This window comes from Cyprinus carpio, chromosome A5, assembly GCF_018340385.1.
Source record: "Cyprinus carpio isolate SPL01 chromosome A5, ASM1834038v1, whole genome shotgun sequence".
NCBI lineage: Eukaryota > Metazoa > Chordata > Actinopteri > Cypriniformes > Cyprinidae > Cyprinus > Cyprinus carpio.
In genome coordinates, this window is record NC_056576.1 from 8,456,579 (window position 1) to 8,600,757 (window position 144,179).

The 144,179-nt window shown below is 35.5% G+C and overlaps 9 protein-coding genes and 2 long non-coding RNA genes across 16 annotated transcripts in view; 4 read left to right on the forward strand and 7 right to left on the reverse strand.

Moving 5' to 3' along the window:
- Positions 1-3,040: 3,040 nt before the first annotated feature.
- On the forward strand, positions 3,041-10,321 carry LOC109090122 (F-box only protein 21-like). 4 transcript variants are annotated; one of them, XM_042752814.1, is made up of 11 exons: positions 3,041-3,367; positions 4,002-4,137; positions 4,310-4,404; positions 4,484-4,605; positions 5,219-5,365; positions 5,607-5,743; positions 6,327-6,463; positions 7,394-7,573; positions 7,835-7,967; positions 9,131-9,321; positions 10,134-10,321. In XM_042752814.1, exons 1-11 carry the CDS (start codon positions 3,081-3,083, stop codon positions 10,303-10,305), a joined length of 1,737 nt encoding a protein of 578 aa, XP_042608748.1. In that variant the 5' UTR covers positions 3,041-3,080; the 3' UTR covers positions 10,306-10,321. The 4 variants fall into 4 exon arrangements, with proteins under 4 accessions (XP_042608748.1, XP_042608745.1, XP_042608752.1 ...); XM_042752811.1 differs by having other exon boundaries at positions 4,295-4,404; positions 10,134-10,320; XM_042752818.1 differs by having other exon boundaries at positions 3,043-3,304; positions 4,295-4,404; positions 10,134-10,320.
- A 5,423-nt stretch (positions 10,322-15,744) lies between these two features.
- Positions 15,745-18,112, forward strand: LOC109079928 (calcineurin B homologous protein 3-like). 2 transcript variants are annotated; one of them, XM_042752829.1, is made up of 6 exons: positions 15,745-15,808; positions 16,210-16,349; positions 17,096-17,157; positions 17,237-17,344; positions 17,437-17,484; positions 17,570-18,112. In XM_042752829.1, exons 1-6 carry the CDS (start codon positions 15,804-15,806, stop codon positions 17,651-17,653), a joined length of 447 nt encoding a protein of 148 aa, XP_042608763.1. In that variant the 5' UTR covers positions 15,745-15,803; the 3' UTR covers positions 17,654-18,112. The 2 variants fall into 2 exon arrangements, with proteins under 2 accessions (XP_042608763.1, XP_018950590.1); XM_019095045.2 differs by lacking the exon at positions 15,745-15,808 and adding an exon at positions 15,855-16,005.
- A 12,614-nt stretch (positions 18,113-30,726) lies between these two features.
- Positions 30,727-33,682, reverse strand: LOC109090618 (F-box/WD repeat-containing protein 8). The gene is made up of 7 exons (XM_042752846.1): positions 33,131-33,682; positions 32,944-33,048; positions 32,644-32,808; positions 32,341-32,429; positions 32,097-32,248; positions 31,222-31,418; positions 30,727-31,026 (listed from the first exon to the last, which is right to left on the reverse strand). The coding sequence occupies exons 1-7, from the start codon at positions 33,509-33,511 to the stop codon at positions 30,742-30,744; spliced, it is 1,374 nt and encodes a 457-aa protein (XP_042608780.1). The 5' UTR covers positions 33,512-33,682; the 3' UTR covers positions 30,727-30,741.
- Positions 33,683-35,280: 1,598 nt separating this feature from the next.
- On the forward strand, positions 35,281-38,394 carry LOC122142394. The gene is made up of 2 exons (XR_006158567.1): positions 35,281-36,497; positions 37,368-38,394. It is a non-coding gene; the product is annotated as an uncharacterized LOC122142394 (long non-coding RNA).
- A 1,253-nt stretch (positions 38,395-39,647) lies between these two features.
- Positions 39,648-52,157, reverse strand: LOC109090620 (RING finger and transmembrane domain-containing protein 2-like; the record flags this gene model as incomplete). The annotated part of the gene is made up of 11 exons (XM_042757258.1): positions 39,648-39,945; positions 40,199-40,300; positions 41,116-41,181; positions 41,413-41,562; positions 48,311-48,408; positions 48,701-48,705; positions 48,900-49,000; positions 49,192-49,268; positions 49,501-49,623; positions 50,477-50,844; positions 52,117-52,157. Coding segments are annotated over 11 exons (1,266 nt in total), but the record flags the coding sequence as incomplete, so codon positions are not given.
- Positions 52,158-52,892: 735 nt separating this feature from the next.
- LOC109082380 (SREBP regulating gene protein) lies at positions 52,893-58,722 on the forward strand. 2 transcript variants are annotated; one of them, XM_042752869.1, is made up of 5 exons: positions 52,893-53,523; positions 54,524-54,683; positions 55,548-55,699; positions 57,878-57,991; positions 58,189-58,722. In XM_042752869.1, exons 1-5 carry the CDS (start codon positions 53,431-53,433, stop codon positions 58,270-58,272), a joined length of 603 nt encoding a protein of 200 aa, XP_042608803.1. In that variant the 5' UTR covers positions 52,893-53,430; the 3' UTR covers positions 58,273-58,722. The 2 variants fall into 2 exon arrangements, with proteins under 2 accessions (XP_042608803.1, XP_042608810.1); XM_042752876.1 differs by having other exon boundaries at positions 52,894-53,523; positions 54,527-54,683.
- A 10,643-nt stretch (positions 58,723-69,365) lies between these two features.
- On the reverse strand, positions 69,366-74,402 carry LOC122142398. Its single transcript, XR_006158573.1, has 2 exons — positions 71,465-74,402; positions 69,366-71,360 (listed from the first exon to the last, which is right to left on the reverse strand). It is a non-coding gene; the product is annotated as an uncharacterized LOC122142398 (long non-coding RNA).
- A 1,801-nt stretch (positions 74,403-76,203) lies between these two features.
- LOC109075006 (cytosolic arginine sensor for mTORC1 subunit 1-like) lies at positions 76,204-93,010 on the reverse strand. The gene is made up of 9 exons (XM_042752901.1): positions 92,691-93,010; positions 87,575-87,645; positions 85,713-85,906; positions 84,727-84,862; positions 83,515-83,638; positions 83,036-83,146; positions 82,856-82,938; positions 81,524-81,618; positions 76,204-77,011 (listed from the first exon to the last, which is right to left on the reverse strand). Exons 1-9 carry the CDS (start codon positions 92,801-92,803, stop codon positions 76,943-76,945), a joined length of 996 nt encoding a protein of 331 aa, XP_042608835.1. The 5' UTR covers positions 92,804-93,010; the 3' UTR covers positions 76,204-76,942.
- Positions 93,011-94,495: 1,485 nt separating this feature from the next.
- nipsnap1 (nipsnap homolog 1 (C. elegans)) lies at positions 94,496-100,515 on the reverse strand. The gene is made up of 10 exons (XM_042752911.1): positions 100,134-100,515; positions 98,656-98,783; positions 98,147-98,192; positions 97,686-97,780; positions 97,096-97,166; positions 96,871-97,011; positions 96,164-96,195; positions 95,972-96,066; positions 95,785-95,868; positions 94,496-95,014 (listed from the first exon to the last, which is right to left on the reverse strand). The coding sequence occupies exons 1-10, from the start codon at positions 100,211-100,213 to the stop codon at positions 94,950-94,952; spliced, it is 837 nt and encodes a 278-aa protein (XP_042608845.1). The 5' UTR covers positions 100,214-100,515; the 3' UTR covers positions 94,496-94,949.
- Positions 100,516-102,556: 2,041 nt separating this feature from the next.
- LOC122142403 (leucine-rich repeat-containing protein 74B-like) lies at positions 102,557-116,832 on the reverse strand. The gene is given in 12 exon segments (XM_042752923.1): positions 102,557-103,066; positions 103,148-103,243; positions 103,369-103,465; positions 103,804-103,919; positions 104,235-104,344; positions 106,891-107,031; positions 107,034-107,070; positions 108,605-108,618; positions 109,290-109,422; positions 113,730-113,872; positions 114,801-114,990; positions 116,314-116,832. Coding segments are annotated over 12 exon segments (1,350 nt in total). The 5' UTR covers positions 116,473-116,832; the 3' UTR covers positions 102,557-102,952.
- A 3,201-nt stretch (positions 116,833-120,033) lies between these two features.
- LOC109079125 (nitric oxide synthase, brain-like) overlaps positions 120,034-144,179 on the reverse strand; it is a 45,679-nt gene continuing 21,533 nt past the window's right edge. The window contains exons 10-29 of the mRNA XM_042752931.1: positions 144,000-144,174; positions 143,104-143,205; positions 140,998-141,192; positions 140,448-140,533; positions 138,993-139,137; positions 136,717-136,821; positions 136,389-136,447; positions 136,049-136,165; positions 135,112-135,286; positions 134,145-134,283; positions 133,569-133,647; positions 132,671-132,864; positions 129,897-130,066; positions 128,186-128,396; positions 124,145-124,232; positions 123,928-124,049; positions 123,106-123,254; positions 122,620-122,815; positions 121,080-121,197; positions 120,034-120,134 (exon numbers count right to left, since the gene is read on the reverse strand). Of these exons, the coding sequence (XP_042608865.1) occupies positions 120,119-120,134; positions 121,080-121,197; positions 122,620-122,815; positions 123,106-123,254; positions 123,928-124,049; positions 124,145-124,232; positions 128,186-128,396; positions 129,897-130,066; positions 132,671-132,864; positions 133,569-133,647; positions 134,145-134,283; positions 135,112-135,286; positions 136,049-136,165; positions 136,389-136,447; positions 136,717-136,821; positions 138,993-139,137; positions 140,448-140,533; positions 140,998-141,192; positions 143,104-143,205; positions 144,000-144,174 (2,641 nt within the window). The 3' untranslated portion in view covers positions 120,034-120,118. The remainder of the gene's footprint in view (positions 120,135-121,079; positions 121,198-122,619; positions 122,816-123,105; positions 123,255-123,927; positions 124,050-124,144; positions 124,233-128,185; positions 128,397-129,896; positions 130,067-132,670; positions 132,865-133,568; positions 133,648-134,144; positions 134,284-135,111; positions 135,287-136,048; positions 136,166-136,388; positions 136,448-136,716; positions 136,822-138,992; positions 139,138-140,447; positions 140,534-140,997; positions 141,193-143,103; positions 143,206-143,999; positions 144,175-144,179) is intronic.

A 144,179-nucleotide genomic window follows, 5' to 3' on the forward strand; every position in this document is an offset into this window, starting at 1 on the left:
GCTAAAACTTCGCGTGCGCGTGCACGAGGAGGCGGGAGGACATGCGCAATAGCACGCGTCATTCAGGTAGAGTTTAAAAGCCTGTTTTTTTTTTTTTTTGTTTGTTTTTTTTCAGGAATAATACAAATAAAATAAATTCATAAATAAATACACACACACAGAGACACATACATACCTTCCAATCAACTATTTGGAAAGAAACAGCATTTGTACATTTGTGTTTATGTTTTTAATACCATAAATAGATTATTACTTTTAAAAAAGTTTGCATATTATGCATTTACTACTTTTAATTGTTGTTTAAATAATTGTTATTAATTACAAATTATGGGGTTAACCCTCTGATGCATAGTGGTCACTACAGTGGACAGATATTTGGAATCATTTTGAACCATTTAAGACCTATCATCATGTCCCAACCACCAACTGGCGAACCCCCATAGTGTTGTCTGCGATTCCATTTAATTGTTGTCTTTGTATCTTTTTATTATTATTATTATTATTATTATTATTATTATTATTATTATTATTATTATTATATAATGTATTCAAATTGCGGCAGGAAAAGGGGATGCATCATGTGCCTCAGAAAACCATACAGCTACAAAAAAAAAAAATTCAGATAAATAGGATGTCAGAAATAGTTTCAATCCAGATTTTAACAATATTTTTCTTGTACATTTTTTTCTGTGAAAGAAAATATATCAGTCCACTACAATGGACGTCATGCACCAATAGGCTATAATTCTGCCTATAGGCCTATATATAGATTCTGCATTATTTTGTATGTTTCATTAAAATTATGATGTAATTTACACTTTAATGGTTTTATTGAACATAAATATTAAATAGTCTTCAGATTTTAATCATTTATTTCAATGCTTACAGCCTATATTTATTTATTAGGTCATATAAAACTGTAGGCATGTAATACATGTATGCTTTATGAGTGCAGATATATGTGTGTATGATTTCGTTTGAGTGTGTGGTGGGAGGGTGTGTGTGCTTGTGTGTGTTTGAATTAGTGCTCACATGTGTATGAATAGCCCACACCACCCCACCCCTGCCCCCCATACACTTCACTCCTTTTCTGTGCCGCCATGACATAGCTTGTTGTTATTTAACTTGTTCTTATGTGTATTCATACCATTTGCTGTTAGTAAGTGACTTCCATTGATTCACTATGTATACCGTTGATGCATGGTGTCCACTACACTGGACAGATGTTACTTCCTCAAAATAATATGAAAAAAAAGTTATTGGCATGATTTTTCTCTTGTTTTAATGTAAAACCAAACATATTTTTTTTTTTTTACTTTGTGATATAATAATTCATGCATCAGAGGGTTACATGTAATTTATTTAGACTGAATATATATATATATATATATATATATATATATATATATATATATACAAACAATCTCAAAAATACGTCTTGCAGACGTCTCCATGATGTACGTGTGCTATCAGGGAACCATTGAATTTATTAAACTCAAATTGTGAAACTCGTGTATTAAATATATTCAATGCACACCGACTGAAGTAGTTTAAGTCTTTGGTTCTTTTAATTGTGATGATTTTGGCTCGCATTTAACAAAAAAAAACACAAATTCACTATCTTAACAAATTAGAATACTTCATAAGACCAATAAAAAAAAATTAAAAAAAAATTGTGAATTGTTGACCTTCTGGAAAGTATGTTCAGTTACTGTACATGTACTCAATACTTGGTAGGGGCTCCTTTTGCTTTAATTACTGCCTCAAGCACACCAACACGTGGTCATTTAACCAACTTTTGGTGCTTTTGGCAGTATGGGCAGGTGTCAAATCCTGCTGGAAAATGAAATCAGCATCTTCAAAAAGCTGGTCAGCAGAAGAAAGCATGAAGTGCTCCAAAATTTATTGGTAAACGGGTGCAGTGACTTTGGTTTTCAAAAAACACAACATGGACCAACACCAGCAGATGACATTGCAACCCCAAATCATCACAGACTGTGGAAACTTAACACTGGACTTCAAGCAACTTGGGCTATGAGCTTCTCCACCCTTCCTCCAGACTCTAGGACCTTGGTTTCCAAATAAAATACAAAACTTGCTCTCATTTGAAAAGAGGACTTTTGACCACTGGGCAACAGTCCAGTTCTTCTTCTCCTTAGCCCAGGTAAGACGCCTCTGACGTTGTCTGTGGTTCAGGAGTGGCTTAACAAGAGGAATACGGCAACTGTAGCCAAATTCCTTGACACGTCTGTGTGTGGTGTCTCTTGATGCCTTGTCCCCAGCCTCAGTCCATTCCTTGTGAAGTTCACTTAAATTCTTGAAGCTATTTTGCCTAACAATCCTCATAAGGCTGCGGTTCTCTCTGTTTGTTGTGCTTTTTCTTCCACACTTTTTCTTTCCACTCAACTTTCTGTTAACATGCTTGGATACAGCACTCTGTGAACAGCCAGCTTCTTTGGTAATGAATGTTTGTGGCTTACCCTCCTTGTGAAGGGCATCAATGATTGTCTTCTGGACAACTGTCAGATTAGCAGTCTTCCCCATGATTGTGAAGCCTAGTGAACCACACTGAGAGACCATTTTGAAGGCTCAGGAAACCTTTGCAGGTGTTTTGAGTTGATTAGCTGATCGGCATGTCACCATATTCTAATTTGTTGAGATAGTGAATTGGTGGGTTTTTGTTAAAATGTGAGCCAAAAATCATCACAATTAAAAGAACCAAAGAACTAAACTACTTCAGTATGTGTGCACCTAAATTTATTTAATACACGAGTTTTCACAATTTAAGTTGAATTACTGAAATAATTGAACTTTTCCACGACATTCTAATTTATTTTATAAATATACATATACATATAAATATTTAATTTTTAAAATGTCAAATTTTATTTACAATTTTATTTTATCTATATTGAATATATATTCTTTATAGTAAATGTTCAATATATTTAAAATAAATTTATATGTGTATATTCGGATCATTTTTAAGCTCAAAGTTCAGCCCTTTGCACCAGAAAGGGGCGTATTTTCGCTGACAACTGGGCGGGGCTTATATGATGTCATCTGAGTAAACAGAAAAGATGGCGACGCCATACACCGGAGATCGGGTTTTAGGGACAAACGCTGTTATTTCAGAGAGTTTCGCCAAACAGTTAACCGATTTACCAGCGGAATTATTAGAGCATATATTGTGCTTCCACGTTCTAAACCATATCGACATTTGCAACGTTTCCTGCACGTGCAAGAGGCTGCATGACGTGTGCCATGGCAGGGGAAAGGTCTGGGCGCATCAGTACAAACTCAGGTGGCATACATTAAAAACATTTCTAAAGCTTGATACCTCCATCAACCTCCAGTTTATCAAACCGTAAGAAATGTGTTTGATCCCCGATGGGTGGTTTAAGACGTGCATACAGTGTGTGAATTGAGAGCGGTCAGGTCGTGTTCTCATTCTGCTGATGCAACACATTTGTCCTGCGTGCACATGCAGAGATGCAGAATATGTGATACTTCATTTGTATAGGATCACCTCCTATATCTTGGGGGAAAAAACGAAAAGCACTTATAATTGTTGAAAATGTCAAGGGACTTTAAACACAGAAATGCACGCTATTCTGATGTGCTCATAATAAATCATATAAATGAAAAACATAATAAGATAACATGAGCTTCTTTAAATAAAAGTATGGTTTTAAGATTATTACATTTAGAGTTATTATAGTAACAATAACTACTTACTACTGTGTTTTAGCAAATACTTGTAAATTACAGCCTTTTAGATAGATTTTGCATAAAACTAAATTGACAAAATGTACCCTCTTCTAAAAGTATTTATTTATTTTTAACTTCAGGAGATATATTAGCACAAGTATTATTTTAAATAAGACACATATCATTACACTAGCCCCATTTAAGGAATAGGTTTGCCTATTTATTGCCTAACATATTTGCCGACCACCTTTTCAAGGTCAAACATTATTGTTGTGTGATTAATATTTTAGGTGGCCCAGGCTGCAGAGATTTTATCAGCAAAATGAGTCATACGATTGGCTGAAAGAATTCAAAACCCGGCACATGGTTGGTCAACAGATAAGAAGAACAGTAGAGTCTATTTCCAAGAGGTTCTTCACAGAAGTTGTGAGTGGCTTTAAAAGAGACTAAATTACAAAGCATTTTCTCAAAAATTGTAATCTATTTGGTATGGTCATTACGCTACGGTTGGACAGGTATATATGTACGGTAAGTTGGATTGAATAATTTGCTTTAGTCACTAACCCAGAGACCTGTAACTCAGCCTTGCGTTGGTCAGGTTCTTGGAGACAGCTTTGCGGAAATCGAGTCTCTTGGTGCTCCAGAACACTTCTGTGAGGATGAGCTGCTTGGCATTTTGAACTCGGACAAAAGGTTAGAAATGAGCTCACAATTATGTTATTTTATTTTCTTCGTAACACTTAATGGTTTAACGCATTTCCTTCTTTCCCAGGAAATGTTTGACACTTAAGTACTATGCAAAGAAAATCCTGTACTTCCTCCGGCAGCAGAACATACTGAGGAATTTGAGGGTTTTCCTTGAGAGACCACCAGAACAACAATCAGCCCTCGAAGGTAAGCTGATGTCTCACAAAAGAAGTAATGGTTAATTTCTTATTAAAGGAATAATTCACCCAAAAATTCAAATTTGCTGAAAATTTCGCATTCCATCATTTGCTCACCAATGGATCCTCTGCAGTGAATGGGTGCCGTCAGAATGAGAGTCCAAACAGTGGAAAAAACATCACAATAATCCACACGAGTCCAGTCCATCAATTAACATCTTGTGAAGTGGAAAGCTGCATGTTTGTAAGAAACAACTTTTGGGTGAACTATTCCTTTAATGGAAAAAAATAAAATAATGACTTTAATGCGTTATCTTACCAGTGACAGGGCCAAGTGATGATACCTGTTGTGCCGTAACTGTTATCATATATAATAAGCATAGCTCCAAAAATACATGCATGATGAATTTTAAATATGTATGCTGCATACTGAGCTTTGTAATATTATCAAAAATGTTCTAGCAAAGATATACACATCACAATATTCGCAATGAAATTAGGCAGTGTGCACAGGAAAGGTCGACTCCTCACTATATTATTATGGATGAATGAGGTTCAGCAATGTTTAGATCAGTGATTTATATCAAATAACACACGTCCGTTTGTTTGATCCTGGATTCCAGGTGCTGTTTTGGTCGATCGGTATTGCAACCCTCTGGCTGATATCACTCTTGAGAGCATATCTGCGCAGATAGAAGAACTCACTGACAAGGTGAAGAAGTATCTGCGAGTAAAAAATGCCACACACCCAAGTCTACGAGCCAGTCAAGGTCAGTCCGGAAAATTCCATTTACTATTCTCATGAGGTCTATTAGTCAGACCTGTGTAACCAGGCTTATGTTCTCTCTGGTGTCCGATAAAAGCTTTCAGCTTGATGTCGATAAAATAAATTTCTTTAATTTTCAGCATTTTTTTTTTATCTGCTTTGGACTGTATTGGGCAACCACAATGGCATTGTTGTTCTTAAAGCTGTAGCATCCAATATGTGTCTTGACTGGAATGTTTTTCCAGGTGACTGCTTTGTTCTGGAAAACCTGGAGTTTCAAAGTCAAGTCATATGTGCTCTGAATGCCGTGCTGTATGACCAGCTGCAGTACAAGGGCAATGAGCGGGACTACTACAATCCACTCAACTCATACATACATCAGGTATCATATCATAGGTAACATAAGTTAGACATGTCTGGATAACCAGTGTCAGGGGCAAACATGTAACATGCATTACATAAACAAATTTTTTTTTTTTTATGTAACATGTATTTTTTTTATTTTTGTAAAATAAGTAACATTACTAATATATGTATATATATATATATATATATATATATATATATATAGATTATATATATATATATATATATATATATATACATAGCTGCAAGCATTTTATGATTTGTTATAGGATGAGTAATTTAATTTAAACTTGATATAGTTTATTGTTTATTATTTGATGAATGGTAAGTTAATGGTTTGTAACTAAGTGTTTACTGTCACTTTTGATCAATTTAATGTGTCCTTGCAGAGTAAAAGTATATATAAGAAATAACACTTTTGATACAAAAACAGTTCCACAAAACACTAAAGTAATTTAACATATTACTATTTAATTGTGTCCATATAATTGTGCTAAATGTAAAAAAAAAAAACTTTGTACTGAATGTGTACATTGTAAAGTTTTAAAATTTAGACAGAAATGTACTTTATTTCTCACAATGTGCCCCCTTGTGGTCAGGTGCTGCTCCGTAGGACAGGCATTCCCATCAGCCTCTCTGTGCTTTACATGACTCTGGCCAGGAAGTTAGGAGTTCCTCTGGAGCCTGTCAACTTCCCCAACCATTTCCTGCTCCGCTGGTGCCAAAATCAAAGGAGGTGGGCGTTTAGCACATTCTATTGCAGTCTGTCAGAATGAAAGTACATAGCAAACCCCAGTCAGTTTCAAGTCAAATTTATTGTTATAGCTCTGTTTACAATACACATTGTTACAAAAATCATGATGTTAATGTTTATGATATCTTCATATCTCATTGCCACATTTAGAGCTGTGAGATAACGTAGTTTATATTTTGCAGTGGTACAAGCAATCAAGCAGTTGAGATTTGCTTTATAGTAGCCTATACATTGCCCTGTGTGAGTGTACTGTGGATATATAAAGTGGATATTTCCAACTTTATATAAAGTGCTGGACGACAATATATATTTTTTTTGCATTCAAGATTTAATACATAGTATATGTGAACATACTGTTAAAGGGATACTCCACCCCAAAATGAAAATTTTATCATTAATCACTTACCCCCATGTCATTCCAAACCTGTAAAAGCTCTGTTCGTCTTCAGAAAATAATTTAAGATATTTTGGATGAAAACCGGGAGGCCTGTGACTGTCCCATAGACTGCCAAATAAATAACAGTGTCAAGGTCCATAAAAGGTATGGAAGTCATGGTCAGAATACTCCATCTGCCATCAGACGTGCAATCTGGGTTATATGAAGCGACAGGAACACTTTTTGTAAGCAAAGAAAACAAAAATAACTTTATTCAACAATTCCTTTGTCAGCAGTCTCCTCTGTGTCTCTCCATATCACCGTATGCTGTGTGTGCTCTTCTGTGTCATCCGCACCACAAGGATGCGCTGTTTTATTTCAAATCAAAACTAAATACACGTAGAAACTGTGCATCCTTGTAATATAGTTTACGTTTTCTGACAATATAACAATATAGCAGCAATCTCAAACAATAGTGCTGTGCTTTCATTAAAAATAAAACAACAATGTAAGTTGACTAATGAGTTGTTTTGCAGGAGTGAGGACATCTACGACTATGTATACATTGACACGTTTGGGAAAGGAAAGCAGCTGGCTGCTAAAGAGTGTGAGAATCTGATCCGACACCAGGTGGGAGCAGATTACTACAGCGCTATAAGCACCAGCGAGCTGCTGCTGCGGATGGTGGGAAACCTGCTTAACATCGGCAAAAGAGGGTGAGGGTGTTGGGAAATGTTGTTTATATTCATATTGTTGTACTGTTGTCTAATGATCGTTTCCTTAAATCTCTGCACTTAAATTTTACTGATAATGAAGGAGGTGTTTAAGAGACATGTTTGCTCATTAGTAAGCCAGTCAGGGAATTCTGCAGTTGTAGACAGTGTTTTATGTAAATGAAATCCATTTTCTTGGCTGTCAGCTGAAGTGGTCAGACCCAGGTTTGTTGCGAGATGTGCTTGCATTTGTGTTTTGTCTAGGGAAGGGAATGAGAAATCATATCAGCTCCTGCGGGACTCTCTGGATCTCTACCTCACTATTAACCCTGATAATGTGCAGTATCTTCTGCTGCAGGCCCGTCTCTACTTCCACCTGGGCATCTGGCCTGAGAAAGTGAGTTCAGTCTCACAGATGAGACTTGAGTGTCAGTAACAGTCCATAATTATTATTATTTTTTTATTAAAGAATAGTCAAAAAGATAAAATCTCCCTCTGGCACAGTGGTTAGCACATATCCACTCTCATAAGGATGCTAGATTGAATTCACTAATTTGTTATTTTGTTATTTTTGTATTGTTGTTATTGGTTTTATAGGTTTTATTTTGAATGATTTTTTATTTTTAAATTTTCCATTCCATTTTAATTGTAGTTGAATTATTAGTAATTTTGTGTTTTTTGTCATTTTTAGTATTTTTTTTTTAATATGTGTGTATACATTTAGTTTTTATTTGTTTTTTATTTCAGCTTTAGTGATTTTAACAATCAAGTTAAACTATCTGCAACTAGCTGAAGTCAATGTTTTTTTTTATGAATAATTTAAGTAATTAGTGGTTATAATTCTATTTTAGTTTTAGTTAACTATAATAACCCTGAATTCATATTTCATCATTTCCTAATCCCATTCCTGCTTTCTGTTCCAATACTTTCCTATATCTCTCCATTCTGCTATTCCACGAAAAAGGCCTTTAAATATAAAGGTGGTGACTTCTTACACTAGTAACACAAGTATAAAAGAAGATAATTGCTATTTTGAAGGTAGATACTGTTTGCTTCATGTACAACTGGTACTAAATAGCACCCTGGTTACACTGCAAATAGTAATAGGTACTATTCACAAAGAGTGCAAACAAAAGTAAAATGCTATTTTTACTATATTACACCGCCCTGCATCATATTTGCTGAATGACATCAGTTACTTGTTTTTTTTTACTAACTTTGGGATGCTGATTCCAAAAATAGTGCCTGTTTAGCTCTAGCATGTCACACTTTTTCACGAAATGACTATGCATTGACTATGTAAACAAAATAAAAAGGGAAGGCGGATATTGAACATGGAGTCTCTCAATGGGTTTTAAACTTTTTGTTTGACACCTAACAGCAACAGACTCATAAGGGAGTGTATATGTTGCATTTACATTGAAAATCTGGTGAATATTGTGGTTAAACCACCAAATATGATCTGTGTAATCAAGGCTATCATCATGTCTATGGAAATATTCTCATGGGAGAAAAGTATAACCACTGTGTTTGTTTGATTTCTCTCTCTCTCTGTCTCAGGTGTTGGATATTCTACAGCATATCCAGGCTCTGGACCCGTCTCAGCACGGAGCGGTCGGGTATCTGGTGCAGCATACGCTCGAACACATCCAGCATAAGAGGCATCCAGTAGAGCTGGAGGTAAAGAAACGCAGCGAGCCTGACCACAGGGACGTACTGTACTCTGTAGGGCTCATCATGAAACATAAGAGGTGGGTTCCTGTTTGTGTAAGGGGTAAACTTATGAACTACATGGAATATAAAACTCAGTTAAATCTAAATTTTGAGAACAGCAAGGGAAACATCTATAAAAAGAAGTGATGCTAATTTGTAACTTATAATAATAAACACCTGTCGTTACTACATTTCTCCAGGTGGACCTCTTATTGATGATTCAAACATACTACAGTTCTGGGCCAAATAAGTCAAATAAGACAGACTTATTGGCACAGGATGGCAATGCAATCTTGATTTCAAACCAAAAAGGCTTAATGCTTTGCATAACTTTAGGTAGATTGTAGATGAACCATGCGTTTATATTTAATATTTGTAACCCTGGACCACCAAACCAGTCATAAGGGTCAACTTTATGAAAATGAGATTTATACATAGTATGGATAAATAAGCTTTTCATAGATGTATGGTTTGTTAGGATTGGACAATATTTGGCTGAGATGCAACTATTTGAAAATCTGGAATCTGAGGGTGCAAAAAACAAACAAAAAAAATCACAATATTGAGAAAATCGCCTTTAAAGTTGATCAAATTAAGTTCTTAGCAATGTCTATTAGTAATCAAAAATAAAGTTTTGATATATTTACGGTAGGAAATTTACAAAATATATTCATGGAACATGATCTTTACTTAATATCCTGATGATTTTTGGCAAAAAAAAAAAAAAAAAAAATATCAGTAGTTTTGACTCATAAAATTTATTGTTGGCTATTGCTACAAATATACCTGTGCTACTTATGACTTAGGTCCAGGGTCACATTTAATATTTACAAACTGATTTCTCTCGTAGGTCAGGCTACAACTGCGTTATATACGGGTGGGACCCTAAATGCACCATGAGTCAGGAGTGGATTAACACTATGAGGGTCCATCAGCTGTCTAAGGGGGCTGATCAGCCATTCTACAATGTCCTTGTGCAGGACGGGACGTGTAGATATGCTGCGCAAGGTGAGTTTTTCTAGTGAGCCAAGATTTAAGCAATGGAAATGACTTGATTTTTCATTCCTTTTTAATCTAACATAGTTATAGGTTGTGCGTGTACTTTTGCAGACTCGTTTATTATCACTTTCTGGTATCTAGGTAAACTAGGTCTTTGTCCTAATTGCTCTCAATTTCATCAGCTTCAGTGAATCATTTCTTTTGGGGCAAATGGGTGAGGTCGTAATTGATTCGAGACAATCGCAGTCTTAAAATAAAAAAAGAAACCCTTACTTTCTCTTTTCATTTGAATTTTTTTTTGGAGAGTATCTGTGGCCTGATTGTGATCGGTTGGAGTTAGCTTAGCCTCTACTTCACCGAGTTCTCTGACACACACTACATCGCTAATGAAGAGCTCCAGGCGCGTTACCCAGAGGATATGTGCAAGACCCACAGGACTGTAGAGGAGCTCTACCATGGTCTCAACCCCAACTCAGGACAGTCACCGGAGCCCACCGCCAATTTCCAGGACCACGATTTGTTAGATCCGTAGAGAAGAATGCCACCCCACTATAGATGCATAATGCCATTCACTTTCTCCTGAACTGTTACAACTGTTAAGGGACTGAATTTGAAGTTCAAAGAAATAGTTAAAGGAATAGTTCACCCAAAAATGAAAATTTGCTGAACATTTACTCAACCTCAGGCCTTCCAAGATGTAGATGAGTTTGTTTCTTCATCTGAACAGATTTTGGAGAAATGTAGCAATACATCACTTGCTCACCAATGGATCCTCTGCAGGTGAATGGGTGCCGTCAGAATGAGAGTCCAGACAGCTGATAAAAAAACTCACAATAATCCACACATCTCCATTCCATCAATTAATGTCTTGTGAAATGAAAAGCTGCATGTTTTCTGACAGACTGGAGATGTTCTTGCGGAGGTTTTACTGTTGTGGATTATTGTAATGTTTTGATCACCTGTTTGGACTCTCATTCTGACGGCACCCATTCACTGCACAGGATCCATTAGTGAACAAGTGATGTAATGCTACATTTCTCCAAATCTGTTCCAATGAAGAAACAAACTCATCTACATCTTGGATGGCCTGATGATGAGTACATTTTCATTTTTGGGTGAACAATTCTTTTAAGACAACATCTTGGTCTCAGATTAGTTTTAAGCGCAATTTTGACCCAGAGCTGCAAATGAAGTCTAAGTTGGAAGAAACGTGTTGTATTTAAATGGTTGAGTATAAATGATTCAATTGTATAACATCCTGGTCCTAGATTAGTTTTAAGTGCAACTTTGACCCAGAGCTGCAAATGTAGTCTAAACTGAAGGAGTCTGAATGTGTTTTTTTGTGTTGATGATCAGCTTCAGGCCCATTCCTTATGCCATCAGTCACAACACATCTCACTGAACTAATGCACTAATGTCACATATGTTAATATGTTAACTAACATCCACTTGACATGAGGTAAAATGTCTAAAGCTGTCACCTTAAAATATTTTGTAATGTTTATTTCAAAGTTAGATATATATAAAAAAAGAAAAAACCTAGAGAACAAGGGCTCAAGGAATTCTTGGCTCATAGTGTTATTAATTACAAAAGTATTGAGAATATAAGAGAATGTATCACAATAAAAGAATAAGCTCTACTTTGTTGGTCTGGTTATTTATTTATAATACAATTGTCATGTTTTGTTCATGTCGACGATTGTCATGTTTTGTTCATGTCGACGAGATACAAGATTGCTATGCTGATTTAAATATTATGCTGGCATATTATGATGAATTAGGAAAAGAAGGAATCAGAATCGGTTTTTCCCTGTTCTGTTCTTTAACATGCACTGAAATCCTAAAGTGAAAGTTGGATAATGAATGGCAAACAAGTCAGGGTGGTGTCCCTCTTGTATCCTAAAAGCAGAGTGTATTTGCATTAAATGTAAATACTCATCCAAAGTCAAACAAACCTTAAATATTTATAATGCAAATAGAAGCATCTACCACACTAGAACCTTAATCCTTTCTCTGGCTGAAGAAAAGAAAGACTGGGTGAATATCACGAAAATATTATTTGAACTGTGATATTTTCATGAATAATAAGAACAAAGTAATATCTTAAAGATACTGTAATCATACAAATTATTTTAAAATATTGTAATAATCATATAAAATAATTTGTATTTATTTAATATATTTATGTTATTTTAAATATTATTTTAATTCATTAATATACATTATATCTATATACATATAGTATTATTCCATTTATTATTTACGAGTTATCTTTTTGACAACGACCTCAAATATCTGCTGACAAGAAGCCGAAGATGTCTATTTTATACCTAACCCAAGTGTCCATCTCTGGGTCTCAAAATAATTTTCAGATCCCCCCAAAAAAAACGGACGAGAGACTCAGGTGTGTCACTGACGCGTATTTTCATATTTAATAAGCGGGCGGAGCTTTGCTATCAAAGTCTGAGGACACGTTGTGAAAGTTCTGACCATTCTTCACACAACTTTCTTTCTGAACTCTTCCGGACTTTAACATGGGAGCTTCTCAGTCTGGACCAGTGCATATGTTCCAAGATCTAGCTTATAAAACTGGCTGTGAGTACCTATGAAACTTTTAAATGTGTAGACAGCTGGACCAGTGCATATGTTCCAAGATCTAGCTTATAAAACGTAAATGAACATGGTACTGTGATGATATCAGAAGGTTGTATCATGGTAGTACTTCAAATAGAGGCCATATAGTACCAAAAAAACATGGGCCATAATCCCAAGGTGCGGTTTTTTTTTTGTTTTTTTTTTTTTGACAATTCACTCAGCTTGTCCAAAGGTTGCTGTAATATATAGTATAATATTATATATATAATTTTACAGAAATGAATGTGTTTTGTGTGAATTTATGTGGGAAAGACGTTTTTAAAATCTCATAAAATATTATTAATTATACAACAAATTATATTAGTTGTTTGAACTAGGTCATTTAATTTTTTTTGATTCAAGCTCAAAACGTATATTTTATTTTATTTTTTTATGGTCCATTAACTACTCTAGTGACCTGTTAAGCTTTATATGTTCTATGACATAAAAATCTATTATTTAGTCCCAATTGTAATGAATAAATATAATAGTTAAAATGCATAATGTCTTAATTTTACAGTTCTCTATACTGTACATAGTCTCTTAAGTGTGCGTGTTAACACACACAACAGCCTACATTCTAATGAACCCAAAGTGTCACCTGCACTATCTGATTAGGAATGTTGCAAGTAGGAGGAACTTTGGAGTCAAGCTACAAATAATCGCCATTCATAATCTATCATTGGTGAGGCAGAAGGCATTATTTGTACTCATGAAGCGTTATCTTACTGCTACAGCTGTGAATGTGTTAAGTATCCATGCACAATATTACACTGGGGGGGCATTTGAACAGAGCAAAATCTTGACTGCAAATACGTAACTGTACTACCTCTGCAAAATCAAAATGAATAGAACAGTAACACTTTCACAACAAGGTCCAATTTCATTAACATGATGTATTGTATCTGTGCACCTTCCTCTCCCTCATGTTTGTGTATTCTAGAGTTTGCTGATGGTACCCTAATGTAAACATGCATTCCTGGCACAAAGTTGTATTAGCTCATCTTGTGGGCTTCACGACTCATCACTAGCAACCACCACAACACACATTTGTCTCCATCACTCCTCACACCTCCTTTCAGAAAGATAGCTGTGACTATAACAAGTTCTTTGAAATGTTCCTGAATTTGCTGTCTTTTTCTCACTTTAGTTTCCATAGAGCAGATAAAAAAAACCTGCCGTTAACAGATTTATGTACGCTGGACTCAAGTATGAAGGACACTTTAAAAGGTACTGTACAAATGACCTTTGATGATGATTCTAAAATACTGTCCATATACCAGTGCTATCATACCAGCACACTCATATTCTATCTGTATTTATAACTTCTGATTTTAAATCAAGTTCTGTGTCACAGAATAGGACAGCACAGTGTTTTGAAAGGATTGTCAAGATGAGATTGTCAATTTTCGTAATAAGATGAAATTGTAGTGTAAAGCACAGGCATAAACATTTATTCTCATTTCAGGACGCGGAACACCTTGAGAATATTAGCCAATTTGGCCTCTCAACCCACTCACTAGTATAGAGCATATCATTGAGGGCTTTGCGTTTTGATAAACAGGTGCGTTCAGAAAAGAAATATACTCAATATGGATCCATATCATCAGTTTTCAGAGGGAATTCCAATGCTTTTTTATTTGTTTTTTTTTTTTTTTTTTTGTGGTTTCATGAGTTGTGTGTTTGTATAGTTCTTTTTTTCAGCGGACTAGTTTGGCCTGAAAAGCAACAAAGTTTTATAAATTAACTTCTTTAATATAAAACCTGTTGAGGAAGGATGGCGATATTTAGTTTATTTTTTATAAAAACATAATTTTTCATTAAATTTTTGTATTATTTCAATGCATTTCAATTGTTATCAAATTTATTTAAAATCATTTTTAAATTTAATTTTGATTTTATATTTCACCATGAAGATATTCTTCTCAAAACATTGTGTGTTTTATGTTCTGTTTTACCATTAAGCTTATAGCGGTTTAGACCTAAAATACATTTTTAAAGCAGACATGAGGTCCACAGCAGATTGTCCTTGTGCTATTATTATAAAAGGACTGTGTAAAAGAGAAGGGCTGCGGCGGATTTTTAGTTGACTTTAAATTATATACATATTTTTTATCTGCATTTTAGTCAGACACACGGGATTCTTCACCAACACAGAGTGAAGCAGAAAAGACGACACGAGTGAAATTAAAAAACAAGAAGGTTCATATTCCAATTGCTTGTAAAACCCAATAGATGGTGTGACAACATGCATTTTTAATTAATGAATGATCCCTGTGGCTATTAGTAATGGAGAATATTCAGTAGCATGATTTGTTCAAACGTGTATGAATTTCCAAAAGTTATATATCTCTAACAGTTGTCTCTGCACAAATAGCTGAGATACTAGTATTTCACACACAAGTGTCTACACCAAAACTGACTTTCAGAAATAAATCTACCTTAGTAAGTAGTTTACCGCAGTATTTCCGAGCTCAGTCTCTTGTGTTTGACACACGAATCAAACACCTGAATCAAATCATCAGCTCCATAGGTGTATCACATTAGGGAGACATTCAAAAAGTGTATGGGAACCTCTAGAATACCCGTCAAGTCAAGTCAAGTCAAGTCAAGTCAAAAGTCCTCAAAAGTCAAGTCAAGTCAAATTTAGTTGTATAGTGCCTTTTACAATACACCAGTACTTCCCAAACCTGTCCTGCAAACCCCCTGCCCTGCACCTTTTGTATGTCTCCCTTATCTAACAAACCTGATTCCACTCATCAGTTAGTTAGTAGAGATTGCAAGAACTAAACTGGGTGTGTCTGATTAGGGAGACATACAAAATGTGCAGGACAGGTTTGGGAACCACTGTAATACACATTGTTTCAAAGCAGCTTGACAGAAAATTATGATGTTAGTATGTATAATATCTTAATATATTCATGCCCTTTAGTCACTTTGAGCAGAGCTGGGTGATAATATAGTTTACATTTTGCAAAACTGCTGAGATACACTCACTCTACACGAGTATACTGTATGTGGATAAAGTTAGACGTATTGGCATTGATGGTTCCATGAAACACCCACAGAACATTTCCATTCCACAAAAGGTTGTTTATAGTGGAAAGCTGATCCTTAGAGTGTTGAAATGTTCTTCACACTAAGAAACAAAAAATGGTTCTTTTAAAAAATGTTGATTGAAAGGTTCTTCGGGGAACCTTTCAATAAACACCCCTTTATTTTGAGGGGTGTTTCTTTCCAACTTTAAAATCATTCTGTAATGCTTCTGAAAATGTCTGTGTGCTTTCATGCAGGAATATGGGTGAAAAAGAGAAGGGCTGTCTGCAGGAGATCGGTTTTGAGGAATTCGTAACTGTCCTGTCCTTCTTCAGACCACCAAAACCACACACTGCAGACGAGGAGATGAAAAACATCAAGAAGGAGAAACTACGCTGTGAGAAAACAGATGTTCTTTCTATTGCAGTTTTCAATCCAAGCAAGCTTAAGTCTACAAGTTTTACAGATATCAGTGTTATTTTAGTATCATTGATATACTAATATAGTTTTTGTTAATAATTAGAATTTGTCATCATTTTATTTTGGAAATTTTATGTTTATTTTATCATTAGTTTTTTTTTATATCTATATGTGTGTGTATATATATATATATATATTATATATATACTATATATATATATATCTATATTTATATTTAGTTTGTTATTTTAGTATTTAATAGTGTTGTCAAATTGATTAATCAAATCCAAAATAAAAGTTTAATATGTAATGTGTGTATATAAATACATACATGTATATGTTTAAGAAATATTTACGTGTATACACACACACACACACACACACACACACACACATATATATATATATGTACACACATTATACAGTACACAGACACATATTATGTAAACACAAACTTTTATTTTGGATGTGATGAATCACGATAAATTGATTTGACAACACTTTAAATTTCTGATTATTTTTAGTTATAATTTTTAATTTGTTGATTTGTGAATTTTTTTTTTTTTTTTTTCAGTTAATATTCATTTCTAAACAAAGGTTAAGCCTCACCACGACCCTTTTAAAAGACTATTTTGGCAACTTCTTTCAGCATTAATATAGTTTTGGTGTTTACATTTTTATTTTGATAAATGTCTTGGTAAAAGCATATCTTCTTCTCTGTAGTTCTATTCAACATGCATGACACTGACAATGACGGCATCATCACGCTGGACGAATACAGACGTGTAAGATTCATTTCTTATTTTATATAAAACTACACACGCAGTCATGGCTTGTTTGACCGCTGTGGGACTGTGATTCTAGGTGGTGGAGGAGCTGCTGTCCAGCTATGAAATCATGGGAGCAGAAACTGCCAAAGCTATTACAGATGCTGCAATGCTGGAGGTGGCGAGTGTCACTGTGGGTCAGATGGTACGCTGGCAAACCATGATGGGATTGGACATTTTAAAGCTCTAATGTGATTTTGTTACATTTTGATAATCTGGTATTTTTGTTTGTTTTAGGGTCCTGATGAATTTTACGAGGGAATCACCTTTGAACAGTTCATGCAGGTTTGCACTCTATAATATTGTAATTAAATATAATGGTAACACATGCAGCATGCTCATACCTCACACTTAACTGTCTCTCCCACAGATATTGAAAGATGTAGAGATCGAGACCAAGATGAATATTCACTTTTGGAACTTGGACACCAGGACAGTGCAATGTGGGAAATGAGAGTCATTTCTGCTTCACAGCAGTACTTTATATTCAGACTCGTAGTATTGAGTTAACCTTCTCTGAAATATCTCCAATGATCAAGATATGGACGTGTCTACAAGTGAACATGATTACATTTCAGAGTCCAAACCAAACGTGCCAAGTATATTTGGAAGACATTTATGAACCCTGTGAGGCCTAGTTATTTCATGACTTTGTGTTGACATACGTATAACATAAAGCATTTTGATTCATACACACTTTCAGATACCATGTATACTAGAGTCGTGTGATGGTAAATTTCCCTTCCGAGCTAAGTGCTGATTTTATTTGGAGGAAGTCTATATTAAAATTTATTACAGGGTATGTAAAGTTTTTCAGCATTTATTAAAGTATGATTTTTTTTTATTATTATTGTCAGTTGAAACTCTTTCCACTCTGACTGTCTTACTGCCTTTTTTTTATATTGAAACTAATAAAATTAAACAGTTTTAAAAGTAAAATTTTACTTGTTTTTTCCTTTGATGCATTTTGTTGATGCATTCTGTCAGAAATCTTGAATCTATGCAAGATTACAAAATGCATTCCATACCATATTTAGGTTGTGTGTTCAGTCAAACTCTGTGGTATTTGGAGCAAATTCATCTTTTACTTAGTCAAGTCCAAATTAGGTATGTGCCAAGTTCTCACGCTCGAAAAACAAAACGGCACAGAGGAAAGGAACAAGACCAGATTAAATACAGATTCCCTTGCAAAAGATTACAATGTACACTACTGGTCAAAAAGTTTTTTTTGTTTTTGTTTTGTTTTTTTCCCAAGAAATTAATACTTTTATTCAGGAAGGAAGTATTAAATTGATTTAAAAAGTAACAGTAATAACATTTATAATGTTCTAAAATTGTATATTTCCAATAAATGCTGTTCTTTTGAACTTTCTATTCATTAAAGCATTATGAAAAAAAATATATATTACTGCTTCAACAAAAAATATTAAACTGCACAACTGTTTTCACCAGGATAATAAGTAATGTTTTTTGAGCAGCAAATCAGCATATTAGAATGATTTCTGAAGGATCATGTGACACTGAAGACTGGAGTAATGATGCCGAAAATTTGTGGCAGAACATGACAGCTAACGCAGATAACAAACAAAGATCTACAATCAATAGTAAGGGAGCAACACGATTTATACAATTCTAGTCCATATAATCCATACATCTGACAGGTCATCTGAAAACTAGAAAGGCACAATTTTGAAATGACACTTTATGACTGAGATTATTATTAGATTTTAAGGAATAGACCGCAGATGCATCTGTGCAAATAGCAAATTCAATGGCATACTTTCCAGAGCAATTACTGGTCCTATAAGAAGAACATAGTTATGCAATGCCAACCTAAGGGCCATTTCAGGATGTCATATAGCGGCAGCCACCCAAGCCAATGTTTAGTTGTATGCCATTAGTAGTCTCTGTTAGTTGGACCTGGCAGATGTTTAGACGCCGGTCCATCGAGAAGTCATATTAGACAGACCAGCCCAGTCTGAATTCTAAAGAAATATACAATATAATTACCCGAATGTAACAGATGGAAACCGTAGTAGTCAAAGACTAGCAGAGCAACATGAACTATGTGTTTTTAATTCTGCGGTGAGAGTCATCGTCTCGTGCTACCACGGCCTCGTGAGGGATCTTCTCTATCATGGAGCGCTGGCTGTCAGCCGAGGGTGATTGGTGTTGAACCTAAGTGTTCTGTTCTCACATCTACACCCACAATCGATTAATGTGTCGTACATGATGGGCTTAACCCATGTGTAAGCCTGAAGTGGCCGGTCTATTTTGATGACATAAAAAAAGCAAATTGTCCCTCCATTCCAACCCCCTTGTTAAAAACGTTTACGAAAAGGTACAATTACTCACCTGTTGTGCGTTTCCTAGAGTTTGGCTCCTATCCTCATCTCCCACACACTGACCAAATTCCCCCGGCCACCAGTCCGCTACACAATCTTCCAATCATCCGGCCATGGACGGTGTCCTACTTGGAGCCCCATTGTGATGGGCTTATAAAGAGTCAAACACTCTCATGTCAAACTGATCTGAATATAGAAAAGAGCAACTCAATGTTCTTAATCACTAGCACCTATAATCCAGCTGCAAGTGCCAGTAGTTTTCAATGCAGAGCACGGACGCGTCGATTTGGGTTGCATGATTGAGATTAAATGAAAGCAAAATACCTAAAATGTGCTATAATGCAATAATCAAATTGTAATGGAGGTTTAAAAAAATAAGATGCGGCAAGCCACGGAGAAGCACCAAATATACAATCTGTCAAAGATTATAAGATTTGTGATAAATATTAGAATTGTTACTTTTAGCAGTTGTAATTTAAAATAAAATTTATTTATATAAAAAGTTTGTTTTTTTTAAAAGCAGTTTTTTAGTGAAATATTAAATTTTTTAGAAATAGTTCCTTTTTATATATTCTTTAAATAATAGTTTTATTTTTACCTGCTTAACTAATACTGACTTATGATTCACAATTCACATTACTGTATAGCTCCTATTGATATATCATCACAAAATTGGTCAGCTACAATACAGAAACACAAATTTGGGTGAATTTTTGTTTAAATCAACGATTGTAAAATAGATTGAATTACAAAGTATGGTAATTATGGTTATGTATAGTTAAGTTTAACTAAAACTAACGAATTAAGTTCTCATTCCTTGGTAAATAAGAAATCTGTTAGCGGAATATCTATTAAAATTTAAAATGTTAAACTGCTTTGTTATTTCAGGCAAGGCTGCCAGAAACCCTTTCTCATTTTCATTTTGTTTAATTTGAGTAGCTAACAATAACGTACATAAAATCCTTAACAACAACAAACATAAAAATTGGACACAAGACATCACAAAATATGAAATGATCAAATATAAAATATACAAACGAAATTCGCAATATACATAAAAACTAAGTATTTGTAAACGAGTAACAGTGTCTTAATAATTCTACAATAACACTGGGCTGTAACCTACCTTTAACCTAAGGCATAAAACAAAATGAACTGTGGTTGGTCAGTCTCTAAATGGTCAAATCCTGGCCAGAATAAAGTGTAAAGTAGACCATACTTCAGTCAAAAGTCTGACTACACAAGACTGATGTGTTATAGGTTTCCTCTCTGTGGGATGGGCATTAAATCAAAGTGGTATAACGATCATAACTTTTCTCAGGACGTCAAAGTGAGCGCAATTCCATCTGTCCTTCTTTTAATGGTAACCCCGAAGAGCAGCCAGCGGAAGGTAAACTTCCATGCTGGCTTGCTTTCCAAAGATCATGCTACCAACATTACATTTAGGCTTTGGACCATTAAATAGAAAAAAAACAACACACTTGGAGGGACAAAAGATATTTAGTCAAAATGAATGGTTCATGCCTAGCCAAAGGAGGTTTATGCTGCTAGTAATTATGTTGGATGTGTCTCTATCTATTATTTTTTGTCCATGTTTTAATTTCATCAAGAGGCACTTATTCTTGTAAGCGGCCTGTAATATATTTTACGTGCAGGTTGGGCAGTGGTCATCAATCTAATTCTAAACAAGAAATCCTAGTTTCGAGCTGAGGCTGTCAGCTAGTACAGGCGTCCTTTCGAATAATCAAGAAGATTGTTCACAGGCGACTTCCAGTGCGCACACGCACATTGACGCCAAAGCACCACAGGATACACACGGCCATTCAAAAAGCAGCATTGTCAGCATCATCATAACGAACTTGCAACATCCCTCTCGCCATTCTCATATTTTCATCGGCGTGGGAGGGCTGAACATAAGCAATCATTTATGGCTCCTCCTTCTCAGTTTCCTGGCAGATCCAATCATTGCCAAAACACAGATTCACGCTCTCCACAGCAAAGAGGCTGAAACAAATTAGAGAGCAGTGCAGATGATGCTTAGGTCTGGCTGGCCTTTTGGCCACGCAATAAAGGGCAGAACCTGGCCCTCATTTCCTCTGGCTGCTTGGTTGTTTTGGGCCTGCAGACGGAAAATAAAATCAAATGGGGTCAAATTATTACAGCCAAAAATGGCACTCCAACAAGTGTTTTCTCTTCGTTTCGTTCATTCGTGTCGGCTACAAAGACGAATAAAAGGTGAGTGCGCATTCGCTTTGTCTGAACCGTAGAAAGATGGACAAGAAAGAGAGGATGTTTTTAAAGAGAGCGGTCAGCTGGCCTTAGAGAAACTCATGTCCTCCCTCTTTGGCACTCTATATAGTGATCTGAGCGAAGATGCAGTTGGAATTTATATTTACAAAAGACCTGCCAAGCATCTCTCCACCTGCCAAAATAGCGCTCACGCGTATGGCTGTCACAAGTGTCAATGAAATGGCTCTTTATTCAGCGATTGAGATGCTAATCAGATAGGATTCGAGGCAGCTATCAGGGGGGCGGAGAAGGACGCGCGCTCGGATTCTGTATCGAGTCCGCTGGCCAGATGTACCAGATCTCTCCTCGTCTCCAACATCTCTTTTGTCCCCTTTTTTTGTTTTTAAATCATAGAGCCCGTCAGTGATCGCACCGCTGACATAACACCAGCCTTTTCAAACCGAGAGCTTTCATTATTTCCATTCCACTTCTATACGGGCCTGATTTTCAAATGTTTCTTCCGTAAAAATGATTTTCAAGTTAAGCGCAAAAGTAGGTCAAGAGCAAGCCCTCGCGCTTTAAAAGGACCACAGCTGGTGAAAGAAAAAAACATATTCTGTCTTTGGACATAATTTAGGGTGTTCTTTTGATTTTAAAGTGGTCTTTAACTGCTGGATATCTATATATCGTAATCTATTAAATCCTCTGTCCATATAGTGCTGTATGTAGGTCCAGTAGACAACGAACCACAGATTCCTCAAAAACTTGTGTTCGTCAGAGCTGTGTTTCACAGCCCAGGTCATCACAATTCCTAACAAAATTCAAAGAGAAAATTAAATAAAAATCTATTTGCATGAACAAAATGAGGACCATACTGTTTTTTTTTTTTTGCAGTGAGACATATATGCATGACAATTCAGCTCACATAAACCCGTCAGATGTCCACACTGAATGGTTAGTTTCCACAACGAGTTTTCAGAAAAAAATTATTTATATTTTGAACGTTATTGGAATGAAATGCTGCCTCGATGTAACAATTACACACGCAATCCTGAACAACTGGTTTTCCGACTTGAAAAGTGAGAGTGGAAAGGCAATAAATACTACAGGTACATAAAAAAACATAATAAAAAAATATGCACAACAATGGCAAATTAATGAAGGTTGATTTCACCAAAACGCAATTTCTAAGGGCGATAAAAAAAAATGCACGACAAGGGGGGAGGAAAAACTCATTTTATTTTAAAAGAACTGATATAATAAAAAGCAAAAACTCACAATTACCCATTTCATATCATGGAAAAAGAAAAGATTAATGCAATAAATCTGATTTTTTTAGAACGACTGTAGTCTTAATAGATGATGTGTTACTAACAATTTTTTTTGTTAATTAATTTACACAAACATGCTTTGGGAGTGTTCACTATCACAGAAAGATAAGTGTAGTTAAATGGAGTTCTCTCGTGTGCTATCTCCAGGCTTCATAGATATACGCGCCCATCATAAATGAGCAAAGAAATCCTAAAAAATAAAACTAGCTGCTCTAGGAAATGTAATACACCTCACCTAAAATAAGATGTAATTCACACAGCTGCAGGTGTAATGAGAGCACTACTATTCCAACGGAAACTATTCCATGTTTAAGAAACCTCAATTCACAGAAGGCTGTTAATTGGCCAGACAGAAACAGAAGTGTAGCGAGGCGTGTATGTGTTGTTTTTGTTTGTGAGTGTTTGTGTGTGAGTATTTATGTGTGTGTGTGTGAGAATGTAACAGTGATAGATGAGGTACACATGTTTGCGAGCGTGTCGTACCGCCTGTCTTTGTTCCCTCGCCCGCCGAGTTCCCCACCGTCAGCTTCGCACTGGCTGCTCTCCAGGTCTGTACAGGACACCTGAATCTGAGGAGAGAGGACGATTGCTCCTGGTGAGATGGAAGATAGATTGTGAAAACTGGCAGGATTGTGCCGTAACACCTGCTGTTGTTTTGGAAGTTTGATTGTGATTGATGGATGGGTTTTGCATTAAAAGCTGTTTATGTTGTAATGTAATGCTCAAAGATTGGATTGGTTAACTGATTGCATCAGCTGCCATTTAAACAGTGAGCAAAGGAAAGACAACGGCACGGGCCAAATTGGACGCAAATTATTGAGACAACAGATAGAGATGTTAAACAAAAGAGAGAGAAGAGAGAAGAACTGCATGATGTCAGATTTGAGCTCATGCCAGCTGTTTAGTGCCTTCAGTATGGGCCAGACACTCTTAATTGCGAGCCACCGTGCTGCCAGCCAAAATCCTTGAGAGGACCCAAAAAATTACAGCCAACTGGAGTTTGTCATCAAGACACGAGAAAAGCTTCCAATATGTAAAACTACAATATGTAAAGACTTGAGGAGGAAAGCTGATTAGAATGAAGCGGAGATGAGTGCATATGTCACTGGCGAGAAGACAGACTACTGGGATTATGTTTGGGATTTGTTCATCATTATAGGATTCAGGAGGTTATGGAGACGTTTACACAAGTAAACAATGATTTAGCACATTTCACAAATAGCATTTTCAGATAAACATTACCACCTTTAAATCAAGAGAAAAATGTTTGGGGTCAGATTATATTTTGGAAAGAAATTAATAGATATCAGCAAAGACTCAAAGTCTTAAACTGATCAAAAGTGACAGTAAAGATATGTACAATGTTACCAAATAAAAATAGTTTAAAAAGAAATGCTGTTCTTTTGAACTTTCTATTAAGTCCTCCTATCAATTGTTTTCAAATTTGATAATAGTATGAAATGTTTCTTGAACACCAAATTAGAATTAGAAATAAATTACATTTTAAATGATATTAAAACACAAAACAGTTATTTTAATATTGTAATAGTAATATTTGTAATAATATTTAACAATGATTTTACTGTATTGTTTATCAACTAAATGCAGCTTTGGTGAGGTCAAGAGACTTCTATTAAAAAAAAAAAAAATGTTATCGTCCCCAAACTTTTGAACGGTAGTGTATTAAAAGAACATATTTAGTATTTAAAATTTTCTATAATTAGTATGTTTTGTATTGTCGTTTTATTAAAGTTTCTTTTTAAATATAAAAAAGGCTTAATTGTATAATGAAATCTACACAAATTTGCATTTTATAACAACCAAAAGTGGAATATGCTTTTGTTTTTATATACTATAAATTTTTTTTTTTTTTTTTATTTTTATTTATATATATATATATATATATATATATAATTTGATCTTTTTGTGACCAATAGCTTTGTCTCTGTCATTAGGTTAAAATTGATTAAAAAAAAAATTACTACACATAAAACAAAACAAAAAAAAAGGTTTAATGAAAATAATAATGATAATAACTATACATTTAAAAATAAAACAAATAAAAAATAATGTCAAAATCTAAAATAAAATGCTGGTACTTATTGTGATGCATTTGCCATATGAGCAAAATGACAATTCCAGAAAATTATAATTAAAAAATGATAACCGATGCACTTTGTTTACTGGATGAAAGTGATAAATTAAAATAGTTGGCTATTCAAAAATAGCTGAATGTTTTCTGAAATTTTGGTAGTCGATAGAATGTTTACTCCATAGAAACCAAAACTCTCAAATACAACTAAAATCATCAATTACTCCTGTAATGTGTCCCTTTATATTCTGTATAGATTTTCGAGCCCTTATATCTTGTTAAACAGATTCATCCTGATCTCACGAGACACTGCTCTACATCTCTGAATTTCAGCACCTGGAGGTGCAACAGTGTGCCACATTTCCACCAGCCTATCTGGCTGTTAAACATGAAAGTGGCGCCTCAGGGTTTGCCAGCATGATCCGCGCGGTGTGTGGGTCAGTGCTTCAAACACACACTGTGATGCACATACACACAACAGATGCCCAGAGCTTCCAGTCCTCCAACTTAAAAACAAAGATGATGACAACAGAAAGCTGAAAAAATACAACTGACTCCCACATACACGAAATAAAGCAGTGAGAGAAAAACAAACCAGATTTAAATACATAAATGCGTCTAGACATTAGACACTAGCCATCTTAGTAAAAATCTGCTGAGATCCGAATCTCATCTTAATTATTATATGTAATCACAAAATGTGCATTGGTAATAACAGTAATTCAAAGTCAGAATGGTGTTCAAGAATAAAAATAAACACCAAAACATGCTATGACTGACTCCGTTACCTCACAGACAGTGAACTCCATTTCCCGCCTCTGTTTTTGACAAGTTTTAATGAGGCATATGTCTTCTTTTTTAATAACACACAAACACCTTGGATTCACTAGCGTCGGTCCTGGCACGTCTGACTTCCCTCTCGCAGTTTGAAAATCCTGACAGACATGACATCACACGGATGGGAAAGGTGCTAATCATGAATTGGTAGAATGGAAACTTGTAGAGTTGCTCACAGAGGAGTGACACAACATGAAACAGAGAATGATTCCTGCGAGATAAAGTGCTGAGATCATCGAAAGACTGAAGACAGGAGCATCAAACTAAAGTGAGGTTAACCGTTTCACTTCCTACAGTAAAATGATGATAAATATCTGTGGAAAACAACACATCAGCAGTTGTTTTCTTGATAGACAAGAGGTTTGAGAACATACACACCCTTACAAAAGCTAGCAAGATATTAACATACACTGCTGTTCAAATTCTGTGTAATATTTTCATGTCCTGATTTGCTGCTTAAGAAACATTTATTACTGATGAAAAAAACAGCTGCATTTTTTTTGTGATTTTATGATTCTTTGATTAACAGAAAGTTCAAAGCAAGAGCATTTATTTGCATTAAAAGTATTTATAAATGTCTTTAATATCTGATTAGTTATTCATAAATTTTTTATTTCTTCAAAAAATCATCAACTAGATTATTAAATTATAAGTAGTAAAACTCTGTTACAATTGTAATAAAATGATATCTGATATCTTAGTATCTGAATTCTAAAATTCTACAAAGTAAATACAAAGTTAAATTAAATTCAAATTCTAAACGTAAACCAGCCTAAGTTGGTTTGCTGGTTCTAGTTGGTCACCTGGTCAAGCTGGTCTGTTGGCTGGGTTTAGAGAGGTTTTGGAGGACACTTTTCAGCTGGCTAGACAAACTTCAATCCAGACCAGCAAACCAGTTTAGGCTGGTACAAACAGTTTTTCAACCAGGAGTAACATCCATATGATAAAACATGTATGGTACGGTTTTCCTTTTTATTCTATTATTTCATTTTTATTCTTAACATTTTCTTATATTCTTATAACAAGTTTCTATTATGTTAATGTATATTCAAATGCACAGTTCACAGACACTGATCTGCAGAAAAAGCTATTCACTGCCTATGTACAGAAGGTTTTTGACAAAAAAAGCAACACTTTTTTTTGTTAGGCCACGCAAAAAATGTGTTTTTCAAAAATCAGTGCAACAAGAGATACGCTTGTAACACTTTCTATTAAATAAAACAGTGAAACAAGACAGTCCAGCTGAGGCTGACTTTGACAAACTGTCCAGTGGTTCAAACTCTCTGCTGCATCTAAACAGCCGCGCCGGGCCGGTTTGGTTAATGAGAGTGTTTAAATGAGGGTGATGTCAGTGGAGAAGGAGAGCCAAAGCATTGTGTGATACAACAGGACACCATCTGCATCCATCTATCAAGCACTCATCTGATTACTGTCAACATCTACGCCTGTCGCTTCAGTGAAAAACTACCAGCCTCCCCTGAGTAAACCCCTCCCTCCCCCTCGAGCGCTGATCTCCCCCCAGACTCGAACACAGACTATTTAAACGCTTGCATAAATACACTGGGGACTTGCTGTGAAGGCTATTGTGATTTGGAGTGGTTTATTTTAAGGTCTATTTCACATGATAGTTGAGCTTTTAATCAGGAGAGTATGAGTACAAGACTGCACCGGCTCAAACTCAAAGCCTCTGGAGAAACTTTGCACCAGGGTTGCTATTGTTAACCAAAACTAAAAACATAACAAAAACATTTGGATTGCTTGAAGTAAAATTATTAGCATTTTTTTATTATGGATTTTTAATAATTTTATTAACTACTATTTATGAATAATTATACTTTATAATCATAATTCTAATCATTAATCATTTATTGTTATTTATTAGTGTATTTTTTATTTCAGCCAGTGTTATTTTAGTAACATTAAGATATACTATTATAGTTTTTGTTAATATTTTGAATTAGATTTTATTTTTATATTTCATGCTTTCTTGTTAATTTTAGTTACAGTTTTAATTATTTTCTTGTGTGTTTTGTCATTTTTATTAGTTTTTGTTGTTTTTAAAATATGTCTATAGAATTTTTATTTCAGTTCTAGTTTGTTATTTTAAGTTAATATTTTAAGTTAAACTATATTAGAAATGATATATGTTGCCTTAGAAACTAGCTGAAATAAAAATAAGTTTATTTTTATACTTTATTCGTTTTTGTTGTTTTAAATATGTATATAATTTTTATTCTTTTTTTATTTAGTTCTAGTTTAGTTATTTTACATTAAGTTGAACTAAATGAGAAATGAGATATGTTCCCTTGGAAACTAGCTGAACTAAAAATATGTTTATTTTTATACTTTATTTCGGTTAACATTTATTTTATGTCAAGTAATTACATTTTTTTATGCTTTTAAATAATAACCCTAATTTCAACTAGCTGCCAAGGAAACATTTCACTTTTGCGTTAAGTTTTTGTGCTAAATTAACTTTAAGTACTAAATTTACAGATATATTTTAATTTTTTAATTACAATATGGAAATTTTAATTACATATTTTTTAATAAAAAACAAAAAACAAAATATAAAATAAAAAAAATAAAAATTTATAAATAAAAATATAAAATAACAAATATTACATTTTAATTACATTTTATTTAATAAAAAAACACAGAAAATATAAAATAAGATTTAATTCAAAATATTAACAAAAAAACTATAATAGTACACACTAAAATAACACTGATTTGTCTATGGTCTCTAAATGAATCTCTGAGCTACACATGCCAGACTTAGAAACATACTAGGGATTCTTAGGAGCATTGGGACCCAAGGTTGGGTTAATTAAGTAACAGGTCTATTCCTAAGATAACAACAACTTTTTATTTATCATGACTTTGGGAATAAGATCAGACTGAACTTCACTGGTGATGGGCCACATGAGATCACCAGACCACACTTGTTGACATCATGTGGTGGTGTGGCTTCAGTGGTTAAAGATCTCAGCTGGTAAGCCAAAAAACTGTAGCGACAACACTCATGTGGGATGATCCATAAAACATCACCTATGTGCCCTTGAGCTACGCTCTAAATCTCAGCTTACTCCAAACTGATCCTGCAATAATGTACTGTCATTCACTTTAGATAAAATCATCTGCTAATAAATCATGCAATATATTTTTGCACAATTAAAAGATGAAATGCGTGTTGGCCCTGATGGCCTTGTGGGCAGCGGTCGAGATGTAGCACTGTTGCGCTTCGGGCATCCCGAGTTCAAGTCCCAGCTCACAGACCTTTCCCAATCCCATCCCCCCTCTTTCTCTCCCAATAAAAGCATAAAACACCAAAAATAAATCTTAAAAAAAGATGATGTATTATTTCTGTACCACTTCAGACCTTTTCTATTTCCATTTAAAAGCTTTATATATCAAAAATAAATCGAATATAACTCAGTGGATTGAGTATAGAAAGGACCTTGTTGTCTGACCAACAGAAAATGTTTAAAAACCAGTGGCAACAGAAAAATGTTTAAAACTTGACTTTGAAATTAGTCATGATTTCTACTATTGTCAGCTTTGAAGGTCGAGTATGATCAAAAACTAGTCAACAATGTTTATATTTTTTATAAATATCTTGCTTGTTTAAATGTTAAAAATGTATTTTTAAATAAATTTAACAACATAAATAATCTAATAAAATGTTGTTTCAGTAAAAGATTACTCTAGTAAGAATGCTTAAAATCAAATCTGGAGAACGTGTACTCTGATGCATAAATTGATTGGATATGCAAATGATGCAACACAAAAGGCAGCTGAAAACGGGAAATGGAATAAGAAATGTAATTTGCCTCCTTCCGTATAAATAGCCAATCATTTATAAGTAGTAGTCTCTCTAATATATGTATATGGCAATGCAAGATTTCCTATATTGACAATAAGATATTCAACAGGAAAAATGTATGGCGGGGCTTGATTTAATTTATTAGATATTCACTGAATTATGAAAAGTGGGCATTGCATACCCAAATGGTATTGAAAGATAAGAATGCTTGGTGACATCAGACAACATAATAAAGTCATTTTGATATGATAAAACAGCTTGTGCTTGGAATAACAAGCACAGTTGTGCACAATAAGTCCAGAAACATGTATTAAGAAAGTAAATCTGGTCAATTTTGATTTGAGAGATCTTTTATGCAGATTTGAAGGGAAATCTACTACTACTTCTACTATTACTACTGCTAATAATAATAATAATTGGGGTCTGTAATATTATTGGAATGTTTTTAACGTAAGTCTCTTCTGCTCACCAAGGCTGCAGTTATTTAATTGAAAAAACAAACAAACAGTAAAACAATAATGTTGTGAAATATAATTACCATGTAAAATAACTGTTTTCTATTGTAATATATTTAAAAAAAAATAATTTATTGCTGTGATGCAAAGCTGAATTTTCCACATCATTACTCAGTGTCACACAATCCTTCAGAAATCATTATAATATGCCGATTTGCTGCTCAAGAAAACTTTTATATTTTTAACAATATTGAAAACAGTTGTACTGAATAATAATAATATTTTTTCCAGAATTCTTTGATGAATAGAAAGTTCAAAAGAACAGCAATTATTTGAAATAGAAATCTTTTATAACATTATAAATGTCTTTACTGCCACTTTTGATCACTTTAATGAATACATACTGAATAAAAGTGTATTATCATCATTATTTATTTACTATTTTTTTTACATTGCACAAAAGTGCACCACGTGTCTGTACAGATACCTTGTTTCCCCCGTCGTTCATGCCCCATCCGCAGCTCTTGATCCCCAGTGCAGCTCTGCCAGGTGACACGTCTACACAGGTCACTGGATGGCCGTATACAGAGTGAAGAACTCTTGGTTCCTGTTCTTCATTCCATCTGGAATCCAGCAGGTAAACACTCTCATCTGCCCACGCTGTGACCAAAGGGACGTCCCGCCTCCCTGGCACCACCAATACCCCATCTACCTGCAAAACACAGTTTCTCTGATCAATACATGATTGGTTTGTGGTTATGCATTATTCTGCTTGAGTTGTGGATGCAACAAACTGCCTAAATCAATGGAATGCCTTTCTGGTGCCAAAATTGCCCACATGCATGACTCATTTTGTCAGCTGTTAGTATAGTTGTCCTCTGCTCTGCTCGTCTCAGATTAAACTTACAGGCTTTGGTAACTGAACGAGACATTGTGATCTCCAGTAGCTTTGCTCATCTGGAAAGTCCACCCGCACATCTGGTCCTGATGCAGAGGCCAAAGCCGGACTGTCGGGACTTAGATCCAGAGCATGAACCCTCTGGAGGTGCTGGTACCGATGAATGGGCTCAAGACCTGTTTCAGTGCTCCACACATCTACACAGCCTAATCATACATGACAAAATGTATTAGAAGTATTAAAAAAATTGAGTTAAGAGTCTCTCAAAATTAGTTTTTCTTGCACAGAGCCAGAAATCTTAATTTAGCAGCACTTATATACACTTACATTACAGTTTTGTTCCTATGTATGTTTTTACAGAGGGGTTTGTTCATATATCATTACAATGATTTTATACAACTCTTTTTTTTTTCTTTCTCAAAATCAGGGTGAAAATGTTTTGTTTTGTTTTTCTTGCTACTGATTTACGTGAGTGATAAAAAGAGATCCAATTTTCTTGCTACTGATTTATGTGAGTGTGTTTTGTTTTTATTTTTGTTTATTTATTTGAGTAATGTTCAGATTTATGTTCTGGAAATTCATGCAATTGAGCACATATTTAAATATATAACGCCTCGCTTGCATATTTAAACATAACATTTTAGAAAATTTGAAACAGAAAACATTTTTGTAATTCTTTATGCAATCAACCAACTGGTGTAGAAAGCTGACATCTATTTATTTATTAATAATTAATAAATGCTTTTGAAGTAGTTTATATTGTTCTTGTTAACTGCTGTGGCTAACTCATGGCAACAAATTGAAGTGTTATCAATTTATTTTTTAAAAAGGAAATGTGTTATGCTTTTTTTAAATAAAAAAAAAAACACCTACAAATCTCTTACCATTCTCATAAGCAGCTGTGGCTATGGTCTTATTGACACGTACATGACTAACATAAGGTGCAGGGGTTTCATCTCTTATGGAATGTGTGGGGTGCAGGTAAGATTTGTCCCAGTGAAGCGTGTCCCACAGACGGACATCACCAGAGGTGTAGCTGTATAGATCAGACACACAAAATGATTATGTGATCTGTAGTGTTCGGATAACATATAACTTATTAATCATATGTGCCTCAGTAATGCATACCCAGCAATCACAAGACCAGCACAGGAACTGACGTCACACAACACCTTTCCCAGCTCATACTGCAGATGACGAATGGACCCGACGCGATTCTGTTAATTGAAGAGGTGTAAAAATATTATTTTAAGACAAATTGAATTACTTTTGCATCTCAGATTTTTCTAATATTTTATTTTTTATTCTATATTATTTTATAATTCATAAATTAATTGAGCATAAAAATAAATATTAGTCCTATTGTAATAAATATTCTAGTTTTAGAATGATCAACCCTTTCTGGGATTGTAAAGGCAAGGTGCTGCTTACCTTCCAGTTTGACTTTACCACAATCTCAGTGTTGCGGCAGTCTCGAAGTGTGCTCTTCCAGCAGGGGGAGTCAGAAATACTTGCCCCATTGTGATAACCTTCCTCCAGGCACAATCTATGCCACAGGACCTCATCCTCAGCCAGCACCTTCCAGGATTTAGATACCTGGAGCAAAAGAAATGAAGAGAACATTAACCAATGTACTTCAAGCACTATAAATCAGAATAGAATAGAATAGAATAGAATAGAATAGAATAGAATAGAATAGAATAGAATAAGCATGCACTCATTCATATTTACCTGAGCACATCGTCCTAGATCTGTTCTGCCCAGGAAGTGGAAGATCTTGAGCGCGAGTTCATAAGGCAACTCCACATCAAAGAATGGGATGTCATTCATCTCATTCTAAACACATCAAATCCGGATTAATTTTTTTTTTACACAAACACAGTCAATATCATGAACAGCTATATAACAGAAGCGTTACCAGGTCCTGAAGGAACTGCTCGAGCAGTTTCTGGCACTTGTTGCCTTTTTTGGGGGGCGCGTCCGTGTTGAGCGCCTCGCTATCGGGAGCGCGCCTCTTGCGCGTTCGCTCCTGCTCGATTCTGTCCAGCAGCGGACTGCTTCTGCCGTCCAACAACCCCTCGGCGATCGACACGTACTGCGGCTGGTCTTTTGGTGTGGGCTGACTTTGCTGTGCCGCATTGCTCTGTTTCTCCCAAAAGCTCGCGCTCTGGTGAAGAGATGAGCTGTCTTTGCTGGGATGCCCAAAATACCCTTCTTTGTCTTTACACGATGTCTTGCTGTTTTTCTTCAACTCCTGTTTCCATCGCTCTCGGAAGGTCGAAAGCTCGTTCTCTTCCATCCCCAATTAATCACGTTGCGTTTTCATTCATTTTTATAAACGTTATTTTCACACGCAAGTCTTGTGGAACCCTGCTGTTCGCATCAAAACAAACAGCGATCCGACCGCGAAATGGCCTCGGCTGGGACATCGTGTTCACGCGGAATTGTTCCGCATGGCGCATATTCCTCACCCACCCGAGCGAACAGTTATTTACAACACAAGACAAAGGCTGTGTCTCAGAAACTAGTGAGCTGTCTACATAGACAGCATTTCGAGCATCACCAAAAACCTGCGATAACCACTGCACGCGCCTATAATACATAAAACTGCGCGTGTGTACAGTAGGACATTTTTTTTAAATGTAGCTATAGAAATGTTTGATACAAAATACTGTCATAGGCTTATAAATGGATACGTTGTCTTTTCTATTCCGTTCTATTCCATTCTGCATTCGTGTATGATGCACAAATATATTGCATCACCGATTAATAAGACTCAAAACTAAAACCAATAACGGTTTATGTTTATGAGGGAATTATTTTGGGTGCATGTATTCAAAATTATCTGCTGCTTCCAATTTTTATTTTTATTTATTTTTACAAAATTTGTGTTTATTACTTTATATTGGTCAGCACATGGTGTACATTTTTATTATAAATACTGACAAAAATGTATTATTATAACTATTCACAAATGTTATTATTAACTTATAGGACATTTATGTCACTGAAAGAATGAAATGTGACAACTGGTTTGATTACTAGCTCCTTATATTGAACTGTCACCACCGTTAATTAAGCAGAAAGTCTTAAGCATGTAGATGAAATCTATCTTATATTTTGTCTCATGTGGCTATTTAAAGCAGTATCTATTTGTTGTTGCTTCTTCTGACATGATTTAGGTGAAATTGGGTAAAGGAAACAATTCCAAATCATATCGTTACAGTTTGTGTGAACAAAGTTGACATGGTCGTGACATAGAAAATGTAAGCACAATTACAAAAAAAAAAAAAAAAAAAAAAAAAAATTAAATTTAAAAAATGCAATATTGTTGAAGCAGTAGCCAGTGAAATATAAAAATATATTTAAATATCTACAGTGGTGTGAAAAAGTTTCCTGTTTTTTTTTTTTTTTTTTTGCATATTTGTCACACTTAAAAGTTTCAGATCATCATCAAAAAAATAATAATAATAATAATATTACACAAAGAAAATCAGAGTAAATACAAAATGAAGTTTTGAAATAATGATTTAATTTATTAAGGGCAAAAAGCGGTCCAAACTTACCTGGCACTACGTGAAAAAGTATTTGCCCCCTAAATCTAATAACTTGTTCAACCCTTCACAGCAACAACTGGAATCAAGTGTTTGTGATAACTGGCAATGAGTCTTGACCCACATCGCTGTGGAGGAATTTTGGCCCACTCTTCTTTGTAGAATTGTTTTAATTCAGCCACACTGGAGGGTTTTCGAGCATGAATGGACAGTTTAAGGTCATGCCACAGCATCTCAATCGGATTTAAGTCTGGACTTTGACTCGGCCACTCCAAAACCTTACTTTTGTTTTTCTTGAGCCATTCAGAGGTGTGAGAGGTGTGCTTTTGTGTTTGTTATTTTTGTTCTTCTTGAGGTGGAAAGTGTGCTTGAGCTTGAGGTCACAAACGGACGGCCGGACATTCTCCTTCAGGATTTTCTGATAGAGTGCAGAATTCATGCTTCCATCAATTATGGCAAGTCATCCAGGTCCTGAAGCTGCAACGCAGCCCCAGACCATCACACTATCTCCACCATGTATGACTGTTGGTATGATGTTCTTTTTATGAAATGCTGTGTTGGTTTTACACCAGATGTAATGGGACACACACCTTCCAAAAAGTTCAACTTTTGTTGCATAAGTCCACAGAATATTTGCCCGAAAGTCTTGGCCTATCAGGAAATTTTAAAACTTGTGATTTCAGTCTTTTAAAAACAGTTTTTATATTTTCAAAAAAATGTTTATTAAAAAATGCTAGGCTATATATATGTGTCTATAAAAACCCTTTAGAATAGAATAGAATAGACTAGAATAGAATAGAATGTGAATTTATGCACTTTTCTGTTATGTTCTATTATGCATATGCTTATGATGTCCAAAAAAGACACATGTATAAAACAAAAATTATTAAATGTAAAAATTAGTGCATGAGATAACAACCATCCATAAATTGTATAAAAATATATAAATATAAAACAATGTATAACATATTTTACTGCACGTTTACTATTTTTCATACTTCACTGTATTCTTTAATGCATCATAAATGCTGTCTAAGTGGGCAGCTCATATGGTTTGAGACGCAGCCAATGTTTTTACAAATGTTTCCAAATCTCATCAGTAGAGTATCTGCTCACATCTGAATGAGCACAACCGACGCAACACATTCCAGATACAATTCATTTCAGGAATGTCTGTAAACTGCGCGACCACCCTCTTGTCGTAGGAAAGACAAAGCGCGTGATGCGAGAGGACAGGACAGTGAAGAGTTAACCATTACCGCTGTCTTTGGGGAGATGGTGATGTAAACCCTAAACCATGTGACACTTTAATAAATCATAGCGCCGACAGAAACAAACACACACTGTTCCATCGACAGCCGAACAAAACACCATTCTCCACGTCTAAACAAAGATTGCAGAGGGCAAAGAGACTAGCTAGAGAGCGCACGAGAGGAGACGATGTGCTGTCTGCCGGTGGAGCAGACTTTAGGTGAGCTCGGAGATTCCGTGTGCGCGCACGGATGCGCTCCGCTGCCGTTTGCGCACCGACTGCGCTGGATCGGAGACCAGCTGGAGAAGAGATGGGCTGCAAACGACAAAAGCTCCGACGGTGGACGACGAGGCGTCGGGGAAAACATCATCAAAAGCTTCCACATAGTGTGCACAGTCATTCAAGTAACGCTTCTGGTGTTTTTAGTCAAAAAGCGACACCTGTAGGTGAGACGAGGCTCTGCTGATCTACAGCAACAGGTAAGAATGATCTCAAGAACATACGATTATGGGACTTTTATAGTGACATATGTACAGAAATGCTTTGTTTCTACGTAACACATATTATATTGGAGTAAATTTTTATTGCATTTATTAATATTAATAGCAATAATAATGTGTACTTTGTAAGCTATCACATTACCTGTAAATAGAAGGTAGTATAATGCTTAAAATTTTTACTTTTTTATTTAAGAGTATAAGATTATATTTTAGATTTCAGAAATGTACATATTGTATCAGTGATGCATGACACATCACGTTAATGTGACCTTAAATGCATTTGACAGAAATGACACATGCAAATGTAAATAAAGCTGTTATTTTGGAAAGTTTGATAATTGAAGGTACATACAAAATATTGTGGAAAGTAAAAATTGCTCAATCCTTCATAAATCATCAATTATTTATAAAAAAAAAAAAAACACTAAATGGAAGGTACTTGAAGTTACAACTTTGCCTGAGCTTTAATTAAAATGCAAGTTTGCAATAATTAAAAGGTGTATTTTTGTATTATGACTTTTAAACCCACGACTTCTAAATAAAAATGTTAATAGGGCACCAACTTATTAAATGCACTTTTTTTGTTGATAATTATCATATTATTTTCTTTAACAAAATACTTATTTAACATTAAATAAGCTATATTTTATTATAATAAAATATGTATTGTTAAAATAAAATTAAATATAAATATTAACAATATATAGTATTGAAGATTTATATTTAATAAATTAATGAATTTAATTAACTTTTTGCCCATTTTGGATTAAAACAGCCCATAAAGACTTAACGCCCGTGCACTGATAAATAATGCACTCTCAGCTTAATTCCCCCTTTTTCCTCCATTAGATCTTCAGATACACCTGGGATGATCCGCTCCAGATTTACTGGAGAGGAGAAGGTGCCGGTCATGTCTGCACTCTGTAGAAACTTGCCATGCAAACAGTGGGTCAATGTTTTCTCATCCATGTATATCACAACATCTGCAGTAGTGTTGTAATGGAAACACGCAAACACCAGACGCATCTGTGCTGTACATTGCAAGCGTGCTGATCACTTTTCATAACGACCGATGCTTCATCCTGAAGTCTTCTTGATTATCGAAGCACCACAAGCCAATGTCATAATGGTACGTGTTTGTTTGGTTAGAAGTCTTAAGGTCAGTGCAGTCAAACCCACGGTGTCTCCTGGGAAATCTTTCAAAATAAAAGGCTGATGTCATTGTCCCTTGGCGTTTGCAAGGAAATTTTTCTACCACTATGGCAATAGGAGCCTTGCCTCAACTTGGATGAGCTTACAGTTGTTGGTAAAAGTTGAGAGGGTGCTTCGGATATGCAAAAGCTGTAAATGATTAAAACACGAACAATCAAGGTCTATCTTCAGAGGGGAGCTACCAAAAACACTGCTACCAAAACCTCTCCTCTGCATAATGCACTGTAACATTTAGTTATAAGCTACTGTAAGTGACTATGCCATTCAATATCTGAGCTGTGATTTTGTTTCTTTGTTGTTTTTATGAGATATTTATTATGTTCTTTGTCCTTAACGCTGTACTCTTCTCAATGGAAAGCATATTTACACTGTAGAATGATTTTAAGTGTATTTGAACTTGATGTTTACAAATGAAGACAACTTTTTTTTTTTAGACTTTTTATGAAGGGCTTCTGGCTTGATTGTTTGTGTCAGTGTTAATATAGAAATGTGACATGAATGAGATTTCATGCGAAATGTGAATCAAAGGGCATGCTACTGATGTTTACATAAGCTACAATCTTTTATAGTTTATGTTTCGACCACGTGTTTTAAACATGTTTTACCTCTGCTATTTTGATATTGTGAATTTGGTCATTTATGAAAATAAAAGACTTTAAATATATACACAGAGAAGTCTTTTAAATGTCATTATGAAACAAATAGCCCTAGAAATGGGATTGAAAAATAGCTTATTTTGTATTATTAATGTAATTATTTATTCAACATCAGTGTTTTTAACATATTACTTTTGTCACATTTTATATAAGCAATAAACCAATGAGATGATTATAGTGATTTTACCACAGTTAACTGGGGTTACACCTTACCGAATTAAATTTGCTATAAAGCTTGTGACATCAGGTTGCTTCTTTTTGCTTTAATAAACAATTTAGACCTTTACAAAAATGTATAAGACTTACTCCAGATTAAAGGAATAGTTCACCCAAAATTTGTAGTTGAGTGTAGAGTTTTTTTCCTCATCAGAACAGATTTGGAGAAATTTAGAATCACATCACTTGCTCACCAATGGATCCTCTGCAGTGAATGGGTGCCGTCAGAATGAAAGTCCAAACAGCTGATAAAAACATCACAATAATCAACACATAATCCACACCACTCCAGTCCATCAATTAACATTTTGTTTGTTGAGTGGATGGCTGTGTGTTTGTAAGAAACAAATCCATCATTAAGGGGTCTTTAACTTTAGACTGTTGCTTCTGGCCAAAATAAGAGTCCATAAAATAATACTTCCTCCAGTTAAAAAAAAAAAAAAAACTCCACAAACATATTTGTTTAGAACTGTGTTTGCTTGTAAACGGTGCTTGATCTCTGTATATTTCTCTCCTGATGCAGATCAGATGACTTTTTCACTGCAGAAAGCAATATTATAGCAACAGTTTAATGCTAAAATATCTTAGTGATGTCCGTTGTTTCTTACAAACATGCAACTTTTCACTTCACCAAATGTTGAGTGGACTGGAGTGGTGTGCGTTACTTGTGGATAATTGTGATGTTTTTATCAGCTGTTTGGACTCTCATTCTGACGGCACCCATTCACTGCAGAGGATCCATTGTAGAGCAAGTGATGCAATGCTAAATATCTCCACATCTGTTCTGATGAAGAAACAAACTCATTTACATCCTATTTGGCCTGAAGTTTTTTAGCTGAGTATTTTATGCAAATTGTAATTTTTGGGTGAACTATTTTTTTTTAAGTGTAATAGCTTGAATAAACAAAAAAAAAAGTGTTACAAAACAGTTGGTTATCATGCTTACGTAATAATACTAAAAACCCATATCGCATAAAAAAGTTTTATGTGTTGAAAGTTTTATGTTTTTGAGAAGTATGTGTAATTATATATGTTGTAGTTTTTTATGTTATAGTGTATAATGTAATAGTGCAATTGTACATTACATTCAATGACGTAACATATTGTCACCCTTCCCATTATACAACATTACAAACAGGAACCTTTTATGCATGTTTTATCTGATTCTAGTGGAGCTGAAAACCTTCATCAATCAGCTGGGTCCCCATTCAGTAGATCTGAAAGTGTGCCGACGTTGTGCCGTCCTTCCAGTTGCGCGGAGTTTCGACCACCGCTGAGCGACACAACGGACACGTTCTCTCACGGTCAAACCACAGGCATAAACACTCCTCACAGAACACATGCTGCAGAAAGACAACATATTTAAGACATTTACACACAGGAACTGTTTAAACAGCATCCCAGGATGCTACTCATTAAGTTGCAAGTTTGCAGACCTGCGGTGGAATTATTCATATAATTCTATTTATACTGATAGTGGAATCAAATAAAAGTGTCAGCTAAATAATTAGTCATCATAAACTCTGGGTCATTGTGGTCTGAGGCTGCTGTCCTGAATCACGTACTGGTTTATTTGAAAGTTTAAAGGTCTCTTACCTGACAGAGCAGTGCGATTGGCTCTCTGAACTCAGTCTGGCAGATGGCACACACATCCCCGGCCTCACTGCACTGCTGAGCACTGGCTCTCGTACCGTAACTCTGTCAAACACATGCATGTATCATAAAGGATGCATTTATATGATCAAAAATACAGTAAAAACAGTAATATTGTGAAATATTATTACCATTTAAAAGAACTGTTTTCTATTTGAATACATTTTAAAATGTAATTTATTCCTGTGATGAAAAAATGAATTTTCAGAATCATTTCTCCAGTCTTCAGTGTCACATAATCCTTCAGAAATCATTCTAATATGCTGATTTGCTGATCAAAAACATTTATTACTATTATTAATGCCGATAACAGCTTTTGATGAATGTAATATATATACTGTATATATATATGTGTGTGTGTATATATGTGCGTATGTGACCCTGGACCACAAAACCAGTCTTGAGTCGCTGGGGTTTATTTGTAGCAATAGCCAAAAATACACTGAATGGGTCAAAATTATTGATTTTTCTTTTATACCAAAAATCATTAGGATATTTAGTAATCATGTTCCGTGAAGATATTTTGTAAATTTCCTACTGTAAATATATCAAAACTTTATTTTTGATTAGTAATATGCATTGCCAAGAACTTCATTTGCAGGGTCACACACACACACACACACACACACACACACACACACACACACACACATATATATTTATATATATATATATATATATATATATATATATATATACAGTCATGTGAAAAAGTTAGGACACCCTATTGAATTCCATGGTTTTCTTTATCAAGACATAATAAAAAAAATGATCTGGTCCCTGGCAGGTCTTAAAATTTGGTGTATGTGTTTGTGTGTTATTATTTACTTTAATAATACCTGGGAGAATACAGCACTCACCTGTGAGCTACAGAGAATGATGAATGCTTTCCGAATACCAGATATTCTTCCACACAAATCAAATGACTGGAACAGAAAAAAACAGCGAACGCCACACACACACACACACACACATATATACACACAACAGAAAAGATTACCTGATTAATGAGCTCTGAAAATGACATTTTGAAAGGCACATGAAATTTATCTCATGCTCATAAAGGCTCTTTTTGAAAATGTATGGGAAAAAATGCTATAAAAAAATGATTAAAAAAAAAGCATCATTAATGGAAGAAGTTAAATCAGATAGACTACCTTACAAAGACTGTAGATGATAATCAGCATTGCTCCGAGGAAGTAGCTGCTGGATGGATCTTCACCCATGATGTACTTGTACCACAGCTGGATGGGAACCAAAGCTCTGAAGAGTTGACTCAGCTCCTCTATGAGCAGATAAAACTTCCCCTGCAAAGTCACACACACATACAGATCTACATCCAAACCTCTCAACTTAACCGTCGATCATGGCTCCAGCCGGATATGAAAAAATTCTTCTGCAGTGATAGAGCAGCTCAGACGTTCCACAAAGGCTTAAAAAGATCAAATCAAACAAAAGAGCCATTTTAAAGATTAACGTTTCTATATTTCCCATCTCTAATCATTGTGTCGTAAAATGCTATACTGTATGTTTTAGCAAATCGGAAACATTGTTTTGAACAATCAGCATCCTGGACCAGAACCATCTGTTCAATAATTAAAATTAAAATTATTATTATGATTATGATTATTATTATTTTCCCAAAAACATTTAAGAAAGTGAAAGTGACGTGACATACAGCCAAGTATGGTGACCCATACTCAGAATTGGTGCTCTGCATTTAACCCATCCAAAGTGCACACACACAGCAGTGAACACACATTATGATTAAGCAGTGTTTGTGCTGTTTGTGCTGGGGTGGCAGTTGAGGGTTTGGTGGTTTGGTGAATTGCTCATGGGTAGTTGTGTTGTTGTATTGATGGTCAGAGACTCAAACCCACAACCTTAGGGTTAGGAGTCAAACTCTCTAACCACTAGGCCACGACTTCCCCCTGTATTATTACATCATACGGACAGCTCATCACCATAATTAAAAATCAGTAATCTGAAACATACTTATTATAAAAACCCATCATTCATGAAACCCGTGGTCTAAATATATGTTTTATATTATAATTCAAATCATTAATATTATCATTATTATTAGTAGTAGTAGTAGTAGTATTTAACAGAAAAATGTTCATTAACTCATACACACTGATCATGAAAATCAATCAATATACTTGTTATATAATCTATCTTATTCATGAAGCTTGTGGGATAAATGTGTGTTTTGACCACTGGATAAAACAGCTAGCATAATCATATAATAAAAATAATATTAATTATAATTATAATATTTGTTGTTGTTATTATTATTAACCACTTTAATTTACTTTATAAATTCAAATCAGATAATTTCACTATGACGCTTGTAAGACTTCCAGCTAATCCAACTTCCAACTGTTTAACAATATCTTTACAAACTGATCGATACTTTAAGATCTTGCGTGAGACAGCAGCACTGAAACCATCCACGCATCCTTCCTGTAGCTGAATTTGAACAAGATCCCAGTCTCATCTCATCTGTTCGTTCATTATCTGTGAACATCTTACCCTCAAGCTTTAAAGATGCTGTGACATTGAGGGGGGTGTTCTTCTATGAAATATGGCCACAGTCCAGCGCTCTGCGCTCTTCTGGCAATTTCACCGCATGGCAAACAAAACTGGCAGAAAAGCAGTACACCTGCTACCCACATAAAATATAACAAGCCCACCCTTCCCAAACCCTAATCAGAACATTATAAAAGTAGCAGGATGACTGTAAAACTCATCTAATTTAAAGGTCAAAGGGCAACACTCAGCTTTCACGCTGAGCGACGTCATGCAGCGTTTACACCAATAGTGAACACGACAAAACTAGAAGTCTTCAAATATAACCAACAAAGCTCCTTGCTTGTAGCACGGACAAAATATCAAGACAATGCACCTGATGTTTAAAATACATTGCAAAGCATGCTCCCATTGTGAATTCTCTTTTTTAATGGTTATCTAAAATTACATTTCATAATATTCTATTCTAGGCTTTTTTAGTTGGGTTTAGCTCCTCTGCAAATGCTGAAGTGACCTGTAGCTGTCAGATTATGCTTTCACTGTCTCATGTCTACTGTGGATGAATGTGTGGCTCATATGAAGTGGGTTTTGATCAAACTGCCTAAAAACAGTTCTGAAATCACTGAACACGAAGAACTTCAAAATATGAAATTGTGATTACACCAAAACCTATTGTGATTGTAGACAGTAAAGAGATGTATAATCCAACACAGGGAGAAGACAATTATTTAAATAAATATAAATATAAACAATAATGGATGCTAATTATAAAATTACAGCAAAATCTATAATTGTTTACACTTATTTTGATTTAAAAAATAGAATCTTTTACTTGGTAAAGATGAAATAAGTGAAACAAATAAATAAAAAAAAATCCCCTGAACTGTTGCAAGGATAAGAGTTTGCTACATCTCACATCAACTGCAGCCTAGTAACCACTCAGAACACCCTAGCAACCTCAGTGACCAATGAAAAAAACAGGTAAGCACCAATCATATTTTCATTAGAAAAATGCTAAATAATGCACTGTATAAATTTTATATAATAAATTGTTTATTTTTTTTGTACAAATTTTTTCTATTTCAAATAAATGCTGTTCTTTTTAACTTGAAAAATGCATTAAAAAATGCATCAGTGTCAACAAAAATATTAAGCAGGACAATTGTTCTCAACACTAATAATAATAACAAATCAGCATATAAGAACAATTTCTGAAGGATCATGTGAAACTGAAAATTCAGCTTTGCATCACAGGAATAAATTACATTTTAAAATATAAAACAGTTATTTTAAATTGTAAAAACATTTTGCAAAATTTCTGTTTTTACTGTATTTTTGATTAAATCGTTCCAGCCTCTGTGATTCAGTGGTTTTTCCAAAAACACTGAACAAATTTCCCAACCCCAACCTTTTGAACAGTAGTAAATGAATAATAAATAAAACGTATGATTATTATTATTCACAAAGGTCTGTGTATCTCAATTCTGGTTAATAACTAATCCTGGTTCCACAATTATCTTGTGAATCTCCAGACGAACGTCAAGTCGTAATCACCCACATCTAGTGCTGACGGGCTGACACTAGTCACAGCACAGGATGCATAATGACTTGTTGTACTCCACCTGACAGCGATTAATCACCCTGTTGGAGAGCTTGCTAGCTGACTGACGGAGATCTGTAACCTCTGAACGCAAGCAATTCATCTTAGCCAGAGTCCCTGCAGCCCTGTACTCGCTCACACTTAGCCATTAGACAAACTGGAGCTGGAATCCATCCAACTACTGAAAAGTTGGGCCAACTGCATCATGGGGGAGCAGCAGATTTCCTCTTAGTCTTAACATCCACGTCCATGATTTCAAAACAACAATGAAGAAAACAATTATCGAACACGCGAGGAAGTCCTCAGGGTGGGAAATGGTTTAATTTATCAAAGGGCAACATGAGATTTTTGACGAGAACTTTTTTTGCATCTGTTTCGTAGGGGTGTCCGTTTCGGTACGGGTCTTTCGGTTCGGTACGTATGACAGTCTGTGATGTGGCATGACAGATCGCTGTATAAACGCCTTGGAGAGCCGCTTCTGGGACGGTTCAGAAATGTGCTGGTATAATCCCAACACAAGCACTGACTAGAGGGGCCGCGATCAGCTCCGGTTCCCGTGTCGGAGCCGTGACGCCCCGCTGATTTGTGCAGCGCGAGTGAACGCGATCGTATGCTGCGTTCACACCAAACGCGAATATAGTAACTATTTTCCAGCTAATATACAGCTACTTTTCGCTAACAAGATAATGTGTTTATTCAGAGGACGTGTGCAGGAAAAAGTGGAAAAGCCTCGAATGCTCGATCAGCATCAGCCATCATTCAGACAACCGCCTAGCACAAGAAGCGGATGATTTCGCCTCGGACGCGCGTCAATTTCGCTTCAAACTCTTGCTTTCTACGCGCGTCTATTTCGCTCTAGAAGCGCGAATGCATTCAAAATGTTCAAGCGGCAAACTAGACGCGAATTGGACGCTCTATTAGCGTTTGGTGTGAACGCAGCATTAAAGGGGTACTCCACCCCAAATTAAAAATTTTGTCATTAATCACTTTGTCCTCATGTCGTTCCAAACCCGTAAAGCTCCATTCATCTTCGGAACACAATTTAAGATATTTTGGATGAAAACCTGGAGGCTTGAGACTGTCCCATAGACTGCCAAATAAATGACAGTGTCAAGGTCTATAAAAGTATGAAAGTCGTTGTCAGAATACTCCATCTGCCATCAGACGTGCAATCTGGGTTATATGAAGCAACGGGAACACTTTTTGTAAGCAAAGAAAACAAAAATAACGATTTATTCAATAATTCCTTTGTCAACAGTCTCTCCATATCACCGTATGCTGCGTATGCTCCTCTGTTTCATCCGCACCACAAGGATGCGCTGTTTCTACGTGTATTTAGCTTTGATTTGAAATAAAACAGTGCATCCTTGTGGCTTTACAGTATGTTTGGGTTAAGTTGTTAGGCCTAATTGTAATCTTATAATGTAAAAGTGCTCCCTATAGTTTTAAGCATAAGATGAGGTAGATTTGCATCACTAAGAAAATTGAAACTATAACTGAATGTATTTCAAGAAAGAGCAACTTGTTCAGTAAACCATTAAAAAAAATGATTTTATACCGAAATTATACCGAACCGTGATGTTAAAACCGAGGTACGTACCGAACCGTCATATTTGTGTACCGTTACACCGTAGCTTGAGTTTGAATCTGATGCTCATTCCCCAGCTCTACTCTCCATCAGTTTCAATTCACAAAATGCTGGATTCAAGTCAAGTGATAGTATTTATTTACTTTTCTTGCAGTTCAGAATTTAGAGCATGTCAATTAAAGAATAATGGCAGAAGCAAATTGATATTGGTCATAATCAAGTCTTATGAAGAAACAATATCAAGCTTTGCAGAAAATAATACTTAATTAGCTGTTTAATGAAGCAACAAGCAAAAAAATATATAAAAATTAATGTGTATATGTATGTGTATGTATATACACATTTCCTATCACTCTCTGAATAATCTACAGAAGGCACCACTTGTTGTTCAATAAACAAAATAAAAATGAATAAATGCGAAATTAAACTAAATAAAAAAAATACAATTATTAAAAAATTTGCTTTGACAATAAGTGAAAAAGAGCTGAATTTTCAGCATCGTTACTCCAGTCTTCAGTGTCACATGATCCTTCAGAAATCATTCTAATATATTGATTTGTTGCTCAAGAAACATTTCTTATTACCATAATGTTATTCTTATTATTACTACTGATGAAAACAGTTGTGCTGCTCAATATTTTTATGGAAATCATGATGCTTTTTTTAAGGATTTTATTTTTTTTAGATAATATTTATTTATATTTTTTTATTTTATTTCTTTGTTGTTGTTCCTTTGTAAAATGATAAATGTCTTTACTTTGATCAGTTTAACGCATTCTTACTAAATAAAAGCACTAATTTATTTCAAATACAAATTCTTTCTTAGTAGTATATAGTAGTATATCAACAAATATTCTTGCATATCAGATATAAGTATATCAGTAAACAGTATTACAAGTGGACTATTCTGGCAACGGTAAGTTAAAATAAAATAAAAGATCATTTTCTATGTGCCTATATTGGTAGGCAACAAGGCAAGTCTTCATATCTGTGTGCACTGAAGTGTTATGGACAGTGTGAGTTCATAGTGACATGAACAGGCTTGCTGCTGCGATTATGAAAGAGGTTATACCGACATGTATGGATACATGTGTATGTGCTGTGTCTTTGTAGCTGTGGTGATGCTGGGCAAGGAAAGTCAGCGGAAAGCCTGACACATTGACCATGACATCATTGCCTGAAAGTGTGCCACCTGGGCATGATACAAGAGGTGGAAAATGTGTGTTTGGTTTCAGAGGGTGGCTTCAGAGATAACTGGGGGTAAGTTCCTGGAACACAGCTTCAGAGTAACAGAAACCATGCACAAGTCATATTATCCATTAGATATGGATGCAAAGTGTGTGTTTGACTCAAACAAATGGTTTGGAGTGGGTTGCATTTGTTTGATTCTTCAATATTAGAGAGTGTGATGTATTTACAGATCGCCTACTGCTGTAATAGACTCAAACTGTCACTCCAATGAATGTGTGATTGTGTAAGAGCGTGTGTGTGTGTGTGTGTGTGTGTGTGTGTGTGTGTGTGTGTGTTTCTCAGAGAGGTGACCTCATCCTAGCCCCAGTGGGCCAATGAGCTCACATACTGCCTTCCAAGCAGCCAACCACGCAAGGCATGGTGACACGGCACACTATTTTGTTTTGTTTTTTCCCATTGCCAGTTGCACCCAGTTTGAACTGACTGAAGCTACCTGGGATTTCCTTCTTTCCTCCTGGGATCACAATCTCTCATTACAGTAAAACTTTAAAACATGGAGACTGCAGGGATCCAATACAGTTAGATTGAACCTGCATGTTTGAACCAAGCAGTTTTATTTTACTCACCACTGATTTTAAGCCCATTAGACCATAAAAAAAGATTGCATTACAAACATACAGAAGAAACAAATATTCATCAAAGAGAACTAAAATGAATATGTTCTGTTTCTGTTAATACTCAACAAACCATTCCTGCATTTTACCACAATACTATTGCGGAAAGGTTAAAATATATATAAGGCATTCTCTAAATATCATTACGAGCATCAGATAGTACATTGTAGAAAATTCTTTTTTAAAGTTGTAAATAAAACAAAAATTAAATTTAAGCATGTTTAAGACGAAAGTATTATTTCAGTCTCAATTTCCTGTTTAATTTGTTATTTTCTTCAGTAATTATTTGTGAAATTTACTAGCAATTTCCAAGTGAAAATTATTTCACAAGTTATCTTGTTTTTTATATTCAGTGTAAAAAATATATTTAGATTAACCAATATGCAAGAGATATTTACTGTAGGACTGTACTTTCTGACAAGGTACACTAAATTAGTAGTACTGTAAAACATGGAAAGTTGTCGTCTTACCCTGGACTTGAAAGCGAGGATCATTTTAGGCAGGAACAGAATGAGACATTTAAGCTCGATGGTGAAATATTTCAGAAAGAACCATGTGACACTCAAGACTTAAAATTTTACATAGTTCACATAGAACACAGTTCCTTTAAATTAAATTGTAGTAATATTTCACAATGTTACTGTTTTACTGTATTTTGATCAAATAAATGCAGCCTTAGTGAGCATAAAAAAATTATTTCAAAAACATCTAAAAAAGCGTCCAAAGTCAAACTTTTGAACGGCAGTGTATATGAAATAATAAAAAAAAAAAAAGAAAAAAAAAGAAAACCAGTGAATGCTTTAATTTAAGAGATGATTCAAATGTGAATAATGAAAAATGATGGGAAATTAAATACTCACAAATGCTGATAACACAAACATACACTAAGAGATCACTCTGCAAAATGACAACATGGAGTAAATGAAATTTTTCAAATGAATAAGGCAAAAAATAATATCCTTACAACATCAAATAACAAGATAACATAAAAACAGATGAATGTTTGATACATGTAATCAGTTATGATGGTGACTCTGAAACGAATGAACAGTACAGTACCTGTTGTGAAGTTCCTCTGCACTGAACGTGTAATACACATACACAATGTTGCCAGCGAGAAAGATCATAATCCAAAGGGTGGTAAACACAGACCTCTCCTCCTGAAAATACATCCATGCACAATGAGACACATACAGCATGTTACCGACTCTAAATGTTTAAACGGTACTAGTAAATATGTCGTGCTCGAGGTCAAATGCAAATGTCCCCAAGAGCAAAAGGGTAAATGCAGGAGCCGAAACAGTCAATAAATTAACTACAGCATTAAAGTTTAAAGTATAAAAAATCTCACCCGCAATGCCACCTGATGCTTCAGCGTTGAGTTAGCAAAGGCAAATGTGCTGATCATTCCAACGCAAACAGCGATTCCTGAGAAATACAAAGAGAATCATATTTCAGAACGTTGCATTTTACATGTACATATCTCCTGAAAAGACTCTGAACATTAACATTATTATAATATCCATTCCGACATAATGAAAACATCAGTGGCTTTACATTGCACATCACTCATACAGAAAAAAACAATCTCAGTGTTAACAGCTGTGATTTTGACTCATGCATTCACAAAAAAAAGCTGCTCATAATATATTGAACCTACCTAGCTTGTGCTGAAAGCAGACTTTAGCGAGGAGAATGAGGATAAAAGGGAATCCTCTCTGAAGCCATGTGACCACGGCCTTGAGCTCAGAGAGCGCAGGAGCTGGTGTAGAGGCATCATCACCTGGAAACAGGCAGTTATGGGAGATGTTTCAGGCTATATTGCTAAATGCTGAAATATAGCATTGCATTTAAAGTTAAAAGGGGAAAAAAAGTGAAAGTGATGTGACATACAGCCAAGTATGGTGACCCATACTCAGAATTCGTGCTCTGCATTTAACCCATCCAAAGTGCACACACACAGCAGTGAACACACTCACACCATGAACACACACACGGAGCAGTGGGCAGCCATTTATGCTGCAGCGCCCGGGAGCAGTTGGGGGTTTGGTACCTTGCTCAAGGGCACCTCAGCTGTGGTATTGCTGGCCCGAGACTCGAACCCACAACCTTAGGAGTCAAACTCTCTAACCACTAGGCCACAACTTCCCCATTAAGACAAATTTAGCTTTTTAACACATTTTTTAATTTAATTTTGGCCTTTATGATATATGACAGAATAGGAGCAAACAAGAGCAAGGTTTTTATAGTTAACAAAATCTAAAACCATAAAAAACGTTACTTTAAATAAATGTTAACTAAAATAAAATATTATATAATATAATGCTACTATAATGACAAAAACACAACAAAATTATTAAATGTTAACTTCAATCTAAATGGAAAATATAAATATATAAATTATATATACATTTTTTTTGAAAGAAATTAATACTTTTATTTAACATGGATGCATTAAATTGATCAAAAGTGACAGTAAAGATGTTTATAATGTTTAAAAAAAATATTTCAAATAAATAGTGTTATTTTAATCTTTCTATTCATGAAAAAATCCTGAAAAAAATGTATCATGGTTTCCACAAAAACAGGTGAATGTTTTCATCATTGATAATAATAAGAAACACAGAAGCTCTTACTTCCGTCATCTCTGCTCCCGTGTCTCTCAGCAGAGGTGGCCGCATGCAGGAGAGAAGAGCGGTGCTGGCCGGAGTGATGATGATGATGGTGATGATGGTGCTGAGGAGGGCGAGGGAGATAATGTGGGTTCTCCGTCCGGTGAGAACCTTCGTCCCTCGATGAGGACGCCATCTGGATGAAGACATCAGATGGAGAACCCAGAACCAGCCCTGCAGCCTGGAAAGGAGCTGAGGACACGTTCCCAGCAGAGACACCCACCAGACCAGGGAAGAGCTGCTGGGGCGATGTAGGAGAGTCTGGCTTCAGACAGTCAAACACTCCCCCTTCATCAAGGCTGCTCTCTGAACCGAGAGTTTGACTCTTGTTCCTACAAAATGACAAGCAAGCGGGGTGCATTTACACTGCCCCTTCATCAAGGCTGCTCTCTGAACCGAGAGTTTGACTCTTGTTGCTGGGATTTGAATAGAGATCATAACTACATAACATCAACGTGATTGCTCTAAAAGATAATTGGACAAAATAAACAAAACTAATAAATGGAAACAAACAAAACAGAGGTAATATTAAAAATGAAATACGTCTCATTTGTTAAAATTAGATATTTAATTTTTGAAATAAGCCTCTTATACTCCCAAGGCTGCATTTATTTGATTAAAAATAAATAGATGTCGGTAATGTTGTGAAATATTATTATAATTGAAAATAACTGTTTTCTATTTGGCAATATTTTAAAATGCCAGTGTGACATGATACTTTAGTTTAGAAATCATTCTAATATGCTTAATTTTTATCGGTACTTAATTATTAGCAATGGTTCCTATTATTATTATCAATGTTGAATACAGTTTTTGCTGCTTAATATTTTTGTGGAAATTGTAATGCATTTTTTTTTTCTTTAGAATTCTTTGATGAAATAAAATTCAAAAGAGCAGCATATATTTGAAATAGAAATCTTTTGTAACTTTATACAGTATATGTCTTTACTATCATGTCTGTTTAATTTAATACGTCCTTGCTGAATAAAAGTATTGACTTCTTTCTTTTTTTTTTTTAATCTTACTTACCATAAACATTTGAAAGGTAGTGCATCACGGTGCTTCCACAAAAATATTAAGAAACAAAATCTGTTTCAGCATTGATAGTAAATATGAATCAGCATACTAGCATGAATTCTGAAGGATCATGTGTGACACTGAAGACTAGCGTTCAAATAGAAAAACAGCTAATTTAAATTGTAATAATATTTTTATGATTTTGCGATCAAATAAATGCAGCCTTGGTAATTGCAATAAGTGACTTTTCAAAAACATTGCAAAATCTTAATTATTTCAAACATTTAAGCAAACTATGGTAAACACAAATATGAATTGCTTTGTATCTAATTTCTAACTTCTCATGTGTACTTGCTCAGTGATTAAAATGCAGGTATTCCCATGCATTTAGTCACTTTACCTTAGTCTGTTTGTCATGTTACAGTCACTTAACTGGTGAAGCTGGTTAAGTAAGGATGGTTCAGGTTAGAAAGCCTAATGCTGAAACCAAATGCTGGTGACCAGATAAATCATTGTTTTAGTAGGATGGGAATGAAATTAGTCTTAAAAAATGTAAACACGTTTAGACTAGATGATTAAAATCCAACCTTTCTGGCGGCATGCCTTCAGTGTTGCTGCTGTGGCGTTTTTAATTTAGTCTTAAATTTTATACAGGAGTTCCAAAACTGAAACATAGATTTATGAAAAATGTTGTAAAAACTTCAGCCTATCAAAGTATGTACATACAACAATACAAATTAAATTGTACCAAAAGGACATACAATTGTTGTGACTATTGTGACACATAAAAGCAATAGAAAATGTTTCGATTATGAAAGGGATAGTTCATATGTAAGGGATAGTTCATGTGACTTCATCTCTTTCTGTGGAAAAAGAGAAGTTTAGCAGCCAGTATAATGAGCTACTTTCTTCCATACAAATGAAACTGTGACAAGGGGCTTTCATACCCCATAAACTCTATTTAAAAAAAAAAAAAAGCAGTAGTGGTCCCATACTGCTTTGTGGGTGTATTTCTGGTCTTCCGAAGCCACATGATATCTCTGTGTAACAGGCTGAAACTGTATTATTCGCTGAAAATCTTGCATGACAGCCAAAAGTCACCTTTCTCTGTCACTTACTGGAAAAGAGCAGCTTAGACATACAACTGTGAGTAACTCCTATTCTGTCCCACAGAAGAAAGCCAGTCATAAGCATTTCAAAAGACACAAGTGAGTAAATGATGTGAGAAATGTCATCAGGGGTAAGTAAGAAGATAAATCATGAGGGATATGTATGTATACATGTATGAACCGCAAGTAAGCGATAGATAGATAGATAGATAGATAGATAGATAGATGGATAGATTTTTTCGGAAGCGGTGGGCAGCCAATCACGACGCGCCGTTGCTCCGCATTTCCGCATGGAGAGAGCTTTGTTGTTGTGTGGCTTGATTTCTGCAACTCTTATTATCTAAACAGTTTAAGACCTAAACAGATAATCTCACAATATACCAGCGAAGATTAGAATTGATTAATTAGATTAACGCCGCGCGCTTTGTAATCGAATTGATAACGGTCTGGTTTTATTTGTTTTTGCAGCTCCATCTGTCAGTATGAGACATGCAAATGTATGATCTTCATTCTGAACATGTCATGCCTACAATGGGTTAAATGTTTATAAAACCCACTGTTTGACAACTTACGACGGTAATCGATCTCTATCGGCGGCCTGTGTCGGATAACGGTGATATAATACGTGTTCTCCATCCGATCCGCTCGCTGCCAGTGACGGTGAGTGCTGGTGATGCAAGAGATGCTGTGTTGAGTGGAGCAGCTGGATCTCTCTGTCTGAGATCACCAGTGCTGTTTATTCAGCTGCATCGCATCTATCTGGACCGGGTGCACGTCGAGAAGAACGCCTCCATGGTGTTCCGGCGGCTCTTGCGCAAGCGCTGGGTTCTGGGGGTCGTGTTCGGATTGTCACTCATCTACTTTCTCTCCAGCACCCTCAAACATGTATGTAGTGGTGGTGGTGTTGTTGATGCTGCTGTGTCTCCACTATATATAGCATCATTTTCAGCATCATTACTCCAGTCTTCAGTGTCACGTGATCCTTCAGAAATCGTTCTAATATGCTGATTCGCTGCTGTTCAATTATTATTGATGATAAATTATTCAGAATGGTTCTTACTATTATCAAACAGTTTAAAAAAAAAAAACACATTTCTGTGTATTTCCATTTTTCAGGATTCTTTGATGAATAGAAGGTTTAGAAAAACAGCATTTATTTGCAGTCTTTTGTAACATTATAAATGTTATCACTGCCATTTTCCATCAATTAAACATGCTGTTGCTGAATAAAAGTATTCATTTTTTTAATTGTACTTTTGAATGTTTTGTAGTGTATCATGGTTTCCATAAGCAGCAAATAATACAATAATTCAGCACTGATAATAATACTAATAAATGTTTCTTGAGCAGCAAATCAGCATATTAGAATGATTTCTGAAGGATCATGTGACACTGAAGAGTATTGGCTGCTGAAAATGCAGCTTTGCCATCACAGGAAATAAATGACCTTTTTTTCCCCCAATATACTCAAAACGGGAAGTTATTTTAAATTATAATATTTCACAATCTTACCATTCTATTGTATTTTCGATCAAATAAATGGAGCCTTGGTGAGCAGAAGAGACTTTGTTCAAAAACAAAAATGTAATTATTACTAACTTTTGACCGTTAAATATTACATTTTATTCCAATTACACAGTTTGAAAACATAATAAAACTGTAATGGTGAACTGTTGTGCACAATCTTAAACAATCACTTATTTTAAACAATATTGACGCAAATAAAAGTTGTATACAGAAAAAAAAAAAAAGCTCTATTCCTGACAAGGCATCCAGTATTGTTCTATTTGGATTGATGATACCAATAAAACACTAATGATCACAGATATGCTGAGAAGTGATGAAGCATATGATGGCAAAGGAATTACATTTTGTATGTGACAAGCAGGAGGAGCGAACCATCCGTGATCGGACCCTCCTGGAGGCGAGGGACTCGGATCATCACATCCAGTGGAAGATCAAGTTCATCCTGGGCAACAGCAGCAGGCAGATCTCACAGTGCAGAAACTCCATTCAGGGAAAGAGGCTTCTCACGGATGAACTGGGTAAGTGATGGGGGAAAAATGTTCAATATATTTCAAGTAAATTGTCTGTTAACAAACCCCTGTGTAAAAACTTTGAGAATATAGATATGAATAAAACTGTAAAATTTGGTGTATTTAAGTGCTGCTGAAGTGGACATTTCTGGCTCAATGCATGATAGAAAATGGCATTTAAAGATATGTGTAGTAATTAAAATCTATGGATGTGTGTAATAAAATTAAATGAAAAACTTAAAGGTGTTTTTTAGCCGTTTTCCTTCCATTTTTGTAAATAAAGACAAGTTATTTAAGCAAAATAGCCTAAAATCTCAAAATTGATCAGTGCCTTAAAAAAATGCATGTAGTGTCTAATATTTAAATATTGATATGTGTATGAAAAAAATGCATATGAATGCATGTATAAAAAATGCATGTTTTGCATGTAATATATAATTATTTTTATTTTTTTATATACAGTAGTGAGAATTTTTTATGCTGTTATAATGAAATTATAATTATATTCTAATATTGTAATTATATAGCATTAGTGCATCTGGTCAATAGGAAAAATTTTATCACAAGTTAAACCTTTACAGTAGTAAAATTGTAATAATTTGAGTCATAAAGATTATGCAAAGATTATTATTACTTTGGCAGGAGCACTTTGCCTTTTTATGCAGAAGCATTTGAAAGTAGATAATAAGGAGAGTGACAGGAAAGTATCGGGACAAATTGTTTGAATTGTAACTTGGGTTCACAGCACACAGTTACTAACCACACAAAGCTTTAATGTGTGGCTCAAACTGTTAGCAGGTGCCTTTTGAGTAGCTTGTGTGTATTCACATGTAACCAATGTTCAATTTAACACAGACTTTTCTGTCTCTGCAGGTTATGTGTGTGAGAGGAAGGATTTACTGGTGAATGGATGCTGTAATGTAAATGCTCCCAGCTCAAGCCAGCATGTCTGTAAAAGCTGTCTGGCCAATGGCTGCTGTAGCATCTATGAGTACTGCGTTTCCTGCTGCCTCCAACCTGATAAGGTGCTTCAAACAACATATCTTTATCTTGTGTTATTACACAAATCATTCAGGGTGTCTGAATTGTAGTTCTTTGTTAATTTCTCTCAACATGAAATATTGAGTACACTGTTAACCCCTTTATAAGTTAGCAGAACTCAACATTACATTAAATATCTTATCTGATGCAAAGCATGCTGGGTAATAAAAAATCCCCTTCCGAGTTTCAGTTAAATGTAAGTTCCTCTAAATTAAAAGAAACAAGTTCATTAAACTCAAAACAATGAAACAATTCAGGTTACTTAAAGTCTGTTTCATGAACCCGAAAGAAAGTTATGAATGCTCATCAAGATTCATTTGTTTAATTTAGGTTTGTCCTACTCAAACCAATTCATTATTCTGAGCCGTGATGGATGTCTTGAGTAAATGATTGTAATCGGGGTCCAAAGTGAACTTGATGTCAGGTGAAGTAAGAATAAATAAATATATAAGTTTGTGATTGTAATCGGGGTCCAAAGTGAACTTGATGTCAGGTGAAGTAAGAATAAATAAACCCGCATTTTGTCAGTAAAGCCGGTTCCCTGATTACGCTAAATCGTCATCACCTGCTTTCAAATGGAACGGCATTTAATAGACAGAGCCGTAAATCACTGACAAGCTTCGCAATATCACGTTCATTATCGCAGATGAATCGCCTTCGATAAAGAACGCGATATTTTTTTAGCTTGTCAGTGAACTACGGCTCTGTCTATTAAATGCCGTTCCATTTGAAAGCAGGTGATGACGATTTAGTAATCAGGGAACCGGCTTTACTGACGAAATGCGCATGCGATATATCGCCCATCCCTAATAAATACACACTCATACAGTATATATTTTGAAAATATTTACATATATATATTTATATAACTGATATTATATATAAATATATTTAATATACAAATATAACATATTTTTCTTAAATATATACATGTGTGTGTGTGTATTTAAATGTGCATAATATACAGTATATACACAATACACACACATATACTATGTAAACAAAAACTTTTATTTTGGATGCAATCAGCCATTGGCTCCTATAAGAGAAAAACTAAGGAGCCAAACATAGACTGTAAAAAAATATGGACGTAGTGTCCGTGACGTCACCCATAGACTCCTCAATAGCGGTTTTGAAGCTCAGACATTTAATTATATACCCAGATAGCAATAACACTCGGGCTGATTCTGGCTGTCGGTTCAGTCTCGGCATCGGTGAGAAGATAATGGGCCAGAGCCGCGCCGACTCTACAAAAACACTTCTGGCTGACAGACGGCTTTTTCCCTATGGGCTGATCTCGACTGAAAGCTGTTGTACACGCGGCAGGTCCACACTCGGTGTAGTTGTGTGTATTAACCTTCGGCCCGAGTTCGTTTTATCACAGACGGGGCGCTGCTAGAATGAAGCAAATCATCCGCCTGAGAAAACTTTTTTAGCGGTTAAATCCCGAGGAGCTTTCGGCGGGTAGTCGCCAGTGGCGATCTCAGCAAAAACGTCACTCGCAAAATAATATTTATGGTCGCAAATGCGACTGTTTTAGTCACAGTTTGGAGCCCTGTTAATATATATATAATTATTTACCTTTTTTTTTTCATCCTTCCACTTGTAGCAAACAGCACAAGTCACTAGGTCACTAGGTCACTTGAAGTGTCATTTGTAATATGCCACTTCAAAAATATTGAGACTCATTGTGGTTTGTACTTTCCGTTTAGTGAACGCAACAACAGAAATGTGTTTCAACATGTTGTTACATTAAGTTGCCACAAAAGATTCCCTGGTTCCCTAGTTTTATTTATGCATTATTATGCAATTTCTAGGTAAAAGGCTATATATATATATATATATTAGTGAATATATATATATATATATATATATATATTAGAATATGATATATAGATATAGATATATATATATATATATATGTATGTGTATGTGTATATATAATTTTTTTTTTTTTTTTTTATTTATATATATATTTTTTACTAGTGTAGTTGAAATGATGTAAAAGTCTGGTTGACAATGCTACAAATGAATGTTGCATTTTTATGTTGATGTCACTATTTTGGCAAAAAAAAAAAAGTTTACCACCTAACTGGAATAAAAAATTAGGCCACTTTCGTTGGAAACTCCCCTCTGACATAAACGCTCTCTCTTTCCATCAGCAACCTCTTTTGGAGCGTTTTTTAAACCGAGCAGCAGAAGGGTTCCAGAACCTCTTCACCGCCGTGGAAGATCATTTTGAGTTGTGTCTTGCCAAGTGTCGTACTTCCTCACAGGTGAGCGTCACACTCTGAATGCTAGTTTGTTTAAGCTTCAGCTTGTTTGTGGCGTTCCAGACCAGAATGCTTGAAAGTACTCTGCTTAAACTTGAGTATTTCATGTTTCTGTTGTTTATGCCAGTCAATCAGAGCTTTTCCTCATGTCATGTTTTAGCAGGCAGAACTAAATCCCACTTGCTGTTGTCTCGTTTCAGAGCGTCCAACATGAAAACACATACAGGAACCCGCAGGCGAAGTACTGCTATGGCGAGAGTCCTCCAGAACTGCTGCCCATATGACTCTGTTTGCCAGCGAACCGGCTTTGAATAATGAAGGAGTTTTCTTGCAGGTCTTCTCAGGGGCCCCCGATGGGCCAATAAATGAATCGTAATTTGAGTGCACAATCATAAAGACTTGAAAGAGACTTTACGCTGCATAAGTGTGTAGTATACATTTTTACCTCATCAGTGGTGAACATCTCGTCAAAGACTCCGCCCATTTCTTTTTTTCTGCTTGTCATGCTAAGATTAGGCAACTTTTTTAGTAATCTCACTAATTTTATCTTTGTGTGGTATTCCAGAACGAGTCATTGTGTTGTTGCTTCATGCTAAAAAAACACATTGTAAGCACCTCGGACGATTTGACAGCACCCCTCACACCCAGAGGCTGTGTGAGCTCAGATTTATGTGTACATGTCAACTACTATATGTTAATTTAATAAAGTAAATGTGATTTTCTGTATAGCTTTACAGTTGAGGTTGTTTGTATTATTCCAGACTTCTCTAATTGAACAGAATATTTCGGGTTTAATACAAGGTCACAGTAAACACAGTAAATGTTAAAATACACATGGGTCTTAAAAAGTTTTAATTAGCTTTAATTAAGGCCTTAAAATATCTTAAATTGGAGAAGAAAGTCTTCAATTTATAAAGACAATGTATTACATGTTGCATGCACTGCAAAAAAAAAAAAAAAAAAAAAAAAGGAAGAAAGATTGTATTGTTTGTATTAGTTTAATTTTGATAGATTTGGAAGAGATGAAAAGAGTTTAAAAAAACTGAAGAAATTAAAAAAAATATATATATATATATCCGTGGTGTGTGGAAACTTTTGTTTTTGAAACTTTTATTTTTGTTGTTTTTGTTGATTTAGCTAATTTTATATTTAATATATAATTTTCTTTTTTTTTATTTTTTTGTTTTGTCGGAATAAGAATTATTATTAGTTTTTTTTGTATATATTTTTTTTTTTTTTATATGTGATGTGGAAATAAGACAAAAATACTGAAGAACAAGAACAACGCTTTGTAAACCAATTAAATGGATACAAAAAAAAAGGTGTTTTGCATAGAGAAAATCCTGGTGACATAAATCTACACATTCATTGATTAAAACAGTACTCCTGCCACAAAATTCATACATGACTTGTAACAATTTCTTCAGTGATAATTGACATTATGCCACAAATGCTGCAATTTCACACGCATTTCTAGGAAAATTTACAATTTTAAAAATAGCATTGGTTTAATCTGCCTCATTTACTTGTCATTTTGTTGTTTTTTGTGCTGTTTTTATTTTATCTCTTGTGTTTGATTGTTAGTTGCTAATGTGAGTTTTGACATAATGTGAGATTTTTTGTAATTTGTTATTTTATTTTATGTTTAAATTCACTACTTGAACAATATTGATTTGAACGGTACATGAAGAAATTTACTTGTTGAATTGTTGTGTTGTTTGTTGTCATGTATTATTTTTTTTTTTTTTTTGTTATTACTACTTGAACAATTGAACTGTACATTGCTCACGTATCATTTTTTAGTTGTCAACTTTCAGTTTTTGTTTAAAGGGGTAAGGGGATGTATCATAATTTGACTTACATGAGAATGAATGCTGCCATATTTGGCTTTATGCTTAACAACTTTTGGATTAGATGATAAGATGCCTACTGAATTTCTTTCAGAACAAGAATAAGCACTGTTAAAGTTTCTTTTAAGCTTTCCAAAAAGCTATTATTGTTTATGACAATGTCAATAAATCATATGAGTATATATTTACCTCCATATTTAACATCATTTACTGGTGTATAGTTCGGTAAACATAGTTTTCACAAATTTTCACACAAATTGCCAAAAGCCAAAATAAAGAAGTCATACGGGGATACATGCCTACTATTAACCTATTAATCATCCTGATTATTCCAAAAGAAAAAAAAAGAAGAACATCTGGATTGAAATGAGAAAATTAACAAGCTTTTTCATGGCTTCATATGACAGTTTGATTAATGACGGTCAGCGGAGACTATAGTATTACACTGCAGACTTAGCAATAAGATCGAGTCAACCACCTGCTTCCTGCTTGTACAATAAACATTCTGAGGATTTTACACATGGCTACTAGAATTTGTAACATTTTATTGTATTGTATTGACAATATGTATGAAGTATAATAGTATAAATATTGTTTTTAATGTTAAATATAGTGGCAGTATGTTTACTCAGAATACAAGATACTGAAAAGCACACAAAATGTGATATAAATACATTTTTTTTGTATGTTATTATTATTAAATTCATGATGATATAAAGTAACATTAATATAAATAATATTTTCATGATAAATAGAGCATCAACATTTTTACTCAAAATACAAAATACTGAAAATTGCAAAAATTATCAGTTTATTGTTGTATTAAATTATGATGCAAAACAATACAAATTCATATAAATATTTTTATGTTAAATAGTGACAATATTTTTTTTCTCAAAATACAAAACACTGGTTAAAACGAATATTATAAATAACATGTAATTGTATTAAAGGACAATATGGATGAAGTGACAATAATATAAATATTTTTGATAAATAGAATATTTTTGACTAAAAATACAAAATATAAATAAATGTTAAAAATAAATATTTAAAAAATGGTTAACAAATTAACATGAGAACATACTGCAAAATCTGGTAATAAGAGGATTGCTTCAAGAGGAAGTGACAAAATCTTTCATAAATTAAGTCCAGTTGACAAATAACAAGGACTAGCCATGTAGAAGTGAAATTTGTTTGGGTGGTTTGCACGAGGAATGATTTCGTACGATGTTTACTAGTTCACCCAGAAATTCTACAGAGGTCTTAAGAACAGTGCGGCCCCACTGTTTTTCTTTAAATGTATTCATAGGCTTGAAGTCAGGCTCTGTTATGTTTGTGCATTTACATATAGCTTTTGCAACACAGTGCTTGGTAAGCTCTAATGTATGATTTGCAGTTCTTATTTCTTTATATATGTTTTTTGTGGCATTATGTATTTTACTCTGGTGTTGATGTATCAGTTTAAGAGCCTTCTGTATGAAGTCAAGTCCACATTGAGCTTTCTGCATTTTCTCTTCAGAGGACAAATTCTTCAAGACAAGTTCTGAGATCGGTTTCCACCGTAATCTGATTTCATTTGCTGAGAGCTGAAATGAAAGAGAGATGGTTCACACATTAAAACAAAAGCCTCTGAATTATCATTTACAAACTCTGCTGTTTCATGTTAAGTCATAGTTAGAAATTAAATGTCATGTAATGATCGAGAAATAATTATGAACTCCAGAAATAGAATATATTTCTGACAGCTACTAGACGTGTAACAATACATTGCCACAATTTTGTTCAATACAATAAACTGATCACACAATACTTTAAACAAATCCAAAATTGTGCTACAATTGTAAGTTTTTTACATTTATGCATTTGGCAGATGCTTTTATCCTTTGAAGGTATACATGTTTTCAGTTCTTGCTTTTTGATTCATGGGAATCAAACCCATGATCTTGGCATCTACTGTTTGAGCGATAGGAAGACTATATTATTTTTTAATTATTACTTCTAAGACATATGATAATACTGCTCACTAACCAAAACAGAAATATTCATGATTCTGCTTAGATAAAAAAATATTGTTTTTTATTAAATAATATATTTTATTTTTAATGTATTAATTGTTATTAAACGTGTGCTTATATTGATGTGCATCGATCAGTTTATATGATTCTCTTATTCTAAAAGCCTAACTTAATTATTTCTAAACTTTAATTTTTGGTTGATGCATTATACATTTTGCTGCATTTTTGCATTGTGATACTGTATATTGTGACACTAACAGCTACTTATAAATGTTATCATCATCATAATCATCATGTACATGTAATGCAGAAGCATGTTATTAAAAGCACACTTATAAAAATAATTGTCTTATCACTTCACTAATTGCCTAAAATTTTAAATATTAAAAAAATATTGTAACGGAGTATCAAAGTCCATATCGTAATTCTTTAGTCATAATACATTGAAAAAAAAAGAATTTTTGGAAGGATTACTGGAGAACAAAAAAATATAATTTCTGTTCTACAACTTCAAAATCTCACATTTAATTCAATGTTAGCTGCTGTTAATTGTTTGCGATTTAAAACCTACACCAATAATACTAAACAGACAAATACTAAATAAACGGGCCCGTCTAAAACATAAAAGGGGCACCATAAAGCATTTGGGCACTAAATATGACTTAAAATTAAAGTTACTGCATTAGATACCGAAATATAAAACCAAGTGGCAAACTCTGCATTCATACATCCAGTAAAAATCACCTTGAGGCCAGCGCTGATCAAATATTGAACATTGTTGGTTGGTTTAGATATCATGTGATGCAGTGACAGTCAGACACTGTTAAGTGTGGCTTGAAAACAGCTATTTTAAACAATTTAAATTTTTGCATGTAAATTTCACAAAACAAATGACATCTCTTGAGTATGTTTTTTGTTTTTTTATCAAATACAGAAACAGAATGATACTTACATATTCTTTCAATAGATCTTCCATTTCCACCTTTGAGTCTTCTATCCTCTTTATAACATCACATAGCTTTTTTGGACTGCATGTCATCGTCTGGATCATCACTAAAATCCACAAAATCAGAAGTCCTAAAAAGAAAAGTACATTGGTTTATGCCAGGCATAAAATGCTATCTAGAGCAAACACAATAAATCTCAGAAAGTTAATGAGAGATTTAACTCACCTGTTTTTAGCTCCATGGTGACAATTAACAGTATTCTTTACTCTGTGTGCTAGAGCAAAATCTTCAGAGTATGATACGTTTTCATGTCAATTCAGTTAACTTGCCATCTTTTATACGCCTGTGACTGCTTAGTCACAAGAAAGGAAATGTGGCTACGGATGTTATCTCACTCTTACAAACACTTTCAATTAAACACGTAAAAATGCTTATCTTCTTTGGAGGGTTTTGCGCTGGTAAGTCTTACATAGGTCATGCTGGGATGTTTCCCTGAGTTCAAATGAACATGTTATATACACTTTCACTCTTGCAACTGGCTGTAGGTAAATCTGAAGTCTGTCCTCATAATCACTGCTTATGACAATGATTTTCATGCAATGTTCTGATCAAGTGATGTGTGATTAAATCCAGTGAAATCTGATTTTTCTTTTAGTTGATAGATGGTGAAAATTCAAGTGTTATGTTGCATATGTTGCCTTGAATGTGAAGGTAATGTGGTGCTTTATGACATTGTCACTGCAAAGTTTAGCTTGCAGAAATGGGAAGTAACGAAGCACAAAAACTTTGTTACTGTACTTTGACTTTTAATAAACATAAGTATCTGTCCTTCTACTTGAGTGAAGGATGTGTGTACTTTTGCCATCTGTGGTTCTTTGATACAAACACAGTAGATTGTGTCAGTTTTATCAGCCCATCCATAATGATACATATTAAAATAAATATGCAGACATAAAGTCACTGCTTAGATGCTTTCTGTTGAATTTTTGTGACAGCGTTTGTCAAAACCTGGATGTGATGTCACATTAGTTCCTGTGAATCTAGTGGGAGATACAGTGTGTGTTCTATTCCTCTTAAGTCATTTTCTATTCAAAGTTATATGTTTAATTGGAGATTTTCATCCATGCTGCTTAGAAGAGACTTAGTACAGTGGGATATATAGAGGAGATATTTTGCCTTCTAAGTATTGTGGCCTAGTGGCTAAAGAACTGGTAGCCTTAAGTTTGTAGGTTCAAAGAACACATTGATCAAAGATGACTGACTCAGTGATAAACATACTGCATGTTACTTTGCTCAACTACTACAAAGCAGGATATGCAATATATCTGCAATATATCTGCAACTTAAACTTCTTAAAAAAAAACATGTTAATATCTCACTTACAATTTACATTTACATAAATCCATTTACATTCAACAATAAAAAAAAAAAATAATAATTAAAACACGCTAAAGTAGGCTAATACATGTAAAAAGAATGTTGCATGTACAGTCCTTTGAAAAAAGCACCACAATTTCCCGCGCGCCTCGTCAGCCACTGCAGCCAACCCGATCTCATGAGAAAACATAACTATAATTTACTAATTGCTGATTTTATATGAATACGAGTTGAATAGAGAAAGCGTGAAGCCCCGCCCCTAAACTCAACCATCAAAAAGATCGTATGCGATGAGATCGTCTCAGGTTACGCATGTGGGTGGTGTGGAGTTTGACAATATTCATTTTTTTTTTTTTTTTTTTTTTTGTGAGTAAATTAAATAAATAAATAATGACTTTATTCTACAGTTTCTGTATTTCCACATCAGCCTCGACACATCCATGCTGTGTTGACGTGAGTGCAGAGTCTGCAGACATTGAGAGTGAGTCCCACACAGCCTCATTTACATTCCTGTCAAGAATTAAATATGGCGCAACACTTACTTTGATCTATGTACTGTAATTCACTTTAGATAAAAGTGCTCAGACTTACTAAATTAAGAGACTGCAAATGATTAATTATTGCAAAACTGCAACAGTAATAGGAAAAGGATAAAAACATTTAATTCTACAAATGTATTCAACTCATGTCAGATATATTTGAAACTGCACATCACGATTTTGTGATGGAAAGTCAAAAATGCTGTGATGAAATGCAAATGCATGCTTTACAAATTATTTTTGACCACTTCAGCTTTCTGTGTTCCATATGAACATGGAAAGTAATTGGGGTAACACTACACACAGATCTTCAGTGTGATATCATTCTTATCTGATTATTGGTCAAAGCTAATTGGCATCTCCATCCTACAATCAAGATTCAAATGAAACTTGTTTCTTATGTGATTGTTGGTCATTACCATAATGCATTAGATGTACATTTCAGACATGTTTGGTTTTCATTAAAACCTATAGGCTATTTGAGTGAAATCATTCAATTTGAATTCATAGTGTTGCTATTGTGACATATCTTCAATTTAAAATATGGGCATTTAAATGTATATATTCATGAGCCTGTATATATGTTTTTAGAATACAAAACCCAATTCTAAAAAAGTTGGGACACTGTACAAATTGTGAATAAAAACAATGCAATGATGTGGAAGTTTCAAATTTCAATATTTTATTCAGAATACAACATAGATGACATATCAAATGTTTAAAAATTGATCATTTTAGGGGAAAACTAAGTTGATTTTAAATTTCATGGCATCAACACATCTCTAAAAAAGTTGGGACAATGCCATGTTTACAACTGTGTGGCATCCCCTCTTCTTTTTATAACAGTCTGCAAACGTCTGGGGATGAGGAGACAAGTTGCTCAAGTTCAGGAATAGGAATGTTGTCCCATTCTTGTCTAATACAGGTTTCTAGTTGCTAAACTGTCTTAGGTCTTCTTTGTCGCATCTTCCTCTTTATGATCCACCAAATGTTTTCTATGGGTGAATTATGTAGACTGCAGGCTGGCAATTTCAGTACCTGGATCCTTTTTCTACGCAGCCATGATGTTGTAATTGATGCAGTATGTGGTCTGGCATTTTCATGTTGGAAAATGCAAGGTCTTCCCTGAAAGAGATGACGACACCTTTCAGCATTGATAGTGCCTTTCCAGATGTGTAAGCTGCCCATGCCACACGCACTCATGCAACCCCATACCATCAGAGATGCAGGCTTCTGAACTGAGCGCTGATAACAACTTGGGTTGTCCTTGTCCCTCTTTAGTCCAGATGACATGGCGTCCCAGTTTTTCCAAAAAAAACTTCGAATTTTGATTTGTGTGACCACAAAACAGTTTTCCACTTTGCCACAGCCCCCATTTTAAATGAGCCTTGGCCCAGAGAAAACACCTGAGCTTCTGGATCATGTTTAGATATGGCTTCTTTTTTGACCCATAGAGTTTTAGCCGGCAACGGCGAATGACACTGTGAATCGTGTTCACCGACAACGTTTTTCTGGAAGTATTCCTGAGGTCCATGTTGTGATTTCCATTACAGTAAGCTGCCCATGCCACACGCAGTGCTGTCTAAGGGCCCAAAGATCACAGGCATTCAGTATGGTTTTCCGGCCTTAACACTTATGCACAGAGATTGTTCCAGATTCTCTGAATCTTTTGGATGATATTATGCACTGTAGATGATGATAACTTCAAACTCTTTGCAATTTTTTCTCTGAGAAACTCCTTTCTGATATTGCTCCACTATTTTTTCGCCGCAGCATTGGGGGAATTGGTGATCCTCTGCCCATCTTGACTTCTGAGAGACACTGTCACTCTGAGAGGCTCTTTTTATACCCAATCATGTTGCCAATTGACCTAATAAGTTGCAAATTGGTCCTCCAGCTGTTCCTTATATGTACATTTAACTTTTCCGGCCTCTTATTGCTACCTGTCCCAACTTTTTTGAAATGTGTAGCTCTCATAAAATCCAAAATGAGCCAATATTTGGCATGACATTTCAAAATGTCTCACTTTCAACATTTGATATGTTATCTATATTCTATTTTGAATAAAATATAAGTTTATGAGATTTGTAAATTATTCCATTCCTTTTTTACTCACAATTTGTACAGTGTCCCAACTTTTTTGGAATCGGGTTTGTAAATTTACCTTCTAAATGAATCTCTTTTATTGGAATTCTGCTTTGTCTGTCATTGGTTATTCACTTATTCAACTAAAAATAGAGTTTTAAATGGTTTAGTATTTTACACACACACACACACACACACACACACACATATATATATATATACAGTTAGGTCCATATATTTGGACACAGAACAATTTTTATTATTTTAGCTACTGACCAAAACATATTCAGTTAAAGTGCACACTCTGAGCTTTAATTGAGGGTATTCTCATCAAAATTGGAGTAAAGGTTACGGAATTACAGCTATTTAATAAGTATATTTCAAAATATTTCAAGGGACCATAGGTAATTGGACAATTGACTCAAAAGCTGTTTCATAGACAGGCGTGGGCTATTCTTTCATTATTTCTACATCAATTAAACAGGTAAATCATCATCATGCCGTCAAAGGATCTCTCCATACAAGTAAAACAGACAATTGTTAGGCTTCAAAAACAAAACAAATCCATCAGAGAGATAGCAGGAACATTAGGAGTGGCCAAATCAACTGTTTGGTACATTCTGAGAAAAAAAAAGAAAAAAAAAAAAAAACACATAAAAAGGCCTGGGTGTCCACGGAGGACAACAGTGGTGGATGATCGGCGAATCCTCTCCATGGTAAAGAAAAACCCTTTCACAAATTCCAGCCAAGAAAAGAACACCGTCCAGGAGGTAGACGTGTCACTGTCTAAAGTCTACAATCAAGAGAAGACTTCACCAGAGCAAATACAGAGGGTTCACCACAAGGTGCAAACAAGGCCAGATTAGACTTCGCAAAAAAAAAAAAACTTCTAAAAAAGCCAGACCACTTCTGGAAAAGCATTTTTTAGACTGGTGAAATTAAGATCAGCCTGTACCAGAATGACAGGAAGAAAAAAGTATGGAGAAGGCTCGGAACAGCTCATGGTTCAAAGCATACAACATCATCTGTGAAACATGGTGGAGCAGTGTGATGGCATGAGCATGCATGGCTTCCAGTGGCACTGGGTTACTGGTGTTTAGTGATGATGCTAGAGAAGACAGAAGCAGCCAGAAGAATTCTGAAGTGTATAGGGATATAGATTCAGTCAAATGCAGCAAAGTTGACTGGATGGCGCCTCATAGTACAAATGGACAATGACCCAAAACATACTGCAAATGCAACCCAGGAGTTTTTGAAGGTTAAAAAAGTGGAATATTCTGCCATGTCCAAGTCGATCTCCTGATCTCAACCCGATTGAGCATACATTTCACTTGCTAAAGGCAGAAAGACCCACATACAAACAACAACTGAACTCAGCTGGCCAGAGGCCTGGTGTGGTCTACTATTGTCTTCTCAAGATGTTAACTGATGGACTGGAGTAGTGTGGATTACTTGTGGAGTTTTCATCAGCTTTTAGGACTTTAATTCGGACTGCACACATTCACTGCAGAGGGATCCACTGGTGAGCAAACGATGTAATACTATAATTTCTCCAAATCTGTTCTGATGAAGAAACAAACTCAACTACTGTACATCTTAGATGGCCTGGTGTTGATTTCAGTCTTTCTGAATGTACATGTATTAATGGTACAGATAGTTTTGCCACAGATACTGTATGTTATCAGAAATAACAAGGCAGATTTGCATATGTTCTACAAGAAAAATGTAAATAGCACTATAATTTCCCTAATATTCTGATATTGCTATTACTGGGCTTTGATTGGGTGGAAGGTGTGTTATAGCTTCCACAGTGGGTTGTTTTCCTTCCTCCACAGGTAGAGTAGGAAACCGGGGGTCTGTTTCATAAAACAAGTTTACCAAATAAGCCAGGCTTATTTCAGTTAGTCTGACTTATTTTGAACTGAATCAGCTGACAATTAGTCAGACTAACTGAAATAAACCTGGCTTATTTGGTAAACTTGTTTTGTGAAACAGGCCTGTTCCTTTCTGCATTAGGAAACACTTTTAAGTAAGTACTCCCTTAGTGGTAGGAACAGGTAATTTACAAACAAATATCTGTATCCTCAATCTGTATGATGATAACGCAGTGGCATCATCACAGCACAGCATCACACTCCCCTTTGATGAAACTGACAGAGCTAATCACGACACAGGAAAGTGTTCCCACAATGTTTTTATTCATGCTGTCATATCCTGCCCACAACTGCTTCATGCTCAGACTAGAGAACTTTTCTATGCATTGGCAGAAAAAGTAGTTAGTTGGAGATGGGTACTTTTTAATGACCAGTATAAAAATTTTGCTTTTTGCATCATAAACTTCTCCATTGCCTATGTGCTCCTTTATCTTTAACCGGATAGATATAAAATAAAATTTCTATTATTATAATTATTATGATTTTTATTATTATAAAACAGACAAGATATTTTAATGGACAAAATGTATTTTTGAAGAGAATGTTGTATACAGTCAAGTTTGTATTTTTTACATTTTGCATTAAAGGATTAAGTGAACTAGATATCTATAACGAGGAGTCAGTGGAGTTGGGATCCATATGCAGCTTTATTAATAGACAAGCCGAGTCTGACAGGCAATGTTTAATCAGCAGCGTGAGACAACGTAGGCAAGGCAAAATCATTAACAGAGTCCAGGAAAATGGTCGGGGCAGGCAGCAGACAGCACAGAGTAAATCCACAAGGCAGGCACGGTCAAAAAGGCAGGCAGCAAACGAACAGCAAAGAAACAACAGTCCAGGTAGGCAACAGAGAATCAAACAGGGAAATAATGCTCAGAAATTTTAGCAGTAGCAAAACAAGACTTCACGATGAAGGCTGGGAGAGAGCTGTTTAAATAGTCCAGGAAATGGCTGACACCTGTGCAGATGATCAGCCTCAGGCACGGGGCTATGGGAAATGAAATCCGAAAGAACCAGTTAGTATTTGGGTGACATCTCCCTCTGGTGGTGTCTGGAGGGAGCCACAGAGGCTTGATTTAACAAAACTCCTCCTAACCCCCCACCCCGCAAGCAGGTCCTGATGCGAGGAGGCAAACGACGCCGGGGTCTTCCTCAAGGTAGCGGAAAATGTACGTGTGCCATGCGGGTAGATAGCCAGACCCATTGATCTGGACGATAGCTGGGATTAGGGTGCCGATGGCGATCAGCCTGTTACCTTGTTCTGTGAATGGCCCGTTGAAGGTGTACAAGTGCCTCATTCCAGGTTTCTTCACTCCGTTGGAGCCAGGAGTTTACAGCAGGTAATTCTGAGGGTTCTCCGAACCAAGGGAATAGGGGAGGTTGGAATTCCAGCACACACTGGAAGGGAGTGAGGCCCGTGGTCGGTTTGTGGAGGGAGTTCTGAGCATATTCGGCCCATAATAGGTAGCTCTAGTCTAGTCCTGATTTCGGTAGCAGTATGAGCGAAGGAAACGGTTGAGTTTTTGATTGAGACGCTCCACTTGACCATTGGACTAAGGGTGGTAACCGGAGGTGAGGCCAACATTGAGATTGAGTTTCTGTCAGAAGGCAGACCAAACTTGAAAAGTGAATTTTGGTCCACGGTCAGAGACTATATCCTTGAGGAGGCCGTAATTATTCAGACAATTGAGTTATTTGTTTCTCAGTCCATGATATACACGGGTTGTGCTTCTCTAGCCAGGGAAGCCCCAGGATGATGGGAGTCTATGGGGATTGAAAGATGAATAGATGGATGGTCTCAGTGTGAATGGCTCCTGTGTGCATAGATAGATCTCCGGTGGTGAACTGAACCTGGCTGGAGCCCAGGGGAAGTCCGTCTAATGCTGCCACTGACAAACAAGATTCTCAGGGAACAAGGGGTATACTATGAGTCTTAGACAATTCAGAGTCAATGAAATTTCCTGCTGCCCCCTAATTGATGAGAGCCCTGGTGTTAATAAACTCCCCATTAACCTTTAAAGTAACTGGTATCTCTACGGTTGTAGATTGACAGGAATTCTGACTCACTGCAGAAGAGTTACGAGGCGGACGAGTGGGGCAAGATGCTCTCAAGTGTCCAGGTAGTCCGCAGTATAAACATAGATTCTAGTGAATGCGTCCCTCTCTCTCTCTCTCCTCCATGTTGAGATGAGTAAAGCCGATCTGCATGGGTTCGGTCTCTGGTGGTAGTGGTGCCGTTATGGTGGAAACAAAGGAGTGTTGAGGTTGTCGTTGGAAGAGGATGAGATTGTCAATGTGAATAGCCAGTTCAATTAACTGGTCCAGGGATTTGCCCTCATCGTGGCAGGCCAGTTCAGATTTCAGTTCAGCGGAAAGACCATTTTGGAAGGAGTTTGAGGGGATAATCCAGCTACCCCGTATGTACAGCGAGCGTGCGAAAGGAAAGAGTGTAATCAGCCACTGAGCCTCTTCCCTGCAGGAGGGAAAATAGTTGTTCACTAACCTCTTTGCCACCCGCTGGGTGTTTCAAAAACATCCTTGAAGCGTTGAATGAAACTAGTGAAAGAGGGGAAAACAGTATGATTCTCACTCCACACAGCGGTAGCCCAGTCCAGCACTCTTCTGGTTAGGAGAGAACAAACAAATACAATGTGGCTTTCATTTGTTGGATTTAACATGGGCTGTTGATTAACGAACATGGAGCAATGAATCAAAAAATCCCTTACACTTCGTGGGTGATCCATCAAACTTTTCCGGGAATGCCAAGCAAGGGCTGGCTGTGGTGGGGCCTGTTGTAGCAGCTGATGGAGGTAGGTTCGGTTGAAGAACGCTGACTTTGGGTGATGGTAGGCGGTGAGCTTGGAGGGTCTTTACCAGCTCCTCGGTGAGCGAGGTGAGTCGGTTAAGCTGTTGTTGATGAGGCCAGGACTGACGCTTGAGCAGATAACTCCATGGTGAAATGATAGAAAGCTGCTGGATTGGAATTCGGCAAAGTCTTCTGTAATGAAGAGTCAGTGGAGGTGGATCCATGTGCAGCTTTATTAATACACAATCCGAGTCTGACAGGCAATGTTCAATCAGCAGTGTTAGAAACAAAGTAGGCAAGGCGAAATCATTAACAGAGTCCAGGAAAATGGTCGGGGCAGGCAGCAGACAGAGCAAAGAGTAAATCCACAAGGCAGACAGGGTCAAAAAGGCAGGCAGCAAATGATCTGCAAAGAAACAACAGTCCAGGTAGGCAACAGAGAATCAAACAGGGAAATAATGCTCAGAAATGTTAGCAGTAGCAAACCAAGACTTTGCGATGAAGGCTGGGAGAGAACTGTTTAAATAGTCCAGGAAATGGCTGACACCTGTGCAGGTGATCAGCCCCAGGCACAGGTTAAAACCACAGCATTATAATGATGAGGATCATTATTTATATTATTTTTTTAAATTATATATTAAAAAGAAAAAACAGTTTAAGTATAAAGATTGTATAAATTATGTTTATTATGATATTTGTGATAACTGGAAGATAGTGCTTTTTACATAAACATACATATCATCAATTTCAATGATTAATATTTTGTTGTACAGCTAACCATAAGATGCTTTCGGAGAGATATAGCCTAATATAATCATCTAATGTCACACGCTGCTTATGGAAATAATGTCTGTTGATTTTAATCACAATCTGACTCAATTTAATAATATTGGCTATGGGAGTTGGAAAAGAATGATTTTAATACGTCATAATTTTCATTATCAGGGTGTAAACTCATGTCAGTGGCTGCCATTGTCTTTCTTCAAGCTTCACTCCCACATCTCTTTTACAGCTTTTCTCTTACAGGAAAATAGACCAAAAATAATTATGACTTAAGCACTGTGTGTGTGTGTTTAAGTTTCTATTACAAAAAACAAATGGATGGTTGGGAAAATAAAAATTTGGCCAGTACCTCACACATTTGTCTTACATTATAATTATTATTCCAATTTTATTTTATTATTCAAAATAGCAATAATAAAGAGTAGGTGTAATGAGTAACTTTTGCCTAGTACTATAAATAAAGTGTTAATAGAGTTGTTTTTTTTTTTTTAAAGTAAACCAATAGCTTATTTAATCACTTCATGCTGTATCACTTTTATGCATTATTAAAGTTAATTAATTTTAGTATTAAAATTTAGTTAAAGTAATTTTAATATTATGCTAAAAATTATCTCACCAAGGAGAGTTTAAACAAACAAGTTTAATTAATTAATTCTATTAAAGTGTAACGAAACGGGCATATTAAAATTATGCTCTTCTCACAAATAAATGTAACAATATTTTTTCAAGTGATGTGACTGCATGCATGACCATTTAAACACATTTTGAAATAAAATAAATGCCAGAAATCAGTATTTATATAGTAGTTTAATGAACAAGCAGCACAGTTACAAACAAGGCATGTAATTCCTTTGACTGTATAAAATGTACCAAAAATCACTTTAGATAAATGTATCTAGTCTACAAAAAGCAAAAATAGCAAATGCTCAGAGTCATTACTGACTCATTTACAAACACATTTTATGCACCAGTAACCTTGGTCTTTGTTGATATTGATAGAAATGAGATAAAATAAACATATTAAAATAGCTCCTTAATGGCACTGGGATTGCATTAACAAAAGTTGTTTTTAAAATACAATTTTGATACTATGATCTCAAAAAGCACTTTTATTATTATGCTGCACTGGTGCCCTGAAATATAGATTGACTATATAAAGAAAAAAGTTAACAAAAAAAAAAAAAAAAAAAACAAGTACACAAAAAGTAACCCTAATTATTAATATAATATTTTGCATGTTGATGCTAGTGTTTCTGTTTCAGCAGCTCTTCCAAAAGCATTGAGCTTATTTGTAACAAAGATATATTTCTCTTTCTCTCTAAAAAAAAAAAAAAAAAAAAAAAAAAAAAAGGTTTAATTCATTTACCAGTTCTGATTAACATATTTGGAAAAAGTCATTTTTGTGCTCCTAAATAATCAAAAGTAGCTGAGATTAAGTGAACGATTGTTACGAAACAATTTCTTTAATTTGACTACTACTTGTGTAAATATTTGTGCTTGGTTCACTAGTAGTGAATTAATAAAGGTCAAAAAAAGTGTAAGGCCACACCAGAACTGGGCATGTTTTAGCGTTAGCAAAGGCAGAAATGTCCCAAGAGTCATCAAACCTAAGGATGTCATTAGGCAGACAGTTGTGCAAGGGGCATTTCCTTAATCACACTGTTGATCAGTTGACAAAGTGATGCTAGAACCTGACCTCACTGAACCTCATAATTTGTATCCATTTGTGGGCAAACAGCCACATCAAAAGATCCTGATAAACTTTAAAGTACTTTTCTATTCATGACTTTTCATGATGTGTGACTCAAAAGTGGCATACATGTCCAAACATTCTCAAAAAATGTGATTTGTCAATAATGGGTGAATCTCTCAATCAAAGAAAAAAGAAAAAAAAGAAAAAAAAACCTTAGCAGGTACAATAGAATGTGTAGATACTTTCTTATAAAGTTCAAATAATGTAATTTTAGATTTAATTTCCTTTAAAAGAACAGTTCACCCAAAAATGTACTCACCCTCAGGCCATCCAAGATGGAAATGAGTTTGTTTCATTATCAGAACAGATTTGGAGAAATTCAGCATTACATCACTTGTTCACCAATGGATCCTCTGCAGTGAATGGATGCCGTCAGAATGCAAGTCCAAACAGTTGATGAAAACATTACAATAATCGTGTGGATTACTTCTGGATTATTGTGATGTTTTTATCAGCTGTTTGGGCTCTCAATCTGATGGCACCCATTCACAGTGATCTAATGCCGAATTTCTTAAAATCTGTTCTGATCCCCCCCCACCCAAAAAAAAACCTCATCTACATCTTAGACATGGAAGCCCGTTTTCGCCACTGAATAAAAAATAAAAAAATGTAATTGCAACTTTTTATCTCACTATTCTGACTTTTTTTCTCTGAATTGCATGACATAAACTCGCAATTGCAAGTTATAAAGTCATAATTGTGAGATATATCCTTGCAATTCTGAGAAATAGTCAGAATTGCGTGATATAAACTCACAATTGTGAGATAAAAAGTTCGCAATTCTGAGAAATAAAGTCGGAACTGCGAGATACTGTATAAACTCACAATTCTGACTTTTTCTAATAATTGCAAGTTAATATCTCACAATGCTGACTTCATAATATGCAATTGTGACTTCATGTATAATCAGATATAAAAATCAGATATAAACTCACAATTCTGAGAACATATCAGCCCCCCCACACAATTTTTACTTTAGAACTCACAGTTGCCTGTTATAAAGTCAGAATTGCGAGATATAAACTAGCAATTCTGAGAAAAAAGTCAGAATTGTGAGAAAAAGTCAGAATTGTGAGTTTTTATCTCGCAACTGTGACTATATTTCACAATTCTGACTTTATAACTTGCAATTGTGAGTTTATATCATGCAATTCTGTGAAAAAAAGTCAGAATTGTGACATAAAAAGTCGCAATAACCTTTTTTACATTTTTTTATTCAGTGGTGGAAACGGGCTTCCATAACACCCTCATCTTAGAGGGTGAGAAAATTTTAAACAAATTTACATTACAACAGAATTTCGTTTTTGGGGTGAAATGTGAGCTGGATATGTTCTTGAGAGATTCACACAACTTAGGGCTGTGCAAAAAATCGAATACGATTTTCATGCGCATCTCATCAGTAAAGACGCTCCTGTGATTAGTAGTATATCTCCAGCACGTGCATTCAGATCAGGGTTGCCAGGTTTTCACAACAAATCCTGCCCAGTTGCTTCTCAAAACTAGTCCAAAACTAGCCCAATCGCGTTTCCACGAGGTTCCCCCATAAAAATTGCATCCCAGTGTTAAAATGTACGTTTTTCAGCAGGGTTCCCTTGGTAATATTCACATTTTAGGGGCTAAATATCACGTTATTGGTATTGGGGTCGCTTCAACCCGCGGACATGAAAAACAACCGCAGACTTGGCAACACTGGTTCAGGTGAAGCGGCATTTACTACACAGAGTCGTAGTCCACCGACAAGTTACACAAAATCGCTTTCAAAATCGACAAAGAATCGCCTGCGATTTTAAAATCGATTTTGTGTAGACTGACAGTGAATTATGGCTCTGTGTAGTAAATGCCAACCAGTGTTGCCAAGTCTGTGGTTGTTTTTCATGTTCGCGGGTTGAAGCGACACCAATACCAATAACGTGATATTTAGCCCCTAAAATGTGAATATTACCAAGGGAACACTGCCGAAAAACGTACATTTTAACCCCGGGATGCAGTTTTTATCGGGGAACCTCCTGGAAACGCGATTGGGCTAGTTTTGGACTAGTTTTGAGAAGCAACTGGGCAGGATTTGTTGTGAAAACCTGGCAACCCTGATCTGAATGCACATGCTGGAGATATACTACTAATTACAGAAGCGTCTTTACTGATGAGATGCGCATGAAAATCGTATTCGATTTTTTGTACAGCCCTAACACAACTAGGTGTAAATGTGATTTGAAAAGATCACACATAACAGTATGACTCCGGTATTTGCGAGAAATGTTTGAAATGCCGATTCAAAAGTGATCCAAATATTTACTGCCAGTAACTGCTTTTCTAAGCGCAATGTTTCAATTACACCAAAAGTTGCTACAACACTAAAATTTCTTTTGCTTGACCTCAAACAGGGTTACTTAAGAAAAAAAACAAAAACCTGATTCTGACAATACTGGAAGACGTCTGTGTGCAATACTCAAAGTAATAATGATTTTTGCAGAACAAACTGTATTATCATTACCCCCTGAAATTAACAAATGAACGTCCAAAACTGATAACGTCCTCTCATCTTCCAATTCAATTGAGAAAAAAGTGCTTCAAATAATCAAGCATTAACATGCTGCAAAAATGTCCTTTCAAATCATGTAAATACTCTGATTCTCAGTAATGGCATACAATCAGCACTGCTGTTTCTGCAAAAGCAAAACAGTTTTCTGAGTTTAAGTCTGTTTTAAGCCTAAGCTCTCAAATGCTTTGACTGAAGCGCCTCTGATTATGGTAAGACAGTCTTGTGGAGTAATACTGTGTGTTAGTGGCTCAAATAAGATCTACCATCCACCATTAAGGACTTTTTCTATCCTTTCCAAGCTGACGATGCATTCAAATGCAGCCTCAACAGGACATATCCTTCCTCTGAGCTTGAAGCATCTCGGTCACGCTCACTATGTCTTCTTCTGGCACCTGAGACAAAAAAAGATTTAAGTTTAGATGACACAAAAACACAAGGATGATTACGTCCCATCCAAATATGCAATATTTTTTCCAGTGATATCATATGCTGTCAGCTGAACAACACACACTGGTATGAAGAGTTTTCTAGGAGGGGCGTAAACAGAGATGCATCATCTCATACTCACATGGATCAGCTCAGACTGATAACGGTTCATGAAACGGATGCATGCATGGATGTGCAGAGGTATTTATGGAGAGACACAAAGATGCATGCATGGAGCTACAACATATTTTCATATTTTATAAGTAGTTTCATATGAAAAATGTTTCCAAAACAGTATTTCTAAAAAGTATTTTAACATTTAAAATGTTGACACAAATGTCTTAAAACACAATTTTTGCAGCATGACCCTAAATAATAAAAATGAATAATATTATATTTAATTAATACAAAAATACTATTATAATTATTAGCATTATTAGTATTAATGTTTTAACAAAAACAAACAAAATAAATATATTTACAGTACATAAAACAACACAAATTAATAAGTCAACACAATTTAATATTAATATTTCTTCTTATTATAAATATATGTATTTTTAAACAATTTAAATAATAATAAAAATATTTTGTGAGTATAAGTATGTGTGAAACGACATACAAAGAGTAGAGGTAGAAAAAAAAGCTAGATAAACAAAAAAAAAGATGAAGGTCATGAGAAAGTAGTACAAGTTTGAAAACAACAGGTATGAAGCATTCTTCGTGCTTCCTCTTTTACAGTAAGGTCATGTGAAGGCACGATTCTGGTGGTGGGGACTTCACTGGCTTGCACTGAAGGATTACATCATTGCCACGCCCTATATATAGCAATTCTGCATATGGTGTATTCAAGTACAGGGCTCTAGCGACCTAATTTCTCAATGGTGCGACTAAAAAAAAAAATAATAATCAGAGGTCGCCAGCCAGGTGTGACCAGCCATTCAAGGGGAAAAAAAAAGTCTCTGCGACTCTGAAAGTCTCCCTGTGGTTCAACAACAGACACTAGAGCCCTGCATTTCATCACGAGCCCGACAGACCCTGACTTTTTTTACCCCCCTCGAGCCGGGCTTCGGGATTATTTTCACGTCATAGTTCAGACGCAGGGCGGGCCTCCCGCCTGTTTTAGACTTCTCCTTACTTTTATATTTCAGACACCCATCAATTAGTGATGAAAAAAAAATTGCCGCGCTGGTGGAAACAACACGAGACTGTGCTACTGCGACTGTCAAGAGCGGCTCGACGGTGTTTAGTGTCCCGCAGCAGCGCAGCTGAACAGTTCTACGTTCAAATACACGCAATAGGCTCAAGCTTGCTGCAAAGCACCGGCAAAAGTAATTACCATAAATGTGACGGGGGAAATAGTAAGGAGATATTTGAATTATTTACTAATAAACAAGTGTTTTCTGAATCTGTGTCGCAAGGATGAAGTTGCTGATCCTGACTCGCCATCTCATTAGACGCGCCTTTAGAGAGAAGCGCATCTTTATGGATTATAATTATAATGAAAGTTTTTGTTTTCGATGTTTTATTTTGTTAAGTAATCATTTAAAGCTTTCTATATATACAGTATATATATTTATTTATTTATTTATTTATTAATCATGTCTGTGAGGCATGTTTTCACTGAGTTTCGGTTCATTTTTGTACTCCTGTTAAAGACGAGACACAGAAAGCGCTTCGTGTTTGTTTTCTTTATTTAAAAGCACAACGTTTTGTTGATATTGTGAGTGCACACAAATAAAAGACCCTTTTCAGTTATGAATGATGTATTACTCTTACCTTTATTTGCAAAAATGACTGCGTATCTACTGAAAAAAATGCAAGTGATCATGCTGGCGTCTCCATGTCCTGAAGCGTCTCCGCACAAACTATTGGATATAGCGCACATTTATCTGGGTCTAACATTTAAACATTGTTATATGCTTGAACTGCTTTATATCTGTAGATTTTATTTTAGGCAGGTCCTGATGATTTGAGAAGGCTAAACTGATCAAACATAGACTCACTGTCTAACGCTGGCCGCTTGGTCGTTAAAAAAAAAAAAATTTGAGAAGTTTAAAATGATAAAAAATAGAAAAAAACTACAACATTTAACAAACAAAACATGCTCCAAACATTTTTCTAAATTAACTTAATATTAAAACTAAACAAAATATAATCACTTTGCTATTACATACAAAACTGAACTATTTTAATAGCTGAGACAGTAGTATAAGCTGTTTAGACTGTTTAGCTCTTCAGATCAGACACTAGAGCATCCCTTCATTCAGACACAGTGGAAGATCTGATCAGAATCAGTGTAGAGGGGCCAAGTCTGGAAGATTTTGCTGCTAGAGAGAGTGTGGCCAGCTGGTTTAGCCAAGGCCAAAGATCAAGAAGGCCAAACTACAGGATTTGGCCATCCGAGGGGCATGTGATGCAATGGAGATAGTCCATAAGATAGCCATGAGATGTTCAGTTTGAAGCCCTTAAAACACTTAATTTAGATTTTCTTTTTATTTCATTTATCTTGAGATATTTTAAGTTTACATTTCAGCTCAGTGAAGCACTTTAAGCACCAACACTTTTTCAGTAAGTTACCTTTCTTGTAGAATTGTACTTTAAATAAAGAACTTTATGTTGACCAGATTGTTAGTTAATCATTTACAAGTCAATATTGCCTATATGGACAGCGATTTAAAAAAAAAAGTGTACTTGTAAAACTGCGGTGTTAAATGTGATGCGGTCGAAAATTTGTGTGCACCTAACTTTTGTGCTGGTGCACCTAGGAAAAAAAATTTAGGCGCACCAGTGCAACCAGTGCAAAAAGTTAGTCTAGAGCACTGTAAGTATGTGTGGAAAAACTTCCTAAAAACACTGAAGACTGAACCACGTCTCTCTAATTTCGAATGAATCATGAAGGGCCATCTTGAGTGTCAGAAAACAAAACAAAACAAAAAACAAAACATTCTCCAACATGCTACCGTAAGGCAGGGGTTCCAAAACTTGTATGTCAGCCGAAAAAATATGCTGATATTTTAAGAATTTGAACATTTCCAGCTTTACGGATCTCTGATGTCGGTCAATGGTCACATGACCTACAAATAAGCAGATACAATATCTAATATTTAATCTAATAAGAATTTAATTTGGTTTGTTTTTATTTTCAAATTAGTAGTAATTGATTACATGTAATGCAGATTTCATAACCAAATTCCAAAAATTAAGTACCTGTGATTAGATTACATAACTTTTTAAAATGCTTACAATTAATTTACAGTTACTTTTTTATGGATTACATTATTAAATATTCCGCAAACATTATTTTGACCTAAAATTTTCTTGAAGTCCCCCTGAGATTTTAAGTTAATATTTAAATATTTTAACGCATTCATATATCAGTTAATAAGCACAATGACAAGCAGTAAACAAATATATATATTTTTTTTATTTTAAAAGGTTTTTTTATGTTAACAAGTTTATGATTTACTGAATTCACTTTTCATCAACTACCACCTGCAGTTGTTTAACAAATCCCAGACTGACCTTTAATGAACTTCAGAACAGAATACATTTTAGGATATATATTAGGATAAAATAAATTTTATTTCTCTTTCTATTTTTATATAAACATGGTAAAAAACATTCCTATTTATAAACTATGTGGTAAATAAGTGAGGTCAAAAGTAATCTAATATGTGTAAACTAATAGATTAGTTTACTAACTACAATTTTTACATCAATAATGTACTACAATTTGTAATTGCACTGTGTATAGCCTATATAGGGCTTCACAACTTGGCCAAAAAATATTGCGCTTATTTTGTCATATGTTTTGATTGCGATTTGAACTGCGATATACTACAAAACCACAAGAATATTTGACTTTCCATGCACAATGCTGTGATTCACCAATCAGAAGCAAGTATTCCAGAGAGACTTGTAAGACAGCACATTTTAATATTAAATGATAACAATGATCTAATGATGAGTATGAACAACTTAACTTACTCAATAGGGAACCAAACTGTTTCTGCTAAAATACTTGATTTCCAGGAAAAAAGGAAATGAATAGGAAGCAAGGACAACCAGATGATCTGATTTCACATGACATCATGGAAATAAACGGAGGCGGCGGTGTTGCGAAAATCGTCCAATCAGATCATATTCTGGAATTCTACCGTTTCCTGGTTACTAGGTAACCATTTGCCCATCTGTCCTCCTGTTGCTCAGTGTCACACAAATATCACAAATGATTCAAATGTACTAAATATAAACGTGGGTTAGACTAGCACATAACCTCTACAGACTGAATGCCAGCAGATCAATATCGCAAAATAAACGCACGCAGGGTGATCAGGGACTTTTATTACATTGATCCTGTATATTCATTGCATTTGATGTGGTTTTTGCAGTACATTATTAACGCCCTGTGAACTACTACACAGAGCTAAAATGTTATGTGTGTAAAAACAAAAAGAGTGGGCAAAATGACTTACCAGAGCATGATCAAAGCTGAAGGTGCTAATGTAATACGCTGATATATCACTGTCTGCAAGAGGCTGAGAGATCTGAGCGACTATCCCGCATTCATCTGAAAAAAAAAAAGACAGAGAGAGTGAGATAACGTCAAAATAAGTGGGAGAGATGTGACTTTCTGATTTAATCTGATGTGTTTGTTCACTCATCTATAACTCAGCTGAACAGATTTCACTTTGTATGGACTAGTGATTGGATCAGACAGAAAAACATTAAAGGAGCTCTCTCTCTCTCTCTCTATATATATATATATATATATATATATATATATATATATATATATATATATATATTATATATATATATATATATATATATATATATATATATATATATATATATATATATATATATACATACATATAAAGTACATATGCATCCTAACTGCAACAGAACCTCATAAGTGACCTCAAATGCTCCAAAATGTACATGGGAGACTCAAGTAGGCCAGGAACTTCCAAACTTTTTTGTCAGCCTGAACCTCTTTGAAGTAAAATATTTACTTGATGTCTCCCTTGAATCTCAATTTAACAAAACATCTGCATGTTCATGGTTCTCTAATGTTGGTTAATGTTCATATGGAAAGCATGTAAACAAATAAAACATTTAACCTTTTTTAGTAAGTGTTTTGTTATTGACTCTAAAAATAATAAAAGTACATAATTACACAAAATTATTGGTTATTCAGTCATTTTATTTAAATTAAATTATTAGAATAAGGACCAAATTACATTAAAATAATATGAATAATACATTAAATAAGATAATATGAATATTTAAATACATAAAGCACTGAGTAACATGTATTAATCAGGGTTAAGTTTAGGGTTTGGTTTACATTTGTAATTGTGCATAATTTACTGTTATTAACATGGTAAGTACATGTAATCCTGTAACCTTAAAAGATCACATTTTTTATTAATACCTTATAATGCTGAACGAATTGTAAGTATATTTATAATCTTTTTCTTTTAGATTTACTTATGGCATTTTATGCCTTTATTTGGATAGGACAGTAAAGGTCGACAGGAAGCGAAGTGGGTGAGAGAGAGGGGGATGGGATCGGGAAAGGTCCGTGAGCCGGGACTCGAACACGGGACACCTGAAGCGCAATGGCGCAGTATGTTGGTGTGCTGCCCACGAGGCCAGCGGCGCTGACAATCTTTTTTTTTTTATTTTTTTATTCCTTTTTTCTTTCACTGAGCTCGCTGCAATACATTCTGGCATGGCTAAATGATACATGCTGCATTCAAATGACCAAAAGAAGGTATCTGATGGTGAATGAAGCTCACCGAAGCCGAGAGGCTGCCCTCCTATTCTAGCCATCCTCCAGAGCTCACCAGAGGAGCTGGTGAACAGAAGATCAGCGGGGAATCTGACACACACACACACACACACACATTTCATATTTAAATCTGCAGTTTGCAAAGCTTTGATTTGATGATCTGTCCACTACTCTGTGAGGGTCTTACTGTCTCTGTGCTTCTGTGTCCATCACCAAAGAGACGTATCCATCAATCAGAGAAAAGGAGAAGAACTTGATACATTTCATGTCCTGATCAACACTGGCGCCCTCTTTAGGACTGCAGGAGAAAAACAAACATACTTGATCTATTACTTGTTACAATTGAACATGGATAGGGAAATAACTGCACACACACACAAAATAAAAATTAATTGCAATTTATATGAGACACTTTGAATTAGAATTACCAGTTTCATCTCTTATTTCTTCCTACCGAGTAAACAAATTGTATAAAAACGTGACAGTTCACCCCATCTTTCCCCTAGTGTGTGATAAACTGTGATCTGGACTCCTCTTAGTGGCAGTGAAATATTAAAACAGTTGCTCAGCTAAGGGTGATGTTGCTGAAGAGGAAATACAAAAGTCAAAACAAAACTGAGATGCAGACAGCATCCCTGCAAGAGTTTGCAGCAGCAGGTTTCATACCTGTTAGAGTAAAACAGAACGTCTATGAGGGTGGTGGCGATCGCTGGCAGTGTGTCCGGATCCAAGCTCATTACACAAAACTGATTCTCCGGAATCAGCACCGGATGAACTGTTGCATGTGGAACTGAACGCGAACACACACACACACACACAATAACACTTTAAAATGGGAAAAACAATACTATTACTTGGACTACTAAAACTTGTTTTGTGCATGAGCTGGTATTGAATTTAATAATGTGTCGATGCAAAACACTAGAAAAATAATCAATTATAACACACTACACAGTGTTAATACAATCAGATAGCCTAGTGTATTCATAGTATAATAGACTATTCTTTAAAAAAAAAAAATCAGCATATTATGGCCTTTTCAAAAAGCCATTACATTAATTCAAACGTTGTGGGAATTTTTTTATTTTTTTTTAAGAATTAACACTTCAGCAAGGATACATTTAACTGATCAAAAGTGACATCTTATATTGTTGCAAAAAAATTCTGTTTCAAATAAATGCTGTTCATCTTTGAACTTTCTATTCATTAAAGTCTTTTTATGCATTTTGCGTGTTCGTTTACACGACAACAGCATTTTGGGGACTGAAAACACATATTTTTGAAAACGGGTTTCAAAGTGCAAGTTTTTGAAAACAGCACCATTATCGTTTCCATGTAAACACCCAATACGGGAATCTTCGAAAATGGTGACGTCATGCGCATGAGTAGTATGTGTTAGGTATGTAGACATGCGCAGTACTTGTCGATTTTAAAGGCAAGCGCCAACAAACATACACAACAATGGCGGAGTATGGTACTGTTGTTGCTGCTCAAGTGTGGATTTACTTCACCAATAATACAACCAACAGCGGAGACGCAGAGACGGAGAAACCTTCCCTACAGGTTTCGAGGCTATGTGTAAATGCAAATCGTTTTGAAAACGTTGTCACGTTGTCATGTATACGTGAAACTTTTTAAAAACACGAGGGAAAAAACTTTCCCGTGTTTGACTACATCGTTGTCGTGTAAACGTAGCCTGAGTAATGATGCTGAAAATTCAGATTTGATCACAGAAATAAATACATTTTAATAATAATATAATATAACATTGCTCTTTTTACTGTATTTTTATTAAATATATGCATCCTTGGAAAGACTTTATATCGACCCCAAACATTTTTTGGTAGTGTATATGCCCTTCTTTCACTGTGGTCTCACCCTCTCTGCCGTTTCGCTGAAGGCCGTTGCAGGCGTCCTGACTGTGGACAGGCACTGACTCTCCTCCCTCCTCTCTGAAAATATTAAACTCCTCCACCAGAGTCTCCACCACCACCGACAGGTCCTTCTCTCGCACCTACGACACAAACATCCCATTTAGTACGTTAATAACATACATTTCTATACAAATCACCTAAAGACACTCCCTGAGATGGTCATGTTTGTTCTGTACTTTACTTTTATATTGTTACTGCAGTTTTTATTTTTGTTAGCAGCACTTGTTAACACCACAAATGCAATTCATTAATCAAACAGTAAAGAATGTTTTTTTGTTGTTGTTGTAGCACCCCCTGTGGGTGACTATTTGGTGTGGATTCCTTGCACAAAATTTTTGTAAAGTTGCATTCAAGAAATATTATTCAATTAGTCAGTATTAGGCCACAGTTTCATTGCACACTTCAACTACTTTAATTTTAAGTTATTTAATCAGATATTTCTACAAACAAAACTTCATGCAAATTGGACAAACAGCCTAGAAAGACGAAATAAATAAATAAAAGTACGTTTTTAAACAAGGATAAAAAATAAATTCTGTCCCACACAGCTCTATAGGTATTAACAAAACTGTAAATTAGCTTATTAAAAAGCATCACTGCCCTTGAAAATATAATGCACAAAGGCCAATCAACTTTACACAACTTTCATTGCACATCTACCAACTTATTAAAAAAAAGGCTCATAAAAAATGTAAAACATTTACAACAAGCAGGTGTGTTTGATGTTAGCACATGTTCATGCCTCTGTTCCCTTAATACTTTATTTATTAACACTATTCTGTGCTTCTAGGTTCAGCCAAATGTCCGCCAGCTCCACATCTGTTTGTTGATTTCTTTGCTCAGTTAAACACAACACAAAGCTAGTTTAAAAAAAAAATTAAGTAAATTAAAATTAAGAAAATAATACTGCCGCATTTATATCAATCTTACCAGAATAAAGTCGGTTTGATAGGTGGAGAGCATGAAGACGGACACATGTTGCTCGGCCAATGGAGCGATAACAGATTTGGCGATCTTGGTGACGCCCACGGCTTGTGAGCTGCTGGAGGTGTTGCCATTAGAGACAACATTTAGCGGGAGCCAAGTGGAGCCCTCCACCTGTAAGTGTTCAGACGGCTGGAGCTCTGGAGGAAGAGAATGTGATAGAGGACATACAGGATCTAAATATACCAGTTTTAAAACATTTCCTGTGTTCTTTACCTTAACACTAACAAATCCGGAGTCTATAATTATTCACAGAATTACAGCAGGAAGTTGCAAATTTGTAGGCGGGCTTGTCACTTTGAGAGTATAAGAGTTTAGAAGTTAACAGGGTCATTCTATAACCCATTAACACCATGTGTAGCTGAACACAGCAAATTAAACTAGCAATGACAAAACTCAACTCAAACGTTCTGGACATGTACACCTCTTAAAATGAGACAAAACATCTTGTTTTCATATCAGAACACCTGCAAACGTACACTGTATCCAAAACGTTGTTTCTACATAGCTGTTTTGACCTTCCTGTGGATTATGAGAAGAGGAAAGCGGTTTTTGCTCTAGAGTCGCAGGGGTTTGACATCATAGAGGAAACAGCTGTTTGGGTCAGAGGCAGAGCACAGGGCTACAGAGAGCCTCTACAATAACAGCGGTGAACTCAGTGTACCGTCCCACCTGTCCTCTGATCTTTTTAAGGCTCAAAAACAAGGATTTTTTTCCTGCTGGTCTGTTCTGGCAAGTAGTTCAGATTTGTATTTGCCCTGCCAATAATTTCACTTAAAAAAACTGATAAAAATAAAAATATGGGTCAGTATGAAAAGTTTCAATTTTCAAAAGTTTGGGTTCAGTAAGATTTTCTTTTGAAATAAATAAATACTTTTTATATGTCCTTGATGAATAAATTGATCAAAAGTGACAGTAAGGATATGCATAAAAATTACAAAATAATAAAAAAAAAAATTATTAAGGAGCACAACAGTTTTCAACTCAACTGTGATAATAATTACTGTTAATAATGTTACTTGAGCAACAAATCGGCATATTAAAATTATTTCTGAACAAAAATATGTGGCAATAAAAACCGGTGAAATGGCTGCCGGAAATGCAGCTTCAAATTGAAAAAATTTAAATCATAATATTAATTATTATAATTCAATTTAAAATAATTAATATGTAATATTGTAATTGCATTTTTCATATAAAAAATTTGGTATTTTTAACCAAATAAATGCAGCCTTGGTGAACACTAGAAAAACACATCTTTACTGACTCCAAATTTTAGAATAATATTATATTACATGTAAACATTTTTATACAGAGCTAAAAGAAATATATTTATAATTTGTATTTAATGTTTTCTATAAATAATTAAATTATCAATTATTTGGTTTTAAAGAATTTAGGCTTACTTAAGACAAAAACTGTTTTATTAAAATATATAAAATATGGAGAAAAAAAAAGTTTTATTGCTTGAAATACTTACAGAATTTTTATGTACCAAGTCTTGTTCAAACATGTCAAAAATTTCAATATTTTTTACATTTCAGTGTGGTTTGAAGTAATAAATCAATAACAAAGAGTAATTTACATTGCTGGAATTAAATTTAACCAATCAAGCAAATATGCAGTAAGAATGTTAAACGTCTGATTATAAATCTCCAGGAACAATTGTATATGGTGACAACATAACTATAAATAAAATGATATAATTCCCAGTATATTCCATGACAATGTGTGTCATTATCAACTGAATACAAGAGCCTCAGGACAGCAGCAGTTCATGTGTGTGTGTGTGTGGGTGTGTGTTTTACCTTTAAATCCCTCCTCATCGAGAACAACCGTGTAATTTTCCGGAGTCTCTGTGAGACTGAAAAATTTGCATCTGTGAGAGAAAGAGAAAAGGCACAGGAGAGAGGGAAAATAAACAGAGGGAGAGAGAAAGGAACAAAACCAAACAGACACATCAGACGATGCATAATGAACAAAAACAATGGCAGATTGTTGTAAAAAGTGTTCCAGCAGGGAGGCATGAGATGGAGAGAGAAACCACGTCAAACCCCTCTGCAGAAAAAGTGAATGTCATTTTCTCTTTCACTTGAACTTGGAGCCAACATCTGAAATCCATTCATATGGTTCTGCATTCCGGCTTGTTGCGATTGATAAATTTGAGGTGCTCGATGTGCATGTTAAAATGGGAAAAGTTTGTGTGAATTGGTTTCTGCACAACAGGGTTTGACCCAAATTCTTTAGGAGCCGGTCCAGGAACCCAGAACAACATGCTCCACTTCATTCAGTCTGATCTATTGTCTAAGAGACACAGAGCTGAGAAGCAGCAGCAAATGAGAATCATGGGAAAAGAACTGTTGAGCAGTTTGTGCAAATTAAGTCCAGACTGGTTTACTTCATTTCATCTACCAGCATCAAAATGACTAAAAGATGAAACGCAATAACACTGACTAGTTATGTATCATGGATCATGTAGTCTAATTACAGTAATTTATAGGTTAATGATAGAAATACACTACTGTTCAAAAGTCTGGGCTTGGTGCAATTTTTTATGTTTTTGAATGAAGTCTCTTCTGCTCACCAAGGCTGCATTTATTTGATCAAAAAATACAGTAAAATTGCACACACACACACACATCATGTAAACAAACTTTTTTTGGATGCTATTAAATCACGATTAATCAATTTGACAGTCCTTTTTCTTACACAGTGTAACTTGAAAAAGATTTAAGTAATAAACCTTTACACTACAAATTATGGATTCCCACATCAAATCCTGTGCAACACTCTTGTTAAAAAGGCAAAATTGGAAAATGGATCAGATCGGGCCATTACATTTTGGTTTTTGTTTGTCTGTTTGCTTTACAACAGAAAGCACTTTCTAAGTTTCACATGAACTACTGCAGTTGAGGGAGACTCAGCAGTGCAGCAGCCGTTATCTGAAGGAACATTACTGTACTGGTCTGGCAGCCACCCACAGGACTCTTCATTCACAGCTGATTCCTGTGCTGCCTGCAACCCAGCGACTGGGCACATCAATCCAAGGGCCGACCAGAAGGAAAATAGTACATCCCCGCCCTCAGGGCTAACTCAGCACAGCAGCATTGTGTCAGCTAGTCTCACACTTCCTAACAACATCTAGAGCTCCCAGGGTTCAACTTCCTGTAAGTGCTCCAAAGCCTTCTGGAAAACAGAGAAATATAGGAGTGGTGTTAAACCAACATCCTCCAGAATGGTGAGAAAAGGGAGAGAACTAGGTTCACTATATTAGTGCATTCTATTCCTAGTCAGAAAATAGATTTCTGTGAAGAAAAAAATTAGGTGAGATGAAAATAAGACGTTATTTACCAATTAATCTTTACATCAACTATAACTGTCGTAGGCACATTCATTATACGCAAAGAACACACACACAAATTAAAGGGATACTCCATCCTAAAATGAAAATTTTGTCATTAATCACTTACCCCCATGTCGTTCCAAACACGTAAAAGCTTTGTTCGTGTTCGGAACACAATTTAAGATATTTTGGATGAAAACCGAGAGGCTTGTGACTGTCCCATAGACTGCCAAGTGAATACCAGTGTCAAGGTCCAGAAAAGTATGAAAAGCATCGTCAGAATAGTCCATCTGCCATCGGTGGTTCAACCGTAACGTTATGAAGCGACGAGAATACTTTTTGTACACGAAGAAAACAAAAGTAATGACTTTATTCAACAATTCCTCTCCTCTGTGTCTCTCCAAATCAGCGTAGCACCATTTTGGCAATTCTAAGCAGATGGTGTACACTCTTCAGTATCAGCCGCGCCACAAGGATACTTTTTTTGTTTTTAAAGCAAACAACGCATCGCGCAGCGTGGCTGACACAAAAGAGCATACGATATCTGCGTACTGCTCAGAATTGCCAAAATGGCACTACGCTGATTTGTAGAGACACAGAGGAGAGGAATTGTTGAATAAAGTCATTATTTTTGTTTTGTTTTTCGTGTACAAAAAGTATTCTCGTTGCTTCATAACGTTATGGTTGAATCACTGATGGCAGAAGGAGTATTCTGACGATGCTTTTCATAATTTCCTGGACCTTGACAGTGTTACTGACTTGGCAGTCTATGGGACAGTCACAAGCCTCCCGGTTTTCATCCAAAATTACATCAAATTGTGATTCGAAGACGAACAAAGCTTTTACGAGTTTGGAATGGCATGGAGGTAAGTGATTAATGACAAAATTTTCATTTTGGGATGGAGTAACCCTTTAACTGCAACTACACAATTTGTGAAAAAAATAAAGAAATAAACAGAGGCACAATTGTAAAAAAAAAAAATAATAATAATTTTTTGTTGTTTGCAAAATGTGGCTAAATTCTAGTAGTAATAATAATAATAATAATAATAATTATTATTATTATTATTATTATTATTATTATTATTCTAATATTATTTTAGTAAATTAAAATTATAATATTTCACTGTAAAAAAAACCTGAGTATAAAGAAATAATAATATTTTAACAATTTTATTTTACAACTGTAATTTTACAATACTAATGATAATTACATTCATCTTAATGTTAAACCATCAAACTTTTATTTTGACAGAAAACCACAGGGAGCCATATTATAATTTAGTTTTTATTTTGATTAATCAATCATGAATCCTTAAAAGATCATTGCTCCTGAATTTTTTCATAAATTTACAATAAATTTAATTACCGAAGTTACTGAAGAATCATGGTCTGTTGGTAAAAATGTATGAACGCAGATTTAACTTTGCATGTCCTCACAGTTCGTGACTGAATCATTCTCCTGAGTGAGATCTTTTTTAATGACTCACACAACCATTCTGAATAACTTTTGAATAAACGTTTTCGAAAAAAAATTGTGATCCAAATTTCACCTCAAGTTTTATGACTTTAATGGTGCTTTTTTAGTCTTGAAAGATCATTATTCAAAATATCTCCTTTTGAGTTCAACATGAAAAGAAAGCCATACAGGTTTATGACAACAATGGTGCAAATGGTGACAGAATTTTCATTTTTTGAAGAGTGAGCTAATACAAGCAGATGCAGTACTAACATTCCCAGATGAGATCTTGTGTTTGTGTGAGCACGCCTTATGACCTCTAAAAAGCATAACTCATCCAAAAACTAAATTTGTCACCACTTACACTCTTAACAGGTCACATTCATATGTAAAGCAAGACACATTAAGAACTGATGATGGTTGGTTTGAGTGTTATCATGAATGAAGAGTATTTTATGGATACGGTGGTGAATGAGGTTTTTAGTGAAGAAAGACATGTTAATAACTAATAAGATATTGTACCATTTCAGACAACTTTGAATATAGTAGTTCTTACAACTCACACACTATTTTATTAGGAACAATATGGGGGTGAGTAAATTAAGACAGAATTTTATGTTTGGGTGAATTATTCTTTTATTTTTGTATTTTAAGATAAAAAAAAACAAACAAACAAACAAAGTTAATTTAAGGATTAGAAAGTGATATGGTCCACTCTAGAACATTATCAGTCTGCAGCATTCAAGGTTCTGGAAAGTTCAACAAGATATGCCTGAACGAACCAGAAAAGGCATACTGAATATGTGGGAATCCAGTCCTGAAAGGCCTGTCGCGATCCCCTCGTCCTCGCAGACGTGACAAAAAACACCCATTCAATGGCATTAAGCAGATCATAAAATAAGCTGAAGTCACACGCTCCCCCACAAAATACTTTCTTCAGCTTCATTTTACAACCAAGATTATATTGCACATATCTGAGTTTATGTAACACCATTAGACGGAAGAAATAAGAGAGAGACACAAAGACACAGAAAACCAACAGACTTCTGCAAACCAATGATACTAGTTCTTTTCTCAGAACAACCTAACAAGTTTTTTGCAATGAATCCTTCCAAATCGTCTTAAACTTTTGCTTCGTGGATGTATGAAGGAACTTGCCCATAACTAGTATGGACATGTCCCACTAACTTTTGGTTTTAATCTTTTGTTTCTATATTAGACTATAAATAATATTTTGTTTTTATATTAATAATAACCCTAACTTTTATTCAAGTGTTAAAATACAGAGTATATAGTATTTATCTGGTACAAAAACAACAGGGGATCTCAATTAGGGTGATAGCATTAAAACATTATCGTTTTACTAACAAGTCAACAATCAACGTGGGTTTTTTAATAACCAGTTATATCTATAGCGAAGGGTGGCCAATAAATTATGATATAATGCCAACATAGAATTTAATGTCAGCAAATGGGACACACAGAAAATGACATCAATACCAATATTTACCAAAAACGCAACTCGCTGATATTTCGTTTTTATTTAATGAAAAGAAATCCATACATTTTTAAGTTTGTGGATTCTCTTTGGGGACACTGTATATGCAAACAAAAAAAGTCCAACTTCGTCATTTTAGTGTTTTTATAGTTTGTATTTTGTCTCATGTTAACGTACAGGCAGTGCATGACACCTATGTGCTACTTTTCACATGCAAAGATTGAAGATAAAATAAAACTTAACGTATGGGATGTATGTCAAAACCTGCGTGGCCAAAAATGTTGTCTAGCCAGGTAGGCAGCTGTCTAACGTTAGGTTTTTCAAGTCATAGCTAGGCGCTAGAAATTACTAAATTTGATGAAAAACAGCTTGCTTTTATAGCAGTTTTGAGTGTGGTTTTAAGAATAATTTAAAGGCCCCAAGCGCATGTGCATGATCTGACATTCTCTGGTCATTTTTTATTTCTTCAAACCAACCAAAACAGGGTGAGGCTCTTACTTTGCAGCTGAACACATTGTAAACAAGCACGCTATGTACTTGACCTGGTGTCTTAATAAGAGACATTGCACCATCAAACGCGTAAAAACATGTTTGCAAACTCATACAGGCGTTGACTGATCTTACCTCGTCCTGTTTCTGAGAAATATCAGCTTGATTAGGGGGTGTGTGTACTGCTGAAGTCCCGTTTTGCTGATGGAAGTGACCCGTAATTTGTGGTCTAAGATGTGCAGGTCCATCGTTTACCAGTCCTCCAGGAAGACGCCGTGAAAATGTTTTCTGTGCAGTCACAGTGCAGGTGGGCGCGTTAAATAACACAACGCGAGAACCGCCTATGTGATGGTACATACCCCTGTGCTACCAAAACGCTTCATCCTCGCGCACTCGGCACGCTCGTTCTATGTTTAATAATTCGATTCGAGAACTAAAATGCTGTTTACAATGAGACAGTTGGCTTCCTCCAGGGTACGTTTGGAGCCGCTAAACTAATTTGAAATCGCATATTATCTGTCTTATTTAAGATTTCTGTAGATTCAAAACAGTTTTTAATAAATTATGTTCAAGAATTAACATAATAATATATTAGAAGAAATGTTCTATGTAAAATATAAACAAAATCCATATGAAGTCATCACAAGTGATCGTGATAAGGCAAATCTGATCAGCGCTGACTAAAGTAACAGATATCACGTGACAACGCAGTTTTATAGTTCGCTTCGGCAAATATTAAAGAAAGTAATTTACACCAGAAAATGTCAAGGAGAAACTGACAAAAACATTGATTGTAATTCGGAGATTATTATTTAAATCCATCGATTCTGAAAACTTATGAGTCGCGAAGCCCCACCCACATTGGAACTCACCGTTTCACGCTTATTGCCATTCTACCAGTTCATTTTATTGTACTTGTATGGTTCGAACAGCAGACGGCCAGTTGTCACACGCCCCCTTGCTTTTAAAGGGACATCTACGATGAGTCAGTTTCACAAATATAACTGCTTAGGAGGGCCATGAACTGTTAATTTGATGACTGAAAATATCTCTGTATTTAAATGAATTAAAATATTAATTAGACTAAGGCCTTAATTATATTAAATCACCCAAATAATGTTTCTGGCATATATGCAATATCATTACCATCAAATTAATGGGATAGTTCACCCAAAAAGGAAAATTCTGTCATTAATTACTCACCCGCATGTCCTTCCAAGACCTTCATTCATCTTCAGAACACAAATTAACATATTTTTGATGAAATCTGTGAGGTTTCTGACCCTCTACAAAGGCCATACCATGATCAAGGCCACGAAACGTAGTATGGAAGGAGATTGTTACAATAATTCATGTTACATCAGTGGTTCTCATCCGTAATTTTACTAAGCTACGAGAATACTGTTTGTGCGCAAAGAAAACAAAAAAAAATGACTTTATTCAACACCCTGGTGCCGTTTTGGAGAGTTTCATGATGCATGTGCATGCTATGATCTGAACATAAACAACATGCATGTGGTGCTGCTGCCACAGAACACGCATGCCCTGTGCCTCGTTTACGTTCAGATCAAAGTATTCGCATAACGTTGTTTACGTTAAGATCATAGCATGCGCATGCGTCATGAATAAAGTTGTTATTTTTGTTTTCTTTGCACACAAAGTATTTGCATAGCTTCATAAAATAGCGGTTGAACCCCTGAGGAGGGTCAGAGAGCTCTCAGATTTCATAAAAATATCTTAATTTGTGTTCAGAAGATGAACGTAGGTCTTACAGGTTTGGAACGACATGAGCATGAGTAATTAATGACAGAATTTACCAATTGTAAAGCATCGGCAGCCAACCACACTTATAAGTTTTTATGTACAGTGAAAATGGCCATGGTAACATCAAGTATTATTAAATCACAATAATTTATTATGGTGTAATAAGAGACAACAAATCAACAAATTATTTGTTCATTTATTATCCTATAACGGAGTATCAAAGTTTACAACATTAAAATGAAGTCTTCCAATAAATGCATTCAATTTAGCAAATTTCTTTTTTAATTGTAGATAAAAAGCTTTGCTGACAGGCAGTTTCCTCAAGCATCCACCAGGCCAAGTGATGCTTTAGAAAGGAGAATAATGACTAAATAAGTATGTATATACTTTAACTGTCTCGTACGACGACACAGGTCTGTCATTGTAGTTCTCAGATTGGCTTCAACACCGGCACAGTTTTGCCTTCTTGCAGACTTTAGGAGCAGCTCTGCTCTAACACAACTGCCTGTCTACTTCAATAGTAGACCTTGATCCTCTGCTTCAGATGTGTTTGAGTAAAGTCAGATCTAAACAGTAGATCTCCTGGTGTATAGTGTCTTTGGTATCATCACAGGCGAAACACTGTTGATTTTACTGCAGAGGTGAATGTTCCATGGGAATCATAATTCGCGATTCCATCTTTTGGATAAGAGGCACTGTCAAAAACAAAAATAAACAAGTTTAAATGCACTGAACAGTTCTAACAGTTCTACCAAAATCCACCAGATGGTGCCATTCACAAAGAAAAAACTTAAATTGCTTACTATTTCTGCATTAATCTAGCATACTGTGTGAAGTATGCACATTTTCTGTATGTAAGGAATACCCAGAATTTCAAAATTCCCCTTTTGACTCATTATTTGATCAGACTGCAACAAGTTACGATATTTTTTTAGAATTTAAAATAGTATTTTTTTTTTTCAGAGATAAGTGGATGATTTGCTAAATTACAAATGTCAATAAAGGATTCTGGATTTAAGGTTGCATATTAAAAATATAATCTACTGTTCAAAAGTTTGACACTATGTAAGACTTTGTAAGACAAATTTTAGAAGTAGTCTCTTATGTTCACCAAGTCTGAAAATACAATATAAACAGTAATGTCACATGACCCTTCAGAAATTATTTCAGTATGCCAATTTGCTGATAAAGTTATTATTATTATTATTATGTAAAAAACAATTGTGCTACCTAATATTTGTGAAAAATGTGACTTATCAGAATTATATAATGAAATTCAAAAGAACAGCATAGAAATAGAATATATTTAACATATTTTGAACATATTTGAAAACATTTAAATGGTAGTGTATAAACTGCTTTAAAATGATATGTGCACATACTTTCTAAACAGACAGTCAGTATAGAGTATATTATACAGTAATAATCAATACACCAATATTGAATTTCAAAAAACTATACTCACTTGTATAGTGCACATTGGCATCCCAGCCCTCTTTTAACCAAGCAGCATTTCTGGTCTCTTCTCTGGACTGCAGGTCTTTATAGGCTAAAACACATTCAAAATATTCAGTACAATTGAGAGATTTTAAAGCACTTAATAATATGCAATGATCATAAGAAGATATGAGGTCAGTGAAGGATGTTCTTACCCCATAAATGATGAACAACATACAATTCACCGATCTGTGTGAAAAAGCCGCCCACTGCTTCATTATTTTCCTGTCTATATTTGATTGCTCGAGCCCTGGAACATGATGAAATGGATTAAATATGCAACATGGTGATATAACATCAGGATTTTTTTCCTTAAGTTAAACTGTACAATTCACACACAATCTTACCAGTGATTGCCCCATTCGATCATTGTTCCAGGTTGATTCAGAAATTTCAGGACACACCAAACAGGAAAAAAAAGAGAAAAAAGTTATAGGAAAAGCTGAAAATGTACTCACCCTCATGCTATACAAGGTGCGAGTTTGTTTCTTCATCCGAACAGATTTGGACAAATTAAATATCACATCACTTGCTCACCGATGTATCCTCTGCAGTGAATGGGTGCCGTCAGAATGAGTGTCCATACACACAACTCCAGTCCATCAATTAATGTCCAAATCCATGATTAACACGTATTTAACTTCAAACTGTTACTTCCAGATAAATATGAGTTCTCTATTCATAATAACTGATATCTCCAGTGAAAAAGTAGTTTCACCTCAATCAGGAAAGAACTGTTCATAGATCAGGCATTAATCACAAGCAAAAAAACTGTCCAAAATATTTTCAAACAAATGGATTTTGACTGGATAGGACAACAGGGGATGGATTTTTTCACTGAAGGAAGCATTATCATGGACTGTTTTATCAGATGTTGAAACTCTCAGTCTGACGGCACCCATTTACTGCAAAGAATCCATTGATGAGCAAGTGATATAATGCAAAATTTCTCCAAATCTGTTCCAACGATGAACGATCATCTTGGATGGCCTGATGGGGAGTAAATTTTCCTTTAAGCTTTAGAATAAGAAGGCGTATATTAAAAGGTATTTACTACTAGTTGGTATGTTCTCAGTTCATAAATGTTGGGGCCGCTTCTGGGCGCAGGCTCATTCCAGAAACTAAACTCCAGAAGAAGCTGGTTGCGTCGGGAGATCAACATTTTACTCCTCTCTTTTCGAAATGCAAGATACGCCTGCACAGAAAACATTTTGATAATGGACACAATACATAGATGCTAACATCCTTACATCTAAATTTTAAGAGATTTGTTAAATACCGTATTGCGGTTGAGTTTGCGCAAACACTCTGTTAGAGCAGGATACCCACCAGAATACCTCCAGAGATGCACTACAAACACAAAACAGCATGTGTCACTATAGTACTACAGCTAACAGATATTTAAACAAACCAAACCTGGTGCTTTAAAAATTCAGTGATTTGTGTATGTAAACACTACATTTCAAATGTCTGGGGTCAGTAAAGTTTTTTTTTTTTTTTTTAGAGAAATTAATATTTCAGCAAAGACACATACATTGATCAAAAGTGACAAAGTACAAATGATTTTTGTTTCAAATAAATTCTGTTCTCCACAATAATATTTAGTAGGATAACTGAGCAGCATATCAGAATGATTTCTGAAGGATCATGTGACACTGAAGACTGGAGTAATGATGCTGAAAATTCATCTTTGCATCACAGAAATAAATTACATCTCAAAATCAAATTCCAATAGAAAACCGTTATTTGAAATTCCAATAATATTTCACAGCATTACTCTTTTTACTGTATTTCTAAGCAAATTTATTTGAGCATGAGACTTTTTCAGAACCATTATAAATACAAAAATGATGTTGTTTTTCATCTCACCTGCTTGATCCTGTTCACCATACCAGTTGTTCCAGCTTCCAATAACTTCACATGGATAACTTGCATCACGATGAAGTTCTTTCTGTACCTCATCCTTAAAATAAACAGTGGGAGTAATTTAGAAATGAGAGTGATTTAGACAGCAGGAGTAATTTAGACATTTTTTTAATTTAAATTTGTTTTAAACTTAAACCACAAAAAATAATATAGTCAATAGGCTAAAAAAAATTATAATTGTTTAACATATGCAGTTTGCATTCTGGTGTTGATGTATTTGCTATTGAAACAGGAAGTTGGGGCAGGATATGTCGGAGTATTTTTCTGTATTATAATAATGATGATAAATTAGGATAAGATAGTAAAAGAAGTTAAACAAATTTAGACATGTCTGGACTTGGAGTGTCTTAATGTGTTATAGTGTGATCTTTAATCAGAAATTGCAAAATCAAAAGGGTGCTTACGACATTTTATTGTATGCCTCCATGCACTCTGGTTTGACATTGTGAACTGAAAGAAAAAAAAAAAACAGGATTCGAAGATGTCAGGAAAGATAAATGGACCAGTATCTTGCAGTGTTAAAAAAAAAAAAATCTAGATGTTCTACTGTAGTTGAAGTAGTCATTTTATCACTCAAATCAACCATTTATATCACCCTCATTTTTCTAAACCCAATTTTCATTACTATTCTCCATACAGCTGGTCTCTTGAAAACAAAAGAATTCCACAAATAAACACTTTGCAGGCTGATTTATTAAAGCAATTAGTATCAAATAAACAGTTTAGGCTGTTTTCGGGAGGAAAACAACAAGCAAGCACATCATTCATGCATGCAGATATTTTTAGCAATTCCTATCAACTATAATGGATTGATGGGAATTGATTGATAGGCTTGACTATAATGCATGCACAATTTCTCCCAAGGCCTAAACATTGGAGTGCATCCTTGAAGGTTTTAGATGGATTGGCTCACACTGAATCTTGTAGAGGTTGCTGGTTTCTTTCTTGGAGAGCAGATTGGAGTGGGCATCTTTCCTGGCATCCACTTTGTGTGCAAACATGGAACTCAACCAGCCTTCGTCACTTTTAGTCGCAAAACCTCTAAAGATTCACAAGCAAAACTGTTTCAGCAAGTGTTTAATAAATATATAAGTGATGCATCACAAGCTGCAATGCGCTGTATTATAGAAATACATGGGGACTTGATGTGACATTTCAAGCAGTGACAGCAAAGGCCGGCAGTGTGACATGCTAAATGTCCTCTTAAGTACAATGCATACAGTTCTAATAGCTTAATATTAACTTTTATAGCTTAACAGCCCAACTCTCCCTGCAGTGCATATGGTGTTCAAAAATTGCTGCAAAATTAGATTATTATTGCTACATAACACTCCTTATTTTGAATAAAACTACATTCTAATGATAATTTACATAGTTTGTGTGGACAGCTTACTCTAATTTGGGGACAAATTTCCTCCCTGTAAAGATGATTCATAAAGGTTTTTTTTTTTTTTTTATAAATATACCAGTATTTCTTTACTAAAAATTAGCCTGTGCTGTAGTTATTATTATTAGCTTTATTTACAGGCAATAGCAGTCAGTCTGTAAGTTAAAAGTATCCAATAAAATATAATAATAATAATTTTAAAAATTAAAATGTGTGGAGACCACTGATCAATAAATAAATTCTATAATAATTTTACACTTATGAGCTTGTAATATATATATATATATATATATATATATATATATATATATTAAAATATAATAATAATAATCATCAACATCATGAATTAAAAAAAAAAATTCATAGATTTTTTTATATTAGATTTATAAAAACAAAATGTATTGCAATTTAAAATTAAGTGCTCAAAGAAACAGACGTTATTGGAATGTCAGAGGAAGAGGTTATTTCATGTGAAAAATCTAGCAATATTACCTGTGCATTGTGGGCGATAATTTGAGGAACTTTTATGCACTTTAAAAATTACCTTGTCACACTAAAGGACGCTTTTATTTACATTTACATTAAGCAGATGCTTTTATCCAAAGCTACTTAGAAAAATGAGGACAATAGAAGCAATCAAAACTTACAAAAGAGCAATGATATGTAAGTGCAAATGACAAGTCTCGGTAAGCCTAACGCAATACATGTAGAACGTGTATACACACACACACACACACAAAGAAAAACAAGTAGATAGAACTGAAAAATAGAAAGCTAGTTTTTATGCAGCACATTAAGCCTGCACTTTATCTTATACATTCTCATATATTTAAACATAAACCCCTGATTTTAAAAAGCAAGATTCCGTCCATATTATTCATCAGCTGCCCACGTACTGAATATATGACAGCATGGACTCTAGATCTGCAATTTGGCTAGCATTGCTGATTAACTTTACCTATATTGTATCGTGCTTGACGCACCTCTCGGTAAATGCACATTACCTGGCCAGCCATGCTGAATGCACCTTGTTTAGGAAATGCTGCTGTCTGTTGAGGATATGCAGATACCGTGTTGTCGCCATTATTGTCTCGTGTTGTTTGTAGATTCGCGTCTACGTGAAGTTGCAGGAGTTGCGACACGCGTTTGTCTGAGTTAATGCAAAGTTCTTTGGTTAATGTTTGACGCGTGTGAACTGTTGGACTTCCGCTTCATGTTTAGAAACTCATTAATCATGATGATTAATCTGTTGATATGGTCGCTGATGCAATTAAAGTCCAATCAAAGAAAATCAAATTTTCAAACAAGACTAAACTGTTTTGCTAGTTGACTAGTTTTAGAGGGTTTTGGAAGAAGAAAAAAAGGTGAATAATAATGAAAACGGACCAAATGCAATGGGCAACTTCCTTTGCTGCCTGAAACACCATAGATTACCACAAATTAAAAATAATCTGAAAGCTGCTTATACACAGATGGCCAAAAGTTTTGGCAGTGACAAAGTTTGTGTTTTCCAAATTTACTGCTTCAGAATTTGTAGATTATTTTTCCACGTTTCTATGGTATACTGAAAAACAATGATAAGCATATAGGCTTTAAAGTCTTTTATTGACAAAAAAAAAAAAAAAAAAAAAACGTGTCAATATTTACATTGTTGACCCTTGTTCTTCATAACCTCTGCAGTTTGCTGTGGCATGCTGGATTTTAGCTTCTGGGCCAAATCCTGACTGATGGCGATCCATTCTTGCCTTGTTCTCTTGAGTTGATCCCAATTTGTGGACTTCTGCTTGTCCACTCGCCTTTTGAAGACTGACCACAGGTTCTCTATGGGATTGAGATCTGGGGAGTTGCCTGGCCACGGATTCCAAAATTTCAATGTAATGATCTTCGAGCCACTTCTTTATCACTCTTGCTTTGTGACATGGTGCTCCATCATGCTAGAAAATGCATGGATCATCACCAAATTGCTCATGGATCGTGGAAGAAGTTGCTCTTGCAGGATGTTTTGTTACCATTCTTTATTCATGGCAGTGTTTTTAGGCAGAATTAGGAGAGAGCCCACTCCCTTGGTTGAAAAGCAACCCCACACATGCATGGTCTCAGGATGCTTCACTGTTGGCACAACACAGGACTCATGGTAGCGTTCACCTTTTCTTCTCTGAACAATCAATTTTCCAGATGTCTCAAACAGTCGTAAGGGAGCTTCATCAGAGAAAATGACTTTGCAACAGTCTTCTGCTGTCCAATCCTTGTACTTCTTGCAGAATGTCAGTCTGTCCTTGACGTTTTTCTTGGTGAGAAGTGGCTTCTTTGCAGCCCTTGTTGACACCAGGCCATTGTCCAAAAGTCTTGGCCTCACTGTGTGTGCAGATGCTCTCACACCAACCTCCTGCCATTCCTGAGCAAGCTCTGCACTGGTGGTGACACGATCCCACTGCTGACTCCTCAGGAGGAGACGTCCTGCCGCTTGCTGGACACTCTGGGACATCCTGAAGACTTCTTCACTGCAGTCAAAACTCTCTCCTTGAAGTTCTTGATGTGTAAATGGTTCTTTCAGGTGCAATATTCTTTGTAGCAATTTCCTTGCATGTGAGGCCATTTTGATGCACAGCGATGATGGCTGTACATGTTTCTTTGGAGGTAACTATTGCTAACAAGAACACGATGGGAAGCACTTCTTCCATCCTTTTATAGCACTGCTCTTACAGTACTTATGATTAGTCAATTAATGTTAGCTGGTCATTTTGTGTCAGGATCAAAAAACAAGGAATTTTGTGTGTGTGTGTGTGTGTTGTGTGTGTGTGTGTGTTTGTGTGTGAAGTAAATTTTTTGGCCAATTAGGCTTTTAGCAATTATTTAAAATGCATCACTCTTACACAACAATCTAGAAACAATGTGAATGAACACCACAACAGCCTAAGCAGCAAACTTTGCAAAACACAGAATTTATGTCACTGGCCAAAACTTTTGGCCATGACTGTAGTATCCAGCTAAAAAATAAAATAATAATAAATAAATATATATTAAACCAGCTGGTTTGTTGGTCTTAGCTGGTTTCTCAGCAGGGTGTATAAAAACCCCAAATTATATTTTTAAGTGAAATAAATAAATACATGTATTAATACTTTTATAGATTTCTATCTCAAACCAAGGCTTTTGACTTTTGAACTTTATCAAATGTATATCATGGTTTCCACACAAAAATGAAGCAGCACAACTGTTTTCAACATAATAATGTTTTTTTTTTATATAATTATTTAAAATAATATTAGAATGATTTCTGAAGGATCATGTGGCACTGAAGACTGGAGTAATGATGCTGAAAATTCAGCTTTGCATCACAGGAATAAATCACATTTTAAAATATACTCAAATAGAAAACAGTTATTTTAAATTGTAATAATATTTTATAATATTTACTGAATTGGTGATCAAATAAATGCATTAGAGACTTCTTTTGAAAACATAAAAAAAAAATCTTACCTACCCCAAACTTTTAAATGGTAGTGTAGTATAAAGTAATTAGATCAATTCGGCTTGCTTCACACATCATCTCATCCTCCCATTTTGTAAGTAATATTTCAAAGTCTATGGTCACTAATGTCATCAAATCTTTTGCTAAACATTATTCTACCGAACTGTTGTTCCCTTAACGCCGGAAACCGTGATCCATCAACCATGACTTGATCCAATTTACCATGTGGAGGAGTGTGGAGCGAGATTCAAATCAGTTTAGAGTCTCGGTTTTATTATGCAAGTTTAGAAATACATTTGCAGTTCTACAAGCCTACACGATTACAATTGGATTGTCCAGAATGTGTTCAGCTCAGCTCTTTTTAAGCACTGCATTAAGTTTTCCACCATGCTTCACTTGGAAGTTTGGGAGGGTTTCTTTGGTGCTTTTGAATAAGGCTTCAAATTCTTGGTCCACGCAAATATCCTACAAGAAACTGAGGTTAGACATACGCAAAACCAGTAAGGACAAGGAAATATGAGACATGAATGGGAAAGATTCACTCACAGAGAAGTCTAAGAACTCTACTGCAGTTTCTGGGTTTGCTTGAACTGATTTTAAAATGGTGAAGCATCCCGCTGACTGCATTGGGTTCCTAGACATCTGGATCACACGGAAAACCAACAAAATTGGTCATGAAGATAGAAATGCCATAAATCTCTCGTGACCCAAACTTGAAAGTCTAAGCTGAAAAAGCCATGCTTGCTTCAACAATTCCCTGTTGTTACCATTTTAATCTTTAGTACTTTGAGAATTCGTAGAGTCGTGTTTACTTTGAGGCCCAACGCAAAATGGATGGCTCCTTCGAGCGGTATGCGACTATTGCTGCAGACAAAGAAAAACGTATTTTAAGCAAGTATTTGAGGTACTTTTATTCTAGCTGTCAGTTTATCAACTGTTTGCAAAGTCTGGTGTTTGCTGATTTCACCACTGTAAATAAATCATGAATAAATGCGAATTGTGAACATTCAAACTAATTTAGCAGACAAATGTTGAACAATTTCAGCTGTCTACCATCTCATAATTACAGCAATAAATCAAGGACTGTGTACACGCAGAAAAGAATAGGTGAGGTGGGCCTTCAAAACATTGACTCATAGGTGATGCATATCCTGTTTTCTATAAATACAGTTACAGTATAACATATACTGTTATAACAGTACCTGATGTTCAGATCCTCCAGTGTATTGTTGTTTTTGAGTGCTTCCTCTAGAGCCATGGCTCCTTCTTTGCCCAGGCCGTTGAACGACAAATCCAGGGTCCGCAAGAAGTTATTTCCTTAAAAATCAAATCCAACAGAATGACTACAGTAGCATATGTGCAGACTATAAGTGCTTCAGAATATATTTTTTAAATTACTTATTTATTTTTTCCCACACTGAGGCCCGCTTATAATTTGTTTGCATTAGAATTGCATCGGTGCATTTTGATTCCTCATGATAAGACCCCTTTTACTGTGTAGGATGCTGGCCCAAACAGCATTTTGCTATATTTAGGTTGTTAAATCCTGACTTGATCAATGGATGTTAGGCCAAAGTAAGTTCTTGCACTAGTGAATGACTCTGGCAGAGGATGGGCTTTATTTTCCTCTTACCTCCAGGCCTTTAGCAATTGCAATGGCTCCTTTTCCTCGAATGCAGTTCCAAGCCAGATTGAGTGACTTCATTCCTGTGTTCTCGGCAATAGCAGCACCCAGGATTTCCCCTGAGGGAAGGAGAAAGATGGAGAAGAGCAACATGGGGGAGTTACTGTTATTAATTCAGTGTATTATTGTTTCTCCCACTTACAATTTAATGGATATTAACTAGTAAATTAGGGGAAAAATATGATGGTCCCTTTGTGAGCAGCTCTCTTTCTACACATATAGTATTATATAATATAATATAGTCAGGAAAAATATATATCAAAATAATCTGGGAGAAAAAAAATATTTTTGTGATGAATCTCATGATTTCTGACCAGTATTTACAGCAAAATAATGATGTCCTTGATCTAAAACCAGTTGGGAGCCACAGATTTAGTTGAAACTTTTATCCAAAGCAACTTGAAGTGCTTATTATTAGAAAGACAATCCCTCTGGAGTAACCTGAGGTGAAATGTCTTACTCAAGCATGCAGTGGTGATAATTCCTATTTTACTCCTCGAGGGGATAAACCTGCAAACGTCCAGTTCTGAGCTTTGGTTAGTGTCCTACCATGTCTACCAACCTCAAAATATAAATGTATACACTTATTTGTCATGGCAATAATCTTGGGAAACCTGGGAGAAGTACACTACTATTTAAAAGAGATATACTTTTATTCAGCAAGGATGCATTCAATTGATAAAAGTAAAAACAAAATAAAATGTATATATATATATATATATATATATATATATATATATATATATATATATATATATATATATATATATATAATTAACTTTACATTCATAAATTCAGCTAAATTTAAAAAAAAAACTCAATGAATATCATATTTGATATACGTAACGGTATCAGGCCTTATTGACTGCATTTGCAATGGTCACCAGGGTAGCCTGCCAAGAGTAAGCAAGCAGTGTATGATTATAAAAAGAAAGCCATCACCATATGTAATATGAACAGAGATGTGCCAGCAGAATAAGAGTAAGCAAGCAGTGTATGATTATAAAAAGAAAGCCATCACCATATGTAATATGAACAGAGATGTTTGGCATTCATCACGGAGGAGTTCCTCTTGATGATTTAAATGCCCTCTGGATATTGCAAATATGAAGATATTGTACTTGTGTTTTAGTGTAATTATTTTTTGATTTGAGTTTTGAGGAGAGAGCTTAGTTGTAAGTAAAAAAAAAAAAAAAAACCTACATTATTTTGAAGAATTGCATTTTCATACATTCCCACAGAAAGATATGAATAATCTTAGATGTGTTTGGAAACAGCGGATTTGAAGGTTTTTTATCAGCAGGCTTCACCACTGACCCATTTAACTGACCCTTTAACTACAATATTATTTTTTTTTAATACTTTGATAAATGGCCATTTATCAAAGTATTAAAAATAACATTGTAGTTAAAGGTTTGTTTAAAAGCCAATTTACCAAATCTCTGTAGATTACACTGGACCAATATCTGTGTCCACGTAGCCTCATCAATACAACTCAAGCAACTTTTCATTGACAGCAGAAATAGAAATATGTACACATTAATTTATATTACACTGGATATTAAACAATTAAGCATTTTCACGTTAAGAGTGTTAGAATGTCCCAAGTGCAGCCGATTTCAGAAATTTATCATCAAATTTAGTGACTTTCTCACTTTTGCTGCGGTGAATTTGTCCGCCATGTTTGGTTCAATAGGGTTCCGATTTCACAGCACATTTGGTCCTAGTGATGTTACGCTTGAAGAGGAAAAAACAGCACATTTCACATTAAAGCAATGTACCAGATCAATTAGTTTTTGCCAAAAGCACGTAATTTATGACACCCGAAGCTTTGTTTGCTTAAAAATTATGTAACTGCTTATTTAGTATCTGATTCAATAGCAGCTAATCACGCCAGCGTTTTCCTTACTCTAATGCATTCTAATGTGTTTTTGTTTTTTTCATTAATGAAGCTATTTATAATTGCAATAGGCACATATAGACAGATCACAGATTTAATTTATGTGTTTATGTTTCATTTAACGGTGTACTGGCAATAAAATAAGTACAATTATATTTTTTACTTCATTAAAAAAACATCACATTTTGCCCTGTTATTTTTTCAGTTTCATAAATTTAATAAAGCAATGAAGCTCTCCAATGGTTCCTGTCTAAGCACCCTGCCAGCTGAGAGTCACTGCACTTGGCAACTTATCTTTTGCTTCGTGAACTGAAACTAAATTATCCAAATTTGTGTCTAGACATTTTTATTATACTCTGTAGTGCTATAAAATCATCAGTATATTCAGTATATGAACTGCTCAAAGTAAGTGAAACGGACAGATTTTAATTTCATTCCCATTGTGCAATATGGCATTAAAGGTTAATGTTCTTTGTGTTATGCATATGTTGGGTCAAATCTCAAGCTGTTTTTTTCTAGTACTTGTCTTACTAAGTGGCCATAAACTGTAGTCTTCCAGTCCAACTGTTACACGTAACCATTCAAGACGTGGCAGCCAAATGCCTCAAAAACCACTAAATGCCCCTCTAAAAGCAAAGTTATTCAGAGGTCTGCAGTAATCAAGTCATGAACCTTTCATCAGCAGCTTTTCACATCATCTCACACCTGCTTTATCTCTGAATCTGTTGTGACTCAGGTCGAGGTGCTGAAGTTTTTGGTTGCTGATCATAGTTGGGGACAGGTGTCTGGCCGCTCGCTTGTCCAGATGGTTCCCAGAGAGGTTGAGAGAGAATAGGGTAGAGTTTCCAACAACATGCTGGCTCCGTATTCACCCATCCGGTGTTGCTGGGAAGAAAAACATAGGTTTTACAGTTCATATCTTGAGGGAGTGCTGCAAAACCAACCGTATAAACCACACCAAATCAACCAAAACGATGGCTAAAATGTGCATTAAAACTGTGGACTGTGAAACTGTTGTATGTTGTTTTGATATGGATATTATTTAGTTCATTCTTACCAGCAGACTCTAGATATTTGAACCTCATTGTATGTGCTCAGATATCACAATGTAGGACAGCAACAATTAGATATGACAAACTTTGATGTACTTTAAAATAACTTTTGAAGTTTGAAGGTTTTACACAGAGAAGTCTTAGAAAGTCAATAAAATATTGCTAACCTGATTTAGCACATTGATATCATGTAGTTTGCATGATAACACATTGCTGGAATCACCATGTGATGTATCGCAATCTCCATAATAATAAACAGTCTGACTTGTGATGCAGCCTGGAATTAAACCACATCACGTTGAATTGTCTGGCCAGAGGAAAGATTTCTTCCCAGGTTTTTTTCCCTCCATTTTTGTCACTGATTGAGTTTGGGTTCCTTCCCAAGTTGCCTTTGGCATGCTTAGTTGTGGACACTTAATATTTAGCAATATTATTGAATTGAGTGCACCCTGCCGAAAAATAAAACAACAACAATAAAAACCATCACAGAAATTCTAATGGTTTCCACTACAAATACTATTACAAACATTACCAACCATCACCTATTAAGCATTAAAACAATTAAAAAAATGTTTCCTGTACCTTGTTTTGGGACATGTTCCATTTAGTGGTTTTTATCAAGCCACCAATAGAATAGACCCACAAATTTCCAATAAAATCAATACAATTCCCCTTACAAACAGTAAAACCATTACAAATTCTGTAATGGTTTCTAGTGTTTTTTCAGCAGACATGGATGAGCCTGAACTGAGCTGGATGATGACATCGCTGTTTTCTACAGGGCTGCTTTATAGCTGAATTGATCTTCTTTCATATTTGATGATCTTTACACAGTCATTGAACTGAACTGAATCAACACTGAACTGACTCCAGCTGAAAAACATGACACTATTGTATTTTTAGAGCTGCTTTACAGCAGAATATAAATAAAGGTTAGCTGGCATGTTTTAGCATGTTGCTAGCTTAATTTAGCACATTGATAGCATGATTTAATGCTTTGCTAGCATCCTTTAACATGTTGCTAACATGTTTCTAACATGATTTAAGACATTTCTAGCATGTTTCTTGTAAGATTCAGCACATTATTAGCATCTTTTAGCATGTTTTAACGCACTGTTAGCATTTTAAGATGTTGCTAGCATATATACCCTTACCAAAAAGTAGTATACTTCAAGTTTATTTTAAGTATACTTAAGTAAAGTTCAAGTATATTTTGACTTTTTGTAAGTATAAGTCAAGTATACTTAATTGTCATTATAAGTATATATCTTAGAAGTACATAAAGCCCATTTCTGAGAAGTACATAAAAAGTAAACTAAAAGTATACTTTCCTATTTTTTAGTTTAAAATAAGTATACTAATAGCACACTTGAATAAACTTCTTTTTCGTAAGGGTATGTATATTTAAATGCCACATTTAACCATTCCAGAAATGCTGGCTTATCCGCCATCTTGAAACAGTCATCATTCACAGTAAAAAAGAGTATTACTTACATGATTTAACACATTGCTATTATTTTTTAGCATGTTTCCAGCATTATTTAGCAAGTTACTAGCATGCTTCTAACATGATTTAACACATTAGCTTCTTTTAACATAATTTAGAATAATTTAAGAAGTTGTTAGCATGTTCTTAACATGTTAACATGTTTTAACACATTGTTAGCATTTTAAAATGTTGATAGGATGTTTCTTGTATCATTTAGCACACTAGCATGTTTTGAAATGTTGCTAGCAAGTTTCTAGCATGAATTAACATTGCATAGACATTTTCAACCCACCAAAGGAAGTCTCTGGGAATTTGGGCCTGTTTGGAAATCTGATATGGAAATCAGTACGTTGGCTTTGTTATGCTACCATAAAACATCTGGCAAGATATTGCTTACTAAAAGATTCCAGACTTGTCCAACCCCCATGTTCCTCTATAAAAAAACATGACAAGACTGTCTCACAGATAAGATCAAACAGACTTTCGGACTACTAGTGAATCACAAATAAAAGTCCAAAAGAAAACAAGACAGTACTGTTTTGTGTGGAACTGCAGGAAGTCACCTGTGATGTAACAATTCTCTTTGAGCATGTCAGCAATGGCAGCCCCGCCTATTCCCTCCATCCAGTTATCTCGCAGATTCATCTTGATTATGGATGTATTTGTTGGTTAGGAAGTAGATAGAGAGTTTGTTTGGTTACATAGGGAGGTTTTTTTTATGTTTATCATATCTTTTGTTATTCGTATAGAATGCAGCAGTCAGGTTCTGGGAGTAAAAATGGACCTACAGACCTTCTGTGAGCTATAAAGTTGTTAATTGATGGTATATGCTTTTGTTGTAGCCATCAGTCCATATTATTCCAACTTATTAAATAATTCATGTTTAACAGTCAAAATTCTTAGTGAAAAATTACATTACCCATGATTCCGCAATAAAATCTCCACCAATCAACATAATCACACTAGAAAAACTATTTAGTGCCAATTTAAAACAATGAATGATGTACAAACCCGATTCCAAAAAAGTTGGGACACTGTACAAATTGTGAGTAAAAAAGGAATGAAATAATTTACAAATCTCATAAACTTATATTTTATTCACAATAGAATATAGATAACATATCAAATGTTGAAAGTGAGACATTTTGAAATGTCATGCCAAATATTAGCTCTTTTTGGATTTCAGCTACACATTCCAAAAAAGTTGGGACAGGTAGGAATAACAGGCCGGAAAAGTTAAATGTACATATAAGGAACAGCTGGAGGACCAATTTGCAACTTATTATGTCAATTAGCAACATGACTGGGAATAAATAGAGCCTCTCGGATTGGCAGGGTCTCTTAGAAGTCAAGATGGGCAGAGGATCACCAATTCCCCCAATGCTGCAGCGAAAAATAGTGGAGCAATATCAGAAAGGAGTTTCTCAGAGAAAAAATTGCAAAGAGTTTGAAGTTATCATCATCTACAGTGCATAATATCATCCAAAGATTCAGAGAATCTGGAACAATCTCTGTGCGTAAGGGTCAAGGCCGGAAAACCATACTGGATGCCTGTGATATTCGGGCCCTTAGACGGCACTGCATCACATACAGGAATGCTACTGTAATCGAAATCACAACATGGGCTCAGGAATACTTCCAGTAAACATTGTTAGTGAACACAATCCACCGTGCCATTCGCCGTTGCCGGCTAAAATTCTATAGGTCAAAAAAGAAGCCATATCTAAACATGATCCAGAAGCGCAGGCATTTTCTCTGGGCCAAGGCTCATTTAAAGTGGACTGTGGCAAAGTGGAAAACTGTTCTGTGACGCCATGTCATCCGGACTAAAGAGGACAAGGACAACCCAAATTGTTATCAGCGCTCAGTTCAGAAGCCTGCATCTCTGATGGTATGGGATTGCAAGAGTGCGTGCGGCATGGGCAGCTTACACATCTGGAAAGGCACCATCAATGCTGAAATGTATATCCAAGTTCTAGAATAACATATGCTCCCATCCAGACGTCGTCTCTTTCAGGGAAGACCTTGCATTTTTCAACATGACAATGCCAGACCACATACTGCATCAATTACAACATCATGGCTGTGTAGAAGAAGGATCCGGGTACTGAAATGGCTAGCCTGCACTCCAGATCTTTCACCCATAGAAAACATTTGGCGCATCATAAAGAGGAAGATGCGACAAAGAAGACCTAAGACAGTTGAGCAACTAGAAGCCTGTATTAGACAAGAATGGGACAACATTCCTATTCCTAAACTTGGGCGACTTGTCTCCTCAGTCCCCAGATGTTTGCAGACTGTTATAAAAAGAAGAGGGGATGCCACACAGTGGTAAACATGGCCTTGTCCCAACTTTTTTGAGATCAACTTATTTTTCCCCTTAAAATGATACATTTTCTCAGTTTAAACATTTGATATGTTATCTATGTTGTATTCTGAATAAAATATTGAAATTTGAAACTCTCTCTCTATTCCGTTACAGAAAGCCCTGAATGACCAGTCAGCCCCGCCATGAGCACGGCACGGATTCACAGACACCTGGACATGACGAGAGGACTACAGCGAGCTAGAACACCATCACCGTTCACATACACCCATATTCTTTAATAAATCCACCCTCCGGGGCCTTTAACCAAGCTCTCCTTGTCGTATGATCCTGTGACACCGACAAGCGATCTTCCTGGCTCTCACATCCCATTTGTTTTTTTTCTGTCTCACCTCTGCAGGTGGCCACTCCTCCCCGACATGGATGAAATCCTCCAGCGGCTTATGGAGGTCAGCATCCACCAGCAACAGATCATGGAACACCTCGCGGCCTGACAGGGGCAGACCGAGCAGGAGCTCGATGCGCTGCGTACGGCCACAGCGCTATGCATTCGGTTATCCGAACCCTGTGTACAAGTGATGCAGCTCTTGCCCAAAATGATGGCTCATGATGATGTTGAGGCTTTTCTACAGATGTCTGAAAACATGGCAACCCAGGAGGACTGGGAAAGGGAAGACAGGGCACGGCTGCTGGGGCCCCTTCTCACGGGTGAGGCGCAACGAACCTACTTCGCCCTACTGTCCTTGATGTCGGACCATTATACTGAGCTCAAGAGGGAGATCCTGGCCCACTTGGGGCTTTCTCCGGTCTGCGCAGCCCAGTACTTCCACGACTGGGAATACAAACCCCGCCTCCCTGCCCGAGCCCAGGCGGGCGAACTATCCCACCTCGCTCAACATTGGTTGTTGGATGGAGATCCCACAGTGGCCCAGGTAACGGAACGTGTTGTCTTCGACCGATTCCTCCAGGCTCTTCCGAGGACCCACCGGCAGGTGGTTGGGATGCGGAATCCTGCCATGATTGCCTAGCTCGTGGAGGCTGTAAAGCTGGCGGATGCGGCCCAACACCGGGATGTGGGGGAGCGAGTGCCGCCATTTCCCCAGAGGGTGGTCCAGGAGTGTACAGACGTGGCTGGCAGGCTGTATCGTGCACCGTGACCCACCCGTGGGGGCTCCCGAAGCGGAGGTAAAAGTCAACAGCTGCCCATTCCTAGCTCTATTGGATTCCAGCAGCGCGGTCAGTCTCGTACAGTCCCGCATCCTCGCACCCCGCGGGGAAACCAAATCACGGCTTTGGGAGTCCAAAAAAACGTATACAAACAAAACCAAATTAAACATTGCGGCTTGTGACGATACATTGTGTAAAGACACAAGACCATTGGTCTATCTACAATCTCAATTAGGAGTTCAGTTTCTTGCAGAGACTGATGGTTTTGTGTCTTTATACATCAATGTATTGTCACAAGCAGCAGTGTTTAATTTGGTTTTGTTTGTGTATGTTTTTAGACTCCCAAAGCCGTGATTCCCATCCACTTACATTATAAGACTGACTGCAATGGTTTGAGTTCAAAATTTTCATTTGTGTTCTACTGAAGAAACAAAGTCACCTACATCTTGGATGCCCTGGGGGTAAGCATATAAACATCATATTTTCATTTTTGGGTGAACTGTCCCTTTAATTTAATCATTATTCACAATGGTTAAGGGGAAACTGAAAATGTTTTTCTTTTGCATTTTTGAATAGTTTTATGTACTGATGATAACATTCACTCATTTACATGGATCTGCAAAAACAACTAAAACCACTGTATGAGTGGTGTTGGAAATTGTCTATGGTAACATATTACAGTTTAGATACAGGTTTTCACAAAAACAAAAATCTTATACAACAGCATTTCAGCCTTTAGACCATTTTTATGAAAAGGGATAAATCAAGCTTATAAATTGTCAATTTAAAACGTATAAATATTATTGTCTTAATTGTTTGGATTTTTAGAAGGCACATTAACTTCTTTTTCATTTACAACTCTACGCGCTGAAATATTGCGGTTACCCCAGTAACGGCTGTACACAAAGCAGCTCCTTATAAACGCTGCTTTATCAGGAATTATAGGTAAAATTAAATAAAAATGGCAACGGCACATTTCTGACAGTCGGTTCTCTTCAGATACATTCAAATAAAGACATCCGCGCTGCGTTTTGATGTGGAAAGTGCAGCACTCATATTTATTAAATGACATTGCCTTTTGAAGTTTAATCCAGCCGTGCGACTCTTGTCTTTCCGTCACCAACTGTAAGATCTCTTGAAATTATAATTAAGACATTTCTTACGCCATTTAATGTATTTAAAACTTTTTATGGCCTTATGGTAGCCCGCCCAGAGTGGAGATGCATTTTGGTAGCCCGACTGGAAAACACAATAGCCCCGGGACATCGGGAAGCGATTTTGCGAGCCCTGTATCGCGGTATCATTTTCAAAAACTTGAACTGCTCAAAGTAAAATGGACAGATTTTAATTTCATTCTTATTGTGCAATATGGTGTTAAAGGTTAATATTATTTTTGTTATGCATGTGTTGGGTCAAATCTCAAGCTGTTTTTTTCTTTTTTTTTTCTAGTACTTGTCCTAAGTGGCCTTGAAACTGTAGTCTTCTGCTAAATCAGTTTCTTTGCTGTTACCTGTGAGCCCAGCCCATAATGCATCATGTTGACTTCACTCTGATTCATATTTCGGAGGAAGTAGGAAACTGGAATTACATTTAGCATCTTACAAGCCTCTCTGTAGCTGGACTGTCCTGTAGGGTCATATGCTCGTCTTTCATCTAAAACATAATCAGAATACCTCTTTTTCTTTTGTTTGATAAAACAGCTCTTATGTACATAAATTATGCAAAATGTTATTGACAGCTGCAATCATGATACTATGTTAATTTCTCAATCTATACAGATAATGCAAAAAAAATGAAAACATTGAATAACTGCTTACAAAGCAATAAAACATCTCAAGAAGGTACCATTCATGTCTGCATCACAAACTGTACGAGACAAGTTACGCACTAAAATTTAAAACAGAAGGTAAGAGGTTTATTATTATCATTATGACTTATGAGTGAAAACAAAAAAACGAAAGCTTTCCTTAGCAAGCACAGTTAATCAATGCTGTCGATACAGAAGATAACCAATGTGTGCCGTACTCAGACATGCAACCTCTGCAGCTCAAATGAGATGACCTGGTGTGACTTTATAAAGCAAATACGACAACTATGTATCATTGTTTCTCATTGAGATGCGCAATTATCATGAATGTGGAAAATTCCCAAGCCATTCATTAAGCTATGCGGAGGCACACAGCATTAATCTAGCAGATGGCTATCTCTAATAAGCTGAATAAACAGCCATCAGAGAGATAGTGAGAGATGGTTGGAGCCGTGATTTATGTATATGTAGAGGAGTGTGTAGGTGTTTCGGTATCTGCAGAACAAGCAGGTGAAAAATGAGAGAGAGAGAGAGAGAGAGAGGGAGAGAGACCTGTCTGAAATTACAAGTATGACTCACGGACGTTTGCCTGTTTTATTCCCTGTTGAGTGGCAACATCATATTCTGTGCCCCTTGGCTCTTTGATACCCTCTATCAGAACGTGCATCACCCACGTCTCCCCGTCAGCCCACTCTTTCTCTCTCTCTCTCTCTCTCTCTCTCTCTCTCTCTCTCTGCTCATAGTCACACTTTCACTTTTAATAAGAACTCTCACTGTGAAATCTGTCAAGTTCCAGGTCTGTGTCAAAATCTTTGTCACTGATGACACACTCTTCATCCTGCTGCTGTCCATCACCTGGATGGATACCTCCACCTTCATCCACCTCGTCTTCTTCATTCATATGATCTTCATCCTGATGGGCCATTCTTGTGCTTTGATGCTGGCTGGGCGATCTAGACACTCTCTGAGCAGAACAACGCAGAGGATACTCTCAGAAAAATTTTGCTCTGAACTCTGCTTCTCTAGTTACTCTAGTTAATAGTTAAAATTTAATGTATTTTGAATTTCTGTTTCACTTCTGAATGGTGAAAAGTACTTTGAGTTCACAAGAAATTTTAGTTATGGAATTTAACATATTTTTGAGTAATTTATTCTATTTATTAATTATTTTATGTATTTTGTTGATTGGTGACATACCAGAAAATGAGGGGTTGCAATATTACTGTATGTGCCCACTGGTGCTGAGATGAGCGGGTGTTTACAATTCATTCTCTATTGGAGCTGAGCGACAGGCTCATGCGGGGGATTATTGACAGTGGAGCGAAGCAAGCAGTGAGAGCATCAGAAAAAGTGGTGAAAACCTAAAACTTTTAATCAATGACATGCAAAAAAAAAAAAAGGACAGATCGGGGGCCAATCACATTTCAAAGAGTTTCTGGTGGATTTTTTAAATGTTTCTAAAATAAGTGTCTTGGGGTCACCAAGTCTGTGTTTATTTTATTAAAAATACAATAAAGACTGCAATATTGAAAATATTATTACAATTTAAAATAACATCATTGCTCCAGTCTTCAGTGTCACATGATCATTCAAAAATCATTCTAATATGCTGATTTGCACAACAAACATTTCTTATTATCAAATTTTTTCATGCTGCTTAAAAAAAAAAACCAACACCTCCATCCACCAAACCTTATGTTTGTGGAAACCAGTTTCTCCTTTTTTTAATAAATAGAAAGAACAGCATTTATGTTAAATATAATTTTTTTGAACAGTTTAGTACATCCTTGCTATATTAAACATTAAAGAAAATTATCGACCTGAAATTTTTGAACAGTAGTGTATTATTTTATTCAGATTTCTGATACCATTTAGACACTTTAATGGTGGCTAGACTGTGGTTGGGTTAACAAACATCCATTAAATGTACATTTTATGTTTACTTTAGGCATTAAAAAATTAAGTTTGCATTTTTCCAACTAGAATCATGCATATTTATTGTATTGAAAATGTTCATGAACCACACTGATGACAATCACACTCCCCTCTTTCACATTGTTGGACACGTACGAAGAGATTTGGAATGTCAGCAACCAGTGTTTAAAATATCATAGGCCAAACCCTATTCATTTCCCAACCATAAAATCTGATTGGTTGAATAGATGTGAAAAATAACTTGGTAATTTGGTTAATTGGATTAATGACATTGAGCCTGATTATGTTCATCATTTGTTTTCTTAACACACAAGCATATGAAACGGCATAAAATCTGAGCAGGGACACTCACTTGGCCATCCACACTTCCTCTGCTGTAGAGACTCCTGGGTCTGCTGACCGGCCTGCTTGCGATTCCTCCCAAATCATCTTCTTTTCCAACTTCATCTCCATCATCTTCACACACTGATGGAAGAATACTTTCTTTTGTCACTTTTTTGCCCACTACCATTCTATATACATTGCGTGAGTTTGTGATGTTTGCAAAATGAATATTGAGAATGCTTTGATCAAACTAAATCACATTCGATTCACTCTGGTTTCCCAAGCCAGACAGGATCGATATCCTTAAAGTAAAATATATGAGAAAGCAAATCAGTGCAGTAGTGTCTCCTGTTGGCCCAGACTAACCTGCTCTGAGGGAAGGCTGTATTTGACCGACAGTCACTTTGACAAATTGCAGAGCTGCATTTTTGGACGGCTCATCCAATGAGCCGAGGAGCCTGAACAGTGAAGGTGGGCTATTGTTCAGATCATTTGTTTTGTTGACTGGTTGCCATGGTGTCATTTCTCCTCTCATAAATCTGCACTCAATCTGTTTCTGCAGTGAGCGGTGAGAGAGAGAAACATTTTTATAAAACAAAGAACATTTTCTTCCCTCACTACACAATCAGTTGCTCTCTATAAAACCTAATTAAACATCTGTATTTAAAGTAATCTATTACACACACACACACACACACACACACACACACTTGTTATTTATCTTTGACTAATATTTAAATTTGTTTGATGATCTAAAACATTAAAGTGTGACAAACATGCAAGGAATGGGGCCAACACGTTTTCACAGCACTGTATATATATATATATATATATATATATATATATATATATATATATATATATATATATATATATACACACACACACATATTTTGTAAGATAAAGATAAAAATATAAATATATTACACACACATATACATAAGTACTATATATGTATTTTGTATTTTATTTCTCCAATATTTCATAATAATTACCACTTACTTTCATTTACAGCATATTCTTTATATTGTTTATTTTTAATCTAAAATGTAGGTAATATAAGTATATTTAATATTTATTTTGCAGAGTTTGCACATTTGACATTTAAAAAAAAAATTAAATAAATAAATAAATAATAAGATAATGTCTGAAACTCTTGCATGGAAGCTCTACAGTCTCTACATTTCTTCTGTTTCTCCATGGAAATTCAGAAGGAAACCAAATTGACATTTCAATGAAACGCACCATAAGCTCCTGAGCCATGAAAGTGCAATCTCTGACCTCAAATTTTCAATTCAAATATCCCTTCATGCATTACAAATGTCTTAAATAAACTTTACAGGTGCATATTTTAAAATGTCCTCACGTAGAAAGAATGGCAAAGACTTCCAGTCTTGACATACAAATGTTTTTATTATTAAGTAGATGCAAAGTTCTTGCAGTATATGCATTAAAATGGCAAATGTTTCAATGTTCGAAATTCCACAATAGAAGATTCACAGCGGAAATTGATTGGAACAGTTTCTCTTAGCAGCAGCAAAGAACAAACACAAAAAGAGAAAAGAAAACCCCGTAAGCTTCTTCTCTGTCCAGTCACAGAGGAAGGACGCGATCACAACAGTTAAACAAACACAGTGCAGGATAAGAGAAAACAGGACGGTAACATCATGCATTCAGAATAATGCTTCAGGTTCCCCCAAACTAATTAAACATCATATTCACGTAATATTACAAGCAACTCAGAGGGACAAAACCAAATCAATAGCCATAATCAAAATACATTCTTAAAAAATTCTTGTACATATTATATATTTAGATATTTACTGATTTTAATATATGCATGTGAGTGTTTCTTTTTTGCCCAACTTTTTGTAATCACAGAGTTTATACGGTGAAAAACCCAACTGTAGGGAGGGAAACATTCAGTGTTAACAGCGTACATAGAACAAGAATATTCTCCTACAGAAAGACAACAGAAAGCAAAGTCCCTCAAAATCAAATTACCTCATGTAATATTTTTCATGCCGGAGGCCACTCATAACTCAAAAGTTTTCAAAGCAAATCAGAAGCAAGCAAGGATCTAACTGAACGTTTTCTGAAAGCAAAACAGTGACTTTTATTGAAGGATTCATTTCCAGAAAACTGTCCTTTCAAAGCCAACAAATAGGCATTGCATGCAAAAATGAACTATGCGGCGCATTGATTTTTTGCTTTTTGTTGCAAACGTTTACCCTTTAATATGAAACAGCAACTACAACAGTTGATCTAAAGAAGAGATCCAGGTCTCAGTTTGGAGTCAAAGAGAAGGGTCATCACAGCCATGTCTCAGAGAAATAGGGAAGAAGGGATATTGAGGAAGTATAATAAAGCAAAGCAGGTCCATCACCTCTTTCATTTTCATCAGACTTTCAAGGATGTTTCATAAAAGAACCAGCCTAGAGAGATTTTTTAGTCTCCTGAAAAAGTCTTTTCTTATGGTTAGCTTGAGATAAATGCATATTGAAAGATATTGAAAGGTGGTCTCATCTTAGTTTGATCAATATTAAAGCCACTGTATGTAGTTTTGTGTATTATGTGGTCTCATCTTATTATTTGGAGATATATATATATATATAATATATATGAGATTATATATATATATATCGCAGAAACGGGTGCATTTGCCTTAATAGAAGTCAGTGTTCTATCAGAATGATTTTGAAACTGAGTAAGAAGGTAACTTGCATACAGTTGCTTTAAAATCCATGCAGTCTTAAAATTCACAGTCAGGTTTTTTTCACTGATTTAATTTCAAAAGTAAGATGTTTTTAAATGGTGTCTCAGAAAATAATAATAACAAAAAGAATCACTCTATTTTTTTTCTTAAATTCCATTGTAATTCATTCTATATTGAGGGCTAGTTGTTAACAAGACAGATGTTTACTACTATCCTCGGGGAATATCTAACCTCATCTTACACTTCTTCAGCACGTTCAGATGCAAGGTAACCAGTGTGCCATCAATTAGCAGTGTGTGTTTCATTTAGAAGTGATAATATACAGAGCATGGTTTTGTACAGGTCTAACTCGTCTTCCACCTACAGAAATGCTGACATATATCAGTTCATTCTCAGTCCTCCACTGTTTTTGTCCAATTCTTTTGACATGCTAAAAAAAAAAGTGTTAAAATAAAAATAACTGCCAAGTCATACCATAGTGTTTTTAAGTTTGTTTGTTTCTGGTATTTTTTATTTTTTTTTTAAACATCATTTTATGTTCAATATTATCATAACCCACTGTACCCACTTTTAAGGCCAAGGACAGTGTGAACTAGTCCATGTTTTTGTTCTTTAAAACAGACTCACTTTTTGTAAATACTAGCACATCCTCTCTTTTTACCACGGATAGAGACTTGGTCTTTCATCAAAATGTGCACAAAACCCCCGAGACTCACTAACCAAACCAAAAAGGTCTCACCTCTTAATAGTAAAGTCAATATTTATGCATGTTTGCACATGAGGAAAGCCACTGTTCTTGCTTACACGTTAAAAAAAAGGCAGGCCATGTCTAAGTGCACGCAGTCCATTATTCAGGACAAAGCATAAAGACACATAAAAAGTGCATTCAGAATTCAAGTGAAATGTACTTGTGTTAACACAGATTTTGATCATAGAGATGCACATCAAACAAGACCTAGCAAAGAAAATGAAATATTCCGTTTTAAAAAAGAAAAAAGAAAATTTTAAACAGACAAACTTGGCACAGTTTTCGTGAATCATGGTTGGCGTCCCATCATGCTTCTTGTTGGCTGATTAGAGCATGAAAAAAAACCAGCGATATGGATGGAAAATGCGACTATGAGCAAAACACCCTGTAAAAGGAAAAAATAAAGATTAAAGAATATACAAAGAGAGAAAAATTCAGCTTTGCCACCACATGAATAATTTACGTTTTAAAATATATTAAAATAGAAAACAGTTATATGAAATTATAGAATCTAACTGCTTTTACTATATTTTTGATCTAATAAATGCAGCCTTAGACTTTTCAAAAGCTTTTTTTTTTAAAACATTACCAACCCCAAATTTTTTCACAATAGTGTATTTTTCATATTCCATGTCATTTTTCCATTTTACATAAGTAAATGTGGGATGTAATTGGAATTAATTTGATTAATCAATCTGCATATCATGCAACTAATTCCATTAGAAATAGTAAGCAATTAACAGCCCAAAAATAAACACCATTCATGTTTAATGTACGTAATTAAGCTCACATTTCATTGTAACATTATGAATTCATTGCAACATTTCATGACAATATTTAATTATCTCGTTATATATTTATTTATTGAGTATTGCCCACTATCCAACAGAGTGTCAGATGACACATGGCTAGGGACCGTTAGGTAGCTCTCGTCCTCCAACACAAGGACTTTCATCATAAAACATCAAAATAAGTGACACCTCTCAGAGGAACTATGGTGGCCATCCAGCAAAAAGGCCAGTTAAGCGCACACTACGGTTAAAGCACTTCTCCCTCCCTACGCTCTCACAGCGAGTGTGCGATGAACAAGCTCTTATCTGTGAGAGCACAAACAGAGAATAGCACAGCCACTCTCTTCTCACTAATCCTGTTACACTGCAGCCTCTTCTCAGCCTCCGTCTCTATGGTTACGGCAGGCATTCAGTGATGCTGGTCCAGAGGCTGTATCTACAGTAATCTACAGAGCACAAAGTCCTCCTACAAGCACGGATAACCCAAGGCGACTCAAGGAGAGAGGAGTATGGATGGAAAATAAGCAAACAGGACTTACTCATCCGTGTCTTTCTTGCTCTCTTCGATGAATGCGATAGACTCCGACCTTAGACGGTTGGTGACCTCGTAAGTGCGCAGGGTAACACCGAAAATATCCTCATGGTATCGATGCTCATCTTCAACGAAAAAAGGAGAAAACAGTCTGACAAAGCAATTGGAACATCTCTGATGACCTTGTACTTGATTTACTTTTGCACAGAAGGTCAGTTTTAAATAACTGACTGAATGGAGCCAGTAAATATAGTATAACGTTTGGAAAAAACTGGGATCGAACCTTTAATTTTTCAGATAAATTGTCAATTAATCACAAAAGTATGAAAATAAAATTTAAAAATACCATTTATTTTATTCAACAAATTTTGTTATATAACTAATATATATATATATAAAATATAAATATTATAATAAATAAACTAACCATATATATAAAATAAATAAATAAACTACTAACGAGTACAAGTAACTAGAACTTCTACTTGAACTAGTACTTGATGTACCTTTGCACACAAAGGGTCAGTTTTAAATTAATGACCAAAAAGCACCACTAACTACAGTTCTGTCAGGACTACAGTCAAAATGATTGATACTTGGCATACAGTTTGGGACCTTATATGTGACCATGGACCACAAAACCAGTCTTAAGTGTCAATTTTTCAAAATTGAGATTTACATGCTGAATAAATAAGCTTTCCATTGATGTATGGTTTGTTAGGATCAGACAATATTTGACTGAGATCTGGATTCTGAGGGTGCAAAAAATCGCCTTTAAAGTTGTCCATATGAATTCTTAGCAATGCATATTACTAAACAAAAATTAGGTTTTGATATATTTACGGTAGGAAATTTACAAAATATCTTCATGGCACATGATCTTAATATCCTAATGATTTTTGGCATAAAAGAAAAATCAATAATTTTGACCCATACAATGTTTTTTGGCTATTGTTAAAAATATAGCCCAGCAACTTAAGACTGGTTTGTGCTCCAGGATCACATAAAGGAATGTCGTGATAGGCGTCACATTCCTATAGGTAGATGGGGATCAGCTGAGAGTCAGCTGATGCAAGCTTGACTAACGTGACGTGCCAGAACTAATGTTATATGCTTTATTATAAAGCTTGGGAAAAAAGTGGGATACAGCCCTTAGTTTTGCTGATAAATGATCAATTAATCATTAAATAATAAATATAAATGTAAAAAATAAAATTTAATTAAAAAATAAACAATCAAACTTCTTAGATGACCTTGTACTTTACCTTTGCTTACGCAGAGACAGTTTTAAATGAATGACCAAATAGCACCATTAACTGCAGTATAAGGTTTGGGAAAAAAGTGTGATCTAACCCTTAGTTTTGCTGATAAATTGTTGTATACTCATAAAATGCTAAATATAATGTCAAAAAATTCCATTCATTCAAATAAATTATGTTGATTATATATAAAAGTTATATTTAATATATATAGGGTCAGTTTTAAATTAATGGCCGAAAAGCACCACCACCAACTACAGTATAAAGTTTGGAAAAAGTGTGATCTAACCCTTAGTTTGCTGATATAGAAGCCAGCATCTTCCAGAGACATGTTTCCATGCAGTTTAAAGATCTGCTGGACTGTTTTTAGTACGTCTCCAGCCATGGTGACGTCTCCACAGACGTAGATATGTCCTCCTTCTTCTCTCAGATACTTGTACACTGTTTCAGACAGTTGCTCGCGAAGCACATCCTGGACGTATTTCTGAGAGGAAAAGAAGAATGAGAAATTGTGAGTTAAGGGACTAAATAGATGTCAAAGAGCCACAAGGCATGGTGCCACTGTTATCTGATCAGTCAGAAATGCTTTGCCTTGCTCTGAGAATTTAAAAAACAAAAGTGAAAATCAAAGACTTTCTTCAAAAGTGTCATTTTTTCATTTTCCCATTAATCTCTATGATTCACATGAGCAGCTAGCTAAATCCTCAGTAATGCTGGAGTATAAATGGATTTGAAATATCCTCACTAATATTTGCCAAGGCATCATATTCTAACCTTTGGTTTCCCAGGCTCTCTGGAGTATGCAGTGTAAAGCTCTTTAAACACTTCCTTGTTCTTGGCTTGGATGGTTTCTTCCTTGTAAATGTGGTCAATCTGTGACTGCCGACAACCGAAAACCAAGATCATGGGGCATGCCTTGATTCCTGATTAAATAAAACCCGGCAAAATTAAGATTTAATTCAATGACAAATGCCAAAGTGTATTAAAGTATAAGTACATGTAATTATGTGAATTATACAAATTTTCAATTAATTATACAACTATAAAATGTAAAAAATGTGATTATTTGAATTGTGTATTTTTTTATTTGTTTATGTAATTATGTGATTTAAAAAATTTTATTTTATTAATTATTTTAATTAATAATATGATATTCCAGGGTTGCTGGAATATAACTGCATTAGGTAAATGAATCAAACAATGATAAACCTTTCTCAGACCTGGACATTATATGCACCATTTAAATTCCAAGAAAATTACATGAATAAACAAAATAAAAGCTTAAGATAGATATCTTAAAAGCTTAAGATATTCATTTTATTCTACAAAAAGTGATGAAATGTCACTGAATTTGAATGAAATCAAATGAATCAAACAATGCTAGACCTCTCTTTCTCAGGACTGGAAATTTAAATTAATTATTTAAATTTGAGTGTGCAAGTTCAAGCAAATGTATGGATGGATGCATACACTTTTGTGTTACTCTACACTTATAAATGTATTTGGTAACAAATTAATCAAACAAAATGCGCTTTCCTTTCTCAGAACTGTAAATTTAATTGCACTATTTAAATTCAGAAGCAACCAAAAGCCTACCTTTGTTTTCAATATCATACAGTCTCTGTTGCCAGAAGCTTCTGAATGGAGCAATTCCAGTGCCTGGACCAATCAGAATACACGGAACCTGGCTGTCTTTGGGCATACGGAATGTTGGAGCCCTGGAACAGAAAATACATCCTTTGATTTAATCAAATCCACAAGAAAACTACTATTAGTGGACATATTTGAGAAGTACTGTATATAAATGCTTTACCCTCTGACAAAGCACGGCACCGTATCACCTTCTTCCAAGCTATTGAGCCAGGAGGAACACACTCCGTGGTGTATGGGACCTTCTCCATCTAGCCAGAATAAAACAAATAATCCTTTAAGCTGAGACCCTCTGACACCGATCTAACGCCTAACAATTTAGGACTTTGCAGGGCTGATATCACTTGCTTAAAATGGAGTGAAATTGCTATATTTTAGCAGCAATCATGCCATTATGCACATAATTACATGTTTACAATGCATTTAAAATGTGGAAGAGAAATTAGATCACAGTTTCGCTTTCGCGCATGTTAACTAGAAAGGCTTAACAGCAAATGAGCAGATCTAGAATTAATTTGATCATTTAATTTTTATGTAGTCCCTATCTTTAAAATAAATGAGCAGTTATTAGATGAACAGTCAGAATCAGACTTATACCACAGACAACCAGCCCGGTTTCTCTTCCAACAATACACAATTCATTAGGCACTTCAGTCAAATTGCTAATTAAGTTCACAGTCTCTTATTAAGCACCCAATTATTCACACCATACCGCTGTTGGGGAAATTGGAGTTTTCAGGCCGTATGTCATTGTAACTGTTGAAAGTGAGAGGCTGTTTAGTGTGACTAACAGTTTGAGACGAGTGACAGAAGCACTGGAAACGTTTTTAACACAGTGAAGTGGATTGCACTGGTTAAACACAGCATCAGGCCCTGTTTACACCAGCTTTAAACATCTGGTGTTTAAGTGATGAGCAGAGACGCATTACCAATAACACCTGGTACAATCAGCATCTCAAATATGTCTCCGGTGACCACCATCTGTGACCATCACGGTGACCATCACCTCTGCATATTGATCAAGCAAATAAAGCAAAATGAAGCAAAAATACTACTGCTGACAAGTTTGTGGTTGTTAAGTCTCTTATGCTCACCAAGGCAAGGCTACATTTATTTGATCAAAATTCAGTAACAACAGTAAATATGAGATGGAGCAAGCAGGAACAGGGAGGCGATGATGGATGAAGGAGCCAGCGAGGAGCCAGGAGTGTGATGAGATGGATGGTGGGCCAGAGCAGGAGGAGACAGATGGTGGATCACAAGAGCCCAGCAAAGACGAAGGCCCACGGTGGAATCACAGGAGGGAGGAGCCATGGAGAAAACCTGGGCGGAGGATCCAGGAGTGTAAGCTCCTGGCTGCGATGATGCCATCATGGATGGTGACCCAGACAGAGCCGAGCAGGTGTGCAGCCTGGGCGACCCTGAGGATCCTGAAGGCTGAGGTAAAGCAGCAGGCTCCGTCAACCGTGATGGAGGCGGGGATCCGGAAAGCCGCAGTGGAGCTGGATCAACTGAGGATAAAGGCAGAATCAGAGGGAACGAGGAGCCTTGACAGAGCCAGAGGGATGGAATGACAAGGCCGAAGCCGGAGGAATGGAGTCCCGAGGCGGCGGATGGTCGATGACTGACCAAGGTGAAACCAAAGGGACGAATGAGCCCGGTGACGAGCCATGGTGGAGATGAGGGAGCTAGGAACCAAGCCAGAGTCTGAGGGTCGAAGGACTGAGGTGGAGTCCTGGATCCTGTGGCTGGAGGCAGAGACAGGGGAACCTCACGCCAAGGTGAAGCTGATGGTAGAAATCCCCGATGTGGACCCACATAGGCAAGAGCAGGCTGAGGGTGCGCAGAGTGGGTGATGGACAGCAGTGTAGCTGGGGCTGATTGCTTGGCTGGGGTGAGATGTGGTGGCAGGCAGGTGCAGGACCCAGGCTGAACTGAAGCAGTCCAGCAGGGCTAGCAAAATAACAGGCCAAAGAAGAGGATGGTTATTGAGGATTGTTATTGAGAACAGGAATGGCATAAGCTACAGCTGGCAGAAAGTGAAGTGATGGATAGGTGGATAATAGACTAGGGATTGAGAGAAAGACAGAACCAGAAGGCAGAGGTGAGATAGGGAGGATGGGTGGGAGCTTGAGATATTCAGGAGGGTCAGGGCTGGATAGAACCAGAGAAAATTCAATAGATTTGTGACTGGGAGAAACCAGGAAAAACTCAGAATATTCAGCGCTGGCTAGAATCAGTGAAGACAGACTGACAGAGCTGGGCTTAGATGAAGAAAATAAAGGGTCAAAAAGAGAGAGTAAATCTACAAAGGCCAGCTGCAGTTCACCCTTAATGGCCTCCATGCCGTTGGGCTCACACGATAGCTCCGTGTTGTGTGTGGATGATGACTGGCTTGGCTCTGGTTTGGGAGTGGGGATGGCAAGTACCTCGTTGTCATTGAAGGTGGTGAGTGGTGAATCATTGCTCGCCAGCATCCACTCCACAAAAGCGGTTAGGCACCCATGAGGACCTTCCCCAGACAACTTTGCCTTTGTTGGTGGTATTAAGTCCCACGTAATAAAATATCATCAGACAGTTGTCTGGGGAATTAGTGGATCCAAGAAATCCTGTGTATGGTCCTCAAGGGAGCGATCCCCCTACTCCAGCAGGAGGAGAAGAACAGCTGGATTGTCCATTAAGCACAGACACACACACACAAAAAAAAAATATATGCTACACTTCAGTCTGGTTTGTGATCCAAAGGCGTAGTCAAGTCCACGATGACGTAGGTCAGTATCTTTTTAAACCAAATGAAGCCAAATGAGAACAACCAACACAATAGCAATGCATGAACGTCACACCACTGTGACATCTTGATAAGGATTGTTTAGCAGTTTGGGTTGTTCGGAGCAGGCCTAGTTCAAAGCGGCAAAGCACCAGCTCCAAACCCGGTCTGGGCACTGCTTGTGCAGGTTGCGGGGGCAAGGTTACCATGACCAACGGTGCATATTTGAAAATAAACTAAACATGGAGCGTGTTGGGAGGCAGACAGCTCTTTATGCTGTTTGTGATCGTTCAGCCGACCGGCGGTGCTTCAGAATCGCTGGAAGGCAGACAGCTGATCGGATCGTTCGCCGCGGCGCCAGAATGCAAATCGCGTGCCGATCGGTCCGCCCGGCGCCGATGCATCCTGAACAAGCCCGCTGTGTTTGGCACTGCCGCACCCAGTGGAAAGGCAAACTGGTTCTTAGAAGGCTCTCCAGTCAGACCAACTCCGAACCAGCAATAGCACTGGCTCTGAAGTAGCACCCGGTTCATGCTGGTGGAAAAGGTGTAACTGTGTACAGATCACCAAGATACCAAACTCTGCAATCTAAAGATTTCTCAATATGAACTCAAAATTTCTCATCATATTTATCCAATATATATGGATTATGTAGCTTTATTTATTTATCTTTTATTACGTTTATTATATTTTTTTATCTTTCATAAAGTTTATTACTATCTATTCTGTGACATGATGTTCATTTACTAATTTGCTTAAACTACCTAAATCTGCCTTGTACATTAAAATATACTGATAACCACCATATTGATACAGGTGGTGAAACAGAAAAAAATAATTGATTAGATTTCATCATAAGTGACCTGTCCTTAAAACAAGGCCTGCCAATACTCATATATAGAGAGTGCACAGGAAAAGAATGTACTGTACACAAAGACAAAACACCACCAGGGTAACACAACACACAACACCAAAATGCAATAAACATTAACTAAATTACATCAAATTCGATATAAATTACCCTAATGTAAATTAATAATGACAAAAATTAAAAGAAAAAAATATACATGTGAAATAAAATCATATGATGTGTCATGCAGAGACTTGTGGTAATGTCCTTTTACTGTTTTTTAATATATTTTTAAATATATTTAATTATATAAAAAAATCAGTTTTAACTTGCAAAAACATAAATGTGACAGTATTTTACAGTAAAATTACATATCATACATACGTTTTTCTCCATATATGGTGTAAGGTAAATTACAGTTACCAATAAGGTTTTTACTTTAGCATCTTTACAGTCTTTGTGTAAAAATTCTAAGCATTTTTACTGTGTTGATATAAAACTCATTATTAAATGAATCATAACTAAAACTTCTATTAAGAGCTATGAAAGAGCAATGCCTTAGGAAGCCACATTTTTTTATTTTTTACCTCTGGGCCGATAGGACACCACTGCCACAGTGAGGTGTATCTCTCCTGGATGGAGGTCTGGAGAGGAGCTGATGGAGTAGTATCGTGCCTGTAGGAGGGGTAGCTGGGTCAAGAGAAGGGTGGAGGGGATCTGGAGGGATGGGAACTCCTCCAACACTTCCACTATGGTGGGATTATTGTACCACTTCCACTCCTCATACTCCTGCAAACCCTGAGGAGACACAGAATGAAGCATATAATATCATTATGATGTTCCCAGTAGCTCTGGTTTGGCACATGCGCTCTGGATGATAGGCAATGGCTCAAAACATTCTGCAAGCACCTTGTGCTATGAAATGACAGTAAGAAGAGAGTTTAAAAAAAAAACCTGTCAGCACTCAAATTTGCCTAAATGTGTTAGTCATGTCAGTGTAAAATGAAGCCAGAAAGGTCTTTTCAGATCTCTCCTTAAAGAGAAAATTATGTCACCATCGACTCACCATCATGGCACTGCATTTTTTCAAATATAAAAGGTTATCTAGCACAATGTCCATGCTGTTCTTTCTCATTCAACAAAGCTACAAAAAAGGAACCAAAAACTGCAGTTTATAGAGACTGTATATTTCTAATAGTTATGTTTACTAGACTATACTAGTGAATCTGAAAAGCTGATGAAGCGGAGTTTTAGAAATTGGTACTTTTATTCAGCAAGGACACTAAATTGGTCAAAAGAGACAGTGAAGATGTTTATAATGTTACAAAAGATTTCCATTTCAAATAAATGCTGTTCTTTTAAACTCATATTCATCAAAGAATCCTGAAATAAAATGTATCACAGTTTCCATAAAAATATTAACTGTTTTCAATGATGATAATACTAATAAAAAAATCTTTCTTGAGAACAAATCAGCAAAATAGAACAATTTCTGAAGGATCGTGTGACACTGAAGACTGGAGCTGAAAATTCAGCTTGACCATCACAGAAATAAAATACATTTTTAAAATATATTTAAATAGAAAACATTTATTTTAAATTGTAATAATATTTCACAATATTACTGCTTTAACAGATTAAATAAATGAAGCCTTGGTGAGCATAAGATACTTCTTTTAAAAAAAAACATTTAAAAAATCTTACTTACCCCAAACTTTTGAATTGAACACTTTAAATATACAAAATTATCATTTTATACAGGCAGATAAAAACTGTGGGGAGTTGCCATCCTCACTGATATGAACTCAGCTGAAAGAATGTCTGCAAAGAATGTGTCAATGTCCCTCTGTCTATCTCCTCTAGTTCGATCCATTCCTTCATCAGAATCATCTGAACCAGAAAGGATGACTCACTAACTAAGCAGCTTTTTTTAGCAACATTAAAGAGTGTTTCAGTGGGAGGCAATGAAAGAGAAATATTTCCATGTCTTGGTGTTGACACTGAGAAGCTCGTGTGAGAGAGAATAAACTGGCACGGGAGGGAGAAAAGTAGGGAGGAGGGGGTTGATTTTCAGAGCTAATAAGTTATCAAACTGAGAAAATTACTGCTGATTTGAGGCGGAAAAGGCAGGGACGCATGTGGCGACGTGGCGCCTTTTGTTATATATGGAAGAAGCGGGTGAAAATGGGTCTTAGATCATTACTGAGCTTTAGCACGGCTTGTATTGATGCAAATATATGTCTTACATGATAATTAGGGAAATGCATGAGTGTGTGCAGTTATTCAGTGTTTTCTTACCTTGCTGAGCACCTCTAGTCTCTTTCTCTGTTTCTCATTAGTCGCTAGAGGAGCGAACTGCTGCAGTAGCAGGGGACTTGGAGGGGTGGTTATGTCCAGGAAGTATTTGAAAGCCTGATAGATAGTACAGGGAGGAATACGACTCTCGTCCGTCCAGTTACTAATCACACCTGCAGAAAATAAAGAGGTACTGATAAGTTAAGAATGCAGATATGACCTAGATTTTTCAGTTTAATCCTGATTTAACCAGTGATTAACTCATGTTTTGACTAGCAGCAGATATGTTACATGGAGTTCACTCATACAATAAAGTTCCAAAAAGTTAGAAAATGAATATTCTGTCATTATTTACTCAATCCCATGTCATTTCAAACGCGTATGACTGTCTTTCTTCAGTGGAAGTCCTCTTTCCCATACAATCAAAAATAAGGGGTCACTAAAAAAAAAATGACAAAAGAAACACGATAAAAGTAATCAATATGACACTATAATTTAGTCATCTGATGGGTTTGTGTGAGGAAAATTCTAAAATTTAGGCTGTTATTACCTGATACCTGAGAATCTAGCATTTTTTTCTCTCAAATCTCACTTATTTTTACATATTCAAACCATAAGAACAAACAAGGTTTACCATCATTGCCGTCCAACTTGATGTGACATTCAGATACAGTATTCACAAATGCAAATAAAAAATTTTGAGTTATGGTGGAGGGGTAGATTTAAGCAAACAATGATTTTTAATTTGACCCTTTTCCTCTCATATTAAACTAATATATGCCTTCTGAGGACCTGAAATTTAAAGTCATTGGACTGTTTTTATTGTGATTTTTTAATCATTTGTTAAGGACCATTTGTATCCAGTGGTACAAGAAAGTAAGTCATATGGGTTTGGAACGACATGCGGATGAGTAAATAATGAGTTTTTATTTTTGGGTGAACTGATAATCTGCCCAAGGCATCTACTTTTGTTAAAATACCTCTTTTGTCCACAATAATGCAGGTTTCAATGAGACCACATCTGTAATGATTTTCAGATGCAGGAGAAAGAGTTGCAGCAACCTCATTTTCCCTCTGTTCATCCTGACATATTTCTCAAGGTAGGGTGAGAAATCTCACTTCAGCTAATCTAGACAAGTACTGTACGTCCTGTCATTAAAACTAATAGACTGTACATTTCCTGTCAGTACTATATCAAACATGTACAGCTCTGCAAAAAAGATATGCAGTGTCTTTAACACCGTAAATAATATCAAAAAGGGACATCCTTTGGAACCACCAGGAAAAAAATTGCCATGATATTGTTTAAAGTTTCCAGAGAGATATTTCTAAAAAAGTTTGCTCTGTCCATGTTCATACACAGCCCTATTAGTACTGATAGTATGAAACAAAAATCAAAAATAGTTTTGATGCATGACAACTGTGAAACAATTTTGTGTTTACATAGGCAAGATAAATAACCTTATATGATGATGAAAAAATTCAACAAAAGAGAACAAACAGAATGAAACGGCGAACATTGCCTCGAGCACAAGAGTTGAAACCCTGATTGAAAGCACAACATTTAGCATTGAAAGTGTTTTTGATTCAGTCAGATTTGTAAGGAAATAAAATAATAGCATGACAGCATCAAAATCTGTCCGTGTGGGTGAGGTTTTGGATGCCGAAAACTGTCTATTTAATCTAAATATCTCTGTCATAGATCATAATGAAGCCAAAGCAGATAAATCTTGCATTCATTCTTTAGCATATATCAAGCGATTAAGTTGTCATGTGGTTTTTAAATGGTGTGTTTTACAATTGAATAATAATAATCTGAATACAGTATGCAAATATTACAATGAGTGTTTACATGCAGACTGCACTGATAACTATCAAGGATCAGCTTATTATATAAACCTAACGATGCAAAAGAATTGCATTTACATGAGATTTGAATTTATTGCTGCATGCAAACATTGAATAAGCTGACAGAATGTTGGCGAAGTTTAAGCGAAATCCTTTTAAAATGAAACATTCACATGCATTCATATGACACATTGTCGGGTTAAGCATAATCAGTTTGTGCATGTAAATACGCTTAATGATGTTAAGCATTACATTTTGAGTAGTGATCAATTAGTGCAAGCTTTTTTAAATCTTACTTAAAAATAAATATATAATGTATTTATACAATTTATAAAACCCTCAGAATATACTCAGTAGCTGTTTTAGGTATGGTATCCAGGAGGAATGGAAGGTTGCCACTGTTATTTTTGTAAGTGTTGTAAGTGTAAGTGTGAAAGCGAGATCATTTTCAAGGAAATGTGACATGACCAGCACTATTGACCAGGTTACCCTGATCCTTGGCTCATCATGAACACCAGAATACCTGCTGAACACACTGTTCGGCATGCAATGGCGTATCCAGAAAAGCCTTTCCTCTGTGTTCACAAAATAATGTTTGATCGGGGAGTCTGGCAGCATTGTATGGATGAAGTAACAGAAAGTATCACATCTCTCACTTCACAGTATTTTTATGTAGATGCAGTCACTTTCCATAAGATTAAGAATAAGATGGTTTGTAGTTTGAGATTGTTTTTGTTTTTTGCTTTTCATTAGTTGACATTCACAAAAATTGACTAAACCATTTAAGCATCTAAGATGCTGCGAAGCTAGAATGTTATTCTATAATTCTTTTTTGCATATCATATTGTTTTTTAAATTTTGAATTAGTTTCAGATATTTGCATATTTTAATGATGGCAGGAAAAAAAGTTGTATGTATTTCATAGTTACCCAACGCTGTGTTTCGCTCATCCAAAAACTCGACTTTCACAATTTGATTGATAGGTGGTGCATCCTCCAGTTTCTCGATAAGAGTCGTAACTAGAACTTCGTTGTTGCCAGGGAAAACGCCTAAATGGTCACCAGGCAAGTATTTCAGGCTCTCGTGGTTGTTGGCATCAAGACGCACAAATATAGTCGATCGGCTGGTAGACAGAAAGTAAGAAAACATGGTAATATGAAACAGTTATAGTCATTATTAAAGAGATTATAAAAGATATTCATACAAGAGAAATTGAATGAAGTCTGATATTGCAAAGCATTTCATCTGCCATTCTTAAATGTTTAATATAAAAGTAACTTGATAAAAACTGAAGATACAAATTATAGATTAAAATTAGCTTTCTGTTATTGACATTAATTTAGAAGCAAATGTATTTCCTCTAACAGATTTTCTTAACTTCTCATGGTTTAATACAGTGTTTTGTCATATATATATACATATATATATATATATATATATAGATTTTCTTAACTTCTCATATATATATATATATATATATAGAGAGAGAGAGATAAGTATATATTTAATACAGTGTTTTTTTATATATATATATATATACACACACACACACTTATATACTGTGTGTGTGTGTATGTATGTATGTAAGTATGTATAAATATAAAATGTACTTTTTTTTAATTTTTGTAAAATTCTGTTTAGAACCTTCCAAACACATCAATCCTCTATAAGCAAACATTAGAAAATGATATCAGATTTCTAAGGTGAATTGGTCACCTTTTGAAGGTTTTTAAAGCAGAACTTTGTGTAATTTTTATGTCAAAGATTTTAGTAGGAATGTAAATCTGAGAAAATTAGAAATCAGACAGAATATTAGCAAAAACATACATCGATCTGCCACTTTGTAGGTTCTGTCTCATCAGAAATTTGGCCCCGTAAACTTTCCTCTTATGGACGCTGTAAAGTGCTGAGAGTGGACACAAAAACCAATCAACAGTTAAAGACGTCCTGTGTGAAATTAGACCATATAAAACATCAAAAGACAATTTAGCGGCCCTACAACTTGATTTGCTATAAAACTAATGATGGGGCTGAGCCGCCCATTTCAAGATCATTTTGAGAACTTTAGATGAAATGGTAAAAAGTCTGTGCCATTGGAAATCAGGCTTGGAAGCCCTAAATGCATTGTTTACACTTTCATCAATTGAATAAAGAAGTGTTTACAATCCTCTGGGTAATGCTAACACGGCGCTGAGACAATGCATATTAAGCTAATGAGCCACGAAAATGGCAGGCCCTTCAAGACTCAATTGGCATGCGTCATAAACTTTGAGGCGATAAAAAAAATCTTCGCCATTCACAAAGATAGAATTTAAGTATCATTACATTTGATAAAAGCTTACTGGTTTTCTAAAATGAGGAGTCATTCCTTGATGAATGGAAGGTATAAGAGCAGCAATGTACCTTCTGTTAGTGTCGGTGCCTCCGCTGTGTATGTCATCCTGAACTTGCTTTTCTTCCAGCTACGATCATTGCTAATCAAGGAATTGTTTGCTTTCTCAATATTAACATCGTCACCGACACAGAAGACGTCACAAGCAGCCTGGGATAAAAAGGATAAAAACTAATTCTTGACAACATTTTATGATGCCAAATCATAAATATAAGTGCTGTCCAAGATTTTTTAGGCTTAAAAATGTCTAAATTAAAAAAAATAAGATTACAAAGTATAAATGCAGTAAAACAAATATATATTGTAGATATTTTTAGGATTAATAATAAAAATAAAAAAAAAAAAATATTTCAAAGTATAAATGCAGTAAAACAAATATATATTGTAGATATTTTTAGGATTAATAATCACAATCAAACAACATACAAGTATAAGTGCAGTACAAGAAACATACACTGCAAATATTTTTAAGCTTAAAATGTCTATATTAAAATAATTCTAAATAAAAAAATATATACAATCTAAATTAACTTTTTATTTATTAAATATTTTTAATATCTGTTTTTAAATATTTTAATACAGTACATCTGAATCAACCTGACTACACCAACTAAATGGATTTTTAATATAATAGTTGATTCATTTTGTTACAAAAACATATGCTGAACAATTTTTTTTCGAATATAGAATCTGTGATTATCAAGCCCCAAAAAGACTAAAAAAGTATTGTAACAGCAGTCTATTACTATTTGTGCAGTATGTTTTTGTACTCTGCACAATGACAATAAAATTTTTTTTACAAATCTGACCTAATACTACAAATCTTCTTGTCATGCAACTTTGTTTAAAGAACAACCCAAAATGTATTTCTTGCTAATTTAAACTTGACAGCCAATATAATATTGATTTTGATTTTTAGTAATTTACAACACCAAATTTCTATGGTGACTGTAGCCCACTGCTTGCTTATGGCAGTACCTTAAAGACCTTCTTGGCCCATGTTCTGAAGGATTCCTCTTGGCCGCAGAGTTCATCTCCCTCTCCCATGCGCAGGATTCGCTCCCCACCGAGCTCTTCGAACAGCGTGTCCACTGCGTGGGCAAAAGCACAGAAGTGTGGGTATGCCCGAGAGCCAAGGCCAAACACGGAGAATCTGCATGGGAGAAACAGAGTGTTGAAAGTACTAGAACCACATGAACACAAACAAATAGAAGTACTGTATTTACAAAATGAAGCATATTATAAGAGTGCGACGGTTGTGGACAACAGGCCAGAAGCTGCGAGCTTTGATTCTGAAACTATGAAAACCAAAAAAAAGGATAAAATTCAAGACCAGAGGGGAGGTTACGCATATGTGCAAAGCTCACAAGTCAAAGCTGATTTGCAAAAAGTGTGAAATTTCTTTTGATTGCTTTAGGATGGAATTTCTTTTCAAACTAAACTTATTTTAGATGGTTGTTCTTTGTTCTTCTGCTCTTTGTAAATTTAGTTTTGAAGTAGCTGATGAACTTCAATTTAAGCCTGAAGGACTACAAAGACTCCGGAAGAAACCGAATACATATATAAAGACATATAGGAGAATATCATAAAAACAAGTCCAAGTCACTTCAAAAATAATTCCTGAATGTCCTGAAGGCAAAAAATAAAAATTAAAAAACAGAGGCAGTTTATGTTTTACATAACTTTAACTCATCAAAATATAACTCATCAACTTTTTTATATATATATAAAACTTGATTTTAAGCCAAATTAATGTGATTTAATTTAAAATTACTTGTACAACTTGTACCATAATTTATGAAACATCTTTAAAAAATTGCCAATTTTTTCTTCTTTCTTTAAATTTTTAGTTGGAATTACCCAGACATTTAAAAAAAAAAAATCATATTTTTTCCAAATACAGGTAGTACAGTACCTCAAGTTAGCAAGTGGTCCAGTGCTCTCAAAGTTGGCCTTGGATTCAGGTTCGTCGCTGGAGGATTTGCGGGTATCAGAATATGAAGAGACGCTGTTAAAACGCACCTTGTATGTCCTGAGAGACAGAAAGAGAGAGAGATTTCTTTGTGTGCATTTATGTGAATGGTTCCAGTATATGGAAAGAGAGAAGAAATGCATGTTATGTGTAAATGTGTGTGCCTGTTGCATATATGTTAGACTCTGTGTAGGTGTGTGAACTGAAACACTGAAAAAATTAATTATGGGAAAGCAGATGGGTGGGAGGACAAGAAGAAAATCTCTCGCGCACACACACTTACTTTCTGTCCTCTACGCTGGTGGTGGGATGTCTCATCTCCATCAGTGCCGCACCAAATTTCTGCAGCATGGAAAAGGGGAGAAAGAAAAACAGGAGAGAAGTTACTGGCCCTTCCCACGCATGTTCTCAATCACAAATTCAACCAGGACCATCCAGCATAATGCAGGTTCTCCAATGTACAGTATGTGTGTGAAGTACTTTATCATCATGATGAGAAAATTTGGTTGTGTTGAGAAGTGTTGACAGTTTGATTCAAAGCAAAACAAAATGATTGATGTGCTCATTGAAACACTAGCGCGTTAAAGCAAACTTCTATTTTAAAAACTCACCTCTCCATTTTCAGGAGGGTCCCCATTACCGAACGTACTTGTCACCGCTAATACAAGGGTCTCGTGTTCCAAGTCGACTGTGTCATATTCATCCATGGATATCACCTGCAGGATCAAATAATATAGCATTGTACATATCACACAACTGACTTGTTCTGCTATTGGTCCATGATATTATAACCTAAGTCCCAACCTCATCCATCGAAATAGTTGCATTAGTTCTATTATGGTGTTTTATGCTACGTTTCATTACAGACATAAAAGTGGGGTGAGTCAAGGAATGTGACGGGACCATTATTAAAAAAAAAATAAACAAATAAACTTCCACTTCACAGTATGAGAATTTTGGGGAAATGGTCTCTTTTGCTTGTGATGAACAGTATTTATTTTAAGTATTTATTTTTTGAAGTATTAAAGTTTTTTTTTTTGTGTTTTTTTTACTTTTTATTTTAAACATTTCAATTTCTCCTTACTGAATCAAAGTATTAATTTCTTTCCAAAAAGTATATTACATAAATCTAAAAAAAAAAAAAAAAAAAAAACTGCATTGCTATTATTTTTGTTTTATGCCAATTTTTATTTTAGACATTTTCCCAGAACAGTAACATGACTGCTAATGGCATTTATTTAGTTAGGTATTTTTACTTAAGGAGCACTGGTAACACTTAATTTTAAGTTTAATTTAATTTTCAATTCTCACTATTAACTAGCTGCTTATTAGCATGCATATTACTAGAATAGTGGCTGTTTATTAGCACTTATAAAGAAAATCTTAATGCAGGGGCGTCAAACTCAATTCCTGGAGGGCCAGAGCCCTGCAGAGTTTAGATTCAACCCTATGTAAATACACCTGATCCAACTAATCAAGTTCTTCTGGCTTATTTGAAAACTACTTGGTATGTGTGTTGGACCAGGGCTGGAACTAAACTCTGCAGGGCTCTGGCCCTCCAGGAATTGAGTTTGACACCCCTGTCTTAATGCCTTTTTCTGCATGACCATATTTTAGATCCCTTATTCCAACCCTATACCTAAACTTAACTACTTTACTAACTATTAATACGCAGCAAAAATGGAGTTTATTGTGGGAAAACTCTTAATAAATAGTGAATATGTGTTCCCTATTCTAAAGTGTTACCGGAGCACTAGTTAAGGCTGAGGCTTTCATTTACACTTTCAAATGGCAAACTCTAAGTATTACACTACACTCATATGTTTGAGCTATGACAACTAAACTGATACTGATTTCAACTGAAGTAGGGGCCCAAGCTTTGTCTATAACTCAGAATATAGTACTTGTGGAGAGACTTTCTTGCCTTGGGCCAGTAAGCAACCACATAAAACCCCCAAGGTTCACAGTGGCCACATTTGCACCAGCAAGCATGTAATCTAGTTATTTGTACTGTTTGTGAAAACATAAACAACGCTTCATCCACTACACGTGACCATTTTGATGTGATTGGTTTTTCCGTCATTTGTAGCCCAGAGCAAAAGTCTGGATATTAGATCAGTGTTTGCAGAGAATTTAGGCAACGTATTAGAGTGTGAAAACCACACAATGTGCATCAAGAAGGGGAAGCAAGTTATCTCTTGATCTTGACGTACCCCCAAAAGGGGTGTAGAGGTAATGAACAGTTCGTACGGTGCCTAACGAGCAGCTAATGTGCCATGATACAATTAACAGAAAAGACGCATCAGTGCATGTGGCAGGGCAAATGCCTTCAGGACATGAGGAGAGAGAAGCAGTATATCTGCGCCATCTGCATGTAAATCACGTAATAACAAGCGTACATGAACAAGATTGAATATTCTGCTAGATTCTAAAAATAGCTTTGCATTTAACTGCTATCCCAAGGCTAAATACGTGATCCACTCAATACTCTTGTTTTATACGTTACTTAGCTTTGAGTGTAACGGGATCTTATCTTAACCTACAGCTCAATGCCTGGGTGAGTTGATTCTTGGCTTTCTATGGTATTGGAGGAAAAGAAACAGTGGCAAAAGATGCATCTGTGTAAGCCATCACATACTACGCTTTCGTGTGAAAATAGCTTTCTCACTCTGCAATCTGTAGCCTCGAATTGAAAGAGATTTTGGTTGTGAAACCAAGGGCACACGTGTCTCACATCAGTATTCTTTGTCATTTTGTCTACATCAATGTTTACGTGCAAATCCACTGGAGGCATTCATTCGGGATGAATGGGAGATGGGAAGGGTTTTAAGAATCACACACAGATGTCAATCTATTATGTGCAGTTCAGTAAGCCTGTCGTTCTTACCTTGGCATCAAATGCATGCTTGAAAATCTCACAGAGAGTTTTTGCATAGTCCTGCGATTTCCCAGTTTCTGTGGCAAACAAGATGGTGGCTTTGACCCTCTTGGCCATGGCCTGTCCCATGAGTTTGGCGGAGAATTTCACAGCCCTGCAAGTCGCACACAAACATGTCAGACATGGATATGTCAGCAATGATGAATTGTTGCACTAAATCAGTGAACTTTACACAGTTATTGAACTGAACTGAATCAACAGTGAACCGACTTGAGCTGGATAATGATGCTACGGGGGTTTTAAAATTAAAATCAACTTTAAGGCTTTTTAAAACCTGCACAATTAAAAATAATGTCAAAAATCTCAAAATCAATCATGCATCTTAGAATATTATACTTTATATAACAGGCACACATTCAACTGAAAAACAGGGAATCTGCAAATTTAAAATATACACATATGTACTAAAATTGGTTTATGTACTAACATATCAATACATATGAATTAGAAGCCATGCATTATTTGATTTTGCTGACATAATAATACTGTGTAGAAAGACAGATTACAGTTTATTGTGCCAATTACTCAATATGCTTAATCTTTCCTTCCTGGGATGGGCAGCCCAGAGAAAAATCAAATGAATTTACATTAAAATAAATGTAGATACAATTTATTGCATATTTTAAATTCCCATAATAACAAGCTAAAAATATGCATAATGCAGGACTTTTAATTGTAAACAAGCCTGGAATACACAAGACTCTTATTTTGAAATGTCTCATTTAAACAGACAAAGGAGATATAATCTGCAGGTATTTAAGTCTTTTTATGACCTTAAATTTGATTTAAAAAATAATAATAATAATTTAAGATATTTTAAGACTGTTTAAGGACTTTGTATAATTGATTCGGTTATTTTTTCTTGTTTATTACTGTGAAGCTGCTTTGAAACAATTCATATTGTACAACGAGCTATATGAATAAAAGGCAACTTGACTTGGCTTAAAATTATGACAACGTACATCAGCGTTCCTAAAAATGATCTCTTACACCACCTCTCAACGAGAGTTCAACACACTGACAGACACTTCCTCTCATTTCCGTGACCACAATCACATAAATGTAGCTACTTACAGTATATCCTGTGGGCAATTACTGTAATAGCTCAGAGGCTGAACGCCGAAGGGACACTGTTAGAAACCTGATTACACCTGAGTGTGATTCAGCTATTCTCAGCATAATAATGAGGAAAATATGGTGGAAAGCACTCTTAAACAGCCATTCACACATCCGCATGCTGAAGTTCCTGTACTACGGGTTATAACAACAACAAAAGGCTGGCAAAGATGTGGAGCGCTGCAGACAGCTGGCTTTCGTAAGCATCATACAGGTTAAACTCAATGTACACTTTGTGCTTGAGACAAAAACAAACAGCAAAAGGTCTTGAGCTCTTCACCCACTCACTTGGCAAGTTTCTTGAATCCAATCGTTCTTTTCTTTGTGGGCGTCCCATTCACCCCTTTCCACACGTGAGTGTTCCACGGATCAGGCTGGACAGTGAAAGAAAGAGAGAGCGAAAGAATGTAGCAGAGCATATTTTAATTACGAGAACTACAAGCTGATTGTGATCAAGTTGTAATAGAGTTCTATTCAACATTTTGAATGGTATATTTACTGTTTTATCATTTAAAACCAAATCAATTTATTTTTGTGAAACGATTTGCTTAAAATGTCTTTGTGCTTCTTTTTTCATAATAGATGCCACCTTGTTTACCTAACCTAACGCAATTACATCCATGCATTATAAGTCTGGCTTAAGAATTAAAATATTTTTGGGGTCACCATTACGAGTCTGCAAAAAGAGATTTTAGCTATTTGCAAATTAAAGTAAAGCTTAACTGCTTCAGAAACATGGATGATAAATTAGGCACAAAAATGCAGATATATGATTGTACTCATAAGTAAAAAACAAAATCGTGACATTACTTCAATGCAAACTGGACAAAAGACATACCTGGTACTCAAAAGAAGGTGTGAGGCGATAGTTGAGCATTTCCTGATGGAAAACAGGTGTAATGCTGCTTGACATGGGCGGCACTATCCAAACCCAGTCACCCGGGCAGCCTCCCCTCACCCTGTACTCATTCTCCATGTGCTTCATGAAGGACTCCGTAGCTGAATGATGGTCTACTATGGTGACCTTTGACATCTGCAAATTAAAATTTGGAAAGAGTAAGACCAAATCAGACCAAAACTAAGATTAAATTCAGCTTGTGAAGCTAATCACTGGGGCAGCTGTGGCCTAATGGTTAGAGACTTGGACTAGTTATCCAAAGGTCGCCGGTTCGAGTCGTGCTGGGTGTTGTTGTGGGTTTGTGGGTGTGTGGGGAGGGTTGCTGTTGGTGCGCTGGATATGTGGGTTGGATATGTTGTTGGGGTGTGTTCACTTCTTACTGCTTGTGTGCACTTGGATGTCAGAGCACCAATTCCGAGTATGGGTTACCATACTTGGCAAATGTCACGACTTTCACTTTTTTCTGATCAAACTGGTAAAGTTAGTCAAGCAGCGCCTCATGCAAAAAAAAAAAAAAAAAAAAACCTGATTCTGACCAGCTAAATTAAGTAAATACAGAAGTTAAATAGAAGTTAAAAATGTTTGGGGGTTTTGGGTTTACTTCATATTCTAAAGTATCTGTTTTGACAAGTATATAGTCTTTTTATACTACAATTTACAATAATCAGATGCTCTTTAATAGAATCATAAAATATTAAATGCAATAAAATGTCAATGCATGACAATGGAAATGTCCATAATATTTTTCAGTCCCAAAATTGTTTATGTTTTATCTGAAACAAATCCAGTGTTTTTTTTTTTTTCAGCATACAAACAGCTATAATGTCCAAGCTATCTAAAATGCATTTGATAATAAGAATACACACAGCATTCTTATTGTCAAATGCATTTTAGATAGCTTGGGATACTTATTGCAGCATGTTGACGTAAGTCCATACAACCTGCAATTAAATCCTCAGATTGGCTTGATTGCAGCACATCTAGTTTTCCAAGTAGATTTAATTGTTATCTGCCATTGTTTTGACTCCATTCACAATTATAAATTATAAGAAAACCGAGCACAGCTACTTAATAACATCTAATTCGTTTATCAGTATTGAAACGGTTCCGTAAAAGCCTTTTAGCAAGAAATAAGGTCTTGTGGGTAAACAAACTGCAGGCAGTGTGCAATAAATATCAATAAAAATGTTTCTTCAGTCACAGGAGCTTGCTGTTAAATGTCCTAGGTGCTTAACTCTAATAAATAGAACAGAAGCAATTCAGGCTTTTGATTTGTGAATGCCGGTTTATGTTTTATTTGCTTGGATGAGTCTTTATGAATGCTTCATGAATGTGAATGCAGGGATTTGCTTTTAGGCGCTATGAGAATCTGTGTAAAGAGATGAACTGAAAAAATGAGATCCTGGCAAAAATAAATAAACGTGACTGAAAATAAGACAAAGAGTGTAAGATTACATGTGGGTGAACCTCACAAACCCTGTCAAAAACATGTCTAGGTTGTGTTTGACAACAAAATCAAAATAATTTTTTTTTTAATTTTGTATAAAGTCATACACACACATACATTATATATATATATAGCCTATTTTTATAGGGGCTTCTTTTTGGTGTTGTGGCATTATTTACAGGACAAATCAGCACATCTCCATATCTAAACATTATTATTAGCGTGATTTTTTAAGTAAAAAATTTATTTATACTGTATGTGTTTATATGTGTATTAATTGCACTGCCTGTAAATTATACGGATTATCATTTTTCAAAATATGATATTTATTTATTACTGTAAATATTACAGTATTGTATGTATGTGTGTGTTTAATTAATCATTTATATTCAATTAATTATTTAATTGTTTATTTTTGTTACTATCTACAGACAATATTAACAGTTCAAGTATCAGACTTAATTTGCATTCAAATAAAGCCACATTGTCTAAAACTGTAAATGTTAGTAAAATAGGCTGTATTTTATGATTTTGAATACGATTCTGACTTTTGTTTTTTTTTTTTCTTCATAAAATTCACCCATGTGTGCTCACCCTACCTGGAAACTATACAGGACTGCTATGTTGATCTCCACCAGTGCCTGGTCCTTCCACAGGGATGAAGTCTTCCTTGTGTCCAGCCCCATCATTGTAGCTACTTCCTGAAATGAAGGGAATTAATCATACTGTACAGAGAGACTATTCATACTGTATTGTCTCTGGATCTGAACCAAGGTTAATAGAACTGCCACTTGTGATCTGCCTCTGTAGAGATCTGGAACGACCAACAAGACTATCTCAAAATACACTTCTAGTAATAAGTTTGGACGCACTTGACATGAAATATGTGTTTCTCATGATTTTGAAGGCTGATGCTTAAATGTTTTTAAATTAGTTTTGCAGATATATAAAATCAGTTGGGTTTGGAATAACATGAAGGTGGGTGAATTATTTTATAGATGATTTTCTATATTTTATAGAAGATTAGGATATATTTCTGTATATATTTTATATATGGTAAAGCAAGCTGAGTATGTATAGGCCAACTGGGCTGTTAGTGGCTCAGTGTCTTTTAGAAGTTAAAACTGTAAGTGAATTTATTTTAGAGTATAAAGGAAATGTGGAGGAAAGATTGTAAAACTGAATGAGTTTAAAAACCATAATGATGATTAAAAGCAGCATGTTTATGAATTAAAATCTGCATAAATTAAAGAGAGCAATTCAAAACAGGATAAACAATGCATAATATACCGTAAAATCAACTTAATCCATTGCAATGGCTCATTAAACAAACGTGTCATTCCTAATTTCCTGTTGGAGTACTAATGCATATGCATGACATTTATAATGATCAAATGTAATGCAGTCTGGTTTCAAACTGTGTAATGCAGTGTAAAAAGTAACATGAGATATTCTCATTGGTGCAGGGGTGATTTATGACTGTCAGGTATGGTACCTCAAGTATGTTGTATCGAGAGCTGTCACAGAAGTCTCTGACACCGATCTCGGTCCCCATGTACCAGCCGCTGAACGGGCAAGCGGTGAACTCCAGTCCTCCAATCTCCAACAGCATGCTAGACACGGCAGGAAGGCCGTACCACTTTAGATTCAGCTCCTTAAACCATTCGAACCTAGA

What these genes read in the sequence shown, in the direction of transcription:
- LOC109075006 (XM_042752901.1), bottom strand. Translation starts at nt 92,803, where the DNA reads ATGGACCTGCACATCTTAGACCACAAATTACGGGTCACTTCCATCAGC. An exon ending in TTTCTCAGAAACAGGACGAG is followed by an intron (nt 87,646 to 92,690) that starts GTAAGATCAGTC and finishes TTTCTCTCACAG; the next exon opens with ATGCAAATTTTTCAGTCTCA. An exon ending in GACACAGAAGCACAGAGACA is followed by an intron (nt 82,939 to 83,035) that starts GTAAGACCCTCA and finishes TGTGTGTGTCAG; the next exon opens with ATTCCCCGCTGATCTTCTGT.
- nipsnap1 (XM_042752911.1), bottom strand. Translation starts at nt 100,213, where the DNA reads ATGGCGACAACACGGTATCTGCATATCCTCAACAGACAGCAGCATTTC. An exon ending in CATTCAGCATGGCTGGCCAG is followed by an intron (nt 98,784 to 100,133) that starts GTAATGTGCATT and finishes GTGAATCTTTAG; the next exon opens with AGGTTTTGCGACTAAAAGTG. An exon ending in ATCGAATGGGGCAATCACTG is followed by an intron (nt 96,067 to 96,163) that starts GTAAGATTGTGT and finishes ATCATGTTCCAG; the next exon opens with GGCTCGAGCAATCAAATATA.
- LOC109090122 (XM_042752811.1), top strand. Translation starts at nt 3,081, where the DNA reads ATGGCGACGCCATACACCGGAGATCGGGTTTTAGGGACAAACGCTGTT. An exon ending in AGAGGTTCTTCACAGAAGTT is followed by an intron (nt 4,138 to 4,294) that starts GTGAGTGGCTTT and finishes CCTGTAACTCAG; the next exon opens with CCTTGCGTTGGTCAGGTTCT. An exon ending in ATTTTGAACTCGGACAAAAG is followed by an intron (nt 4,405 to 4,483) that starts GTTAGAAATGAG and finishes CTTCTTTCCCAG; the next exon opens with GAAATGTTTGACACTTAAGT.
- LOC109079928 (XM_042752829.1), top strand. An exon ending in CGCTGGACGAATACAGACGT is followed by an intron (nt 17,158 to 17,236) that starts GTAAGATTCATT and finishes CTGTGATTCTAG; the next exon opens with GTGGTGGAGGAGCTGCTGTC. An exon ending in GTGTCACTGTGGGTCAGATG is followed by an intron (nt 17,345 to 17,436) that starts GTACGCTGGCAA and finishes TGTTTGTTTTAG; the next exon opens with GGTCCTGATGAATTTTACGA.
- LOC109090618 (XM_042752846.1), bottom strand. Translation starts at nt 33,511, where the DNA reads ATGGAAGAGAACGAGCTTTCGACCTTCCGAGAGCGATGGAAACAGGAG. An exon ending in TGGTAAAGTCAAACTGGAAG is followed by an intron (nt 32,430 to 32,643) that starts GTAAGCAGCACC and finishes TTCAATTAACAG; the next exon opens with AATCGCGTCGGGTCCATTCG. An exon ending in GCTGGTCTTGTGATTGCTGG is followed by an intron (nt 32,249 to 32,340) that starts GTATGCATTACT and finishes TGATCTATACAG; the next exon opens with CTACACCTCTGGTGATGTCC.
- LOC109082380 (XM_042752869.1), top strand. Translation starts at nt 53,431, where the DNA reads ATGGTGTTCCGGCGGCTCTTGCGCAAGCGCTGGGTTCTGGGGGTCGTG. An exon ending in GCTTCTCACGGATGAACTGG is followed by an intron (nt 54,684 to 55,547) that starts GTAAGTGATGGG and finishes CTGTCTCTGCAG; the next exon opens with GTTATGTGTGTGAGAGGAAG. An exon ending in AGTGTCGTACTTCCTCACAG is followed by an intron (nt 57,992 to 58,188) that starts GTGAGCGTCACA and finishes GTCTCGTTTCAG; the next exon opens with AGCGTCCAACATGAAAACAC.